Here is a 144,179-nt window from a genome sequence, read left to right as displayed (position 1 = left end):
CTTATTTTTTGAGCTCATTCCATTTGTATGCAGCTCAGTATTTGAACCCAGTTCAGTGTGAACAAGAGGCGCAGCTCCTGTTAAAATGTCCTCTCACCTGACACTGTAAGTGCTGTATTTAGATGTAATCAGAGAGCAGAGGTAAAGAGTTAGCTTTTGCAGTAGATCTAAATAAACAGCATACATTGCTAATCTCTATCCCACATTTTTATATAATATACAATTGTCAGTGAGGAAAGTATCACAAGGAGTCAAGAGGCTTTAAGGTGGAGGGAGAAACATGCATATATACAATATCACCATAATCAAGTGCAGACAAAATTGCAGACTGTATAATGACCTTTCCACTAGCAGAAGAGAAACATGATTTATAAATATTAGTTTGTCCATTGAAGAACACTGTGAGAGACATCCAGTGACAGTGTTTAGTTATTTATAAAAGTTATTTGTTGGGTTTTTCTGATATATTATAGTCGCATTGAGAGAAAGAGACAGGAAAGTTGGGCAAAGAGAGGGGATGACGTGTAGCAAATTGAATTTGCTAAATTATTTTATGTTATGGAATTGTAGGTTAAATCAAGACACAAAGAAGATTTCAGGCTCATTCATGAGCCCGATTTGCATCAACACCACAAGCAGGATGTAGGATTTTGCAAAAATATTTTTTTGAAAGAAAAACAACAAAGACACAGAAACCAAAAATTAAGCCACTTCAGTTATATTATTTCAATATGGAAAGATTCAAGGAGAGTGAAAAAAATAATCTATATAGTGCAGTTCAGGCAGTCTTTACCAAATATTGTGGAAATCAGTTCATGAAGTCTCTTGAAGTGTTTTATTACCACACACTGTGGAATTAAGTTCATGTAATCTTTTCCTACCACACTGTGGAATTGAGGTTAATTTTTGTCCACGGTAGCTGGACATCAAAGCTGTGATTATTAACTCTAAAAAAACCTGACCGCTGAGCGTAGAAAGAAGAATAAAATACACAGTGCATTCAGCTCTGCTCGAACAGTTGTCAACTCACACAACCAGCATGGAGTGAGAGGTCAACAGGAAGTCACCTGGCCGAACCCGGATATTTATGAATGTGCAGCCATCTGGGGTTGGCTAAACAGTGCTGGTGGTTAACCAAGTGTTGCACTTGCAGCGAAGGGCCACAGGCCGGACTGGAACTCGGGCCACTGCAGTAAGAACTAAGTCAACGCTGCACTCTCTAGCAGGTGAAACATGGGGACATCCATTGACAGTTTTAATCTTGAGATTAAAGACAGCCTGTGACAGAAGCAGACATGTGACTGACGTTATAACTGACAATCTAACCAATCAAATTACAGCATGAAATGATCCAGAATATACCAATACACCAACTGTACCCATTGACACAATATTGACACGATGACACACTGTGACACACAATATACATTTTACATATATATATATGTGTGTGTGTGTGTGTGTGTGTGTGTGTGTGTGTGTGTGTGTGTGTGTGTGTGTGTGTGTGTGTGTGTGTGTGTGTGTGTATGTATGTATGCTGGTGTTGCCCTGAAACAAAACTCAGATCAAAACACCTACAGCAGAGTAGATAGTAAAAGTAGGAAGTAAATAAAACAAATTAGCTGACTTTGATGAATAACTATCATGTGGTCATCAAATCCATGAGCTGTTCATTAGTCTGCATTATACCAGTTGACACAGCTGAAGTCCTAAACATACAGCACTAAACATACAATTGAAGATACATGTGTAGTAGAGTAACATATTTCAACACTATGGGAACCCACTGATTGAAACATTATTCAACAGTCCCACTTTAAAAACCAATGTTTGGTTTATCATTTACAGTACGACTGTGTAACATTTGCTGAGCAGCAGCAACAGAAGCCTCTGCAGCCACACATAGTAACCACAGGATGCTGGTGCATTAAATTCTGTTCGGATCTGTTCGGGATCCAAATCTGAGTGGTGAAAGTACTGGAACTCAGTGTTACTTGTTCTACTGCTGAATAAACTCCAATGTTGGTTTAATTTATAGCATTCACCCTCCTGCCATGAGGATATTGAATTGTAATCCTCATTAATAGGGCAACACATCCCATCTTTAGGGAGGAATATAAAAAATGAATCTCCAATTTCTACTTCCAAGGAACACAGCAGGACAACAACTCAGTCTAAATAAAGAAATTCATTAGAAACTAACTACTGCTAGCCTATAGGATAAATGTAATGTCTGATAATCACCAAGATGAAAAGTGAAGCAGAAGAACAGTGTTCATCAGTACCTGATGAAATGAACCGCGTAATGAATGGGGCATTGGTGGGATGCCATGTTTTAGTTGTTTATTTTGTCTAATGAATGAAATTTGATGATTAAATATTATTTCATCTCGACATCAACCCAGTCTGGAGTTTTGCTGTAGCTGGAATCTGCAGTAGTTGGTGTTGGAAACCTGGAACTTCTTCACGATGGACTCTTGGGTGGTTTCCCTGGAGATGACATGTAGTTACGGGGCAACTGGCTCCCCAGGTTCTCTCAGCCGTTCAGCGCTTGGCAGTCTGCCAGCAGGCGTTCTCCTTCTCTGTAGGTCGTCAGGGACAGATTGTGTTGTCTGCCTGTCCTTTTGCGGGTTAATGTGAAATAAAGTAAGTATGGTACTTAACTTTTGCTAGATACATTTAGAGGGGATTGGCGTCGGCCAGATGATCCAAAAACCTAAAAAATCTTCAACACAAAAATTTGATAATGATTAAAAACTTACAAAAATATTGTATAAAGTAATCCCAGTGTTTTCCCCCTGGAGGCGGATGCACATTTACCCGTCTTCTCCCTGTTTTTCAACCTGAAAAGTGAGTCTTTCTATAGAACTTCTGAATTATTAAATCTGGAGTTTATTTACATACACCTTCAACCATAACCATAAAACATTCAATTAAATGACATATATACCTTTTAATGACAGAAGGGACGATTTCATCATTCACCACCTTAAAGCTAATACAATTGACTAATTGATCAATCAACATAATAAATGTTTTCTAAAGTGCACTAAGTTCATCTCTCAAAGGTTTTGTGGTGGAATGGCCGTCACTTAACTGAGGATGACAGCAGCCACTGAGACACACAAGCAACAGGAAGAAACAGCATCCACACTTACAGAGCTCTGTTTTTTTCATTACACCAAACATAATCCAACTCCTTTCCAATGTACCCCCCTCTCTTCAGTCCGCTTGCTTGCAGTCCTGTTCAGTCAGCCTTGCCCCTGCAAGTACTGATCCCTGGATATCACGTCAGAGTGAGAGAGTGAGAACAGAGCAAACAACCAAATCTCCTGGAAATGAATCTAACATAATGCATCAATCAACCAAATAGGATCCATCTTTAGCCAATTAATACATTAAAGAGAATCACTAAACAAACATTTAAACTTAGACGTCTGAGTGCATGTATGTGTTTGGGAACATGGGTGTAGGAACTGTGCACCTCGTTGGTGGGGGCTTTAGACAGAGTTAAACAGTAACACGTTCACAGGCTAAGTAGAGCTTGACAATGCAAACAGCGTTTCTACATTGTAGCAAATTTCATACAGTATCTGAAAAGTGTTGTCTAACTTCTGATTTCCCTCATTGTACATAAACAGGTCTTTCATAGCATGCACCAAAACAGGTTGTCAGTCCTTTTCCTAAACGACCCATATGTGATCTGACATATCAGCAAAATGACATCATTTGTCAGCGCCGTCCACGTCATCACATGTGACTTAGATAGAACTAACTATTTTCTGATGTGTGGTTAAACTGTGGAAGATGTGAATAGCTGTTTATATTAAATCACGTCAAGTCAGTTTTGATTTACATAGCGCCAAATCACAATAGAACCAGCTCAGTGTCGACTGTTGGTATGAATTCACAGGAATAGTGATTTAAGTTACACGCCTTGTTGATCCATCCATCAGCCTGGACCTTTGGATGGATGGAGGAGAATTGGTTTGTGGACAGGATTTTGGTGTCGCTTGTAATGATACATCTTTATTCCTGAGGGTTAAATAAATGTGAAAATTCATCCTTCTGCTGTCAAATCTTATTTTTCATGCATCATTGTCATCATCAAACTGTCCACAATATGGCATGTACTTGCCCAAACATATATATATATATATATATTACATAATTATATTGAATGTGTGATGAATGAGGGCAAACGGGGAGATGAAAAGTGTCTTAACAGCAGTGCTTGATATTACACTGATCATCTGCAGGACCAGGCTGAGAGGAGAGGAGAGCTCCAAATGGACACATATGGATCCAGTGCTTAATGTCCCGGCTTTAATGTTAATTTAAGCTGCTATTCATAATGTTTCACAGTTAGCATGTTATTAATATCTCTGTCTGTGTAGTGGAGTAGCCGAGGTGTGGCTCAATATCTAAGAGCGTTTGTTGTGAACAACACAAATCTGAAATATTACCACTTTATTAATCTGTTATTATGTTAATATGTTAGCAAACACTCAAGTATTTGCACATCTAGCAGACAAGGAGCAACATTAATATTAATTGATTATTGATTTGATTGATTATTTACATCCAGTATTCATTCTTCTTTTAGTTCCAGACTGGCTGTATGGTGGGGAACAGTCTCATTAACCATCTGATGTATGCCATGTATGTAAAATTCTCCTTCATTCTTTAAGGAAGACCAAGCTCTAAATCTGAACAAAGTATAAGATACTTAGGTTGCATCATCAGGGATGATCTGCGTGATGACGACGATATGCAGTTGTTGTAAACTGTACACACAAGCCAACATGCTGGCATGCAAATTTCATATGTGTACAGATAAACAGCCTACTGTACTCCAGTCTACACAGCCTATTGCCTAACTACTTTCTTACTTCTGAATTAGATTGTGTCAAGAATCAACAGATGAGCGCTAATGTCAGCTAGTTTCTAACTTTAGCCTTAACTAGCTTTAAGTCAATACCTTAAGCATTAGCCCCTGGTATGTTCTCCCAAGGCAAATTGGTGTCAGGGGAGGGGCCAGACTAAGACCGATTCATACAACCTGAAATGAAGAGGCCATGTGGGAGGTTGCGCTGTGATGGTGTCTACTGTGTCAACATTCTTTCATTACTTTAGTTTTTTCCCCGCTACCGTCATTGCGCTACTACAATTAAACCATAGCTTTCACAATAAAACCAGCGGAACTAAGAAAAACCACAGGCTTCAATAAATGTTTATAAAATGATAAAACATAAGGCTAACACATAATGAAATTATGTTTGACCACAGGTCATTTACAGCCCCAGAGGCTCTGACTGTGCTTATACACCAAACAACAGCTCATAGTACCAGACCTTCTTGGAGTCTCTGGGTGGTGTCCTGGAAAGGGTTCTGCCTGGGAACTCTATAGTTCTGCAAAGGGACTTCAACACCCATGTAGGATACAAGGGAGAAACCTGGACTGGAGCAATCAGAACCCGAGTGTAGCTTTGTTATTGGACATCTGTGTTAGTCATAGTTTGGCCATAACGAACACCATGTTCAAACATAAGGTAGCTCATGAATATACTTGGTACCAGAGCACCTTAGGCAAAAGGTAGATGATCAACTTTGTGGTCATATCATCAGATCTGCGGCCGTATTTTTTGGATACTCGGATGAAGAGAGGGGCAGAGCTCTCAACCGATCACCACCTGGTGATGAGTTGGATCAGATGATTGGGAAGGCTGCTGGACAGATCTGGTGAACCAAAGCGTGTAGTGAGGGTGTGCTGGGAATGTCTGGTGGAGGCCTCTGTCCATGAGGTCTTCAACTCCACAAGAATTTTTCAAGCATCCCAGAGGAGGTTGGAGTCCGTGGATTCCTGTTCAAAGCTTCCATTGCAGAAGCAGCATTTAGGAGCTGTGGCCTCAAGGTCATCAGTGCCTGTCAAGGCGGTAACCAAAGAACCCGCTGGTGGACGCCAGCGGTAAGGGAAGCTGTCAAGATGAAGAAGGAGGTCTTTAGGGCTTGGCTGGCCAAGGGGTCTCCAGAAGCAGCAGATAAGTACCGGGTGGCCAAAAGGGCAGCAGCCTCAGCAGATGCGGTAGCAAAAACTTGGGTGTGGAAGGAGTTCAGGGAAGCTATGGAGGAGGACTTTTGGTTGGCCTAAAGGAAGTTCTGGCAAACTGTTCGGCAACTCAGGAAGGGGAAGCAGGGCTTGACCCAGGCTGTGTAAGGTCAGGGAGGAAAACTTCTGACCCAGACTGGAGATGTTGTTGGGCAGTGGAAAGAATACTTTGAGGAACTCCTGAACTCAGCTAACACGTCCTCCTTGGAGTCTGAAGACTCAGGGGAAGTCTCATCAATAACCCTGGCAGAGGTCGCTTAGGTAATCAAGAAGCTCCTCGGCGGCAAGGCGCCAGGTGTGGATGAGATACACCCCGAGATGCAGAAGGCTCTGGACATTGGAGTGTTGTCTTGGCTGACGCGCCTCTTCAATGTCGTGTGAAGGTCAGGGACAGTACCTGTTGAGTGGCAAAATGGAGTGATGGTCTCCATTTCTAATAAAGGGGACAGGAGGGTGTGCTCCTATTAAAGGTGTATCACACTGCTCACCCTCCCTAGGAAGGATGCTCCGACCAATTGTTGAATCTCAGGAGGAGCAATGCGTCCTGGCCGTTGAATAGTGGACCAACTCTTTACCCTCATGGGAGTACTGAGGGGGGCATTGGAGTTTGTGGGGAGTACTGCGGGAGTATGGGGTACTGGGCCAGTTGCTACGAGCCATTTGGTCCCTGTATAACCAAAGTGAGAGCTGAGTCCACATTCTGGGTACAAAGTCAAACACGTTTTCAGTGAATTGCATCAGTAATCATGTCTGTGATTTCTAATCAACATTATTTCCATCAGAGCTTTTCTGGCACAGATAATTCTCCACAGCTGAACCCCCCAGTGAAGATACCCATCAGTATGGGCAGCAACGTGGCTGAACAGTGGACAGGTAATTAGTGAGAGGGTTACCTCTTATTTTTAACATGGGCCACTTGAGAGATGATCCTTTGGCCTCTGTAAAAAGTAACGACTCGAAAGCAATTTTGTATGAATTCTAATTAATCTTTGATGGAATCAATCGCAAACCCATTTAAGGATGTTAAGAAAACAATTGCTTCTCAGGACTGATTGTACAGTGTGGTCTGAATACCAGCGCTTTAATGTAATTTCCTGAACATGCCCCGCCATAGAGGAATACTCATTTTTCATGAGCGTGACATGCTTTTTTTGTGGGGTAAACTTTTTTATGTCTCTGCAGCCATCTTGTCTCGAATGAACACGCAGCTGATGGCTGAGCTATTATGACTGTAGAGCTAAGCACTATTGTTGATTTATTTTTAATGAGTTTTCCAATTATGCAAGCAATATTTGCCATTAGAAGTTATTCAAGAGAGCCGGCTGTGGAGCAGGCTACGCTGCACAGCTCCTGCTTTCAGCTGCAGCACGCTGGGACTCTTGGGCCGGAGTGCACGGTGAGGGGAGGAGTCAAGAGAACAGGATTCAGGTGTGGATAAAAAAAACAGTCTGTTCTGCTGTTAGCAAAGGTTCTTATTCCTCCACGCTGTCAACAGTCAGAAACACATGTCCCTGCCATTCTCATGGACACGATATCTTAGTAACACCTTTACAGAACTTCTTCAAATTTGGCACAAACATTCACTTGGACTCAGGGATGAACTTAATAGACTTTGGTGGTCAAAGGACAAAGATCATGGTCAGTGTGACCTCACAACATACTTTTTAGCCATAATTCCAGACTCCACACAGCAATTACACACATTCACATAAATGGTAAATATTTTATATGACTATATGATAAACAGGGGTGTAACCTGAAACTATTGAGTGGAGGAGGAGGTGATTTCAGTTTTGTTTTATTGAGAGAAAAAGTTCTACTTTGCTTGTGGGAATGCAACCAGTTGTTTAACATTTTAAAGAAAGGCTGCGAGTGAATGTGTGTGTATATGTGTTTGTGTCAGTTCAGTCCTGACAGGAACATTAATCATTGACTCCGGGCAGACACAGATCAATGTGGAAAGGTTTGCGTCCAGCCCCCACTGAGAACATTTCTCAGTCAGAGTGCTGGAGTGACAGGCTGTAAATCAGGCTTTGTTTGTCAGATCAGTGGCAGGTTTAGCTGCTGTTGGCAGTGGCTAATGTCATAAACACGTGAATGCTGGGTAAAAACAAATCCCCAAAACACACACTGTTCTCCTCAAACTGTTGACTTTGACTGTTACTGGTGTGCAGTGAAAACATGGTGGATGGGGAGGTGTTGCCCTGGCTGGCTGCTCTTTCGTTTGTAATGATTAATTCTAATAGACACGATGCTGGTGTTACTGAATGTTTCAGTCTTTCAAGTTCAAATCATATAACTTCAGTGAGGAAAGAACTCACTCTACACACAGAGCATTCAGTAAGAATTCAGACCTTCCCATCTTGTTATGCTAAAAATCATTTAAATACATTTTCCCCTCATTGATCTACACTCAGCACCAAATAAAGACAAAGCGAAACAGAGTTTTAGAAGTTTTTGTATTTTTGTTTCTAGAGGCCTCATGTGCTTCTCCCTTACCATCTGGATGAAAAAATCCTCTGCAAATAATTTGTGACTTATATTTATATCATATCATATTTTACTTAGTACTTATATTGATATTGAGGAAAGTTAAAGTTTTTCTTTTCTTACAGTTGACAGAATATTTTTATCCAGATGTGAAGAGGAGACTATCTGACTCTGGGCCAGAGGAAAATGGAGTAGTTCTGTTATTTAAATGTTAGTTGTACATCACACGAGGCACAAACTAGGGCTCATCAAATGTACTGACTGATGCACTGCCTGTCAGTCAGGCTCATCGCACCGATGGGTGCTATGGGTAAACATGACACCAGCCCATCAAACTTTTTGCTGAGATCGCAGCAGTTGTTTGAAACAACGTGAAGCACTGAAGTTGTACAGCCTAAGTTATATTATATATTATATATAATGTATACGTATATATATATGCATGTGTGTGTGTGCATAGTCTATTGTTCAGTTATTTATTCGTCACAAAATACTTGACAATGAAAATATTGGAGTGGAGCAGCTTAAAAATGGTTTTATTTAATAATTAACTTGAACTTAAAGTGTTTTGCCACATCATCTGTTACTGCTGTGTTCTGCATCAACCTCAGTGAGAGACGATGACGGTAACGTCATCATCATTGCTTAATACTAAAATGCTGGTGATTATGGTATGTTGGAGTGACTCAGTACTCAGTATTATTTACCAACAACTCCTCCAACCTTAACCATCAACCCTCTGATTCGACCCAGAGGATTGTCTCCTGAAATAGCACCCCTACGCCGGCAGGTATACCGGACCTCGGGTTGTCATGATTACAATAATAAACACACAGACTGTACCGACAGCAGTAGCTATCTTTGTCGCCATGGTTACTATTAATAAGTAATAACAGTCATGACTTGGTTAGGTTTAGGAAAAGAAGATTTGGGTTAAAACAAGTACATCCTCAACATTAGACGATCTGTTGTCATGGGTACAATAATAACAACAAACGGTCATGGATAATAGAAAAAACATGGGAATGGAACACCGTTCTCCTGTGTCATATTCATCCATCCACCATCACTTCCTCCTGACGTGGACTTTGTCTCTCTTTATACTACGTCACCGCACTTTTCCCTTTGCTCCCGTCATCATTACTACGACCACTAGATGTCGCCTAGCAACAAAACCTAACTATGGGTCTTAATAACCTGCTGCAAAGACAACCTATGAGCTTGTGTCTTACAGGAGGACAGTCTCTTATTTGCACATGGTGGTTAAGAAAGTCTGGAAATACATGGTGGTCATTTTGATTTGGCACGCTGTGGCAACTGGAAAAGGGGCCAAAGCCAGGGGGTGCTTATGTCCCACCATCAGAACCCCCACACGTTTAAAACTGCTGCTCCACTGCTCCACCCCTGTGGTCAGATGTTGATCAGCTGCTGTTTTCACATGTGCTGAAACATTGGATGCCACAGGTTTCCACCAACACCGACAGTGGCAGCACAGCGGTGAGAACGCAGTGTCTGCACCAAGCTCAGGAAATCTTTTCTGCCACAAGGCGTCACAAAGTAGCTCCTTTGTTGATACAGAGGAGCAAAGAGACCAGAGACGGCTTGTGGATTGTCTCAGTGTATTTCATATCATCCAGGGATAAAATATTCATAATAATATTGTTGGGTCTGAGCTCTGCCTCACGAGCAGGACAACATAAATGTTGGGTCTGTAGACACAGGGCACCATATGATGGACCTTCGGTTATCTATCAATTTATTGGCTGTCATACGTTATGAAAATATTAATATTAAAAACATTAATATTAAATAAAAACTACAAAATGAATTAAAGTCCTCGGGGGCACCAGCCTACACTAATAGCCAATATCATCTCAATTTATTACTATTAATCTGTAACTCTGATTAATAATTAACTTAATAGCTATAACCAAATCACCATATCTACAGTAAGTACAGGTTGAAGAATTGGAATTCTACAAAGTAGAGGTTGGCAATATTCACACTTGTGCAACATTAAACACACCAGTAGTTATACTAAAGACATTTATTTACAATAGGACAAAGTAAAACACAATGTCAGTGGTTAACTGGTGAGACCAAATCTACATATTATTTATCATGTCCAAAAAAGATGAAGTAAATATCCACAGTACAGCTGACAGAGAGGGGCAGAGCAGAGGTATAGCACCACGGTGGAGCAGCCTGCAGATGACATTTTGACATTTGAGCCACAATTAAATCACTCTGCTTTTCCCCCTCGTCCAAGCGTCTGACAACTGAAACAGAAAGATATGTAAATGAGAACAACTATATTGTGAATGCAGACACAGTCTGGATGACCAGACAGGCCAGGAGGCAGGAGGTGGAGGTTTAACGGGCTGATGCTTATTAGAGAGCTCTCTCAGAATTGGTGAGTCTCTCTCTGCAGCCTGGCAGAACAGTCACTATTTCTCTGCTTTCATGTGTAGTTTATCATGCCTATGTATAAATGAGTGTGTGCTCCGCAGCCTCTCTCATCATTAAAGAGAAGTTTCCCCAAATCTTTTATGAATCTAGAAACAGGCCAGAGGTGGCGATAGGCCTGAGGCTGTCCCAGATGTGTGGAATTACCCTGCCCTCCATCCCCCAGCACAAAGAAAGACCCTCCAAACAAGTCATTTGAGCTGCAAATGCTACACATATGTTAATTCAGTTCAGATCTGTTATTCCATTCCTCCTCTGCATTTTTGAATAAATAAATAAGTCCAATAAATGAAACAGGTCCCTCCCCATGCAAAAAAGCAGCCCATCAACAGTCATCTGTAAGATACCTGTGATAGGTCGACCTGTGCTCAGTCATGACTGCACTTCTTATGCTGATTTTGTCTGACAAAGTTGGGATTATAAAATATGTTAAATGGTTTGCAGCAGAACAGAATCAGCTGCAATTAACTGTGGAAATGATTCTGAGATGCCTGAAAAATTGTGTCTGAGCAGCAAGTTTTCTTTTTTTTAAGTCACCTCCAGTATGAGATATGCAGTCTGTCAATTAGTGGAAATGTTTTACACAGTTTTACATTAATTTCTTATAAATATATAATATATATTATTAAAAATATAATTATACATTAAATACTTAATGAGTTTCAGCAATTTCAGGCACACCTGCCTATTTTGGGGACAGGCGTTCCCACTGATGAACCATTCAGCAGAATAATGGGAGAAGTTCCTTCAGCTCGCCGGGTCAGACCTGCAGGTCACTCACTTCTTCTCTCATCACTCATTTTAAATGTCAGTGATGCCGATCTCACAGCACAGCTGCTGTCATTCACACTGTGTCTAATTACATGTGCAAAACTGGCCCTACTGTGTGTGTTCAAAGTCACTAACAAATGACTGAATCAACTGTCAGTGATTACAGGCATTCACTACACAGTGTATACATTCAAAAGTGAAGTTCAAACTTCAGCGAGGGATGTGAGCCCACAGAAATAGACCCAACACACAGACAGCAGAGCAGAGAAAAGAGCCTGGGATGAATCCAAGCTTCAACCTCCGAGGCTCCAAAGTCAACACTGAAGAACCAAAAGCTGCAGTTCCTCTAATGACCATGAGAGTCTGGCTCCAATAGTGAATCAATCCCCATAGACTTCCATGTTAAAATGTCCAACTTAACAGCAGAAATAAACATGTTTACAGCCTGGTTCAAAAACAGTTCAATCAGGAGAGACTAATAAGAATAACAAGAGTATGAGAGTATAAAATGAGATTTATTGTGAACAGAAGGAATAGACTTTGGCGCTTAGACCCCGGCAGGAAGTCGATCACCATGGACAAGATCCATAGGTTTAAGGTCCTTCCAATAAGAGGAATCATCCCCCTGAGTCTAGACACTGGTGGTGGTGATGAGGAATGGAGCTCAAGAATGGGAACGTCTTCATGAGGGAGACTTCTGATTGGTGGGTCGCAGATTCTTCATTCTTCATCTTTGGTCTCTATAGCTAATTTCCTCCTTCATGACAACTGTTTATATAACTCACCTGTTTACATTTTATTAAGGCATAAAGTTATGGAGAATTGAGGGCACAGCCTCTATGACTGACAGGTGGGTGAGCATGATTGTCACGGCAGTCTCAGCTCCACACACGCCCTAGCTCTCTGACTATATAATTGGTTTAGTTGGGAGTCAGGGGCAGAGTCAGACACTGCCAAGATGGCGACAGTGGAGAAGCTCACTCTGAGCTTCAGAAACCTGTGGGTGACATCACAGGTTGCTTCCATCTTTATTTACTGACTATGATTGAGACACAGCAACAGGGTTTTGTCAATTCCATTTGTCATGTTTGGCTAATGGAAAAGGAAGCGCAAAAATGTCACATCATTCAGTCATATTATTAAGCAAACACAATCTAGCAGCCGTTTTGAATGAAACAAGAGGCCTCACCTGTTCAGTACCAATGAAACGATTTATGAACACTAAAATTCTGTCCTTAAGAAGTGACATGTATGGACATCCAGCTACAGACTCCAGTTGTGTGTGAATGGTGATGACAGAGGATCAACCTGTAAGAACAGTGTGGAATAAATAGATCAATCCTGGCCTCAACATGTGCTCATTATCCTCTGTCAAACATGGTGGTATGTCACTATTACATTGATCACTGACTGGCAGCATGACTCTGGAGATGGCAATGTTGGTCTGATCACCCATCCCCCACGTCTAGTCTATCTTAACATTCATGGTTACTATTGTGGAAATAGTCCAATATGAATGTATGGTTATCTTCTCCATAGTAGCCATGTTATTATTATTATTAATTTACTAATAAACAGTGGTGATGGTTTGTCTTGTCTCATAGCTGATTTGAAGGCTGCTGCTGTGCATCCCCCAGGTTCAAATTATGGGGGGGCTTGGGAGGGTATGACCCCCCCTAATTAAGACTTGGAACCCCCCCCTAATAGAGGTATAGAAACAGTTCGGGGGGGGGGGGGGGGGGGGGGGTTGAAACATTTGTATATCCTTCTCACCTGTAATTGTAAATATTACAATATATTTCTTATCTTCATGCCTGGAAGAATCTAGTGATACATTTTCAGACACTCCTGAAGTGGACCGTACCATGTCTTAGCCTTGATGTTACCTGAATGTCTTGTCTGCTGCCTCACTCCATCAGTGGTTCACATCTTCAAATCTCTACTCCTGTGTGTCCTATAGACACTGTTGGTAGTAGCAGTAGACCTAGATTTTGTAATACACTTTATTTTCTTACCTTCAGAGTTTCTGAATTAGTTTGTGTCAAGTATCTACAGATGAATGCTAATGTTAGCTAGTTCCTAACTTTAGTTTTATGTTACAGTTTAGCTAACTAATGTTAGGTAGTTTCTAACTTTAGCCTTAAATTACAGTTTAGCTAGTTTAACTAACTAATCTTAGCTAGTTTGTACCTTTAGCCTTAAATTATAGTTTAGCTAACTAATGTTAGCTAGCTGATGGTGCCCTTTCATTTCCAGTGTTAGCTTGTCATTTCTTTACCAATATAAAATGTTATATATGATCTACTGTTACAAACACTGGTGCTCATTCATGAGCAGTGAGACAGTGGAGAATTAGTTGTTGTAGAGATACGTTTTGACATCAATATAGAGTTTATTATTTCATGTTAATAGTATTTGTGTGACTGTGGTGGTTTAGTTAGTGTGTCACCTTTTTGATATTAGCTTTATAAGAGACACCCTTGTTGTTCTCATGAAATCAGGAGTTAAAATATGTGCAGCAGGTTATAACCCATAGTTAGGTTTTGTTGCTAGGTGACATCTAGTCGTCATAGTAATGATGACAGGAGCAAAGGGAAAAGTGTGGTAACTAGAGTATAAAGAGAGACAAAGTCCATGTGAGGAGGAGGTTGTGGTGGATGGATGAATATGATGCAATCATATCAGAGAGTTTAAAAAAACAACCTGTGTGGATGTTCAGGTTGGAAGAGTTGGACCTGCATTGGACCAGAACACTGCAACGCTACCACCATGGTCACCCCGACACCGCCAGATGAAGGAAGAGTTTGCACTGGAACTTGGGCCAAGGCTCCACACCAAATCCAGCTGAAGCATTTCAGTCCAGTCAGCACTGACTGACTGTTGCCATTTGCATTTACAAGGTACAGTAGTGGACTACAATGTATTACCTGTGATTGGCTCGTCCCTGCATCACTTAGAGAACGGTCAGCCAATCACAAAATGCTCTGTTGTTACTAGATCTCCAGAGAGATGCCTGATGTAAAACTACATTGAGATGGTTTTTAGTACTTAAAACTACAACTTCAAATAAAACAGTGTAAAAAGTGTAAAATATGGACCTTTGGCTATTCATGTTGTGCATACATTCATGAGGTCACTGGCAGTAATTTGTGTGTTTGTTCGCATGTGTACAACTGGGTCAAGTTACATATACATACAAGATACAGCTGCTGCTGTTCGGTAATGAAGGTGAATATAAGGTTTCCTTTCTGTTGTCTTTACAGCAGCTTGACCTGAGGCTACATTCTCTGCCTCCCATCATCCCTCTACAACAAATATTTGTTGATTTCCCTCTTTCATTATTTCCTTTGTTGGAATCCAGAGGATGGCAGCGGGATCCTGTCAGCAAAGACAGAGCTGCTATTTTCAGCTGTATGTTATTGATTCTATTTGATGAACACACATGTAGGTCCTGTACAGGATTGTGCCTGGGGAGAGATGCACACACACACAGACGTAGAGGAAGAAACAGAGCAAGAGATCATAGCGTATATGTCTATTAATTTACAATCAGACTAATAGCACAGCAGAAACACACTGAGCCTTTATTTCTATGTAATTGGATATAGGCCTCTCCTGCAGATTACATTTACAGTAATTAGTCTTCTCATGTGGAGTGAACACAGCCATTGTCTTTATATTATGTTATTAAGCCTCCCCCTTATTAACACTGGTAAACAATAAAAATAAACACAACAAACACATCGGCACACACTCCTCAGCGGCAGCAGCGCTCGGCTGTGGAATCTCACACTACAGGTGTACGGTGTGTTTGGGGATTAAAACAGATGAAATAAAAGGTAGACAATGGTGTGCTACTGGTCCAAGCTGTTCTCTGTCATTGGGAGTGTTGTAGAGATAAGCTCGTGGCTATTATAGCACAAGCCAGCATCCCCCCTGTCTGACCGCCTTATCTCCCCCTGCTATAATAACCCAGCCACGCCATCAGCCTGGTCATGGATAAGGGTGTCAACGTGTGTGTGTGTGTGTGTGTGTGTGTGTGTGTGTGTGTGTGTGTGTGTGTGTATGTGTTTTTTTTCTGCATTCTCAAAATGCGATTACTTAAATGCCCAGCCCTTCTCATGGTAGAAGAACATGGAAATAAATAGCATCTTACCCAGGTTTAACAAAATTGCTTTAAAGCCAAGATTTAGGTTTAATTCTCTGTGTCAGTTAGAAGAGCAAGGAAATTCAAATTGCTGGGATGGGCTGTCCTTGTGGCCCAGGGGTTGAAGTGACTATAAACAGCAATTAGTGAATCTTAAAATATTAAGCTGCAAGTTACATAAAGCTGGAAAATTTGTATATCCAGACGCATTGTCTCTTTGAGTTATAATCTGTAACTTTTCCACATGAAAATGTCTAAAAACAACTAGACCTATGTTCTATATGTTGAGTTGTGACACTATCCCAAATCTTTCCCAAAAGTTATCAGAGAGACAAAGGCAATGAAACGCTAGCAGAAGTCTAGCTGGAGCCATTTAGCAGCTCGTTGGGTTCTCCATTTTGTCACAGCCAGACCAGTATCGGCTCCACGGTGGGACTGGGAGAGAAATACAGCCATGGACTGATCTGCCGTGACCAGCCGCACAAATGACACTGACAAAAAAATTGGTTTCTTCTTCAGTGAAGGCAATTTTGAAAGTTCACTTTCACCTGAATGCTGCGTACTGCACTGTGACATGTCACCTGTGGGTGGAGCCTGTGTGATTATAAATATGGGGAGGACCAATGGTTTAACATGAGGGACTCACATGTGTTGACCTGATGATGATGTTGTTACAGTTCATCCCTTAGGGGAACATGAATATTTGAAGATGAAGATGTCATGGCAATCCAATCAATTATTGTTTAGATATTTCACTAAAAACCCCAAATGTGAACCTCAGAGTGGTGCTAGAGGAAACTCAGAGAATCAGCAAAGTCACTGGAATAAACCTTCAGGAAGCCAGGTCTGTTAATGAGACTTCTCATGGTAATTCATCCAGTAGCTGAGATAATTCAGTCTATGTTATAGTTGTGGACTGAGAAATGTTTCCATCTATCTATCTATCTATCTATCTAACTGGTGATGCCTGGTATGACCCTGTGACCTCTCCTGTAGCACCACTATAAGAACACGTTAGTCCCTGTGCTGTTGAGCCTAATCGTCAGGATGTTATTCATTGTGCATTTTAATGGGCTGTTGAATGCTGCAGCCTTAAGGAAGCTTAAACTTTTAGTTGTGCTATTTATAGTAACAGGCCAACATATGCCAGCATATTTCTGTGTGTTTGTGTTTGCTGTACTTAGTTTTCCTCCTCTTGAGTTTCCGTCAGAAGTCCTGTCTAATCAGTTTGCAGCAGGAGTCGCTCATAACTGCCGAACATGGGACTCGTAAAATGGAAGCTGCAAAAACAGATGTCCTCATGAATTAGTGAGGCACCCATGAAAAATTAACAGATGACCTAGGACATAAAGCCAGGGGGCTTATGCTCATTTAATTCTTCCTTTAACATGCAATATGCTGCCTCCAGTCATTGTTTTCACTGTCTGCCCCTGTCCAGCTGCAGCAGGCCTGTTTTTAGATGTGGCAGATTAATAGTGACGGAAATGTGTCTGTCAAATAAATAACAACACGGGCTCTGGGATAACTGGCTCCATCACATTCACAGCTAAATGACTGAAAAGTGGTTTTGGATGTTTTGAAAAATGATCTGTCTAAAATCTAGGCCACTCTGAGCTCCAGAAACGTCTCAACAGGTTACCCAGAGCAGGGGGGCTTCAAATATTTCTGACCACTTGATTCCTTGTGATGAACGGACACGCCTGGAGAAGCCTCTCTCTCTGAGGGAACGACAGCACCGGCTTACCCCAATGCACAAATCTGAGTCCGACATGAAAAATATGTCCGCAAGGACGAACTAAACAAGCACCCAGCTGTAGTTTTTCAGTTTTGTTCTAAGATCACTGAAAGAGTTATTTCTGAAATGGCCTCTGAGGAGGAGATTATTTTGTATAATGTGAAGGCCACAGAGAGACATAAAGACAGAATTTGGTAAGAAAAGCAAAATGGGGCAAAATCCCACAAAATCTGGCTGCTTGAGGATATTTCTTCTTGGGAAACCGGTACATTATTCAGGGGTCTTTCACAGCACATTGGAGCTCTGAAGGTTAAAAGCCGTGTTCTAGAGCCTAGACAGCAGAGCAGCTTTAATAAACCTGCGACAGGTTCACCTCTGCACTCCATGTCACTGTTGATCTGAAGGGAGTTTGATTTTGTCGCCATCTCCGCACTTTAACAAGTTCAAAATGAAAGCTGGGGCACACAAGTATCTGCATGTTTGACACTGGCTTATTCAATCAGAGAGGTATACAGCTGTATCAGTCCAGATGTTGATGTAAGTGAACTCCTAAACTCAAACAGTCTAAAGGGAGATGTCTATTGTAGTTTGATTATAAAGCAGGTCTAAGTTCTATATTAATACTGTGAAAGTGTCAAAGCCTCAGTCCACAGAGAAATACACACAGCCTGTATTCGGAAACCTTTATTGGATCACTCAGAAAACAGTCAGCCAATCAGAAGAGAGGCTCAGAGCCTCCTCTTGTCTGACTGGCTCACCAACTTGTTGTTACTAGAGCTCCAGAGAGAAGCCTGAGAGAGGAGATGTAAAACTACACTGAGATGGTTTTTATATCTTCTGATGGATCAACACTTCAACTAAAACACAGGAGAACATTGAGCTGTATCTTAACATGTTCCTGTCTTGATAATTACAGTGAAACAAAAGCAGCTGGTGCCCACCTCTTTAAAAAATATGATGCATTTCCTACTGCTGCTTCACAATAAAAGCCTCCATGGAATATATACATGCACAAATGAAGAGACACGTTGACAAAAGCAGCAGGAAGTGATCACTTTGAGCGTTGATCAGTGTTCCTGTCCAGCTTTAAGAGAGCACTTAGTTGTGATTGGTGGAAATTCATACCTTTCAAATTCATGATCAGCATGTGTCCCACACAGAGAGGAGGGTAGAGTGTGACTGCGTCGGTGACCACTGCCATAAACAATGATTCTGTAACGTGGACACACTAACAAACAGAGCAGTGACTCACTCACAGCGCCTCCAGTGGTCAGAAACTCCACAGGTTCGATACACACTTCTGTTACACGCTGAGACAGCTGTGGGCCGTGTTCTGAAAAGACAGCTAAAAAAAAACAAACAAAAAAAAAACAACTGGATGACAGTGTTTGTGGATGACGAAACATATCTCAGCTTTTTTTATTTGACACACTTCATCATCATCGTCGTCTCACCACCTGACTGTTCGCGTCTGACTCTGCTGCGAAATGAAGGCAGTTTGACCTTTTGAGGGGTTTTTTTTGCAGCACTTTGTTTGGAACGGTAACATCTGTCAAACACCCCCCCGTGTTCTCTCACCACTCATGAACTCCTGACTCACGGTGTAATAACTGTTTGAACTGCGATGACTTCACTTGGTTCTCCTCACTTCAGAGGCTCGTTTTGGGCGGCGGCGCCGTCAGTGGTGCAATGATGTAGCGTGAGGAAAAGATTGGCCTGTAACATCATTAGTATCCATCTAGACACATTAAGCTCACGTCGTTAATTAGACCATTAACAGGCATTAGCCTCACTTGTGCTGGGTCCTACAAAGGCCTGACAATGGCCATTAATGGACTGGCACTCTCATGACATTTCCTGACACTTGTCTGTGATCCTGTCAGCTGGTCTTCATGTTAGGGCGGCTGTGGCTCAGGGAGGGAGGAGGGAAGGTCGCTGGTTCAATCCCCGGGATACTGCAGCCTGAATGTACCATTAATGTGTGTGTGTCAGAAAAAGCAATGTGGGTTGTAGCGTGAAGCGCTTCGAGTGGTCGATAAGACGATATACGTGTCGTCCATTTACCATTTAGTTGTGTGGTTTCAGCTCATAGTGGTTTCTGTAGCTGCGGGCGGTGGAGGAGGAAGAGGATGCTGATGAAGCAGCAGCTGCTGCTCAGTCGTCCAACCTGAACCTCCACACGGGCTGCTGCCATCCAACTGCCAAAGGAGCTGTTTAAAGGGGCATTAAGTGCTTTGTGTCTTCATCAGGGAGGGAAGGTAGACATCCGTCAGATGAAGAGAGTATACTGTATGTAGATATCAGAGGTGTTCAATTCACATTCAAAGAGAAGAATGTCCTCAAGCCAAGGTTTGGAACTGGAATTATTAATACTTCTGTAATAATAATCCTATGTTCTCTACTGTGTGTGGGCTGTAACACTGAGCTTTTCAAAAATGTGCATCTTAAAATTTTAAAATTGTCACGGGTGTAAGGGTTTGAGGGGTAAAGGGCTGGACCCAAATGCAGCCAACGCATGGGAGACGGTGCAGACAGGTTTATTAAAATAAAAAGGCCGACATGAACAGACGGCGTGAACTGATGAGGACAAACCCAGAACTACACAGATGAGCCGACCCAGACAAAGGGGAGCACAAAGACTATATAGACAAGGGAGGCAGGTGAAACACATTAGGGCGGGGCAGACAATCACGACACAGAAAACAGGACCAAGACAGGAAGCAAAACACTGAGACACACAAGGAAACAAATTACAAAATAAAACAGGAAGTGCACAGGGAAGCAGAGCACAAGACAGGGAAGACTAAACTAAACACTAGAAATACCCAAAACACAGAAAACTAAATCAAGAAAGTCCAAAAAACCAAAACCCTGGAGCCTCCAGGCTGAGACCATGACAAAAATAAAGAACTTAATTTTGTTCCCTCTATTTCACATCTTAACATCTTCTCTTTCTTCTAAACCACTCCCCCATTCCCCAAGAGGATCCGTCTGCAGGTTGCAATAGTTACAGTTAACGCCCACTTCCTGTTACATCCTGTCGTCTCAGGAACGAGGATGTTTGCTAGGTTGATACAAACGCCATACGGATGTATAGAAGTTAGTAGAAAACTGATCTTTGTTTTCACACGTCAAGATATTTAGATCTTGTGATTTTGTGTGGCAGTTATGTCACTTGTCAGCCTTTGTTCTTGAATGTGATTGTTTTTATACTGGCCGTCTAATGACTGGATTCATGATACGACACTGTAGGTGATTTTTCATAACTACCCCCGTAAAACTGTCTTCTGTGTTTTTAATTTTGTTAGTCGTTTACCTGATAGGTGATCGTGACTGTGATCTGTGTGCCAGCAGTGTCTCATCCTGACTGAGACTTCCGCTCACAACAACCACATTCATTCAGTTTATGGCTTAAACTGTCTCAGTGCGATAAAATTATAACTCTGACTTCACGTCCACTGGGTTGGTGGTGGTCTCTCTTACTCCCCAGGTCGTCATTGTGTTCAGTACACAATATGCTAAATGTTCTATGGCATTTATTATCATTTAAATTAAATCTTTCTAAAAAAAATCAAATCAAATATCTGGGACAGTAATGTACTTAATGAAAATACCTGGGTTCTGCGACAGCTACAGCTGTGGACACTGAAATTTTGCAGTGTTGTGGAAATATTGTATTGAACCATTTCATAACAAAGAGTCACACCATGCAGCCTGGCAGAGAGTAGTGACTTTCACATTTTTTGCACAAATTTTACTTATACAATGTGACATACAATTTGGTTTTTTAACAGTGACTTAAGTCATAAATATATTTAAATACGAGGAAAACTGAAAAGGCTTTGGTGGATCAAAGTGGTAAGACGATGAAAAACAAATCATCATGGACAAAATCTCAGCGTAAAAAAAATGACCAAAATCAACAGATTTTATTTGATATGCTCCACTACAAATAAACAGTACAAGAATACAAAGACCTGCTGCATGAATACGCTTCAATATAAAAAGGTAAGACAGTGAAGCCCTCGTGATAATTTCATCTGACAAGTTGAAATTATCTGTCACATGCAGCATCAACTTCTTATTAAAAATGCACAAGACAGGTCAAACTAAATATTTTTGTCTGATTATGATTAATTGAGTTGAATCCAAAGTGATTTTAAGCTCTAAAGCTTTTAACTGAATGACTTGTTTCCCTTTAACATCACAAATAACTCTCAACACGAACTATCCGTGATATCAACGATCGTAGGAGTAAAACCATCTCACTTTTCAGAACATTATCTTCATTGTTTGTTGCTGTTGTCATTTGTATAAATTGATGATTTCAAGCCCCGAGCAAGTCCTGTAGAAGTCTTATCACTTGTTCATGAAGTCTGCTAGCATATCATTCACGAAGCGCAGCACCAGATCCACAACGCCGTTTATTCGTTCTCATAACCCAGAGGCACCATGGGAGTGACTCTACTGCGCAAACTCAGCGGGCCGCATCATGCGGAAGTGACCCGGAAGCCAGAAACTTTTTCGGCGTATGCAGGCGCCATTTTTAGATCCGGGATCCAGGTCTTCTGATACATCCATGCTCCCTGTCCAGTGTGAAAGGCGTTTAAGCACGGCTCCACCACCAACAGGAGCACCAACCCACGGATGAGACGCGACCCGCAACTGACCACTTTTACCAGCAGTCTGCTCGTCGGCTAGCAGCTCACTGTCAGTCCAAACACTGAGGCTCTCTAACAGTTGGCAAAGCTGAGCGGGGGAGAGGGATGTCAGGACAGCGCTGCACAGATTGCTGCCCCTGAGACCCAGAGTAGAATATGGATGGATGATAGTTTATGAAATGTTTGATGCGTATAAGTCAGACAGGTCTCTAAGATCTGCGTTACATGTGCGCCAAAGAAGGCGACCAAAGCTGGTCTCTACAACATCTTATATTTTATTCATGAAATCATAGAGACTCCGGCTTAAAACATCAAATCATCACGTCATTTTTGTCACCGTGCCCAGCTGCCGTTCAGTCTTCGCATTATCTGCCATCTTGCCGACAGCATCTCAATTTGATGTCTCGTGTAGTGCTGTGTGATTCTGACTGAACTGCCTTTTACAAAGCACCTTTCTAGTCTCAACCACCACTCAAAGCGCTTTACACCGCTAGTCACATTCACAAACACACATTCATACAGCGCATTTCCCATACACACTCACACACTGATGAAAACACTTTGTTTGATCACGCATGAGAAACTTTCGATGTGCCAGAAGAAAGTTCATTAATCCAAAGACCCCAAGATGATCCATAAACACTTTTCCAATGTATAGCGATAAGATGTTTGGCTTGTAATAGGCAGAGATGAACCGACTTACTGTCCCGAGTTCTTAGAGACCAAAAATATAAATCTCCGGTGTTTGGGGATGTTTTTGTGGATTATGTTGTTGTATTATTTCTTTCCAAAAACCCTGTATATAATGCAACTTTAATATTTAGATTTGAGTAATTAATCACATTCTTCATCAGAATCTTTGTAGATCAGTGAATGTGTAACTAGGTTTAACTGACAAAGTCCCTTCTACTCATTAATGTAGAGGTCCAGTGATGATAGCTGAAAAAAGGTGACCCCATAAATAAATGACCCTGTAAATAATGTGTAGCCACTTGCTCAGGTTATGTTTGTATAGTGTTGCTTGTTAAAACCACAGCTCTTTGTTAGTGAGCTATTATTTGCTTAAATCTTTGATCGCAGACTCCAGAGTCATTCTCAGGCCGCTGCAGACACACTCACAGTTATATCGTACACAAAGTGAAAGCAGTCATGTAATTCCATGTTTTTTTGATGTTTTACTGCAATTTGTATTTCAGCTGCAGTCTCACAGCGGAGGGAAAGCTCTGACCTGTGACATCACAGCCCTGCTGTCCAGCCTCCACTGTTTATGTCCACCACACTGACTAATGACAACTAGCTCCACATGTTGCTGTTGAGAGGGAAAGAGATAGAGAGAGAGAGAGAGAGAGAGAGAGAGAGAGAGAGAGAGAGAGACTAACTGTGTTCATCTTTTGCTGGGTTTCCTCCTGTATGATAAAGACTCCACTGTGTTGTGTTTAGTGATTAACTCACTGTTGCTGTGCTTATTTTATCTCTAATAAAGTTTCTTTCTGCTTTAATATTCTGCTAATCCAAACCAAACAGAAGCTCCCTGCTGGTGAACGACTGGAAAGATTTTATTTCTTTTAATGCACAACACACAGTAATATTAAAGAAGACTGATGAAAACATAATCCTGTCGTACGTCCTGCTATCAGTCTGCGTCAGAGCCACAACACAAACAGGCTGAACAGGGTCATTTATTGACCAGTGCTGCTGAACAGCTTCGACTCATTGCAGACTGTCTGTATCATGACTTTCTAATAAAGTAGTGCTTTTTCCTAAAAAATCTGAACCTGGATCCCTTCACTGAGACAGTGAACACTGGTGCTGATGTCTCAGTGTGACCTCAGGTTAAGAGACTGATCAGTAAATATGCAACACAACAGTGTGTAGAGGGAAAGCAGGAGATAGCAGCCGGCTTCTCCATGCTGGAGTTATGTGCTGGAATTATTTCATGGCAACCAGTGGGTTCACAGTGACTTCTTTTTGCTGGTTGCCTGGCAACCTCAGCATGACACCATGACAACAGGACTCTAGACGTCACCGTGTCGGAAGAGAAACAGTTGCAGCAAACAAGTTTCCCCAAAAGAACTTGTCTCCCCCCTGATCGATCTGTAAATAAACCTTGTTCCCAAAATGAGTTTAAAAAAATAAATACAAAAATAATACAACACATGTTATCATCCTGAAAAAGTTACATTCATAAGTAATATAAACTTTCTAACCTTTTTCTGTTCAATTCACTCTTTGCTCGGGTTCTTTAGAATATGGTCTAGAAAGCTCCGTACATGTCTAAAGGCAGATGTCCATGTGTTCTTTGATTATAGATCAGGTCTAGGTTCTATGTTAATACTGTGAAAGTATCAAAGCCTCAGTCCACAGAGAAATGCATACAGCCTGTATTCAGAAACTGAGCCTCAAAACCAGCCGTCAGGACTTCTGGAGCTTTGTGATGTCACAACAAAGCAGTCACCAAGCCCCGCCCACCTGGACCCACCATCTAAACCTTGCAGGATTTGGTTTCTCTGAGTGTTTACCTGAAATCTGCTATAATTTTATTGGATATCTCAGAAAACAACTCAGGCTCAGAGCCTCCTCTCTTCTGATTGGCTCACTGACCTGTTGTTACTAGAGCTCCAGAGAGAAGCCTGAGAGAGGAGATGTAAAACTACACTGAGATGGTTTTTGCAATTGTAATTTGTAGCCATAGCAACAGGAAACAATACACCTGTCTACCACCAGGCTGCATGTATAATGATAAATGACAAGTCGTGAAAAAAAAGAGGAGCAGCGTTCTTTTATTATATAGATATGTTTTTATTAGAAATAAGACACATTCATTTTGTGCTCTGAAAACTGTACATTAACAAAGAGTCGACCCCAGTCAAATAAAAATGGGAGTGAGGGAAAGAGGGAGAGGAGGGAGAGGGGTGTGTGTGTGTGCGTGTGTGTGTGTGTGTGTGTGTTTGTGGCAAGGTAGGCGGCACATCAGGGGGCCGGGTCTGAGGTTGGAGGTCAGGGGTTTCGACAAATACAGATCTGAGGGAGTGACTGGCGATGATATCAAAACACATACTGTTACATTGCGATACAGAACACTCGTATAGTCCAGTAACCTGAAGGAAGGGCAGGTGGGGTGGGTGGGAGGGGGGGGTGGGAGGATCAGTATCAGAATAATTATGTTCATATTTATAATAATGATAACAACTATCCCCAAGCACAGTAAGAAAGATATTTATAGGCTAAAATCCATTCTGTAGAACTCTGTTGAAATAATTACAATGCTGTACATCAGGACTCCAAATGAGCCTTGTGCTTTCTCAGTGTGCAACCACCATCCCTCACAGCAGCTCTGCCTCGTCACCATCACACCGTATATATTTATAGATCTACTCATTTACTCCTCTTCCATTACTCAACACACACACACAAACACACACACACACACACACAAACACACACACGCACTTGAGTACTTTTTCCTTAGCATCTTTGAAACACCGTCATATTTTGCATTTCCTGCTTATACATCGAGTAACTGACCCAAACAGCGTGTCTGTGGAACGTGGCTCCTTCAGGATGCACTGATGTCCATGTTGTCCCTCTGTGGGGCTGCATTGAAGTTGAGGGCCGATTAGAGCGCAGAGCCCAGGGGCCCCGCTCTCCGGCGTCTCTGAGGTGTCCGTCGATGAGGCATCCTGCCATTTTGGCTCGAGGTGATGTCTTCGATTTTTTTTTTTTTTTTTTTTTTAATCCTCCCTTTGCTTGTCGCTGAAGGGCCGACCACGCCCCGCCGGGGTGAGGGGGGGAATAAATGGAAAGAGATTGAGCCAAAAGGATTGGGGTGAGTTGAAGGGGAGGAGAGGGGGGAGGGAGGGGGGGGCACAGCATTGAGGGGCATGTGGATGTGTATTCAGCAGTCTGCCTCCTCACACCTTTGTTAATTTTCCCTGTCGACACAGAAATCAATCCGGAGGCGTCTGGAGCCGTGAACAACATCAGCGTTCATCAGGAGAACGAGAGAGCGAAGGAACAACACTCTCAACAGTGGAAAAGAAGAGACATAATCATGATTATTACATTGCAACCATTTAATACAGGGGTAAACATTGCATGGTTACCTTTGCTATGCTGTTTATTACATGATGCACATACAGCAGCTGGACCAGCTACTCTGGCAAACCGTCCCCCATGTGAGCCAGCGTGATATCTGAGACCATATACAAGAAGATGACGAGTACTGCTGACAAGAACACAGTCCAAACATCAAATGAAACAACAGAGAAAGACACCGTGTTCCCCTTCTCTCTTTAATTGGTTTACGTTGATTTTCTGATATTGTGACGCGTCCCCCCCCCCCCCCCCCCCCCCCCCCTCACGTTCTCGCAATGGGCTTCATCCGGCCTTTGAGTAGAGTACAGAGCAGGGCAGTGTGTGTGGTGTGTCTGCTTGTTTTTGTCTGAGAGCATTGGAAAAAGAAAGAGAGAGTTGTAGGTTTGAGGCCAGGATCTGCTGGTCACACCTCTGTCTGCAGGTCCATGATCTCCTGGCCCACCAGAGGGATGGTGGCGCTGGTCTTCTCCCACTCCACCGTCTGCAGCTCCAGGGGAGAGGCTGCCACCGTCTCCAGGTCCTTCCTCACCCAGGATGGGGGGGAGTGGGTCTTCCTGATGCCCTCCCACGCCCTCTTACTAGGGGTCTGCTGCTTGTCCTAAAGGGAAGAGGACAGAGGGCAAAGGTTTGTCTGAGATCAGATCTGTGATGTGTTTCAGTCATTCTGGTGGATCTACTTTACCTCACACTGTCTCTTAGGAAATAGTTCAACTTTTCTTTTTGTTTTAGTACTCAGTTTCTTGCTGAGAGTCAAATGAAAACATCACCACCACTCTGCATGCTAAGTATGGATCTGAAACTTAGCTTAGCATAAAGAATGAAAACAGAGGGAAGCTAGCCTGGCAGTCCATCAATATGTTTAATCCATACACAAACAACTATTATATATAGTGTATGTTACAATGATATTGTATTATGGTAAATTAAAGGCTGGAATTATTATTGTTGGGGTTATTAGACGTGGGGTTGTGTGAGGTTGTGATCTGTAGTCAGTGTGTTTCCTGCAGTAGATTCAGTTTAGAGACGAAGGAAAGAATATTAATTTTCCAGAACAGATGTTCAAAATAAAGAACAATCGCAGGAAATTGGAACAGGTGGCGCCCCCAATAGGAATAGGTAGTTCAATGGTTAAAGCTGTAGTTCCAAAGCAAAAGTCTGTTTGACTGTAAGATAAAGTGGTGAAAATATTCAAATTAAAATGAACACTTAAACTGATATTACATTTTTTCTGTGGGTATTTTTTTAAAGTGGTTAAAACATGTTTTTCTGCTGACTCTGCCCACAGCAGCTCATCCCTTCTGTCCCAGTGCTCCTGCTGCTTCTCTAACCTGTTACTGCAGGTAACACACTGACTATAGATCAGAACCTCACACAACCCCACGTCTAATAACCTCAACTGTCACTTTAACAGACAGACATGAATTTGTCGTCTAACTCTTGGCAAGAAAGTGAAAACACATATTCTTTGAAATGTCAAACTATTTCTTTATAGCCCTTTGACAAACACTTATAAAAAGATAAGTATAGTATAGCATATATCTACACGACAAGCTAGCTGGCTAAGCTAATAAAGATTTGGGTGAAAATGTGGCACATCCTCAAAACACATCTTGAACCCACAGCGGAGAAGTTGATCTCTCTGCCTCCTCCACTTGATGATTTTACATCACAGTGCTGGGATTCTGCAGGACTATCACAAACATCTGACACTTTCTGAGACTCTGTGTCAATCTGCTGTGACCCTGATATGTTGGAGGTGAAGTTGGCCTTCAGCCGGAGAAGACCTGACTCCAAAGCTGTGAAACAAATGGAGCTCGGGGCTTTTGCAGCAGAAGGAAGTGGGAATCAGCTGCTGCCATGGAATGACTGCAGCTACAAAGCCAACATGTGACTCCCTGCTGTTGGTGACTATTTTCCAACTTATTGTCCCTCTTTTTAATGGGAAGAAAGAAACTGCATAAAGTATTGTCTTAAATCTCACTGCTAGCTGGAGTGAAGCAGAGTGGGAGGAGTCAGTGCTGTTGTTTGTTGACTGACAGCTGGTTCAGGTTTGTAGGGACATAAAACTCATGAGGAACTAAACAGGCTCTTTAATTCTCTGGTTGACTTCATCTCTGTTGTGAAGGTCACTCAGGTTATTGGGTACTTTAATATTTATGTACAGACATTCATTATTTAAACATAAGGTTGAATAATTTAAACTAGTAGCCTTAACATAACTCACCAGTATAGTTTCATTATCAGGGAGAAGGAGGATATCATTAAAAGTCCACTGTGCTAAACTGAAAGTAGCACTTTAGCATTAAGCTAGCCTGCTAGGCTTTTCTGCTACCTGAAACCACTAAGCTACTGTATATTTTTGCTTTCCTTGATCCATTACTAACCATCATCTAGACAAGTAAATGAACCATCACTGGGCCACATGCCTTTTTTCTTCCGGCCTGAATCTGGCCCATATACAGCCCGACTGTCAGATGCCCCAGACAGCAAAAAGAAACTTCTGGCCCAAGATAGGCCTGGGTCCTACACCCGAGTCTGGCCCATATACTTGCACATCTGGGCAGAATCCGGCTGTTGACTGACACCAGGAAAGTTTTCTGTATGTGAGCTAGAATTGGCACAGATGTCGGAAGTAGCATCTGACAATCATGCTGTACATGGAACCGGGTGTATACTGGGCCAGAAGAAAACAAGTATGGGCTGCACTTATTTTGCTATCTGGAGCTACTTCCACATCTGGACCAATTCTGGCGCACACACAGAAAATCTTCCAGCTGTCAGCCGATACCAGGGAACAACAGCCAGAATCTCGCCAGATGTGGAAATGTATGGGCCTGACTCGGGCCAAGGCACCAGACAGATGTCAGTTTCCTTTTGTTATGTGGGTTCTCACTGGATATTGCGTCTACTTGAAACAGATGACATGCATGGATGCAAAACTGGCTCAGTCAGACAGAGAAGGTGAGACTTTTGAAAAATAACGTCGGCCTTAGGACAGGCAGCAGAACGTTAGCTTGTATTAGCTGCTAGCTCAACATGGAGAGTGAGTTTGTCCTGTAGTTAGTATGCCCACCCACAGTCATGCCTTTAGATTCCCCCACAGCAAATTTCCTCTGGCACTTATATTGTTAAGCAGATGCAGTCCTCAAAATGGCTGCGCTAATTAAACAGGCAACTCCACCCAAGTGTGGTGATTTCTACTAATGATAAGTGAAAAGGAGAACAACATTAGATATAGGGGGGAGGAGGGTGGGGGCAGAACAGAATAAAGTTAAACTCTTTACACTCATGTTGGTCTTGTCACTGCTGGCAGAGGACACACTCCATCTTTTGGCAGCTTTGGCATCAACAGGTGGAGACTCTCTATCCTTGTCTGCACTGTGAATCTTCCTGTTCAGGTCCTGAAACATGTCCTGGTGGCGTTTCCGGGTGTGCATTATTTTCTACACAGGAACATTGCACGTTACGCACAGGGTAAACAGCACAGGCTACCATCAATCCTACTTCACCCCCTTCAATCTCACACCCAAACTCTGAGTAAGAAATGTATGCAAACATGTGGAGGTCTGAACAGCTTAGACACATATCAGCCTTTGGTCTACGTCTAAAAAGCTCTGTAGGAATCAAAGAGACTAAAATTACCTCAAAGTCAAGCTCTGCATAGCGTGATTTTCGTCTCTGGGGGGAGATGAGACAGAGAGATTAAAGATGTGTCTTGAAATTGTGTGCCTTAGTTCTTAAGTGTGTCTCCAGTCAAGAAAGGGTGTTTGTGGGACTCGGAGGAGAGGAGTGAGTCATGAGGAGGAGACAAGGTTCGCTCGAGTCATTCTGACCCTGTTGGCACAAGTTTGCAGTTAACAGATTGTGACCGAACGACCTTTAAGTCCTCCGTCACGGAGTGGTGAAGGAAAACTTGACCTTCAGGCTGCTGGGTAGCTGTGGCAGCTGCCGCCTCACACGGCATTATGGGAGTGTGTTTTGCCCCGAAGTGAAAAGACACCAGCAGGCAGATGTCCAGGCCGCTGTGTGCTGATCACCGTGTCATCTCAACGTGCCACTGCTGTCTGGGCTCGGAGCTGACTGAAAACTAACCTTTTTAAAGATGCTGTCTTTACATGGGGCCAGGAAATGCTGGGGTGCTTCTAGTGATGCAGTAAGGGGGCTTAGCATTAAGGGGGGGGGGGGCAGGCTCAGCAGTGGTGCCCTGCACAGACCTGACTATTCATTTCTGAGTGCTATACGAAGGCAGATGGTCTTCAAGAACCTCAAACTGGTCCAGCAGCCTTCGTACAGCCACCACTCAGAAACGCCATGATCTGACTGAGACTCCTCACAGACATATCGATAACTAATCAGTTCATCAATGTCTGGCTTCCTACTTGATCATCTCTGTTCATTATTTCCCATCTGAGGAGGATGAACTTGACAGCGTGTGGCACAATAGATGCCACACAGATGATTGTAGAGCTTGTGACTGTAGTTTACTGTATGAATGGCTGCAGTCCATGCAAACTAATAGATGATGAACAAAAAAGGTTGATGTTTCCTGTAGTGAGAGAGTGAACAGCAAGGAGATATAATGAAGAAGAAACTGATGTTCACCACCATGATGCTACTGTAAATTCTCAAACAAAGCCGGGGGGTGGGGGGGTGGGGTGGGAGGTATCTAACTACATCTTCAGCATTAAGTCCATCAGTACAACAACACTCATCACTCTGTTGTTGCTGTTTGACTCATTTATTCCAATCAGTTCTACTTTGTTGTTTTTTTTGAAGGTCGTTCAGCTCACCACTTCCTGCAGATGTTTCACATTAAAAGCCTCTAGGAAGGGAAAAGGATTATGCACATTACTGAAAGAAGCTTAAAACTGCAAATTAGTAGTGATTGGAATACATTAGTGGAAACAGAGAGAAGTCATTATAGCACAATGTTGCTGTACTGATGAGACCGCTGGCATGTAAATTCATATTATCCTTAATTTATCAAGAAAACAGGTAAATATGGCTGAAGTGTTGAATTAATATTAACATAAAAAGCATCAACAGCACATTAGAACAGGAACAGATCAGAGGACAGGGAGATGTTCTTACATTATTATTCTTACAAATTCAAAGCCTGTTTCTAATATAAACTGATAATATAAAATAAAGGCCTGGTTCTTAAAGCGGATATATAAATATGAAATATTTGAGAATTCATGGTAAGTAGCAGCAGCACAAAAAAAAAACTTTGCATTCATGTCGTATTTTAAATGTGGAGCATGAGGCTGATTATGCTTTGCAATGACAGTTATATGCTGATTAGTTTGGTGGGGTCTCACCTCCAGGGAGCTCATGGACAACGTGGAGACGGTCTCACTCTTGGACATGACACCAGAGTTTCCGGAGTCCCCCCCGTCACACATGCTGTTGGCCCCCTGGGAGTCTCTGGGCATGTTCTGCAGGTTGTGTGCAGGTGAGTCTCTGTCAGAGCATGACACACTGACCTGGTCAGCGGGCAGCGTCTTCAGCCCAAAGCCAGGCACTGGCTCTCCGCTGGCCGTGTTGGCCAGGTGGATGAGCCTCGTCTGAGGCAGCTGCTCTATGTTGATGTTGTACTTGGCCGTCTGCTCTTCCTTCCCCTTGGCCGGCTTCAGAGTGCCCGTGTTGTTGGTGGGTAGGATGACATATCCCGGGCCTTTACCGGCGCCCTCAGAGCTGCTGCCCTCACCGTTCCCTCGGGGCATCTCTCCGTCCAGCTGCTTGAAAAGCTCGCCGTCACAGATGTAGATAGATTTGGCGCCCGGCAGCTCTGTGCTGATTCCCTTCGCCGCGCCTTTCTCCCTGCGAAGCGTCAGAGTGTGACTGTTGTAGTCGGCCACGTTCTGGAGGTGAACCTTCGCCATGCTGGCCGGCATGGTGTTAAAGTTAGATCCCTTCTGCAGGGTGAGGGTCCCAGAGGACGCCTTCTCCTCCCCCTGCAGAGACGAGCGCTTCATAGTGCCTGGAGGGAAAACAAGGACAGAGATGAACAGCTGGACAGAGGCTGGATCTACCTACTGTGGGTCCCTACTGAACCCAGACCCCCCCTTTTCTCAATCTACATTACACTGTGTATCCATTCACTAATATGACCCATGTGATACAGGGCTTTTCAACCAGACACTTAACTAATCAAAATTCACAACCCTAATAATTATTAGTAGATAAACTTTTATATACTATTTAAATGAATATAGATAAAAATAAGCAGATGTGAGTTTCTTCAGACATCTGATCTCCCAGAAACCAGTTCCAGCGAGTCCTCTGTTGGAGAAGTATCTGAACTGACAGGATACGGCTGCCATCGCCCGCCTCGGCCTTGTGACCCAACCTCATTTCACTGTTGGCTCACGGCTCAACGTGTCTATCCCACGCCGTGTCCAGGCCGGTCAACAGCAACAGCCGACCTCACAGTCTCTCTCAGAGCTCCCTCCTCCTCCTCCTCCTCCTCCTCCTCCTCCTCCTCCTCCTGACTGCACACAGAAACAAACATGGCTGCAGCTGCAGAGTCGTGCGCTTCTCCTCGTTGTTCTGTTCCGCTCCTCCAGGTTCCGCCCTCCCGCTGCAGGTGAGGGAGCGCACCTGACACCACCTGTTCTTCAGGGTCAGGAGCACGGAGGAGAGAGGAGGAGGGAGAGGAGGCAGCAGTGCCGCTGGGTCTTTTGGCAGCTTCCAGGCTGTGTGTGTTGGTGTCAGCTGGAGTTGATGTGTACTGAGATCAGGAGCCTCTTCTCTTTGCTGGGAGGCTGCTTGTTGTTTGTTTTCTTCTGATTAGTAGTTTTCTTTGACTTAAACAGTTTAAACCTGAGACGTAGATCAGATTTCTGTCTTTAGTTGCGCTTTACTTTCATCACATTAAGACCAGATGAGACGTACATGTCTAGTATATGATTACATTGTTTTTTAGACGTGTGGCTGAGGAAATTCGCTGTGAGGAAGGAGAAATCCATTATGGGATATTTATTTTGTTTTTTTAAGACACAAAAGAGTGGTTCAGACAATGTCTGACGAGCTGAGTGAGGGGAGGGATACTGAAGCTGATAACAGCTGTTATCTGGATGAAAACAACAATGACGACGACGACTTAGAAGATTCACACACTGACTTTAAGCTGCTGCCAACCAGCTAGTCAAGGTCAGGGTGAGGGACGGCTTCAGCTTTAACTTTGGCTCTTATTGTACATCAATGGCTTTTCCCTCATGTTCATCAATAAAAAAAAAAATCAATAAAAGTTGTAATATACACTTTCCGATGATTCACAATAAAAGCCAAAGGTTTAAGATGTTTTTATTTCATGTCTCTATCTGCTTCAGAGGCTGAGAAATAAAGGTTTTAGTGAATGTCAGGTTTTTCAGAAGACACTCAGGTTTTCAAACAGTACTGAGGATTATTATGTTTTTTTTTTTTTGAAGGTCTTAATGGGTTAAACTAATTTGTTAATTAACTTCCTTATTTGTGTTTATACTTTGTTTCCCTGGGTTAATTTTTATTGTCACTCCCCTCCCCCCTGGATGTAACAAACAACAACAGAACAATAATCTCTCTCTGTTCTCTCCTGTCTGTGCCTCAATAGCTTCTCTGCTCCAGATGATTCTCTTGATATCCTGTCTCTGGTGATAATCAGATTTTCACTCCCAGCAGATATCAGAGCAGAGCAAGTATCTGATGCAGCACTGTCGGGAGGGACTTAATTATACAGCTGCAGTGTAGGAGAGACTCTGACAGCCCTATTTATCTGCATATAACTGCTCAGCACATGTTCGGCCCACTCCCATCAGCCCGGGCTAAACTGTGTTATGCTGCAGTAATGTTGTATTATACAAGTCCAGAACTGAGGGGAACATGCCTCACATCTGCTACGACAACGTGCAGGAATCTGAAGCAGTGGAAACACAGAGAGGAGGCACAAAGAGACATCTGCAGCTTTTTTTCCCGGCAGCACTCCCAAAAGTCAAATCTGATGCTCACGCAAACACAAAATGAAAGCCACTCAGCCTGGAGCTTACCTGATCTGCAGGCCATGTCCACGTCCTTCTCAAAGTCAGTCTGAGGACACAGGACAGTCGTTATTGGATCCACTCTGCACATGCTGCCAATATTTAATAAGAAACAACACCAAACATATGCATGTCCATACCATGAGCTGAGCGTGGCCGTTCTGGAAAGATCCTCCTGAGTCTCCATTCGCGTCCTCCTGCCGGTCCACGACACGACACTTCACTGCCTCCTGGACCTATTGCAAACCGTCAGAGCACAGAGCGTGGTCTCAGCGCAGGTTTATAAACTAGTAGTTTCACTTCACTAACGCTGAACGTGAGGCCTGTTGTAAACAGAGAGAGGTCCCTGGAAGCGGCCATGTTCAAACAAACCAGTAGTGGGGCTAAAAAAAGTATGAGCTCCAAGTTCCTGTGGCACTACAGGGGTCATGGGGTCATCAAACTCAAAAAGGCTCACCCCATTGGGAACTGGAAGGTGCTCAAGAAGTGCCACCCCTTTATCTCCAGCCAATACCTCATCACAGACATCAAGTCCATCCTGACCACTTTCTGTAGAGGGAAGCTTGAGTTGTTAGTGATCCTTCATCTAATTTCCCTCAGTTTTATGTTGCTGTTCTTTCGTTGAGAGCCCAGACATTTCAAATGGAACTAAACGCTTCAGCGTTTCACATTAAAAGCCCTGTAGTAGCTCAGGGGCAGATTCTTCCACTTCTCTGGAAGGTTTTTAATGTGAAAGAGTAGCAGGAAGTGTAGAGTAGAAGTAGAATAGACTGAATGAGTACAGCAGAGTAATAAAGAGAACATGACTCTATTATACTGATGAAGTTAGAGCTGTGAAAATGTACATTATACTGAATTTACCAGTATAAGACTAAGAGCCAGAGGAGAAGTCACCACAACTAAACTTCATCTGGTAGTTTGATTTAGCTCTGACCTCTTCTACAAAAGCCTTTCCTCTGACAGAGTTAGTGACAGTTTGTATAAAGACAACGAGGCTGTAAAGGTGGACTGGAGAGTAGAAAAGTTTTTATATTCAACGTGACAACGTTTAGTGTCCCCGACAACCTCTGTAGTCTCATTTAGACACTCATTAGCAACTGAGATATAAAAGCTTCAAGAAATCAGGACTGAGGTATTTACTGATCTATTTTATGTTGTAGAATAAAATGTGAAAATGTCTTGAGTTTGTGTTAAACACAGACCTGATTTCAGTCATCGAACCAAAAACCCATTCACACACCAAAAACTAGAATTACTGGCTTGGGGTTGTCTGCCTCCACCAAAACACTCTTTGTGTTCATGAGATATTGCATTCACCAGGCCAAAACCCTGTTATGTTAGGTCACTATGACCTTGACCTTTCACCTTTGACCACCAAAGTCTAATCAGTTCCTCCTCAAGTCCCAATGAACGTTTGTCCCAAATTTTAAGAAATTCTGTCAAAGTGTTACTGAGATATCATGTTTACGTAAGGACAGACGGACGGACAACCCGGCGACAGTCAGAGCCGGAGACGTATCATTCTGGACGAAGGAACAGGAAGTGCTAAAATGCTAAAAACTAGTGTCTGGGTCTTAGGACTCATTCCTACAGAACTCTGTTGGCAAAAGAAAAGGTCAGGAGTTGCCATACATCACGGATAATTGGACATCATGACCACATAGGTCAAAGGATAATTTGGTTGATGGTGATGTTAGATGAAAGTCAAAATCCATAGTCCACTGAGGACACCACTGTAACAGTTGTCAGTCGCTCTGGACCAAAGTGTTGACTGAATGAATGGATGGACCAGCTGACCAACACGGCCATTCATGTGTTGCAGGTAAATATTCAGTCTGGCCTCTGCTAAGATATTCATTGTAGAACTAATCAATCCAGCACAAACTGGATTCCAGCGATTATAGCGTCAAACAAAAGCAGGAAGTAGTAAATCTGTGAGGTCGGTGGTCCTGTACCTCTCTGCGCAGGATGCAGTGCACCATGACAATGACGAAGCCTTCCAGGGAGTCAAAGACAGCAAACAGGATCTGGAAGAGCGCCGAGCGCCGATCAGTGATGGCGAGGACCGCCGACATCCAGGTGAGGGCCAGGAGGGGCAGAACCACGCAGGAGCTCCACAGTGACGCCCTGCAGGACGGGATGGATGACAGTCAAGGACTGCGCTAACAAACCTTTGTCAACATGCCACAAACTGACAATTATGCTGTAAGACATTTCATTATTAGCTAGGATCACTAGTCTTCTATACAAATCAACTCCAACAGGTAACTGGATTTCTTCTTTCATAACATCAAAAAAAAAAGTAAAGGATGTTCTTAACACAATCTTAAACCAGGATCCTATGTGCCCTAGATAACTGCCCACGCTGTTAGCATAGTGTTAGCAGCCTTCAACTCAAACATGCATAAATACATAACATCACCACAAATAATTATGTTACTATCACAAACAAAAACATACATCCATTATCTGCAGATATATATGTTCATAATTCACATATATTACATGCATGTATGTTTTAAGATGGTTCAGTCAAACCATAGAGGATCTAGTGCCACAGGAGAGAGAGGAGGAGCGAGGGTGAGCAGTGGGGAAAAACGAGTGTAATGAGGCTGAAACAGAATGCAAAGATAAACTGAAGAGGCAGAGCAGAGGAGGACAGAGACAGAGAGAGAGTCTGGAGAAGTGTTGTTCCCCCTGCCCATGTTTGTCTGACTCGTTCTATTGGTTCTAATGTTGCACATCAGGAGTAAACAACAACAATAAACTACTCTCAGTGTGAGGGTCATCCAATTATCTTCCTATTAAACGAGTGTTGAGAGAAAATTCCAGAGGTGGAAAAAGACTAAAGACCCTTACTCAAGTGAAATGAATAATAAAGAAAAAGAGAGCTTTTAATATTTCACTGTTTCCAATCTCTTCTACTTTGCCGTTTTTTCAACCCGTGTTAAGCTGCTGTTGATGAAACCTCCTGGAAGGAGGAGGAATATGCTTTTAATGCTTTTAATGTTTAAAATCTATCAAGTGTGACATCTTTTTGCCTGGAGCTTAACACTGAACAAAAATCAAACAACTAACAACTAATAAAAAAAACAAAACAAAAAAAAACAAAAAAAACAAACAAAAAAAAAACCAACACAACATAAATGGAGAGTCTGTTGCTGACTCTGGTCTTAGACAAGAATATACATTAACCTGAATCCTGAATAAAACATGGGGAATTAGAGCTAAATTTCTGTCTCTAATTTACCTCTGTTTCAAATAAAGACCTGGTTCTCTCTTGAATGATTTGAGAACTTATGGTGCGACTGTTTCATAAACCTTTGAATAGAGTGTACTTGTCGTAGCCGCTCTAACAGCAGGTGTAGAGTGAGAGGACACACGGTGCTTATGCTGCATTCATGTCACATGAAAACATCATTTCTGACTTTAAACTGACATCCAAATAATCATGACTAATGTATGAGGCAAGTGAGCACATGTTTCCTGCAAGGCATTACTAATCAAGCAATGATGACACAGCCACTAGAAATCATGCACTTATAGAGATGTAATGGGCGGAAATATCAATTAAAAATCATATATATGAAAAAAAAAAACTGTCTGTATCAGTATAACACTGCTGCTAACAAGACAAAGCGTTTTATGAAAATATGTTTACAAAAAAAGCATTTGACGCTAACTACTTTTAATGAATTAATAAAATATCGTCTTATCTGTCAGACTGTCTTATTCAAATACATCACTTTTCTAATGCACATTAAGGGGTTTGTATTTAATGAATTATTCTGCAAAGTAAAATGCGAAACATCAGACAAGGTGATAAAGTAAAAACTGAAATTATTTCCCTCCAAAATGTCAGCAAGTAAAAGAGGAAGCAGTATGAAAAACTCTGCACTGCCTAATTACACGCGCTTCGTTACTTTCCACCTCTGGTATTAAACTGGGCGAGGCGTGTGTCTACAGTGTGTGGGTTTGCTGATGCTGTGCTCCATGATATGAATCCTTTCTCAGAGGTGTCTCCACCCTGCCCACACTGACACTGTGGTGGACAAACTCAAGTACCTCAGCAATAGTTTAGGTATGAAACCGGTCACAGTTAAAGATGCTGAAAGTCGCCACAATAGATCAGTTCTACATTCAGACGGACCACTCAGTTATTTTCAGTCTGGACCTTCATCATCTATGACCAACATCATGTGACTGTGGACTTAACATCTCACATGGTGTTAGATCTACTATTTTCACTGAATGCATACTTCAGACTCTGTGGACCCGTTAGCAATAATTAGCATTATGTTCTTTTGGTTCTCGGATGTTACAAACATGTGAAACATGTCAACACGAGCATAAAACAAGAGTGTAACATGTGGAAGGTAATCCATCGATGTTGGCTGAGCTGGATAGAAAACAATCAATACAACACTAATTAAAGCCTGTTTATACAGTAGAGGCTGACATGTGATTGTAGAACTTGTGGACCATGGAGGGACCAGAAGAAACACGATTATTTTAAAAAGTCTGACTATTGTATCGAGACACACTAATTTTATTTAGGAAGAGATTCTGTTGTCTAGACGAAATAAAGAATAAAATGTACAGGACCGTGGTGGAACCACAAGACACATTACTGTATGAACATTTAAAAGTGCTTCCTCTATACTCATTTCATTCAGGAGATTCTGTGTCAACACTGAACACTGGAAGTGAATATACAAAATGAAACAGGATTGGGACTAAAAGTGAGGACATCGGGTATAAATCCTCATATTACAACGACCTGCAGTGCTTTGTGGGTAATTCAATTCTTAACACATTGACTGGCCAGAAACAAAATTAATTTGTGTGATGTGTGTGTAGTGCGTCAGTGATCTCACATCACAGACTATGAACTGAAATCATGTGCATTAGTCGTTAAGTCACAGCTTTTAAAGCATTAGTAGCTGTTTAGAGGAGAAAATTAACCTCAACAGTTCTGGTTAGATTCTATTGGCACTAGTAGAAAATGAAAGTCCAGGCTGAAAATAATAACAACAACACATCCACAGCACGCGACAACACCACTATCACACACACCAACACACACACACACACACACACACACAATAAAAAGTGCTTGATGTCCTCTCTGCATACAGAGTCACGGCCTTCTCAACATCTGTTCTAATCATCTTTGTGACTTTCTTCTGACTCACACACACACCCACACACACACGCTTATTCCATCACATATGCATCAAGATTATTATTTACACATAAACAGTTATGACACAGTTTGTTTTCAGGAGCAGCACATTAGCTTCAGGAGTCTCTCATTCCCTGCCAGGGCACCAGGGAGAAGAACAAATGACAGAGGGGTAAAAGGTCAGAGAAACGACCAGGAGAGGGGGGGAGAGGGAGGCGTACAGCAGAGGAGAGAACAGAGGCAAGAAGAAGAGTTAAGGAAAAATAATTAGCGGGACTAACATGGCGTTACTGGTAGCTGTGGTGGAAACGTCAGCCGAAGAGATAACTCCGCACTTGGCACATTTGAGCGTCATATTGTACAGTGGCACTGTCATCTGACTGCAAAGTCAAATTAACACGCTGTAACATACACAAACAGATACAGATGCACCTATACACAGACTCGCAGAGATGCGCGTGCGCACACGAGCACACACAAAAACAGTCACGCAAAACAGTGAGTCACAGGGGTCTCGCACAATCTCTCTCTCAGGGCTGCAGTCCAGCATGGAGTCTGGTGTGTGTGTTTGTGTGTGTGTGTGGTTCTGGGGACAGGAGAGGTGTTTCATATCACACATGATGTCTGGTCGTCTTCACAAACCACTGGTTTGATGTGGGACTCTTCTCTATCTGTGCTGACTAACACTTATCAGTAATGCAAAGATTCACACACTCACATCTCAGAGCTTCTCTCATGAACACACACACACACACACACGTACAAGCAACAAGCTCTATCAGTCGTTACATTCAGCGTTCACTAAGGACAAATTCTGCCACAAAATATCAATACACTCAATCGCTGTGTCCCAGTTCAGGGGCCACACCTCCGTAGACTGTGAAAGCCGAACCAAAATGAGAGCTAAAAAATGAGAACCAGCTGTTCCCGCCCTTACTGTTGCGTCACAAAGTGTGGCTCCTGTCACCTGGCAACCTTGACAGCATGTAACTATTCTTTTCAAAAACTTAGGTTTTAAGGCCCTTGGTTTTAACAGTTGTACCGTTAGCTGTTGAACTGAGCTGAAACACAATACTTACTGTACATTTAACAGTGTAATCCTGTTTGCTGAAACATTATGTTCATTATCAGCGTGCAATGAATCTTGGGATATGTTGGACTACAAAGGATCCACCTGTTGGATCCTTCATTATCCAGGAAAACAATGATGCATTTGAAAGAGCCTTTGAAATGGGAAAGTCTAGTCATACAACTGTGACACAATCAGGCTTGAGATGCAGCCTCTGAAGGATGAGACCCTGAATTTAGACACAGCAGATATATTGCAGGAGTTCATTTATCAACTAATTAAGGCATTACAGAATCCATGGTCCTGCAGGTAAAAGTCCTGTTCATTTTAAATTCACTACATGGACAATAAGAGGTCGACAGTTGGTTTGAGACATGAGAAACGTCCGTTTTACTTTGTACCCGTGTCTCCTGACTCTGTTGGTCATGATCACATTGTGCTCCCTAAAGAAACTGCTGAGATCTCAGAATGTGGAAACATTGGTAAAAATAGGTCCAATGGATCAAGTATAAGCCTGATGATCAGACGGAATCTATTAAATTACACTTCACCTTCATTTTCTCTCCGAAATCAGCTCAACTAACCTGGACATCTGTTCCCAACCTGACTGTCATTGTGCTTCAATCTGATCAACTTTTACAGTGTTATCAAAACTACCAGAACACCCAGAGGTTTAGGTAAGAAGACTGCCGCAAAACTTGAGAGGCATTTTTTTCATATTAACAAACTCAACCAATGAGTCTAATATTGAGGTGCTAACAGGGAGAGGAAGTCAAAGATTTCACTGACCTCATCTTTATCGTTATCTTACAATGACCTTTTGGACTGAGTGAATTCTATGGTGCAGTGTTTTGTTTCCAATTGTGATAAAGTGTTTTGAATTACCTCCAGCACTGCATGTCAGAAGAAAAACCTCTGGAACCAGTAGCTCCCCCAACTTCATAACTCCTGAATATATAAAAGAAATGGGAGTGACACCAAAACCTGATGTTTACTGTTGATTTACTAGAACACTGAATAATTTCCATCAGTATCTAATAAAACAGCATTAAATGATTTCCTTTTTTTTCTTCGAACATCCAATCCTCCCAAAACTTCCCAAACCATCAGGGTTCCATTTATAACTCTGACAAAGACTGACTAGAAGGCTGCAGATATCGACAGGTAATAACAAACTCATCTGTTACCATATGGCCTCCTGCTAAACAACAATTAAAGCTGAGGAGCTGAAGGAATCGATTCTTTAGCCTCTGGAAGCCTGGATTAAAAAAATCACATAATGGAAGAAATTCAATTTCAAGTAAAAGGGCAATACAGCTGCTAAATGTACACTGTAGGCAATGATATTAAAAAGCAATCCACACTTGAAATACAACACCACTTCCCCACACTTAAGGACCAAGAGGCAAAAAGTGGGTGGTTGGGTGGGTGGGGTGAGTTACAGAAAGCTAAATAAATATCTAATATGGACTAACCTCACATTGATTGGCTACAAACTGGTCAAACATAACCCTTCTTCTATCAGCTTTAATAAAGTTTTGCATCACATGGACTGTAAGGAATTGTAAGTACTTGCTTAAAGGGGTGTTATGTTCTCTCTGCTGCCAAACGTGGTGGTGAGTGTGGCTTGACAAGAGCTTCGGCCATTGTTGTTTTTATACTGGAGGCCACAGTAAGACGCTAGCTAGCTGGTTAGCATGCTAACTTCATTACAAGACGTGATAGAGACAAGAGTTACCATTGGTGTTTGTTTCCTGTCAGGAGACAGATGTTGGTGAGTAAAGAATGAAGTTCCATGCTGAACTTACAAAGTGGTAAGTAAACTACTTACTGCTAATGCTAGCTATGTGTGTTATCTATGCTAGCAATAACAAAATTTATAAATAGCTCCTTCAAGCTACAACAAGCCTTCTCATCTAAAAGCTTCATCTACTGTTACAACCCCTAAACACACAGGCTTGATGACAGAGGAAACATCCTCTCCTGTCTGCTCTTGTTTCTCTGAGCATTAGTTCCTAATTTTGGAGGGAAAAGGAGAGTCAGCAACGAGGGGGGAGACCCAGCCGTGAGCCCCGTCTGAGGGGGGGCTGACCTGCCTGGTGCAGATGCTGCTGCATGCTTAATTAGATGTTGCATAAATTAATTAGCTTCATTAAAAATGTTTTGAGTTTTAACTTTGAGAAACACATGCAAGAGGTGGTGAGTCTGGGGGAGTGACGGAGATGGCACCGAAAGGGATGTAAGTTATTCCTCTTTCCTTTTTTTGTCCACCACAGACAAAACTGCAAAAACAGCCACGTCACCACAAAGTCAGCACAACCGATAAAACCTCATTTCAAACCAGTGAGCTCAAACTCAGGCAACTAACAACCACCGAGCCAGAACAGCCACAGCATCTGCAGTCTGGATTTACATTCTTAACTCACCGTGACCCACGAAAACGCTTCAGAGAGACTGTGACTGCAAACTGTGAGCATGGAGGGAAAGATAAGATCCAAGGTCACTGGGAGAAGTGGATCTCACAAAAACCACACGATATGATGTGCAGAAGTGATCAAAGTACAACTTGGTCGATAAATTGGCTTTAACTTGTTTTCTTGAAGATATAATGTGATCAAAACAAGCAGATAGATACAGGCCAACTGTGCTCGTCATGGTATTTACGAGTTAAAGGGGACTTCCACTGATTTCATACAACATGTCTTGTGGAGTGCAAAAAAAGTTGCATAAAGATTTTGTGGCTCCAGAGAGATAGACAGAAGTGAGTTTATCAGACTTCTGTCACCTGCTCCTCATCTGGACTTGAGGCTACATTAGCCGCTAACAGTGCAACACATTTGCATCTCTGACTGAACTTACGATTGGATGAGTTGCATTGTGGGTTATGAAGGTGTCAGCGATTTTGATCCTGTCATTTCTAAACTGTCCAATGCTATGGCCCACATGGTGGTGGCTCCATGCTGTTTCTGGCTAATGCTGACCGGACCCCAGGTCAGCAGACCCTCCCACCATCATCATCTTTAACTGGGGGAGATGACTCTTTTCTACACAACCCGTAGTAATTCCCTCAAATATTCCACTTCATGCAGGAGGCTCACCATCAGAGCCGAGGAGTTCAGATACAGTATCTGACAGGAGGTCGGAGGAGAACAGCTGTTCTGTCATATTGAAATAACGCAGCTTGGGTGGTTGGGCCTCCCTGTGAGCTCACTGTCCCAAAGACTGGCTGCACTCATCCACGGATCAACAGAAGTCCAGCTTCAAGACTTGTGGAGGGACAAGAGTGGAACAGACACCAGTGCAAATGCTGAATCAAAATGAATGACAAAACATTCTCAACTCAAGGTTCACTTACTAATTATTTGATGTGAAGTCTTAAACGTTGGCCGTGTAATAGCAAGTGAACATTTCTGTTCAGATCTGGGGCCTGGAGCGAGGCGCTGCGCTAACGATGCTAACAAGAGTGTATGCTTGCCAGTTATTAAACCTTTCAGACTGTAAATAAAGATGGACGTAGTCTCTGTGACTTCTTCCACAGGTTTCTGAAGCTCAGAGTGAGCTGCTCCACCATCGCCATCTTGGCAATGCCTGACTCTACCCCTAACTCCCAGCTAATCAAAAAATAGGCAGAGGAGGGGCATGTGTGGAACTGAGACTGTAAACATGTTAAAGTTGAAAGTCTGAGCTTCAAAACCACTCTTCAGAAATCTTTAGAAACCTTCAGTAACCTTCAGAAACGTCCATCTTTATATCCAGTCTATAGCACATACACTTTGAGTACGGCTCCTAAACACAGTTTTATAAATGAGGCCCCTGGTCTTTGTTGGATGTCAATGTCCACCATGAACCTTAAACTCAGATTACTGAGATCTCAGGGTCAGTACAGTTGAGAACAATGGTGTCTGATCTTGGCTCACAACAAATAACTAAACAACATAACTGGGGAGAATGTGCTGAACTGACTGTCATTCACATCTAGTTGAAAGAAAAGCAGCAGACCACCAGTCCTTCCTTCGTCAGACAATCTGTGTTTCTACAATTTACTCCATCAGTCGCACAGTACACACTCTACTGACTACCATACTAACCTTGCACACATTCATTCCCACACCATGCAAGTGAACAGAAAATATTAATATTGCTGCGCTGCAACTACCAGTTTGTTATTGTTGAAAAAAAAAGTCACTGTTTTTCTAAAAGCATACCAGAGATAGTCAGATCCTGAGGCGGTAATGGGTTAATCTATCCAGCTAAGAGGAGGCAGCATAAATTGCAAGGTCAACAGTGAGATAGTGAGGTAAATAGGCAGGAAATAATAGTAAGCCAATCAGAGGTGCTTGCTAGAGGATTCAGCAAGTTTGGTGATGGGCAGGGCTGGTAGCCATACATTAAGAAGAGGGTGGGATGGGCAGGTATTTTTACCCAATCACTGATGACATGGGAGGGGGCTTCTGAGACTGATGTTTTCCTGATTGGAGAGCCCTGAGTGAGAGAGAGGGGATTCTGTGCAAACTCAAACATGACATTTCAAACAGCAAAAACAAGTACAGTTGAAACAGAGAAATCATTGAAGAAAGCAAACATTTTCAGAGAGAGAAAGAAAAGAACATTTGAATGCACCAACAATGCCAATGGAGACAAAACAGCCTGCAGGCAAAGGGGAGCAGGGTGCAGCTATGATACAGAGCGGCCCAATAACATTTTACACTCCAGTCACTAGTAGCTAGAGTCAATTTTCATGCCAACAGTGTCATGTGTTCTTTACCTATTCCTAATCAATCTGGAAAATATGCTTGCTGCCGAACCCACAGTCAGATGAGACGACTGATGTGTTTAGAGTAGCGTTCAAACTAGACCTGGTTCCCCACTGTTAGGAAAGAACTTTTAACCTGCTGTGTGCAGCCATTCATTGGTTGTTGGTCAACATCTTGAATGTGGGTATTTTACATTTACTATTTTACATACACTGACCCCTGCTTTCACTTGTCGCCTGACTGGCAGCAGACTGGATTTCTACACCTATCCTTACAGGTGTTGAATCTACATGGTGAGGGCCACACATTGTTAATTTGGTCCCAGCAGGCCCATGGCTACAGGCACAGCCTCCGGGCGCTTGTCTGCAGTCATCTAACAGGTGTAACTCTTGCCCCAGTTTTCTAATGCTGGCTGTCGTAGGATTCTTTGAATTGCCCCCCAGTACGGCCCCTGACCTGGGTCTAATTTGCCTTTGAAGACACTATCAACAATGCTACCCTACACTGAGACATAATATTTAACACTGATGATGATGCATCAGGTGGAGCTATATGTGCACACTGTCCAACTTCATCTGATGTCGTATCTCCATAACTTCTCTGAACTCTGAACGACAGAAGCTCAGCAGCAAAAAAGATTCTAAAGAAAAATGACAGTTTATTACAACCTAGCTTTTACTTCTACAGCTCTGGTCACTGGTTCTGTTGGTAATGATGACACTGTATTTCCCAAAGTAAGTGCTGAGATCTTTCTGCCCTGTCAGAACTTCCTGTAATCTCAGCATCTACTTTGTTAATTACAACGTTATAACCAACAGATAACAGATCTTGGTGAGGTCTTACCCTGCTTCCCTTTACTAGAAACAACCAAACAGGAGAAAAAAGACATGGATGGATCTACAGAGCTTTACATCGATAGCAACACCTGCAAACAAAGAGCAGCTGGAGGAAAATGCAACACATTTGAAACTTAAAAAAGACAGCAATGAGATGAGTCATCATCTTGCTCAGTCTGTGCAGGACCAATAACCAGACACCCTTCCCCACATTTATCTCTAATTCAGAAGCACTGATCATAGTTTTTGTCTATATGAGAAAACACACAGTCTTCAGGTCTCTTATCTTATTTTTGATTAAATTAGTCACATTTCTCTTTCATCTGTTTTTCTCTTCTTCTCACCCTCCTGTTCTTAAAAACGAAAATGTTTATTTTCAGCCAATTTGCCAAAGTCTGGAAGGGTGGGCTAGGATCACATCAAATAAAGAGCCAATAACTGTGCTTGTCCTCCCCCCTAGCTGAGCCATCAGGCTGGTTATAGGTCACTGTGTAAAATGGATGTGTGGTATAAGGCATACCCCGCCCTCTCCTTTAGTTTCATATCAGTAATTCCGTCTTTGGACACCAGTTTGTTAAAAACGAGAATCCCAATAACCATGTTAACCTGCCAAAGAGAAGAGGCACAGGATTAAAGCAGATCAGAGACAGTTTCATCACTTCACCACATGCAGCACTACTCTGTTGATGATGATGATAGATGATGATAATGATGAGACATGCACACACACGTCATCACACACAAGCTAGCTGTACTTACTGTAGGCTGTGCACTGTAAAGACTAAGACTCTTAAACATTAGAGACAAAATCTATCAGGCACCCGATGAAGCATGACAAGTACAAAATAGTTGGGGTGGATTGTTAACATATAAATTAATTTTTCAATATAGACAGTGTGCTGAAAAAAGAAATCATACATAAAATATGAGCTGTGTGAAATCAAAGGCAGGGGGATGGGGGATATCCTTGACTGTAGTAATTCCTACAATTTTAGCGCTTTGAGGGTTCAGCGTCTATAAAAACGTGTTGTGCGAGCCGCTCTGATGCTCTTCAGAGCGAGACGGGCCTCCAGTGTGGCTGCCAACTGGAGCAGTAGCCCTTTATTAGAGAAGCAGCTTGTGTAGAAAGGACACTAAACCAAGCTGTTCACTTGTAGGCGGGAAGAAGAACCGCGAAGTGAATCACTGAAACCGTAGCTAATGGATTTGATTTGTGAAACAAGGACACAGTGTCGGTGCAGAACGAGTTCTGCCAGCGCTCCTGCCTGTGATTTACCTCAGATGTAGGTTGAACATGAGGGGAGCTGAGCTAATGATTATACAGTTGTAAGCAAAGGTTTGGCCAAATTACATAATCTGTGGATTTTTGAACTGAAAAGACATAAATACAAATTCAAAACTCAGCTTCACATGTTGCTGCTCTGCTTCATTTCAGTTTAAGAACATAAAAAATAGAAAAGAAAAATTAAACAGTAGCCGAATTGTGCCATGTGCAAAAGTTTGGGTACCGTGCTAAGTCAGTAGTTGAAGGAGCTATTTGTAAGATTTGCTAATGCTAAAAAGCTAACGTTAGCATTAACAGCTGTTTACTTACAGACATGCTGAGAGCTTCAGCCATTGCTGCGTTTACAATACAAGATGTTATAATACGTCCTCTGAGCAGCACTACAGTCACTTAGTATCAGAAAGTCACAAGGTGATCTAGCTAGTTAAATTGCTAGCTTCTTCTTCTTCTTGAGTTTCCAGAAGACCAGATGCCTTGTGGTACATACACATTCAGAGTGATTGAATTCAGCTCTTCATTGTAACACTCTTTATGCCCAGGCATGATACTGCAGCATGCAGCCTTTTAGCTTGCTAGCTGGTTAGCATGCTAACCTCAGTAGAAGAAAAGACATGATAGTGACAAACGTTAACATTGGTGTTTGTTTCCACCTCTAGAGACAGTCGGTGAGTAAAAGAATGAAGTTTGATGCTGAATTCACGTTTCTTCTAGACTGGTAGGTAAACAGCTGCTAATGCTAACGTTAGCTGTGTAGCATTAGCAAAACTTAAAAATAGCTCCATTGTGTGAGTTTGTGAATTAAAACATGGTTTTGCATATAACTGTATATAAATTAATCTCATGATTGAGAAATGAGGAAAAAATCAGTTGCATTCATATAACCTAATGTATGAATATAGCTGCTGAGTTCAATGTGTTCTATATTGATACAATATCACTTTCCAAAGCAACTTATACTATGTTACCTTTATTATTGCTTTATTAATGCTAATTTGGACTTCATGTTTTAGGTGTCCCTATATATGATTTTAACAAACATCTGCCTGCCAACTGGAAGCTAAATTGTTCAAAGACATTTTGTAAATACAAAATACATAGTGCTCAAGTTATTGATTATTTCCACAATAAAATCCTACCTGTAATGTTGACATTGTAAAATAAATATTAATCTATACTGTTTTTACCACTTAGCACAGAGCTAAAGTTAAACTCAGTTTGCTGCTGTTTTACCTGAGCAGAAACTACCACAACCTGACCCGCAGAAAGCTTAGTAATAATAATAATAACAATAATAATAATAATAATAATGAGCGAAGGAGGAGGCTGGTTAAGAAGGCAAGAAAAGAACATGTAGGGAAGGAGAAGCGAAGGTAAATAAGAAAAGGATTATGGCAGAAAGCAAAGGAGGAAGTAAGACAGAGAAGGTGGGGATAGGGAGGTGAAACAGGAGGTAAATAAGGAAAAGGAAGAAAGCAAGAGAAGAAAACAAAGTGGGGGTGCAAAAGAGAAGGTAAAGGAAGGAGGTAAATAAGGACAAGAAGGAAAGGCAGAATTGGGAAAGGAAAAGAGATAACTGGGGGAAGCAACAGAATAAGCAAATGAGGAAAGAAGGAGGCAGGGAAGAAAAAGAGGATGTAAATAAGCTACAGGAGGAGCCAGGGAAGGAAAGGAGGCAGTAAACAAGGAAAGGAGGAGGTGAGGAAAGGAAGAAGCAGAGAAGATAAAGTAAACAGGGAAAACGATGAATTTCCTCCTTTAAGTTTATTGGTTTTCAGCTAGTCCGTGTTCTTTTACTCAGTTAGTTTGGACACACAGGGTCAGAGAGCTGACACCACTGCCCATTGTTTGTCTCCAGCCTTGTGCGTGTGCACCTGCTCCACCATCACCAACAACTACAGCTGGAACCAAGGTGAGCAAGAGGCGCCTTAGAGTCCCAGGGACAGGTCAGACTTTAGATCGGGTTTGGGTTTAAGTATCCGATACAAGTACGTGAGATGTGGAATAGACTTATTAGGGAATATAATTGGTAACAGGTGAGCTTGAGCCATGTTACACCTGGTGGGTCTGTCTACGCCCTCTCCAGGGGACAGTGTTATACAAGTTAACCCGTCGTCCGTTCCCTGTCTACTCTGTGCATTGATCAATGATGAATACTTCGTCTTAACACGTCTGACATCTCTTTATCCAGCGCGCAGGGTTTCCATCACAACCACAGGGCTGTTGACTTTGTGATGGTCTTATTGTTTATGTTTTTAATACTGAGATCTCTTTAATCTTGTTTTTAGTTTTTTTTTTTTATCTAGTTTTTCTTATCCATTGCAGATAACCAACATTATTACTAAGGTTGTTAACATTATTAATATTATAAAGCCCTGCACAGACTACATGTGTGTTGTGTATAAAAACTGTTGCTATTTAGTGGAATTTGATTTGATGTAGGGGTGTTAAAAGCAAAACATGAAAAACAGACTAAAGATGAAAAAGGAAATACCAAGACAACAGCTGCAGCAGGTCCAACAAATGCATAAAGAAGACCTCCTTCCAGAGACAGCCAGCAGCTACGAGAGAGGAGCAGGAAAATAGAGAAAGAGAGATGATTAGAAAAAGAGGCGGGGACGGGGGGAGGGGGGGATGGAGGGTTGTAGAGAGGAGGGACAGAATGAGGTGAAAGGTAGAGGAACGTATGCATGACATGAACGGAAGGTAAAAGATAAAGAGAGGTTAAATACGCTGCAAACATAAACCCACACAAACCCCTGCATTAATACTTCAAGAGGAGGAGGGATACAGTGGTAGGTAGTCTATAGAAAAGCCTGCTTACTAGCTCGGTGTTCCGTATCCCTTTGCCTTGGTGAATCCGACTGAGATCGCAACTACAAGTGCAGGGAGACCTGGAGGAAGAAAACAGTGGACATCAACACAGGAGACATGAGAGAGACATATGAGTGACATAATGAGAAGCAGACAGGAGCCCCACCCCAGCCGAGACACAGGAAACGCTTGCGGATGATGCGATTCCTGAGGCGGCCCGTCACCGCCATGTAGGACTGCCACGCCTCCGTCAGAACCCAGCAGAAAGAGGACAGGAAGAAGAAGTGGAGGAACGCCGCGATCAGGGTGCACAAGACCTGGAACATCAGACAGAGAGGAGAAGAAGGAAAAAAAAACATTCTTAATCAAAATGTCGTCATCACCGTGAGCATACATCCGAGACTCTGACTGGCTCTCACCTTATTCCGTGTCTGTGTCTGTCCAATGAGGATAAGTGCGTTGGAGGAGATGATGGAGAGGCAGAAGTTAATGAGGATGACTGAGCGCTCAGACCGGATGTACCTGCAGGAAAATAACAGAGATGAAAGAAGTCTGAATGCAGAACAGACCTGCAGCCAAGACCAGGTTTCAGGGTTCGGCTTTTCTCCACATCAGTGATGTGATGATGGGAAACCTTTAACAGTTCAACAAGACTCAGTCATTTACATCATTCACCTGGGGCATGAGACCGAACAAGACAATTTAGTATCTTAATCCAGTTCAGCCCAAATATCACCATATACCGTATTATCCTATATAATGTACAGTAAGCAGAGCAGACTGTGGAAACTGAAAAATTCCATATTATGAAAAATATTTAATTCGGCGGGAAATATCACAGAATACTGACATATTCTGTATTATCAAATATCTTCCTTCATCCAGTCATTGTGTTCATGTTAGCCAATTTCTGTTTCCAGGGTGAGTGACCCAATGCTTTCTAAAACCACATCGAAGAAAATATAACACCCTGTCCACAGCAGATCAAATGAACTTTAAGACTCTAACACACATACTAACACACCAAGACTGAGCCCAGACAAGTCCAGAGCCTGAGACTGAATGATGACCAAGGCAAACGTAACCAACAACAGTCCTGTCCCAAGACTACACCTAAACCAGCACGCTGTACTTTGTAACCCTGGTGTTTCACAGTTAAATATGACATGACCTTAGAAATCACTCAAGATCCAAAAACACAATGATTTTAAACATGGAGGATTAGATGGTAAAAATACTGTAGTGAGCTGCACATGGAAATTCTTTTAATAATGTCACTGTAAAGTCTGATGAGCTTCCCTAAAATCCAGGCGATCTAGTGGTTCATGATGCTACACCACAGTTCATTAAAACAACTCAGAAAATGACTTATTTCACTTATGGTCTAATTGGTCGGACTTGATGTCACCTTTCCTAGACTGACGCTCACACGGGACCAGGAAATAATTAATACATTTTTATTTGGAAGATCTTTGCAGCATTGGCGACTTTCCCCATCATGTAAATCGAGTTATTACAACGTCACAAAAAGGTTATTATAAGTTAAAATGTATCGTAGGTGATCGCTGGCAACAAACTCTCAAACTGTGAATACAAAACACCATGAACAAACTGATGCATTTTGTTTCGTAGTTTGTAGCAGTTCAGACCAGTTTTGACTAAAGGGTCTAATTAGAGATCAAACCCTACAGAGGTTTTCATGCATGCAGTCCCATTAAACCCTGGTTATTCTAATTCAAAACACACACAATGATCCATAAACAATGAAAGAAAAAATACTCTATTTAAATGAACTCCACCACACACAATAGATTTTCAAAGTTTAAAGGGAAAATAAAGTCAAAGAAAACCAAAGTTCTTTCTCCCTCCTTTCTCCTTCATTCCAAATTTCCAACTCAGTTTGACTAGCAACCAAATCCACCTCGGGTTTTCTCGGTATCAGTCCAGTGACATAAAAATCTCCTCAACGGGTTTTCCTAGCATCCAATAACAAAACTCAAATAAGGAAGTCCAGTCAATTTAGTGCTCAAAGGAAAATCGACAAAACACCAACATGAAGCCACTCGGCTTCCACAGACTCAGTTACGGTGGCGAGTGTTTACCTCTCCCACATCGCATTTTTACAGATTGTGTGAAAAGTCTGCTAATGGTGTTTTGTATTTGCATTTAGTGAATAGTAGGACATTTGTTTAAGTTTAGCTCCATAATGTTTAACTGACTCTGACCATCTCGTAGTGAATCTAGAGATTGTATCTACGAGCGGGACAGACTGAAAAAAAAAACTGATCTGAGCTCAGTTTGTGTTTGTTGAGGAGATATTATCTGGATGGATGATGACTGCACAGTGTCTGGATTCTGCTTTATTCAGTGTGTCCCTGCCGGTTAGGTAACAGCAGCTAACAGCTGTCTGCAGATATCAGGCTGACGTCTTGTCAACACAAACAGTGCAGATGAATTAGTGAGCAGACTTTCACTCTCTGTCCTGTCTGTGCTCAGACTCATCATTAGAGAGTTAAAGCATCTGCTGCCGACAGTCCATGTGTAGCTTTATACAATACTATCTGTTTTTTTAAATATGCATGATGATGACAGGATTTTAATATTATTGTTGAAGTGTTTTGCACACAGATGTGTTACGACTGGTGCGAACAGGGAACCTGGAACACAGGGAGGGAACCAATTGCAGACAGTGGGGCAGAGCTAATGTGATTTAATAAACGCAGTCAAACAAAGGCTGATGACATGGTGAGGCAGTCAGGGGTCAGAAACAGTAAAGGCCGTCCAACACAGGCAAACAGGAAAAGTCACAGTTTTCACAATAAAGTATCATCAAGGTGTTTTGCATTTCCTGACCAAGTTTGAGGTGGGTGTGGTCAACCCTCATGACATTTCCTGTTGCCGTTCGGTCTCTAATTATTCACTGTTTCTGACGAGTGAACAACGAGTCAAGTGTGGTAACTACTCAACACTGGCTCATGTGTTTTGTATTGAAACTTCTTGTCAGGAACATGATAGCAGAGGCTTTTTTCTCTTGGTTAATGCTGATTCATCACACACAGCCCCAGTGCAAACGTTTCCAGTGCGAGATGTACTCATCTCACCTCCAGACAGACACGTAGATGATGATGAGCAGCAGCAGTGTCAGTGAAGAGACTCCACAGCCCACAATCAGCGTCACCGACGGGAGCTGTGTCTTATCCATGTTCTGAAACAACAGAGGAAGAAAATGTCGGTGGTTACATCTCCAAACATGATGACATCATCAGTATTCACTGACCCATCAACTCTGTGAGCAGTAATGTACCTCAGCTCAGTTATCTTCGCTCTATTATTATAGTGTGATTACTGACAGCAGTCACACCAAAGAGATGCTGGCTCTTTATCACATCTTGTATTTTCTAGCTGCTGTGACTTTTAGTGGTGATCTCTCTAATGGCCGATTTTATATGAATATTTTTATGAATTTTTGAAGTGAATGGGATCCTATGAGAGAGAGTCAGACTCAACTTTCTTCGAACCTGCTTGACTTTAACAGCGTACCGCTCCGGCAGACTCCACTCGAGCTTTAAAATACTCACAAGACTTTGATCTGTCGGTGCTGTGCTCTGCATCTGCTGAAAATGTGTAGTTTAGGAGGTTTTACCTGGAAAGTGAAGGGTTCTACAGCTTTTGGCAGATTTTATCAGCGTGTCACGTGACCAACTAGAGTGTGGAGCGGAACATTTTCTCTAAACTGCTCCTGGCTGCACAGATTTATCTCCATAAGCACACGATAGGCATCAGGACGTAGCCACAAGCCTCCTCTCTGAAAATGAATACATCTAACTCCACTGAGGTTTAACCCTTAACTGACAGGTAACCCCCAGTCAAGCTCCCGTTCACTACAATAGAAACTGCAGGCTGACCTCGTCCTCAGCTTAGACAAGAAGAACACGTGGCACATTTATTGCGTGAGGGAGCAAACAGCAACATCCTGCTAACTGTCTAACTTTCAATAATTGACTTATTTGCAACATTTCAGTGCTGGACCATCTTAAATAGAAGTGGCTGTAAGTCCGCAACCAATCACATCAGAGAGTAACAAACATCATTTGACTATGTACCAATTTCTAGTATCAAGATAAAGATAGAAGATTGAAACTTAAAACTTTTAGAGTAAATTGGTAAATGACTCTAAAATGTCATTCTCGAACAGATTCAAACAAAGATCCATTCCCCAATGTTACAGGTTACGTTTGTAGATGAAACGATCAATTTACATGTTGTGAATAGCAGCATCAATACATGTATTGATCAACACATGTATTGATGCTGTTATGAACTGGGTCTGGCTCAGACAATGTTTTGAAAAGTGTATCCCAGGACACCACATGTGTTTCTCTGCCAGCATCATTGATCAGTTGCACCTGTAACCAAACCCAGCAGTGATGTCATAGTGTACTCCTTATACTCCTTTAAGTTCATTTAATAATAATAATAATAATAATAATAATAATAATAATAATAACTTTATTTATATAGCACAGAGTTACAAAGTGCTGACAGAGAAGAGAGAAGTGTCAATTAACAAGGTGAGTACAACAGGGAGAATTAGAAATACCTGCATTAAACAATGAAATCAATAAAACAGACAAAAAATAAAACCAAAAGTAGAAACCAAAGATAAAAGCATTGAAATCAAGTTACAAGCTGCTTTATCTGAGTATGTTTCCAGTAGTGTTTTAAACTGGGGCCTGGTCTCCTCAGCCAGGACACTCCACAGTCTGGGGAATGACAGATATGACCTGATTTTGGTCAATATCCCATAGCTGATAAAAACATGAGTCGACAACCCCTTTTACATGGAGGTCCAGTTCATAATCAGAGTCGAATACAACACCAAGATTTCTGGCAGAGGACTTTAGGTTGGAAGCCAGCGGGGGCAATGAGAATGACCTCAGATTTGGTGTCACTGGGCTAGAGGAAGTTGTCACACACGCTGCTTGTTCCATGTGATGTAGTAAAAGTGAGTTTATACATGTTCAGTGACTGAAGATGGAGGAAGTGGCTCAGGAAAAAGAAACAGCTCTGGGTTCAATGTCTTCCTGGCAGATTCTTGTTGATGCTATTTTTTATTGTTGTTTTTGTTCAGGGTCAAATTTAACTTGGTTGTGATTTCCCCCTTTTAGCAAATGTTAAATTGTTCCAATGGAAACTAGTGAATAAACAGTAAACAAGAATGTTTTAAAGCAGACAGATGAGGTGATCATATTTCTAGGCCTTTATAGCCCAGTCCTCTGTGCTCACACAGGCAGTACAGACAACGGACATTTCCCAATTCAACTTGAGAGACTGATGATTTGACTAGAGACTCACAGATAGATGACTGAGGTCAGTGAGTTGACTGGCTGTACGGAACACACACACACACACACACACACACACACACACACACACACACACACACACCAGAGGAAGGCCAGCTCTGCCTTAACAAGCTCAGAGATCAGCTAAAAGAATTTCACTGGTGGAGCTTCAGTACAGAGGATTCTCTACTAACAATAAAATTATGTGGGGAATACACATACACACACACACACACACACACACACACACACACACACACACACACTGTACATGCAGGTATCTGGAATGTATGGCTGGAGACTCGACATGGACAGGCTGGTTGTTTTTTGGGCTGTGGTTGCAGAGCAAGGTGACTTCAAGGTGATTCATGAATCACCCACAACACCTCAAATCAACAGAAACACACACACACACATACACACACACACACACACACACACACACCTGGTGATGTGGGCCAAGTCAACTTCCTGAAATCAACATGCACATGATGAAGTTGCTTTCTCATCCTGACAACTGACACTTAAGCACCATCCCCATGCTACAGCAGACATTGTCTCGGTTGCCACAGCAACACTGTATCATGGCATCAGCAGCTGCAGCAGGGAGCATGGCTGTTGTGTAAGGCTGTGTGTTTATGTCTATGCTGCTTGTTATTTTTCCGTTTGCCAGCACTGATCTTTAAAAACAGAGTGATTAAAAATGATTTATTTATCCAGCTCGTTATCCTGACTAAAATTCACTGAAGAGATTAAAAACTTCCTCAGATCTGATACACGATCAACCACAGAGGCAGTAAGTACTGTAGTCTGCAGAAATATACATAAAATAAAATAGAAGATGATGTGACATCATGACCTCAGAGCCCTTTGATACAAACAGCAGCACTGCATCAGAAGCTACAGGCTCCTGCAGGAACAGCAGGGCTCCTGCCACAGAGGCTGAAGTAATGTAGCTTGTATCTGGCAGACGATTGGCCAATCACATACATTAACATTTCACTGCGCCTACAACATCATGCAAACGTCCCCGGCACCTTTAGATTCTTAACCGCCACACAGTACCACCAGGGAGGCGATTGATTGGTCCAAAATCTCTATACAGCAGGACAATGGCCCCAAACACATAAAGAACTGTCTTCATGTCTTTTCAAACACAGTGAGACAGTCAGAACATACATATGACTGACATTCACATTACCTCTCCTGCGTTTGGAAACATTTCAGATTTTATAACTTCGAGGGGAAGAAGCAGCTCGATCAGACCCATGTTATCTGCAGCTTTATTTATAAGATTAGATCATCTGTAAAGCGTATGTCATGTAGAAATGGTTTAAATTATCATATTGACATTTTAGGTGTATCAATTGATTTCCAAATGTCAATCCTGCACTGAGTAACACGTAAGAAAACATTCCACCTTAAAAGTTTCTTGAGGAAAAGAATTGAGATCGAATGGAATCGTGAGATTTTCTGAATCACGCACTTCTAGAATTCATCTACCTACACTCCTGTCCCTCTTACTTTGCTTTGGACATACATGAGCTGGTTCAATCAGTGAACTTCTGTGTGTCAATATGAGCCCCCAGTTCTCCTTGACCCACAAATTACATTTGACTGTTGTGGGAGAAGATAGTCGCTAGCTAGCAGGTTTCTGGTGCAGTGTTAAATCTTGTCAATTCTGTGTCATAAATCAGATCAAAAGTGCCTTGTACAGTGTGAGAAGAGATTCCAAACAAGGTATTGCATAAATATATTCAGGTGTGAAAATATAAATTCATTAATATGGAAATATGAAAAATGTGAATGTATTAATTATTAAACACAGATCTCAGAGGTCTCTAAAGGTGTATGTAATACTTTTTTTTTATCAACCACAATGCACTGAAAGTTGATTCGCACTTACTTACTTACTTATTCCTTGATCAGATAGTTATTGATCCAAGTCACAATTCTGCCAATTTTAGACAACAGAGAATATTTCAGAACTGCATGAACATCAACAGGAAGAACGTCTGTTTGACAGTAAGTTCGAGCGCCAACACTTTGATCAGTTGCACCGTCTCAACTTATGCTGCAACGTCACTAAGTGGAACACAATCAGAACACTGTTGCAGCAGGTGAAGTTTCCTCCTGTGCAGCATTCATGTTATCAGGTAGAGAAAGACACTACTAACTAAGTAGTAAATGCTATTACATGTAAACAAGCTAATATATTATACAACATATGTCTAATGTGTCAGGTCGAACATCAGCTCAAGTCAAATGGCTCCAAATATGACCATAAACCATATTAACAACATACATAAAAACCTTTCTGCTGAAATTCACCTTCACAGTCACAACATAGTAACAGAGACAATCCTCAGCTCTGGTGAAAGCAGCATAAAAACTTTCTTCTGCTCACGTCTCCTCCAAACAACAGAACAGCACAGCACCAAGCATGCCTTCATATCAACGAAACCTTTCTTCCAGTCATTATTCTCTTCCATCTTTCCAGCTGCCATGGCAACAGTGAATGAGGACCTGACGTCCATCTACTTGGAAAAAAGATAAATTTTAAGCTCCATCTTCACTCTAATAATTTCTAACTTGTATAATATGACACATATTTAACTCCAAAACTGACAATAGCCTCATGCTAGCATGCTCACAGTGAGCTAGCATGTGGATGTTAAGCAGGTAAAATGTTTATCATGTTCACCATCTTACAATATGAAAAGTCTGAAGATCAAAGTTATTACAATTCATCTTCTGGGGTCCATGAATGTGTGTGCACCAAATCCCACGGCAACCCAAATTTCAATAAAAATGAAAATGTGAAGCTCATGTGGTTCTAGAGGAGAAATCAGGGATCACTAAGCTGCATTTGTCATCTGGGGACCATTAACGGTTGCAAACATTCAAGGCAATCTGTCCAATAGTTGTAGAGACACTTTAGTCTGGACTGAAGCATTGGACCAACTTTGCATCACAAAAGCCAGAAAAATAACCAAGGCCACTGATACTCAAGTTATTCCATTAACAGTACATCCGTTACGCTGTGAGGTGTGTGGTGTCATGGCAAGGTGAGGGACCAGTTTACACAAATAAGTTTACAGAAAGAAGGTGGGTGGACCAGGACAAGAGGGAGCCCTCACCCCACCCCCCACCCCGGTAGAGATAATTGGCTAAGTTCATAGCCTGTCTTGTCTCCAGGTTTGATGTGTGTGCTGGGACTAAGTTAATTAAATCCCTCTGATTAATCTGCACTGCAGCAAGTTCCTTCTCTAAAAGCAAAGAGGGGGGAGAAAAGATTAGGAGTGCAGTGGGACGGAAAGGCATCTGCTGAGACAGACAAACTTTTTACTTCCTCCTCAGCCAATGACAAAGCTCGGCAGGAAGTATCACGCGGTGTCCAAAACGAGAGCAGCACCGTCAAAGATAAAGTGACCAGACTGCATTATTCCACACGAGTAGAGACGCTGAGGAGCAGCATGGGATGTCTCTTCCTCCAGAAATCTATCAGATCAAGCTGCTGCCAATATTTACAGTCAATAGATACGTCTGCAAGCTGCACTGGTATCAACTATACAGAGTGGATGATAAAATTACTGATCCTCATGCTGATCAGAGAAAAGCCATGTACTGTATGTCTCCTCAGTGGAACCTGGTGTAAATTTAATCAGTCAGTTAAATGATAATAGAAATGATTAGTCCATTAACTGATGAATCATTCAACAACTACACTGATAAATGATTGACATTTCTGGGTTTTAGAAAAGAAAAAAAAAGTGAGCAGACATCACCCTCGGCTGTAAAGAACATTTTCCCTCCTTTTTTTTCACAGACCAAACAATTCATCTGAGAAAACAACCAGCAAATGCATGCTAAGAAAAGTAACTGCAAATCGCTTCATTTCAACAAGCTAACAACTGAAGCCGAGGTGTTCAGAGTGAACTTTTCCAACTAAAGGCCGTGTTACACTTTCTGCTACTGTAATTTACATCTGGATATGGTTAGCCTAGCTTAGCATAAAGACTGGAAACAGGTCATAAATACACAACACTTGATTGTCACCTTGTTATTATCTTGTGTCTGTCATTAGTAGTGTTTGGGGGAGTTACATGCTGTAGCACAGTTGCCACTCCTGACACTAAGTGCAGATTAAACAAAGGAGATATATAACATGCTAATTAGTGAGCTGTAGAGGTGATTTTCTTTAGAGACAGGCTAGTAGTTTCACCTTGTTCCAGTCTTTGTGCTAAGCTAAGCTAAGCTAACTGGCTGCCAGCTCCAGCTTCAGGTTTCAGTGGCCATATTAAGTCTCTGTCCACACTACTACGTTGTTTTTTTAAGTTTCATCCTGCTGTCTGCACGACTCCAGAGGTTTCAAGCCTCTACAACTGAGACTTTCAGAAACGCTGATGGACCTGTTTTAGTGTGAAACTCTGGGGTTGTGTTTCATTTTGAAAACTCTTTGGTTGTGCTGTAGACTGGATGGACAGAAACAGAGACCATTGAAAACGATGACATCACACCCACGGTCTCTCCTGATTGGCTTTCATCAGCCTGGACTACCAGTGGTGAATACAACATGATAATGAGTTGCAGTGTTACAGACCTTGTTGTCATTGCTAGCAGCTGTTGTTCACTTACATTCTCTATTTTAATGCTACAACTGTCTTTGCTGTTCCTCCTTCAGAGGATTTACTGTAACTAACCAACTGCAGAGGAGACAATCTACTTCCTGTTTACATCGGCTTGCACATGCTCAGTGTAGGTGAATGGTCATGTGATATGTGTTTTCAGTTTAAAAATGAAAATTTAATCGTTTGATGTATATTTAATAAAATCAACTTCTCTTTTACAGAACAAATTCACACAAACAGCTGTGTTGTATTGTATTTTTTCATGTATTCATGTTTAATCCCATTAGACATTTTTTACATTTCAGCAGAGCCCACATGGAGCAGCTGCAGTTGTCTATCTAAATATGACCATCACAACTATTTTTAGAGCCAGTTAAAAGATGAAACACAAACATATACATGCTGGAATTTGAGTGTGTTGACACTCCAGTGACCTGAAACCCTGATCTCCTTAATTATTTGTTTTCCTTACAATGTGGGCTAATTGGCCAAAAAGCCTTGTCACTGTATCTCCAGGCTCCTGACAGCACACTGAGATGCAGGCTCACACCACCCACAATCATACAGGCACATTCATTCATCCTCCTTCACTTCAACACACACAGGTCTAGCAGTGGCAGTAAACTGGGCTCAGGCTTTGGGGGGTGGGGGTGTTGGTTGCCTTTGACTGCAGTGTATTTTTCTCTGTTTTTCCTTCTAAAAGCCTGCAGCAAAGTTGGACTGAGCAAAATGGACACTAGAGGTGGCAGCGAGAGAGTAAATGATGTAGTAAGCTCAGGGAGAGAGAGAGAGAGCTAAAATATAATGCAGCCCCAGAGCATGAAAAATGGTGTGATGGAATGAATAGAGAATAGGAAGATAGGAGAAAAAGAGGAACGAGGGGGAAGATGGAGAGGAAAAAAGAGGCTGGGGTGTTTGTCATGCTGGGGCTGTAGGAGGTTAGCTGCAGACAGAGCGGCTGGGCCATTTAGAAGCTACTGTTTGTTGCAGTAGGCGTAATTAGCATGGCAGCCATGGCTGTCTCACAAAATAATAGAAGGTGGGGGAGGGGATGGCAGCATGGGGGGGGGGCTGCCTTTTTCCTCTATTCCTGGCGAAAGGAGCCGTCAACATTTAGCCTCCCTCAGGGTGTTGGAGCCTCCAGGCTGCAGCAGAGCGGTGAACAGGCAGTCGTCTGCACAGGTGGAAGCAGGTGAACAGCTAACTGAGGACGACCCAGTGCTGGTTCACTTAGGATGAGCTTCAGTGATTTAAGCCAAAAGCTAAAGCTAGCATGGCAACATGCTCACAATGACAATGCTAACAAGTAGCAATAATGTTTGTCATGTTCATCATCTTAGTTTAGCATGTTAGCATGCTAACTAAAGTATTTGACAACAGGCGCTGCAGAACAGGGGATGACCAGAGTTATTCTCCTCCTCTGAGAACAATCAGTTTGTACAACATGTAGTGCTGATCCATCTAGTAGAAGATATTTGTCAAGATGAGTGACAACTCTGACCTGAAGGGGCCACATGAAAAACAAACTCAGTATTAGGATTCATCCTATTGGCACTTTGGATAACTAATAACCAGATTTAATGACATGTCCAGACATGTCACTAAAAACAAACATGTGTACCTGCTAGTGTCACTAAAGTGAAAGTCAGGAGGATTCATCCCACAGGAAGTGTAAATATCCAACAAAATGAGCAACACTGGCATCCATGGAGCCACTAGCATAGCTAACAATCAGATAAAATAAACAGTATATGAAGGGCAGTGAAACATGGTCCTCTTTAACCCCCCCATATAGAGATACTTTATAGTTACATTTATAGTTTAACTGGAGCTGAAAGACTTAGTTCATCCTTTGATTATCTGAAGAAGTTTAGTCAGAAATGTCACAGTCAATGTTCCAGCTCTGCTGCTCTTTGTCTCACATGATCAGATGTTGGTTCACTGGGTTCTGATTGGACAAAACAAAGAATCTGAAGACATCACCTTCACCTTGGGATTTAGGGAATGGTGTGTGGATATTTTCACTGTCTTCTGACGTTTTACAGACCAAATAATTGATTTTTAGTTGCATCTTGAAGTACTGTTGTCTGAGTAATGTCCAAATCTCAAACATGATCCACACATAATTTTACATTTTCACTTGACAATTGATTCAAATGGTTAATCGAATATTAAAACGGGTTCCTTTTGTTTTTTTATTTTATCAAGTAACTGATTAATCAGCTCATAATTTAAAAACTAAGATAATGTAACTAATGTATTGTACTTGAGGCAGCAGCAGTATTTTGTAATTTATGATCCAGTAAACACAGCAGAAAATTTGAATAAAGCATTATTGATATTAGATTATTAGTTTTTTGTTCTGTTTGTGCATTAAACACATCTCATGATTTACTGCATACAGTGTTTGTTGCTCCTGCTGCTGAAGCTGCTCAGTAAGTCAGGCCCCGTCCACACTGAAACATTTTCAACTTTTAAACTAAAAATATCTACATGAGGGATTTAGCTTCATATCGGAAATAATCTCCATCTAGACTAACACACTAAAACACATATCTCATGACCATTCACCTACACTGAACATGTGCGAGTTGGTGTAAACAGGAAGTAGATTGTCTACTCTGTAGTTGGTTAGTTACAGTAAAGACAGTTGTAGCATTAAAATAGAGAATGTAAGTGAACAACAGCTGCTAGCAAAGACACTGTAACACTGTAGTTCATTATCATGTTGTATTCACCACTAGTAGTCCAGGCTGATGAGAGCCAATCAGGAGAGACCGTGGGTGTGATGTCATCGTTTCCAATGCTCTCAGTTTCTGTCTGTCCAGATTACAACACAACCCCAGAGTTTTCAAAATAAAACACAACCCCAGAGTTTTCAAAATAAAAAACACCCCTAGAGTTTTCAAAATAAAACAACCCCAGAGTTGTCCTATTCCAGCAGTGTTTCTGAAAGTCTCAGTTCAGACGCTTGAAAATTCCAGAGTAGTGTGAACGGCAGGAGGAAACAAAGCAATAAACAATTATTAGATTAATCATTACGCAAAAAAATATCACAAATAATGTCAAATATGTCCACACGTTAGAAATACAGCGACTATAGCTTTGGCCATCCAACAGTAAAACTACCAGTTTACAAAGATCTTAAGCAACTAACTGACTGAAACCATCATTATCAAGATTTTCAGTTGACTCAAAGAAGCCCCTCATTCTGGGAATTTACTCTATCATTTTCTTTTCAAGAGGGAAATTTAAAGGTTGAGCCCAAAGACAAGGTTAACCTAGCTTAGCATAAAGACAGAAGGGAGGAACAGCAATCCAGTCAACAGCTCTACAGCTAAGCTAAAGACCTAAAGCTCAACAGAAATATAAAAATAACCATTTGTTGTAATATGGAACTACAGCCAGGCACAGAGACTGTGTGCAGGTTCAGTGACCTATATCAAACCCATTGCTCACCAACCAGTGTCACTGTGCAGGACTGTAGCTAGAGACGCTGCAGAAAGCAGACAGATGAAGAAACTGTTGTTGACTCCTGAAACCACAAACTGACCGTTAAATGAGTTGATAGATGGAGCCCGCCTAACTGTCCCCTCAAACCTTCATGCTAAGCTAACCCAACCACGTCCTGACTCCAGCTTCACACTTAACACATCACATTATCTCCAAAGTACTGAGGTATTCCTTAAATTGACCAATTTTCTGTCAGTCACCTCATTAAGTGATAACAGATATTTCAGCTCAGATCACAGATCACACACAGCACTGCAGCCTCCCAGCGTGACGCCTGCTGTTGCTGAAGCCATCACAGCACACAGCACCATCACTTACATGCTCGTCTGTTTCAATCAAACCTCAACTGTCTCCAACAAACACAATCACATGAGCTTGACTCAAGGCGGGAAAGCCAAACTGTTTCCATCAGTGTAATCCACAACCCCCCCCCCCCCCCCCCAGCCTACAGCCTTCCCCTCCTAGGCCACGCAGGCAGCAGGATGAACAGCACACTGCCTCCTATGTCTTTAAGAAAACCTCGGTGCTGTTACCACGGCAACTAGTGAACAAATTGCTTCCGAGGCAATTTCCAGTCTAATAATAACTAATCGCACTGAATGAAAATTCCCCACAAAGACACAAAGAAGCTGCCCTTTCCCCAAAGAACTGGGGCATGTTTGAGTCACTGGGATTCTGCTGTCATTTTAAAAAAAACATTATCACACACACACACACACACACACACACACACACACACACACACACACACACACACACACACACACACTGCTGGCTGGCTGTGTCCAGCTGCAGCCACAATGGAGGGGAAGTGTGTTTGTGGAGCTTAGTCTTATTAAAAATGTCTTTCTTTTTGTACACATTGAATTGCCATGAAGATGCCCTCTACGGGGCCTGGTAACCATGGCGACACCAGTGACAGTGTAATATGTTAAAATATGCTAATATGAACATCAATTGCTGGTGTTCACATTAAATAAGGAAAGTGAAGGTAGGGGGGTTGGGGGTTTACATGCAGGTGATCATCATGTTAAATCTTAAATCTCCCACTCACCAGCTCATGTATGAATATCAGCACAGGTTAGCACAGAGCAAACTGACACCCACCCAAAATGAAAAGATAAACACATGAAATAAATGAATGAAATAAAATGAATAAATAAAATTTAAAAGCATATAATAAGCCTTTGCAGCATGGCTTTGGCATGTCCAGACAGAGAGAGGGAGGAGGGGAGAGAGAGGGAGAGAGGGAGGATCTGTTGATATGTAATGACAATGACGCCCTTTGGAAGAAAAAAAAACAGCTGATGCATTCACATAAAACCTCACAAAAACACACCGTCTCCGATACCTTAAACACACCGTCTCCGATACGTCTAACGCAGACAAGTGAAGGGAGGTGGTGGACTTACCATTTCGGGATTTAGCCGTGCTAAAATGGCGAAGGTGGACAGTCTGTCACACACGCATTTGGTTCTGAATGAGTCGACTAGCACGGTTTTGCAGCCCCTGGCAGACCAGGATCCCAGCAGAGAGGAGCTGCACGGGAGAAAAACACACACACAAGCGCGCGGACAGACACACGGAAAGACACGCGCGCGCACCAGCACACACACACATACACGCACACACATACACACACAGAAGCGATGCGGTGAATATAGACACAGTCCTGGCAAAAGAAATAAGAAAGCGGTTCAAATCCCACCGCGTTCCACCGGCTGTTTAATCCACTTCACATCTCCGCCGGTCGCAGGCGGAGGAGCAGAGAGCGGAGTGAGCGGCGGCGGGAAGGATGTGAGCAGCGTGCTGCAGGTCTCTGCCTGGACACATTACACCACCGACACCCTGTTAGCACCAACACCACAAATATCTATTATTATTATTATTATTATTAATATTATTATTATTATTATTATTATTATTATTGAATAATAATACTACACATGATCTATAAATAACTATTATGCTACCTATAATTATCAGTATTTATGTATTTCAAGTATCTCTATTTTTTAAATGATAATAATAACATCCTTTGTAAGTCTCTATTTTTTTTATTTTTTTTTTATTTTGAAGTGAATTGCTCCACAACATCTTTTGAGGCCTGGTTCTGGTTGGATGCTGGGAATGCTGCTACACACATGATAATCTGGTCCATTGATCAAAAGCACTGTTTTTTTTTTGTTTTTGTTTTTTTTAATAAATGTCTGACAGGGAGGAATCTTAATTTGTGCTTTACTCACAAATCTTTGGAGCGTTGGAGAACCTCCAGAAGCTGTTGGACACAGTTTAATGTCTGTGACCTCTGCTCTGAATGTTTATATGAAATATGTTCTGATGAGGTTCTGTGGAAGCTCATTACTGCCAAAAAAAAGTTAGTACCTAATGATTAAAAAATATAAACATTTTGTCAGTCATAATTATAAAGGTAAATATTCTTTTTTTTAAATAAGTACTTTTAAGTCATAATGACATAGTTATAGTCTCATAACTTTCACTGAACTGTAGAATTTTGACTTGAGGTTAAAAAAAAAGTCATAGTATCTCAATTTTCAAAGCATAAATATTTTTGTTTGTTTGTTTTTGTCATTCCAAATATGTCATCTTTTTTCTGCAGGGCTTCTGTTGTTCTAAAGTAACAGATATTTGTGTTTTAGTTTGATATTTGTGCCACAAATGCATAATTTCCTGAATAAAATAGTGCATCAGATTATTATGATTATTATGTAATGAATCGCATGCAGTTCCTAGAGGGCATATAGTCTCATGTCAGTTTGTGTCCAGGCACACGAAATTTGACCTATTGATTTTGTTTACCTGGACATGACTGTGACACACAGCTCATAATGGAAATCAGCTTTATTATTATCCAGGTTTGCATCCAGAATTCACTCTGTGGTTTGGTTCTGGCATTAAAAACATTTTTGTAAAGGTACAAAAGATCATGTTTTTTTCATAAAATAAACATAAACACACTGTGTCTGAAGTCACTGTGAACTTTTTTCTGTTTTAAACCAGACCACAACCTTTCACAAACCAAGAGCTGCGAGTGCCTAAACATAACCATAAAAAAGTTTAATCATGCTGTAGTCGCTAAAATTTGATATGTTTCTGTTGTGAAACCAGTGGAACATTTCTATTTATTTCTTTACAATTTGACAAACTAAAACTTTCATCGACTATCGCAAAAAAAAAAATAGAATCTCCTCCTCATGGTTGTCTCCCTCCTCCACTCAGACTAGCGGTTTACATCCCTGTCTATCCAGAGTCATATAAAATATGAACCATTTGTGTGAAATTTTGTTATAATTACTGTGTGAAGTTTTGGGTTATGGCTTAAAAAGTGTTTTGTGAGGTCACACTGAACTTGACCTTTGACCTTTGACCACCAAAATCTAATCAGTTCATCCTTGATTCACAAAAAAGTGGATGTTGTGCCAAATTTGAAGAAATTTCGTTAAGGCGTTATGGAGATATCGTGTCCACAAGAATGAGACAAACATTCGGACATACAACCTAAAAACAATATGCATCACAATGGACAATCGGCATCATTGTACATGAAATCAATAGATTACATTGGGTTTACCTGGACACAAACTGACATGAGACAGAGTCGGTGTACTTAATAGTATGAGTAGGTAATATAGGACAGAGACACATCTGATATTTCAAAAACCAATTAAGCAGAAAATCCAGTTGAAAGCCCCATAATTCATTAAAAACTAAAATATGTAAAAAAGACTGCCACAGTTATGTTCCTCTTTGTAAAGAGAGAGTCTTTGGTTTAAAGTTGAATCAGAGCAGTTTGACATATTGTTGTAGGGTTTGGTAATTTGACACTCTGGTGTTTAGACAGTAAAGCTCCATTTGGCGGGGCTGCTGACACGCACTGGCCATACATCAGTCTGCTGAGGAATTAAGCACACAAGTCAAACTGATGAAGAAGTAGCCCAGTGTTATGAATTAACAACAAGCAGCAACAGGCGACAGACTCCAATTCTCCTCACACAAGTTCACATTCACTTGATTGACTTGAATTTGCATCGACTTGATTGAGCAGCACACGTTCTGACTCAAACTTGTTCTCCGGCCATGGAATCCAAATTCATTTGTCAGGCACTGACAATAACAAGCACTTGAAATGTCACTCATCAGGAAGCTGAAAAAAATCTATAGACTGAATTCAGGCCGCACACACACTAATCAAATAAAGGAAAAGCAATGAGCCAATACTTTATGTAAATCTTGTTGTTGTTGAGTCTGACTCATAGAATTCAGTTTCACTCTAACTTTAAAGTGTAAGTGGTTTCAGAGGAGAGTGTCAGGTCCTGCAGTGAAAAGATTTCTGCATTGATGCTATCACACAGTCGCTGTGATGGTAATACATCCTTCACACAGGACGTTTTGGTGCTGTTTCAGCTCCATGGCGGCCACTCCAGTCAGCTGCCAACGTCTGCTACAAGCATCAGCATGTCTCACTCCAGGCCTGTATTTACGCTCCAGGTTCTGGTCAGATGATCATAATAAAAGCAATGTAACTGAGGACTCTTAGAAAATGACTGTCGATTAACAGGAGTCTACCCACACCGTAGGAGGCTGAGAGCATCTTAGGCACGGTAAAGCTAAGTCATCAGAGTTGACTTTTTAAACTTTTTCTTTTAAACTTTTAAACTTATTGCTAAGTGGCTAACGTTAGCATTAAAAGCTATTTACTCACCAGTCCACAGGAAATATTGTTCAGCATCAAACTTCATTCCTTTACTCACTAAGAACTGTTTCCAGAGGTGGAAAACAACCCTTTGGTTTTGCTTCTATTTCGATCACTCCTTTTCATCTATTTAAGTGAGCATGCTAACCAGCTGGCCCCGGTCCAGCTGGAGTGGCTGTAGGGTCAACGCTACCCTGAAGGGGTCCCTCAGCTCAGAGGACGTGTAATAGCCTCTTGTCATGTAAACACAATGATGGCTGAAGCTCTTAGTAAGACTGTTACAGCAGTTAATGCTAACGTTAGCTATGTAGCAATAGCAAAACTTACAAATAGGTCCTTGAAACCCAGGTTATATATGTGTGTAATGATACACTTCACTTGTTACAAAACAAATTTTTAGTTCTTTAAAGTTTTACTTTACAGGTGTGAAGCAAGTCTCGAGGAAAGAATCTAATTATAGGTAAAACAGTGACAGTGTTCAATCGCCATACTTTCAACTTTCCAATTAACTGCTAAGTTAGCATAAGCTAGAGTCAGCTGAACATCCAAAAATGTGCAATGTGTCAAGACTCAAATACATAATTCAACAATAATTTAAGTTTCTTTCAGAAACTTCTTTGTCTTCATTTTTTCCTATAATTAATAATAAATCCTAAATACAAAGGAAACATTCTAGGAAATAATTATACAGTACAATGGACCCATTTATTAATATTAGAACACCGTCTGCTAATATTTGCTATTCTGGAAATAAAGATACAAAAGATGGTGAGAAAATAAAGCAAAACAACCCTGATAATGTGTCTGACATTCCACTTCTGAAAGATCAACATTAAAAACGACCAAACTGTGACCGAGCCGTGACACAACTGAACCACGATTTAACCACATGCAGTAACCATGACCTTTAACCTCTACTGCAAACCTGATTCAATGCAAACAAGTGACAGTTTAAAGGACAAATCGTTTTTTTTTTATTTTACTTTTTATTATTTCACTCTTCACTGAATTTCCAAAGTAAAACGTCTTGTAACTGTTGAATTCTTCCCAAAGACAAACATATTCTGCTGAGGTTAAATGGAGCTCAGCAGTTGGATGTGGTTTCTCTGTCTGAGCTTTTTTTATATTGAAAAAAAAGGCTTATTTTACCCAGAATTCATTGTACCACAGTCCATCTTAAAATAGTCAAGAACTAAACAGCTTTTTGCAACAGATGAATTCAGAATCAGTCTATCTGAAGTCTGACAACTTCAACTTCACTGTCACTTCACTTTTGATATGTGGTGACTGTGAAAGTCATAGATGTCACAGTGTCTGGTCTGTTTCTATTTGTCAGGTTTTTCCTTTGATGTGTCACCTGTCTGTACAACACCTGAGAACAACACAACCATAATGACATGAAGGTGACGCTGCAGATTACTGAGAATATTTAACAGTTCATTCACAGAGATGTCTGTCTTTAGAGTGTGTGTGTGTGTGTGTGTGTGTGTGTGTGTGTGTGTGTGATTGTGTGTGTGTGCAGATTAGCTCATCACCTTTAACAGAAATCCAATATATTAGGACTGAGTGCAGTTTCTCTGTGGCTGACGTGATTAGGCCTCTCTGTGAGACACACTGTGGCCTGCACACAGACTTGCCCACTGTCTAATTGGATAATTTAGGTGCTGGTGCAGCAGCCCTGCATGGGAGGACGTCCTCTGCCAAGAACAGGCCACATGGATGAAAAGCAGCCAGCACAGAGGAAATATATGAACATGGACTCATCATTCCTGCATGGTGTTCACTGCTCTGAAAAATAAAAAAGATTTTGGACAATTCAGCCAATAATATTTTTTTGACAAATAATCTTTTCAGAATCAATCCGCCACTAACTCCCAGCTAATCCAAATATGGTCAAAGAGGAGGGGCGTGTGTGTGGAGCTGAGACTTTGAGTGACAGGTGGGTGAGCGTATGCTTTCCACAAACTGACATGCACCAAAGAGGCCACGCCCTAAATTCTCCACAACTTTAATCCTTAATAAAATGTAAACAGGTGAGTTGTATAAACAGGTGTCATGAAGGATGAAATTTGCTATAGAGACCAAAACTGTTTTTGTACCAGACTGTAAACATGTTTATTTCTGCTGTAAATTTGGTCATTTTAACATGGGATTGAGTGGGGATTGACTTACTGTTGGAGCCAGACTCTAGTGGTCATTAGAGGAACTACAGCTTTTGGTTCTTCTCTGTTGATGCTTCATGTTTCAGTCTGGAAGCTGAAGCTTGACATTGTTATGCAAATATTAAGTGATGGTTCATCAAGAGAAACAGTTGGTGGTGCTACTTCTCCAGTCAAGTGCCATTAAACCAATGCAGAAGAAGAGGGTGCAACAAAGTGACACATTTAAAAGAGCACCATGAAAGAAGGAACAGTTTCAGTATCAGCACTCACAGATCTGATGATATTGTCTGTGGCTGTTTTCCTCATGTATGTCAAGATTTCCACCTCAACCAATCGTAAAATACTTTTTCAAGTTTCTTTTTTTATATTCCTAAATTGAAAATGTACATAAAAGAAGGAGGATGGAAACCCACTTATTTCAGCCTGCTGCTTCAGTGTTCTGTCTAACAGGTCCCACAGCTTTATGGAAGTGTCACATCACAGTGCGGGAGGAGCCCTTTAAATATAGATTCTGACATTTCAACAGAACAAGACGAAGAAGAACATACAGAGTATTACTCATCATCTTTACTGTCACATACCAGTCGATATATTGACTCAGTACATTGTTACAATCTAAGATAATTTATTGCTTATTTTCAAGTGAAATTATTTTGAAGCACATTTTTTAAGGCTGTAATTCCTCCTTAGTTCTAAAGAGCATTGTAGCATCTTTCAGCTCATTGTTTTGATTTTCTGGTTTACAGCTTTTTTATCCAGCTGGAGATCACAAGCTTTTAGCAGCCAAAGAAACGGATACATTTTCTTTTTATATTCACAGTGTTATATTTTCTCACTAGTTTATCAGGTAAACACAACTCCAGATTACTGCTGAGTTGTCTGTGTTTGCATCTGTCTTTTATTATGTTTTATGGTCATAATGGCTAAATAATGACCCTGTACCAAAGTGGCAGATGAATGCATTATTTAAACAGCTGTAATTAAGGTAGTTATGTCATGGCCCACAGTAAATGTCACATCACATGGCAGGCTAGTTGAGCAGTACTGTGACTGGATACTGAGGGGAGCACATTCAGGCAAACCTTGAAATAACTTCTGTTGTTCTGTTCTGCCATACAAATAAAAAAAAAAAATGACTTGACATTCACAAATTTGAATTCTGACACTTGACTTTGTCCCATGACTTCCTGTCCACAGACTACAGACAGTCAGACAGAGAGGTATTCAAACAACTGGCATATGAGTTAGAGTGGATGAGCATGCTCTGAATATAAACACATCGGACTGTCCTCTTTCTGTTCACACTTGTAAACAAACATGACCCCCGTCCACTGAACTTCACCAACTGTCCTTTAATTGTCTTGCAGTAATTGATGAAAATGCCACAGTCCAAAGTCCACAGAGGTCAGCTCCTCCACATCAGCACCCACTCTGTAAACTCAATGAGACAGCACGGCTGATTTGTGTGAAGAAAGGCTGGTTAGTGGCTGCAGTCTGGAAAAAAAAATGTCTATCCTGTTCTATTGTTTTCTATTATGAGTGAATGAATTCCAAATCTGAATTCCAAGACACCAACAATAAGCTCATTTAATTTTAGATTACATACATGATAACAGTGTGTGATGGAGAACAGGAAGTGACCCATGGTAATGGGCTTGTTTAATAATGTCAGCACTAATAATGAACGAAGGAAACGTTAATGGGGCTCGTCAGGTTTTTGTGAGACTGTTTAATTGGTCTAATTTGTTAAGTGATGACAAGCATAAACACAAAAGTCAGTCCCCGGTGTTCTGTTCTAACAGTCGGACCTGGTTTTAACATACGACCTGTACTTTCATACATTACCTGCAAATTGACATCTGATCATGGGCCTTTGTGTTTACACCTGGTGTTAATAAGCATTCTGGTTGTCTTGAGAATCAGAGCTGGCAAACATGGTGGATCTCAGGTTAAAAAACCAAGACAAAGACACTCAGACATCCATAGGACACCTTTTCGCAGCCTTGCTAATGAATCTAATGTTGCTTATATTGTCAGAAAATAATAAGAATCCCAGAGCATACTGTGTTAATGATGGGAGGCTTTTATTTGAGCAGATGCTGTGTTGAAAGATAACACTGCAGGTAAAGTTACAAAGAGGACTTGTTTTCATGATAACACGTTGGCTGCGATTTTATCATGTGCCTCAAGATTCATCAACTTAAAGCTCACATATATATTGTAATTATTATAGATCAGGTACAGTTTGCAGAAGCACTGTCACTTTTTATTCAAATCTTTAAGTATTGTGCAAAAATGGGGAAAAATTAAACTCGGGGTCTGTAATTATCTTAAAGATTCACAGAGTGCAACAGGCTGTGAGGCGCTGGTGAAATTCACTGTGAGTAAACTAAGTTATTGTTCCCTTTGTTGAAGGTCAATACAGGAAAACTAGCAAGCTGTGCTACATGGATAATCCAGCCACCGAACCACCTGAGGAGTGATGAGTGGCAGCATTTTGGTTTCATCTGCCACAGATGGAAACAGTTCAGATAAAGGTAAGGTCATCAGCTGACAAGTTAGTTACAGTAATAGTAAGTAACACATGTAAGCGAGTGAAACTACAGCTGTGTCCCAAATTCAGGGGCCAAATCCTTCAGAGGACGTGGTCTACGAAGGTGTCACCGTCGTAAACCACGATCGAAGGCTGAACCAAAATGAGACGATCTGGTCTAAGAGGGACAAGAGGGATGCATTTGAAGGAGCCTTTGAAATGAGACAGTCTAGTCGCGCAGCTGTGACTCATCCGGTCTTTAAATGCATTTGACACTGACATGTCAGTTCTACCATTTAGATTAGCATTAGAGTAAATGGGTTGCCTTCAAATGAATTTGAACAAATGTTAGTTCTCAGTTGTTCACGATTGACTTTTTGAAAATGTCCTTCCATAGAGGGGCCCTTTATTGTGGGGAGGAACTACAACAACCCATGTTGGCGTCTGGCAGGAGACCTGGGTTTCCTCATTTCCTGTCAAGTCTCCTATAAATGCCATAAAATGCCCCAAAATTAATCATGAAAACTCCTTATAATTATCTAACTTTACAATGCCTGACGGGAAAGTTGCCCAGCAGTACAATCTACCAAATGCTTTCTGTGTTCCCATTAAGAGTGTTGGAATTGTCAGATGTTATCTGAGGCTGCAAACTGATTCCAAATCACATTTAGTTCAAGTATTTATAGAAGATCAGGTAAGACACACTGTAAACAAAACTGAGTGATAATGTCACTGTGAGTGAGAGCAAGACAGACACAGACGCTGCAGATGCTCTTGTTATTGATTTCAGCAGATTGAAGCGAAGTGAAGGCCGAGGCTGCTTCACAGCTCTTATCAACATGACAAGGACGCCTCCTCAGATACCAATTTCTCTCCCAAATATTAACTCATTAATCATAGCTGCTGTCCAAGATGGATTTTAATTTTGCATAGAACATGTCTCCCCCATCCCGCCCCAACCCCCAACTACCAACCCCAGACCTAAACACCACCAGATTAGATTCTTTGTCCTTGCTGCGTTTCTGTCATCGCATCGTCTGAGACGTCGGCACTGTCAAAAACACACATAACCTTCATACAATGTCACAGCGACGACACCGTTTACTCAACTGATATTATTCTGTATGTACCGAAGATAGAATTCAATACCGTGGCACTAACAGATACAGGCTTCTGGATGATAAAGGCAGCACTATAATTAACAACAAGAGCCAGTCAAACTCACTCGGCAGCTTGGAATCTCTGTTTTAATACTGCTCTCAGTCAATAATCTACGTTTCATTTTTTTGAATCACTGTTGAGCTGTTAAAGCTGTTTCACAACAAAAGCCTAATAAGCAAAAGAAGGGATTATGAATGTGAAATGTCTGTGCAGGAAGTGTTGAATTTAATGGATGGAAAAAAAAACAGCAAAGTAAAACCAGCTTCGCTTATTTAATGAATGAAACCGAATTCTTTTAATTATAGCAGTGGTTTCCAACCTGTGGGCCGGGGCCCACTGGTGGGCGCGAACGTGTTGCAAATGGGCCGATAAATATTTTGAAAAGATGTAATTATATAAAAAAAAATCTGTCTTTAAATGTTGTAAAACGAAATGATCCCCATCAAACAAAAAAGAGAAACTGAGCCTCCTAAATGTTTGTCCTGCTTTCTGTTCAGTCCTGAATGTTGGATTGTTATCATTAAAATGAAAAGTGTTCTGAAGGGATCGTCGGGCCTCCATGTTGTCATGGGGTCGGATGTGGGCTTTATTATGAGAGATTTTCAAGTGAGCCATGAGAGAAAATATAGAAATTGGATAAATGAATGCTATAGAATGTGAATTAGTTTTGAGGTTATACCAGTAAATTTTAAACTGGAGCAGATCAGACAAGAGGGGGACGTTTTACTAAAATTTGACAAAATATATCAACAATAATGTCTTTGATATAAAAGCTGGTTCTCTCTGCAGCTGAGGTGAAAAAAGCCTCTATTCAAGAATTTATGGCTTTGAATTTCACATAACACTGTCAGTGACAATTAGGTATGACTGTGGATACTGTCTCAACTGTCATTTTGAAACTATATTTATGATGTTGTGTTATTAAGTCAGACTGTCGTATTAACATCTATCCAACTGTTTCTGTCTGTGCTTCCCACATCTTGCTAAAGGTCTATATGCAGCAAACCAAACTTCTTTTAATCCCTTGACTGAGACGATGAATGTTCTGCTCTTCGTCTCTGTAACACAAGTGTATGCACCCATCTAAATGCAAATGTCCAAACCTGCAATGCAATAAGGCTGCAAAGTGTTTGCCTCTCTCTCTCTCTCGCTTACTGCTCATGCTCTAACATGCTCACACTATTTTCTTGTCTTAAACAAAGGGGGCACTTAAAAGCAAGGAGCAAATGAGCAGTGCTTTGAATCTGGCCACAGCAGCACTAAAATTGAACATGTATCTTTCACTCTTTCTTTAGCCTCCAGTTCTCTCTCTCTCTTTCTCTCTCTCTCTCACTGCTCCATGTACATGTCAATGTGTGTGCGTGGGAGAGGAAGGGAAGCTGTGAGCGACACTTTTAATTTTCCACATGCTGCATCAGTGTCGTAGCAGCGATAGCGTGGGGTTAGCGTTGTCCCAGACAAGAGCTGCCGAGCTGTCCAACACACTCAGCAGCTTTCACTGGAGAACGCTGCACTGACTTTGTCAAGATTAAAAACACTGCGGCCGGCCCTGGTACTTTCAGAGGGGACATGGTGTAAAAACACCCACTCTGAGTACTGAACTCCCCCATGTGCTATAGACACTATACATTTCCCATGTTAATGCCATTGGATCTGGACCACTCAGTGTCAGCTGGGGTTAAAGTGTGTCATAGCTATTGAATGAATTTGTGAGTTATAGCCAAAAACGTGTTTTGTGAGGTCACAGTGACCTTGACCTTTAACCACCAAAATCTAATCAGTTTATCTTTGAGTCCAAATGAATGTTTGTGCCAAAGTTCCGTCAAGGCGTTACTGAGATATTATGTCCACAAGAATGGGACTGACGTGCGGATGTACAAACTGGAAACAATATGGCTCCGGCTCTAACTGTCGCCGAAAAGCTGAATACTGCTCAAATTTTTTGCCATGAAAATGTCTGAAGCTCAGTTAGTGGGCCATGTTCACTTCAACACATAATATAAAAGAGTTGACTAAAACATAAGTCAAGTTTCCAAAATTTTGTTTTCAAGTTTATACAAATTTCCTGAAACTTCACAAAGTAAAATGTGCTTTAGTGCACATATCTGTCAACAGCACTTGGTGAGTAAAGAAATGAAGTTTGATGCTGAACTCTGCTAACGTTGGCTACGTACGTTGGTTCTGGGTTCAAGATAAACAATCGATGACACCAATTCTTCAGTCTAGTGCTATTAAACCACTGCAGAAGAAGAGGGCATCTCTGCAGTGAGGTGGAGGATTTGCTATTGCTACACAGCTAACATTAGCATTAACAGCTGTTTACTTACCAGTCTGGAAGAAACTTTGTGAGTTCAGCAACAAACCTCATTCCTTTACTCAACAACAGCTGTCTCCAGAGGTGGAAAGCAATCCCTTTGTTCTTTTGTTATTTTATTTTCTTCTACTGAAGTTAGCATGCTAACCAGTTAGCCTTAGCTGGTTGGTCTGTCTTGTCACTGTAGCCTCCAGTCTGGCCTGAAGACGTAGTGCTGCTCACGGTACCTACTTTAACCTACAATGCAACGATGGCTGAAATTCTCTGCCAGACTAGTAAGTAAACAACTGTTAATGCAAGTGCTAGCCATGTAGCAACAGCAAAACTTACAAATAGCTCCTTTAAGTTGCATGCTTTATGTACAATCATGATTTATTTTGCTAAGTATGATTCCATTGAATTGTGTCACATTTCCATTACATGTTGTCCACCAACTTTTCCACCTCAGCCAAGCATGACATCAAAATGTGCATAAATAAATTTCATGGCAATCTGCCAATTCATCTTAGATATTCCTGTGTACAAGTGGAACCTTTGGTTTGATAGTGGCATTAAAAGAATAATCGTGGGGCTACCAAATTTATTAAAGTTTATCCTCTGGGGAAAATGGATGCACATTTCATAAAAATCTGGCCATTAGTTTCATGCAGTTTCTTGGTTTAGACCAAAGAGTTGGTAGTTAAATATTAGCTACTGGCACCATTCAAGAGCTACTTCATTGTACTGCAGTTCCATTCACAAAAGATAGATTAACTAGAATTACCATCGTTTTTGTGCAAGATATTGCAAGATATTGCATTCACAAGGCCAAAACCGACCTCTGACCACCAAAATCTAACAGTTTGTCCTTGACTCCAAGTGAATGTCTGTGCCAAACTTGAAGAAGTTCCATCAAGGTGTTACAGAGATATTGTGTCCATGAGAATGAGACGTATGTACATACGTGCGGACAACCAGAAAACAATATGTCTCTGTCTCTGACTGTCTCCAGTGCGAAGACATCAAGTTTCTAGAATGGGGCAAGTGCCAAACATGCTGGATTATATTTCCCATAATGCAATCAACAGTATCTTAGATCAGCTGTCAAAGGTTGACATATTAGTCCGTCATGGCCACATGTCAAATCAACAATATAGTGGTTCTTACCTGTCGCTCTCATCCCAGGATATACAGGTCTGGTTGGTGGTGCCCTGATGGATGAAAAGAGAAATCCATATGATTACCATCACAGAGCACAGCACTAGTATAACACATCATATCACAACAGCTTCATATCTGGAATTGCTTGAAAACAAAAGTTTATTTGTCACTCACGTTGTACAGGTGAGAAAATTCGACTACAACCGGAGCGGAGAGGGAGGCAGGAGTGGGCTTGATGGTCACTGACAACACCTTGGAGTTGAGGACTGTGCTGTTCCTGCAGATAGAGAAGAAAAACATCAGTGTTGATACATTTAACAAGGGCCCTGTTTGTGTGAGCTTGGCAGTAAGAGCACAGGTGTACAGGGCACCCTGCTCAGTGGGCGACAGGTGTGCCAAGTGTACTACACTCTCATGGGCAGCAGGACCTGGTGCACCTTTGAAAACAGGCTGGGATCAGAAAGCCTACATTATCATATAAGTGGGTTGTTAGGAGATTTTCTCAGAGGAAACTTATTGTTTTTTTCAAAATAAGACTACAGTGGCTCAGATATAACACCGGGAGGAGATGATGTCTCTATTAAGTTGAATTCATTTTGGACTTCTTCATTGTCAGTCAGTGATTTCTGTGCCGTTTATTTGTCATACAATGATTTACTGTACAACCACCCGCTGTTAAATGCCACCTTAGTGCCATATGTACAGTGACAGTCGTAGGCTCAAGTGCCAGGAGGCACCACACTGCTGCCTCTCTGTGTCTCCCACACACTGCGCCTCATACACTCAGCGAGGGGACGCCGTGGTGAGGCATGTCATGAGGAAGTGTCCCTCTGTGAGCACTGGTGTTGTTCATGCTGGCATCAATGATGTTTCTTTCCACTGAGAACTGAGTTATTAAAGGAATTATTTAACTCAGTTGCTCAGCGTCTAATAGCTCTCTATTACAACATTGTTTCCACACCGTATCTCCACCAACGGGGCTTGGAGATGTTCAACTCTTGTCCCACACCCGTATTCCAACGCAGTTACATTTGGTTTGTCAGATCTCTGGTGAATAAGACCATGACTTCAGCCACGACTTAAATTATCAAACCAGTTGGAGTTATTTATGCTTATTGAGACTTGGTTGAGCCCAGACTTAGGCTTACAAGACATGGGGGCGGCCTGGAAGTATTTTAAGGAGATAACTTTAAATATTTCCCACATGCTCTTGGGAAGTTCTCCACATTTGAATCCCATGGTTTTATGATAAATGTCAACATCCCTTTACTTTGTGTTTTAATCCGCAGAGCCCCAAAACCTGACATCTGACACAGCTCTGATTCAGGAGTTCTCCAACCTTTTAGCTTTAGTTTTTCTAGGCTTTGATAAAGTCTTGATTTTATGTGATTTTAACCACATTAAGACTTTTCTGTTTTTTCATACCTTTGTTTTGCTTTATAAAATTTCACCAAGTACTACACATATTCAGAATCAGAACAACCTCAGCTAATATCAATAAAGGCTTCAGTACAGTATAATAGAGGTTAATAGCCCATTAAAACAAGATAAACCAAAAACAGACTTTTCCTTATTTTACAGATATAACCCCTGCAAACCATAATAAAGAACAACTTCAATATAGAAAGTTGCACACATGTCTTTGGATTGATTTGAAGGTGATTTGATCTTTATCTGATCATGAGTTCTGCTCATTCTTTCGAGCAGTATTCATGCACGTTTTTTTGTCAGCTCCTTAAAAAATCATCTCCTCATCCTCTTCTGCTCTAAATATGTGACTGCTCACCTCCTTCTGTCTGTTTTCTGTCTCTACACTAAACTCAGATCAACTTCTCCTCACTTTAAACTCAGAATAAAACAGCACTGCTCCCAACTAGTTTGAGTATATAACAACTGACAGCCAAGCCTCTGAGTCAGACACTCTGATTGGCTTTGAGAGCAGCCACTGTGTCGAATTCATGACTCTAGACGTCACAAGCAAAGATGGCGGATGAAAATTCATCAATAAACACACAGACAGAAAGCAGCAATGCTCCAGACAAACAATAAAATTGAGTCTATGAGTCCGACTCACACAGACAAACAGGGTCTTGTTGGAATGTCCTGAATCTCTTGTTTAACATGAAACAAAACCAGGTCTAAACCTTGTACATGTCTGAACCTCTGGTCAAATCCTGATTTTATAACTGTGACATCGTCTGACAAAATCACCAAACACATAAATGAGAGACAAAGAGTCTGTGACTTCAGCTGGATTTACTGTAACATGATCAGAGAGAAAGTTAGAAGAGACAGACTGTCTTTCTTTTTTTAAGTTATTTTTTCAGGCTTTTGCTTTTATGACAATCATAGAGCGATTTACTTCAACTCCAGAACATCACAGACTTTTATTAGAGGTAGGTCTTTTAGTCTAACTCCCTCTGTTTGATATGTAGAGTTGGTCATAGTCGTTCGTAGGAAGCCTCGTTAGTGATGACTTCTCTCTCTCCCTCTCTCTCTCCTGCTCTCTCTGCTCAGTGTGTCTTATGTTCAGTTATTCCTCTGCCTCATTTAGTAATAATGATACATGGAATCAAAGTAGTTTATTTGCTGTAATGGAGGCAAGGCTCAGTGTATTGGAAGCGCTCCTCCTCTTCCCTGCAGTTCCCGAGCAGCAGGGAAACCAAAGCAGCTCAGTAGACAGAAATATCATCAGTCAGTCAGTCATTCAGTCAGTCAGTCAGGAAGTCAGTGACATTCGTGATTATAGGGCGGGCCCCGGTGCTACAACAAGGAGGAGGAGAGTCAAACCAACTCATAGCTAAATAACCAGAGATGAGGAGGAAATACAGACCAGCAGAATGAACATGGAGAAAGGACATACTGGTGGTGTCACATGACTTTCTGAAAGACCTCATGTCCACACATCACAAAGCAGTAAAAGTATTTCTCTAACATCACTGTAATAACCCTGTCTTTTTCTGAGTCATTGTGCACTTTAAAGGACGCAGTTTCCAGACTCAAACCTTCATCACGTCTTCTAGATGTTCAGCCTGAAAGAGGTTTTAAAGGAGGTGCCAGTCCCACAGTATGATCCATTGTAAATAGCTCTCTGTGTTCCCTCCTGTCTGGAGCGTGCTGTAGTGCACCCACTTCTCTAAAAACCAGCCATGACCCTCTTGATTTTAATCACTTCGTCTCATCTTCAAATGGCCATTTTATCCAAAGTTTTACAGAGGGCTGAAGTTGACTTCTTTTATGATTAATTATAAACTCTTTGATAACTCAGATTTCCACTCATTTCATAGTCCTGGAACTGCCCTCATAAAAACTTACTAATGATCTTTTACTTCCAGCTGATGAAGGAGACGATTTTAATTCTTTGTTTGAGACAGTTGATCATTCTGTTTTATTAGATCGCCTTAAAGAGCAGCTTTAGGAATAAAATCCTTCTTAGCAAACAGAACTTTTCTGGTGGCACTTCTTGGTCCTTCTTGGTCCCATTGACCTGTGGTGTTCTCCATTAACGGCCCCTTCCTGTCCTGTATTTGTATGCTGGGGCATATCATTCATACACAAAATATAAAGACCAGTGAAGAGGCCAACTTTCATAATATACTATCTGGTCTGTATGAAATAAAATGCTGGATATCCCAACGGTCTTTGTAAAGGGTTCATCTGGCTGTTCCTAAGGAGACTTGGCTTCAGCTCCTAAACTCACTGCCTGAAGATCTGACTCTTGTAGAATCAGTAACATCTCTTAAATCACTTCTCAAATCTTTAATTGGTAGCACACTGTTTTTTTATTTAATTTACTCATTTTTTACTTGTTGTTATTGTTTTTAATCTTATATTTGGGGTATTTTACACAATTTTGCTTTATTTTATTTTAAATGTGTAATTTTGCTGCCTAATTTCAAGTTCTTCTTGTTTTCTTTTTGTTTGTTAATCCTTTTGAAAATCATGTAAAGCTCTATGTGACTTTATTTTGAAAAATGCTGTATAAATAAACTTATTATTACACTAGCAGCTCTGTGGGGCTGTACTTAGCCACACTGCTCACAGTCTCATAATCTACATCAGCTCACAGTGACAATGCTAATATTCAGATATTTAGAAGGTAAACTGTTTGCCATGTTAGTTTCATGTGTCAGTATGTTTATTAGGATTCCTCCTCTGAGGATCTTGAATGTCTCTGTTCCAGGTATAAATGCTGTAAAAAAAAAATACTGAGGATACATCATCTGGGGACCATGACTGTCTGTACAGAACTTTGTGCTATCCATATTTTACTGGATGAGTAAAATCTTTGACCTGTTTGTGGAGCTAGATGGAAAGTCAGACATCACCAAAGTCACAAGGACTCATCCTCTGGGGACCATTAATGGCTGCACCAAATTTCCAAAGCTATCCAATAGTTGTGCAGCCATTTCAGTTACAACCGAACATGTCAAAGTCATTAGCATTCGTCCACTTTGGACCATGAACAGCAACTAACTCATGGCAGTTCATCCAGTAATTGTGGACACACTTTGGTCTAGAACAACATGGTGGACCGATGTGAAAGATCCTATAAAAGGACAGACTGACATTTCTGACATTGCTACCAGGTCACAGAGCTGCCACAGAAACAGTCCAATATGTAACAGATTATTGACTCAGACGTCTCTCATTGCCAAGGCTCAGAGCAAACATCTAAAATCCTACCAGTTAAGTAAACCCTAAAGAGTTTGAGGATTTTTCTTGCATCTGAAGAGGTGCACATTGTTTTTCAACAGCTTATCTAATACCATTTTTGGCATTTTATTTTACAATCTTCCTGCCTGCTTAGTATGCATTGCAATTTCTGTTTTTCATAGGTACTATCAATCATGTGGAATGAGACAATCAGGAAAAAGTGAATTGCTACTGCAAGTACTGACATGGAAAGCTTCCAGTCCGCCAAACATGTTCAACAGCCCATGCTCTGTTTTCCAGTTCCTCACATCATCACTATATCCTCTACACGACAATCGCACTCTCACCATTCCAAAACACAATCAGTCAACTTAAACCTTCGTGTCATCTAGTCTCTTGCCTCAAACTCATCTCATTTTCCTCGAGAGGGGAATCAAATGCAGAAAAAGAGACAAGACAAGGTGGTGAAGGAAAAAAAGAAGAAGAGCAGTGAAGAGCTGAGAGAGAGCAGCAGCAGAAATCCAGAGATGGTGAACAAACGTTGGAGGACTGGAGAGAGTGAGGGTCTTCTGCCTTTCTCTGTGTTACCAGTTCATTATGTGCTTTCACCACATTATGCTAACACAGAGCTCCTTACCACCAGAACCACAGCCAGATAACAGCCAGCTTCTCACACAAGCTTGAATCTCTGTATGCACATACACACACACACATATAATTACACAGAGCTGCACCATACACTGCCGGGTTAAATGTATGTTAATCATCATGCAAGCAGCAAAGGCAACTTCCTCCAAGAAAATCTCTTTACTCACGGAGATAAAAGACATACTGGGGCCACCCACTGCTAGTGTGCTGCTAATCCTTGATTTCATTCAGCCGGAAACATTCACTCCAGAGCTCTGATGTAAAAAGCCCTGACCGAACGGTGACATCCATAAAACCCAGCACAGTGTCGTAGTAGAACCTAGAAGCCTCAGATCCTGCGGTTCAATGTGCGGCTGCTTTAATTAAGGGCACCGTCAACATGGCAATATGAGCCTGTCTGTGCAGCGGCTCATTATGACCTGTAGTTAGGTTTTGTTGAGCGACAAATTCTTGGAGGTTATGGTGGATGGATGAATATGACACAGGAGTGCGGTGTTCGATTCCCATGTGAAAGTAGCAGTTTATATTGTAACCATGACAACAAAGATCATCTAATGTTGAGGAAGTACTTATTTTAACCCAAATCACCATCTTTTACTAACCCTAACCAAGCCAGTTAGGTTGTTATTATAGTAACCATGGTGAGGAAGGCTGTCGGCACACTCCACGTGTTTATCATTATGACCATGACAAACATGGCCCAGTACGCCTGCTGCTATTTCAGGAGACACTCCTCTGGGTCGTATCAGAGGGCTAATGGTTTTTCAGGTTGGAGGAGTTCCTGGTAAATATTGTATAATCATTGCTGTTAACTGGTATGTGATCTATGTCACCAAGGCACTTTCACTTTTAAACCAAATGCATGTTTTTTTTTTTTTTTTTTCCATTATAAAGATCACCAACATTCATCGGATTAGTGGGAGTAAGTTCATCCTGGAAGAATCCTCCTCCATGCTGGGTGATATTTCTGACTTCTATCCCTAACTGGAGAAAATGTGCAGCCGACTAATAGTTCAGTTTCAGAGATCTAGCAGCAGATTGAACTGAAACATCACATCGAAATTCAAAATGTGATCAAAAGAAGGTTGAACTGACAGAAACCTCAGGGTGAATCAAGACTGTTGTATCACTGCCTTCAAATGAAACTCGGGAGCTCATGGTTACATCATGGGATGTCATGTACAGAAGTAGTTAAATGGAGGGCGACGGTGAATCCTAGACTGCTGGTTGACGATACGCATAAATAAGACTGTTATTCACGTCAGCAATAACGACACCCGACACGCGTCTCGAAGCCACAGAGGCAAACAATTCAGCAAGTTAGCAGGAGATTAAGGTAATGCAGGGAATTCAAAGGCGTGATCACGAAGAGGGAAAAGATGAGGGCGAGGGGAATATCAGCATTTTCCTCAGATGTATTAGAAAACTACGAAAGAAAACTCTACACAACTAAAGTTACAATATATTAACTGAACATCTTCCATGGTCTCTGTCATTTCTGAAAACGTCAGCAAACACCTCACGACTTATGAACATTCTGAGGTCAAAGGTTGTGAATACCACAAGAGGGGGGCGTTCATATGGACTCGACAAATTGCTTCCTGTATTGAACCAATACGGGACGCAATTTGTCTCATATTTTCGTTCATGTTATGTCCTCAAAGTGCTGTGAATAATGTAATGTCAAGTAAAGCCAAACCAGTTGTAGCCTATCAATTAGCAACAGACTGACGAGCTCTGCGTGCTGTGAAAAAATGCAGCAGACAGCAGTACGGCGCTCTGGTGGTTTACGCGGTACAGTGCATGTCATTAAGGCTTAATCCAAACTGTGGTGGTGTGGGTTCGGGTTCGAGTCTGACCCGTGGCCCTTTGCTGCATGTCATCCTCTCTCCCTGCTTTTCTTCTCTAATACTAATTGTAAATCAGCATCAGGCTACACTTTTTGTTAAAAGAATGTGTATCTGCATTTTAAAATTCTCAAAAAATCTTTTCGTCCCCGGGGGGGTGGGGGTGGGGTCCTATTTTTTCACATAAAAGGTGGCAACCCTATATGCAGCTGAAAGCTCCACCTAATAATGTACACCTTAAGGTTTTCTTTTATCAGTTCTGTAGAAAACAGTTACTGACATTCCGTTATAGTTTTTCAGGTGACATATTGTCTGACTAAGAGGCAAGTGAACAAACTGTCAATACGTTTGCTACTATTAACGTGGGCTCAGTTATCAGACTGCCTGTCTGTCAGCCTGTCAGTCAGCTGTCTTCCTGTCTGTTAGCTGTTAGCTGTAGCTAGCCTCTCAGTGAGCGGTCTTACCTCTGCAGACTCAGGATACTGCCCAGGTTCCTGTACAGAACGATGCCGGTCACAAACGTGGAGGAGTCGTCTGCATCTGCAGCAGGAAGAAACAGAGGAACACACACTGAGCACGAGGTCACATCACATCACACAGGAGCGTTCACAGACACCCAGTGGTTCAGCCTATGTTGGTACAGTGGCCTGCTAAACAAGAGAATACAGGTCAGTCCTGCCGCCCACCCCCCCCCACAGCTCTACACTGGAACTGGCCTACATGACTAGTCAGCTATAAACACACACACACTTGCACAACTGCACAGTTACAACTTCATTCAGACACACACTGACAGTAACACAGGCAGATATCAAAAGTTAAAAGCAAAGCTAACTTGCTTTTTGAACACATTAAACACACACACACACACACACACACACACACACACACACACACACACAGTATTGGTTATCTCTTTTATCTGATATGACAATGTTAATTTCCATAGTATCAGATAGAGGCAGCAGAGACTGAATCTGAGTGAAGAATCAGCGGCTCGGGTGAAAAGTGTGTGAACATCTGCACAGATGTGCTTGTCAAAAAGCAGCTGACACCACTAAAACTACTACATTATTTCTTCACGAGCCTCTAGCGTGGATTTTGATGAACACCATTTCCCATAAGCCCGAGACATTTACTGGCTAGATATCACAGCCCGACAGGACAGACGAGTGAAGACTGTAGAAGTAGACATTACAACTAGAGAGCAGATAAAATTCTGTTTGTGAGTTTTATGGAAATGGATAAGTTATGCTGACTGAAGTACATGAGCTGCTGCACTTGTAGTATTCTCTGTGCTCGTTGTAATCATTGGTTATGGTCGGCAGTTTGTCCAGTAGGTGCTTCCATCATTGTCTGTGAACCCCTTGTGGGTAGATACACAACTCCACCAGTAAAACCAGTAACTACTATCCCAACAACAAAATGACAAAATGCAGATGTATTGAATGGTGATTTCTGAAATTTTTATCCATTAATAGGATAATAAAGAGATTTGATATAACCTCTTAAAATGTTGCTAGACCCACTGGTTCATGGTGTCAGCTGACACTGAGGCTGCCATGGTTACCTGAGTGACACCTGAGCACATGTACATTGACCCAGTTGGGAATCCATCCATTAAAATGCTGATAAGCCAATCACAAAAGACATACAGTATTTACAGTAGGACATCTATTGGCTGACATTGATCTACGCGTGCACGTTGCTGCCGCTCCACAGAGCAGAGACAGATGGGAAGAACTTTGTCAAAACTCGACTGCTGGACTACAAGAAGTCATAGACAAGACTTCACTCCAGCGACAGTGTCAAAAAAAAACAACAAAAAAACATCTCCATCTGCCGGGCCATCTGAAGAAATCCAGCTCTTCTGCTCCAGCACACTGCACGGCCGCCTGAGAGTACACAGCAGTGAGCCAGGCAGCAGCAGAGGCTGTAGCTCCCAGGCAACAGCTGAGCTTCTGTGGGCATCAGGGAGGACTCAAGGAAGACATATGTATGTGTTTGTGTGTGTGTGTGTCTGTGTGTATGGGGTGGGGTGGGGGGGGGTGTAATTATGTATCCCGTTCTCCACTCTTGGGCTGGCCCAACCAACATGCTCAGCCAGATTCAGTCTGCACCCAACAAGAGGAGCCTGTAGGGACTTGAACCAGCGATTAAATAAGTTCTGTGTCTGTGTGAAAACTGCAGTTCAAAGTACAAAGTATCTGCCTCTACACGTTTGTTTGTCTAATGTCTGTGCTGAATATTTACTAGCATATGTTGGAGGGCGAATATTCATGTCGTCACCCACAAGCTTCTTCACTCACATCACCTCAAAAATTAGTTGAGAAGATGACATGAACAGAGATTATGGCTCAGTCTAATTCCTGCTTCTGCCCACACTGTCTACACGTTGAGAGCTCTTGTCATCCGTTAGTGGTGAGAAGAAGTGGAGTAGAAAACCCTTCAACAGTGAGTGTGCTTACCTAATGTTACTCCATCACCCTGAACGGAAGCACATATTCAGAGCGAGGTAAACAGACAAATTTCACTTCCGTCTCACTGCTTTGTCACATATTATTTTGATCATGCTGATGAACCTTTGCTGTATTTTGCTCACACTGCCTTCCTTTTAATAGAGGCTTTCAACAACAACAGAATGTGAGGAAGTTAAAGGATCTGTTGGTGAGATTTTAAACAACAAAACAGCAACAAACAACTATTTTCTATGTAAGGATATCATGGAGTAATGGCGTCCTGAGCAAAGAACAAAGCCACACCCCCTCTGTGTGTGATTGATCTGAGTTTCTCTGTTCTTTGCGCTGGTAGTCGGTCTGGTAGTGCATGTGAGTCCCACCTGTACACAGGCTCTGCCCACAGATGTGTTGTCACAGTGCATTATGCAGCCAGAATTTCCTCCACTGAAGAAGAAACCATGTTTTCATCTAAAAATGCCTCCAAGAAAGAGATGAGACCAGAGCACAGGCGGACTGGACTTAGGACTACCTAAGTTTATGGATGTCAAAACATCCATAAAGTTTTACCAGCTCCATCAGTGTCATTCACGCAGCCTGTCCCAGTGGATCAGTCCAAGGCTGAATTCCTTTCCCAGTCAAAACTGGTCTTTACCCGGATGGAGAACCCCACAAGCTGCTAAAGGGTCCAGCTGGACTCAGAACCGTTTTTTCTCCTCCTCCATGTGTCAGTAACTTGACGGCTATGTGACATAGACCGTAAATAAAGAGGGACATAGCCTCTGTGACATCACACACAGGTTTCTGGTGAGCAGTTTTGAAGCTCAGAGTGAGCCGCTACACCGTAGCCATTTTTGCAGTGTCTGACTCCGCCCCTAACTCCCAGCTAATACATAAATGGACAAAGAGGAGGGGTGTGTGTGCAGCTGAGACTTTGGTTTGTGTCAAGCATACACTAACCATATCCAAAACTTTAGTCCTTAATAAAATGTAATCAGGTGAGTTATATAAACAGTTGTCATGGAAGACGAGATTAGCTCTAAAGACCAAAACTGTTTTTGTACCAGGTTGTAAACATGTTTATTTCTGCTGTAAAGTTGGACATTTTAACATGGGAGTCTATGGGGACTGACTCACTGTTGGAGCCAGACTCTAGTGGTCAGTACAGGAACTGCAGCTTTTGGTTCTTCGGTGTTGATGCTTCATGTTTCAGTGTGGAGGTTGAAGCTTGGTTCATAATGTCTCATGTCTGTTTTCTTTAGTGACCGGCTACAGTAGCCATGCTAACATTAGCTAACTTGCTGTTACTCGTATTATGAATGTGTTCAGCAAATGTTGCTATTACTAGCTGGCTTACTGCCAGCATTGCTGTGGAGCATATCACGGCACTAGGGAGGTGTGGCTGACCAAGTGTTTGTTTTGATCTGAGATGCGGTGGTCTACTTTGACAACCTTTAAAAATAAAAAGTAAGTAAAAAAGTAATTCACTTTACTTGTATCATTACATTCATGCTAAAATATGTTTGTTTTATTTTAAGTGGTATTCTTTGTTATGTACACACATAATAAAACACAACTTCTGGGTTAGCCAGTTGTTTCACAAGCAGTAAAACGCAGCCACAATCAATTAAAAGCATTATTTGACAGCAGCAGATTATATAGTGGCTAATGTTAGTTATGCAGCCACATCAGTTAAATTCAGCTCAGGTTCCTCCATTTCTCTTGATCATCTATGAGATGTTTCTACGTCTTGATTGGAGTCCACCTGTGGTAAACTCATCTGATTGGACATGATGTGGACAGACACACACCTGTCTATACTGTATAAGGTGTCACAGCTGACAATGCAATGCCTGCAGAGGTGCAAGGTGAGAGAATAGTTGTCCAATGTTCATGTGTGGATGGACTGAAGAAGAAGGAATAGTTCACTCACAATGAATAATTCCAACTCTTTGAACCAGTATTGATGTAAATTCTGCATCTGTATTTAGTTTCATCATGATCCCGAATCCCTGAAGTCAAACAGAAACAGAGTTACGTGATAAAGTGCAGATACTACTGCTCCATTCTGAGTGAACTAAATCGGTAAGGGCAGTCTTACATGTCACTGTTTATAACACAGGGCATTCATCCTCTGCTGGGCAAATCTGGAGTATAAATTAAGAGTATACTCCTTTTCTAGGCAGCACTACACCTCTGCACATAGTGATCAAGAAACTTCTAGATCTCTGCTCCTTATGGAAATGAAGGAAAAGCTCTGGAGCTTTGAGATAACACAAAAACATAAAGCTACACAGCTTCTTACTTTGTCTGATTTGTAGTTAATGAGCTAAAACTTGTAAACACACCAGTTCTTTAAGTCAGGGTTAGGATTAATGTTTGATAATTGATAATTATGTTAACCATGTAAACTGTAGTACTGCAGTATAATTGTAGGTGAGTGTTATTGTTCTACATGTTCGCAGACTGCAGAGTGGAGGTAAATCAAATTGTGCCTGCAGCCCCCACCACGGTTTCATTTCATGTTCAGAGAACGCCTCTTTCACTGTTCCTCTGTCGCCTACAGAGAGAACGGCGTCTGTGTTCTTCAGTTTAAGAAAAAAGGCTTCTTTCAGAACATTTCCAGAGATGTGAGAGAGACCAGTCAATCAGCAATAACAAGACATCAGAGAGCCATTTTAATCCGTGTAAGCAGGTCCAAGCTGTATGCATAAAGAGGGCTGGCTGCTGGTGTGACATTAGCACCGTGGAGACACATCTCCCAGCTGGGGAGGAAATTGTTTCTAATTGCTCCTGATTGGCTCCTGTTGACTCCTGATTAGGAGTGACGGCCTCATTAGCATGCGAGCAGCACAGGGCTGTCTTTAATGGTTGAAAACATCCCGGCTGACAAATAACACCACAGCCAGAAAAAAAAACAGTGCACCTAGCACCTGCCTGCAGACGGGAGGGGGGGCTCAGCTGCTGCTGCTCTTTATGTTCACTAATCAATATTGATCATGGATGATGCTGAAAACCTCCAGACAATGTGTTTTTGTTTCCTGACAACACTAAAGAATGGTAACTACAGTAATATAAGCTGAATACAGCACTCTCTTCTTTTATGTAAGATGTTTTTAATCAACAACCATCAGTCCAATACAAATGAATGTGAGTTGAGTTGCTCAGTGAAGATGGTCTGGTAAATGGACACTGTATCGTTGTGTTCAGCATTGATTCATTAATAATTCTCAGAGATTTTATTGATTAATCAATCACTAAAATTTGGTGACACGGTGGAACAGTGTGGGTTCGATCCCCAGGCCTGGGGCCTTTCTGTGTGGAGTTTGCATGTGCCTGTGTGGTTGCTCTCTGGGTACTCCTGCTTCTTAACTGGTGACTCTGAAGTGCTCATAGGTGTGAATGTGAGTGTGCATGGTTGTTTGTCTCTATATGTGTGATAGACTGGTAATCTGTCCAGGGTGTACCCCGCCCTCGCCCAATGTCAGCTGTGATTGGCTCCAGCCCCCCTGCCACCCTACAAGGATAAGCGGTATAGATAATGGATGGATGGGTCAAATATGTGTAAAATAATGAATAATAATGCATGAATGTCTTTACTTTGTCTAATCAGACCAAAGGTACGGTGGCCCTGAGAGGTCAACTCAGTGCAACTTAGGAAAACACATGCAAATAACAACTAAATATACACAACACAGCCAAATACATACAACACAACTAAATACACACAACACAACCAAATACACATAATGTGCTACAAATAAACACAACACAACCAAATACACACAACACACTGCAACTACACACAACACAACCAAATACACACAACACAACACAATACACACATCTAAATACACACAATACAACCAAATACACACAATGCAACTATATACACACAACACAACCAAATACACACAACACAACCAAATACACACTATATAACCAAATACACACATTTAAATACACACAACACAACCAAATACACAGTGCAAATAGCACAGACGACAACAGTGATGAACCTTGCATTGGGTTCATGACTTCCCTGGAAAAACTTCTGTTGTGTTTTGAGTATTTGCAGCTCATGTGTTGTCAAACTGATGAAGATGTTTTCTGAATATGTTTGTATTTCGTCTGTTTGCATGTGTTTTCTTAAGCTGCAGTTTATTGAGCTCTGAGGGCCACTGAACAAAGGTGCTCAATTAACACCGAGTTAAAATGGAGGAAAGCAGCTAATCCTCACATTTAAACCCTCACACATACATTACAGTTCTTTCTTGCTTTAAGACCAGAGTTCTATAATTCCCTTTATCTGTAAACAGCCAATGAGGAGCCTGTGTTAACGCTCCCGTTTACAATTAAAGCCAATCAAATAGTAAAGGCAGAAGGGCTTTGTATTAACATTTTATGAAACTTGTTCTGGCCTTATTGAAGAGAACAAGTCCTTTTGTTGTGCAGCTGCTGAACAGCAGGAGACATAAAATGATTTCATTATTCTCCTGCAATGTTTTATTTGCAACATTAAATACAGCCATGTGTCTGTCTGAGCGGGGGGCCTTGCTCTGCAGACTATATATATCTGTATCTGTATACACTATATATATATATATATATATATATATATATATATATATATATATATATATATATATATATATATATATATATATATATATATATATATATATATATATATATATATATATATATATATATATATATATATATATATATATATATATATATATATACATATAGAGAGAGAGCGAGAGAGAGACAGAGATCACTCAAACACACTTTATAAATCACCCTGTCAAAGATACACACATTTCATACCCACACAATAACCTGTTGTCAGTCTTACACTTCCTGCCTGTGGTACTTGTACATGAGGTGTCTCAGTGGGTGGGGGATGGGCTGCAGGTGTGAGATGTGTCACAGGTGTGTCTCACCTGGCTTGCCAGTGGACAGGATGTTTTTGGGGATGGTGACTTTGTCCTCAGAGCTGCGGGCCCAGTCCGCCATGCCCCTCCAGCCCTTCATAGGGAAGCTGATGTCTGCGTGACCCACCACTGGACGCTTGTGGATGCTCAACACTGCAACAGAACAATGACAGGTTACACTAATATTACCACATGCCCAACATCTATACATCTGCCATCAACCAATCACGTGGCAGCATTAAAACCACACTGATACAGGTCAGGAGCTTCAGATAATGTTCACGTCATCAGAGTGTGGTGTGGTGTTGGTTTGAGTATTTCTAAAGGCAGCAGTGGACACAGACTCACCAACACTGGGCAGGTGAAGACCAGGGGTCAGTTGCACAAAACACCTTACGTTTTCTAATTAAGTGTGACACTTAAGGTTTAATTTCTCCTTAGCTGAGGGAGTTACTTAAGGCTGTTGCACAGAATATCTTAAAAGGTTTCCTTAGTTAAGGAAAAAAGGTTTTAAGGGTGTCTCCCGGGTGCGGCACACTCTTCTTGGGATGTGTTCATTTCCTTCATTTATCCCCACAAACAGCATGTTGCAGTTAAGACAGAATCAGACGTACCTTTTTTCCCTTACTTTGGTCACTAAGGTCTTTTGTGCAACGGTTTAACTGACTTTAAGTGATTCTTTAAGTATAAGACTAAGATAAGGTCTGATGGATCTGGACTCGTGCCGAGGCAGCAGATGGTCGGGTGGAGTTGTGATGGTGTGGGGAATGTTTTCTTCTTCACACCAATCAATCATGGTCTGAATATCACAGTCGATCTGAGTTTTGTTCTGACCATGTTCATCCCTTCATGGAAGAGTTCACCATCTTCTAATGGCTCCTTTAGACTTTGAATTAAATTTGACTTCACACATAAAGGAAGAGACCAAAACAGCTTTTATCATTTAATGTACTGACAAAGTATGACCATTATCTATAAAGATGGTGAAAAACGTATTAATGCTTTTATTTCAAACAGAGCAGATCATTGCAGTGATAGTTGTACTGTTCTTCTGAAGCAGTCAATGGAAAGACTTTTATTCGGACAGTGTATTCAGACCCGTGCTGCTGCAATTTAACTAAAACAAAGAAGCGTGAGCTTCACTCCACTGGCTCCCAGTGTCTTCTAGAAGAGATTTTAAGTTCTTTTTATCTGTTTTTAAATCTCTAAATGGTTTGGGACCTTCACTGCAGATTCTCTGTGGTATTATAATCCTTCACCAGCTCTCAGATCTTCATCTGCCTGGCCTAACACACAATTTTACGAAAAAGAAAACAGGCAGTTTAGCTTTTTTTTAAAACTATGATCCAACTCCATGTAATAACCTGCCAAGAGCTGTAAGAGATGCTCTGAACATTTTTAAACAACAGCTGAAAACCTGTTTATTTAAATTGGCTTTTGACTCATTCGCTCACATTTTACTATTATTACTGGTTTCTATTTTCATTTACATATTTCATCATCTGCTCTCTTTCTATTGTCGATTTTCATTATCGTTCCACCCGCCCTTATGTTATTGTACTGTTTGATTTTTTTTATTGCAAAGCATTTTGAGCTGCATGTCTTATGTACATACGAAAAGTGCTCTATTGTTGGTGGTTTATAATCAATATATATGTGTCCAAACGAAAGCCTCATGAATCTACATATCACCTATATATCATATCCTGTGAAGCTATATGTGTTTTGTTTAGTTTTATGACTTATGAGTGTACGGTTGTGTAATTATAAAGTTTATTATTAGTATTATTATTATTACTTCCAGCAGGATAATGCTACATGTCACAGAGCTAAAGCTGTCTGAGTTTACTGAACGTCAGTGCACTACAAAATATGTTTTATATAGAAGAAATAAAAGCAGTGTAGTGTGTGTGCCTGTTGTAATGTCAGCATGGTTGAATAAACCTGCTGGGCCCCTATTAACCCCTCTCTCCTTCCACTTCCACCTCAAAAACACAAGCACACTAAAGGTTTTAAAGCTGGATTCTGACACGAGGACCCTCTTTAACACAGGTGCACAAACTCCGCTCTCAGCACGTCCGTTAATGTTGTGCTTGAGGAGCTCAAACCTCCAAAGAAAGCTTCTATTACATTTTCACAAGCTAATAAACAATCAGCGCGGAGCTTTGGGCAGGTGTCAAGATAACCGGGTGGGTAATCCAGATCTGAATGTTACATAAAATTGACATGGATCAGTTCACCTTTAAAAGCTTGAAAGAGAAGTAAAAAAGATCATTGTATCGACTCTAATCTGTCTCCTGGGAGAATGGATGAATAATACATTTAGATAGAAATAACCACTCTGCAGCTGAACTTCATGTGTCTTTGTGTGAATTCTATACTACTTGACTACTTTGATGAGTTTGGAGGAAGAAACTCTGATCTAACTATATGTTGGCAGATGAGGGAGCATTCCTGTGTGTGGCTTTGCTTATGTTTGAGGTGTGGGAGGAGAGAGGAGGTCAGCCACCCCAAGGGGGGGTACGCTGCCAGTGTGGGCGGCTATTTGGCTCCAGACAGCGCGGTGGCACCGCTATAAACAGGACCTCTCATCTAGCCTCAATTCCCACATACTCTCCCTTGACTCGACTCAAACTCTGCCTGGTTTTTATCTGGAGGTCACAGGCATCAGCGGAGCCTCTCTGATGACTACACTGCTTCATTTTACCCTGGTTGAGGAAAACAGAGCGTTTACAGCTGCCGGGCTCAGGAAGTAGGCAGCAGGTGGTTTGTGAATGTGGATTTAGAATCACATGAGACGCATCTAAAGACCTGCTACCCTGGAGAGGATTCATATTTACCATGGCCCACTCTCTTCATGTAAATACTGGGGAGCAGAAACAGAGACGTTCATCATTAGTTAAAGGACGGCCATCAGTTTACAACCTCCAAGGAGCCGATATATTTCGCAAAAGCCTCCTCTGATCCCAGACCAGCTCCAGTTTGACTTGACACATGTGCAGGGATCATATAGAGATAAATACAGCAGTCACACTAGCAATACTAGGCAGCACCATCTTTCAAAGGCTTCACTGTATTTCTCTACAGTCTCTTTCAGACTGGGGATCTGGGAGGGTCACTATTAGTGAGACTACGACTAGATTTCTTCAGGATTATTTCCCATCATGCTCCTGGTGGACATTTTCGCTCTTTGAAATCCATCATTATCATTATTTTCATTATTCATATTATTATCAAACCAGAGCTGTACCCATTTCTAGGTAATTGTATCGTATTGTTTATTGTTTTTGTTTGATTGTGTGTAGCTTGTTGTGTAATGTGTGTGTGTGTTGTGTATGTGTGTTAATAATATTCAACATGTATGATTTTAACGGATCGTCCAGACGGAAACAGAAGCTCAGACCTGACACCAAACCATCGAGATGACGGGAGCAAAACTTTGATGATTTGTTTCTGACTGTGGAAATGAGTCTGTGACGGTTTGGTGTCAGGCTGGGACACATGACTCCTGCTGGATGTAACATTGGTTTCCCCCCCCCCCCCATGTATTATGAAGATCAATCTTCAGAGGAAGATAACAGAGTCTTTTTGATAAGCAGAAATGTCTGTGGAGATCTCCAGGATGGAGATAAGACTGACCTAGGTTATCAGTGGCTTCATACGTGTCTTGAAAGTCTTTCATCCTCAGGCCGATGACATCCACAAAGTCCTCGACCAGACGGAACAGCTCTTTGATGTTCGGCCCCAGCTGAGAACACAACACAGACACATGAAAGAAAGACACAGAGGAAGGATTATGGATCTGAGGTGAATATTCTGAGCAGCCGTAGAAACACTTGACGCACACAAAGTCTTTCACACAGAAACACTGTCACACCATCCTGTGATGGTTTAATGCTGCCAGCTCTTTGAGCATCATTCCTCTTCAGTTTGAGGGCAGGAGTACACGTGATGTCCTCTACAGGTTCTCTGTCGTTTTAAATGGAGATAAATGATGAAACTCAGGGATGACAGAAAAAATAAATAAAAAAATCAGTGTAAAATGTGATGTGACCTTGAACACATATCAGATACTGCCTGTCCTGTTTACAGTGCTGCTTTCCATGTCCCATTAAATGCATTTCATAATATGTGAAGGGGGGTGTTCAAGATAAAACGGTGTGAAATTGTTCTTTAATGTTTTCAAAGTGTTTTAGATTTACCTTTGCAGAAAAGCATCATGTCTGCTTTTAGTTTCTTCATCATTTCTGTATTATCATTATCATTATTATTATTATTACCCCCACATCATGAAACTGTAACTGTGACAACCGTATTTGCTCGAGTTAAAGATTTCATCTCCCTGCACTGTGGATTTATCAAGAACAATTTTATGTGGCACAATATAAGAGAAAAGCCTGATGACGACATTTTAAATCTGGGCCTTAAAATCATCATTTCACTTTATAATGTGCGTATTAGTATTAGAGTACTAACAAACAAATGTGAAATTCATTAAATTACAACAGAAGCAGGAGTCCCCACACCCCACACCCCACACACCCCACACACCCCCGTGGCTCTGGGCCCTCAGAGGCAGATTCACCTGGCTGGTGATCCATCTGTGGCTCTAACAGATCTCCAGACTGAAGGTTTGGCACTTTGATAAAACACCTTTCATTTTCAAACTTAACATTAAAAGCAGACATGGTGTCCACCGTGATAAATTCCCCAACCCAACTTTCAAGTCACCGCAACTTACTATTGATTTTACCTTCCAGAAATAAAGGACACCTCTGGCTGCTGGAGCTGGGACACATTTAATAAATAAAACACTACACAGTGATGTGAAGTCTGTCTTTAATCACACTGACTTCAGCTGAAGAGATGCCAAAGGTTAATAACAATAATAATCATTTTAATAATAATTCACTTTGGTTTATTTGACTCTGAGGCCTGCAGGCTGAGAGTGATATGAACGGCTGAATGGATGTAAAGACGGAGTAGCATGAGAGGATGAGTGCAGCAGATGGATGAGTGGGCGTGTGCGTCGACTTGGTTGCTCATTAGCTACAGCTATTTCTGTCCTTCAGCAGCTCTCCGCCCCGTCTACCTCTGTCGGTCTGAAAAGACGCAGGTGGGCTGTTTGTCCACCTGCGTCTTTGTCGCAGTGTCGAACTCATCGCTTCTGCAGCTGCCAGCATCTTTACTGTTATTATTATTGAGCTCCGAGTTCAACAAAAGATGTAATTATAGTTCAGGTGAGGGTGCGAGTCCTGTTTAAGAAAGATGGTGTGATACTAACCAGTTGTGCCTCCTCCCATCTCTCCCTGTTCTCCTCCATCAGCAGGTTGCTGACTGACAGCACAAAGTTCTGCAGGACGAAGAGAAAATGTTTGACATCATCAGCGTCACAGGTCCTCTGGTATTCACAGCAGCAGTCCACAATCTTTTCTGCACCATGGACCGGTTTCAGAAAGACACATTTCTCACAGACATAACAGTTCACTATTATGTTAACCAGCGCCATGTTATCGGACAAAACAGATGTAAATATCTCTTTTCTCTTTGTTGTTTGTTGAACAGGTTGTTCAATAAAGTTCTTATTGGCCTTTTACTTTTTATTGCACTTACAGTAAAGTTCAGTGACATCTGTCTCGTCAACTCCAATCATGGCAACTGTAAATTATCAGGCAGTTGTTGTATTTTACCGATTTAAAAAAAAAATGCAGCCTAATAGCAAATACGCTGCGGCTCAGAGCCGATCCACAGCTCTGTGGTCGGGGAAGTCTGATTTACAGAATAAGGCTGTAACAATCCGTCTTCTTCTTCTGTTATGAGTCTTGAAAAAAAGAACATCCCACACACTACTCACAAGTATTTTTTGAAATACTTCTGACGAAGGTCTGAGACTGAAAGGTTAGGATGATCAATAAACTGTGATGCTGAGCAGAGAGCAGAGTGTGGGCTGACACTTTCCAACACACCTGAGACATTTGGATGTGCGAATATCTTCATTGAGAAAATCTTCTTGTTATATGAAAGGTAGATTCAGACAGCCAGGGTTTCATACATCACAAACCTCAGGAACCAATCCTGTCAACTTGTGGGGATGGGGGTGGGGCTAGATAAACCTGAAACCTTGTCAGTACAGAGAGCATTAGCATTAGCACAACCGCTAACACTGTGTCAGCCACTGCCAGTTACAAGCTAACAAACAACATAAACAAATAAAAGATGCTAACTACGCTAACCTCTCTGATCTGTCTGCTAGTCTCTGGTTCTGGTCTCAGACTCCTCCTCTGAGTCTGGGTCTGACTGAGGCTCAAACATGTGGCTGAGTCTCTCTGATGTTTCCTCCTCTAACCATCTTGATACTCTCTGCTCCTTCACCTGTCCACCTGGAGCAAGCAGGTGGAGGGCGGGGCACAATCAGGAAGTAAGAGGAGATGAAACTATGTTAAACTGAATATTAATCACAGCAGAGGATTTTTTTAAACATATCTGTAGGAACTTGAAAGATAATTTGTGCATCAGCTCAGACTTGGACTCGGATTTCAACACTGGGGACTCGAGATTCAACTCGGACTCCAGTTTTAGTGACTGGACTACAACACTGGTATCCAAAGCTTGATATAAATGATTAAAACCCCATCAGTGAGCCACACTGCTGCACTGGGTGAACTTCTCCTTTACGACCATGAACGTAGACTTTGGTTTATTTGGTCCCATATACACCCCTCATTACAGCACCAACTGTGTTCATCCACAACTGAAAATAGTCCCCAACAAATGCAGTGTTTCCTCCTGTTTGAGTAACATCTCCTAAAAACTACAGCACCAAGATTGACACGGATATTTACCATTCAGAGTAGGTGTAATCAAAGATGCTATCAAATTGCAATATGGGAAATGTAGGATCCATGTGCACAAGACAAACAAAACCTTTAACAGTAAAAAAAAAAAGTACAGACTAGCATCAGACTCATGCCGTCGTATGTTTTCTTGTCCATCATAAGTTCAGACCAACACCTGAACTTTGATATTTTGTGCTTCTGAGCTAAATTTGATCAACTCTTGCTGTAAAATAAGATCACGTATCAGAGTCTTTACCTTCACTGTAGAAAAACCCTCAAACAGCATGAAAATCCATCAATCAGTTCACCTTCATGTCTACACTGCTGGGGCTGTAGTACGCCCTCCTGAAGATCTCCGTCATGTTCTTCAGTACATCCAGGATGGCCAGCAGGTCACCGCTGTAGCTGGTCCCGTCGCTGGACGTGTCCTTCAGCTTGGTCATCACCTCTGAAACACCATCTCCCACAAGGCCGCGCTGCGCTTTGGACAAATGTTCCCGAGTCTAACAGGGGCAGACAAGTGGTTCCTCTTAGCTTAGAACATCTGTTCATGGCAGCAGCTCCTTTTTTTTCATTACCTGCTTGTTTCACTGAGGTCTGCAGGTGAAACTGTATCTTGTACAATAATATTAAATCTGTGCCTTGACACAACATTTGAAAAGACACAATCAATTATTTTTCTATTTTACATTTAACCAAAACCATCTTTTTCTAACCTTAACGTTAACTGAAACACATTTGTTGCCTGGACTCTGTACGCAAACCCCAGACTCTGGTGCGCTTGGTACGCCCACCTTCCACCCCACCGACCTCCTGGTGACTCCACCACCTTTAATAAATGTAGTAACTAGAATGGTTGTTTCCTCCTCCAGCCAGACAAGTTAAAGTAAATATGCTCACAGTCTCTCCTTTCTGAGTGACAGTGTTGAATACTGGCCAGTAGTGTTTTTACAAAACATTATGATGTCACAGTGAAGATGACCTTTGACCTTTTGGATATAAAATGTCGTCACTTAATTTTGTCCTTATGCACATTTGAGTTAAATTGGGTCATAATCAAAGAATGACTTTGTGAGTTATGGCCAAAAATCTGTTTTGTGAGGTCACCGTGACCTTGACCTTTGAACTTTGGCCACCAAAATCTAATCAGTTCATCTTTGAGTCCAAATCAATGTTTGTGCCAAATTTGAAGATATTCACTCACAGTGTTTCTGAGATATCAAATTCACGAGGATGTGACACACATACGATGGACAACCAGAGATCATCACATTCCAGAGGCCAAAACCGTATTTTACAAAGTCAAAAATATGCTGCGGCTCAGAGCCGATCCACAGCTCTGTGGTTGGGGAACTCTGATTTACAGAATAAGGCTGTAACAATCCGTCTTCTTCTTCTGTTATCAGTTTTGAAAAAAAAAAACATCCCACACACTCACAAGTATTTTTTAAAATACTTCTGACGAAGGTCTGAGACTGAAAGGTTAGGATGATCAATAAACTGTGATGCTGAGCAGAGAGCAGAGTGTGGGCTGACACTTTCCAACACACCTGAGGCCAAAACCATGTTTCACAAAGTCGCACTGACCTTGACCTTTGACCTTTGACCACCACATTCTAATCAGTTCATCCTTGAGTCCAAATGAATGTTTGTGCCAAATTCTAAGAAGTTCCCTCAAGTTGTTACTGAGATATCACATTCACGAGAATGAGACAGACATATGACGGACAACCAGAGATCATAATAATTATAATAATGATAATAATAATTCTACATTTATTTATAATAATCCAGTGGTTCCATCAGCTTGTGCTGTTGCAGCTCAGTTGTACAGAAAGTTCAGGGTTGTACCAGGAGAAAAAGCTCTTGATCCTCACCAAAGTCTGGATGCTGCGATAGTCGTTGGAAATGCATTTCATGTAGGTGGGATTCTCCCAGTAGGCGATGCCCTCTTCATCCAGGGTGCAGCGGCGCAGGATCAGCCCTGTGTGGAGACACATGCGGTAAGGGCTTAGTATCAGCAAAGTGTGAGTCCAGTCTTGTGCATGGTAAAGTTTATGTATAAACGTGGTGTGAGCTCACCCATGGCATTGGGGGGACAGCGTACGGCCGCCGTGTCCCCAGCTGGAGTCATCTTCCACACAACGTTGGAGAAGTTGTCCTCGCCACATATTTCATGAGGCTCTGTGAACAGAGGAGTGTCACTGTGCTGTAGCATGTAAACCACTGTCACAGCAGGGTCAACACCCTTTCTGAAGCAGCATAGTTTTCTGTCCCTGATGTCATTTTACAGACACAGTGACCTGTTTCCACACACTGACCTGGACATCTCTTTTCATTACATCGCCGGACCTCCTCTCGCTCTCCAGGGCAAGGCTGCCCCCCAAAAAAGGGCCCATAACAAATCCTGTTTCTCTGCTGGCTCCCCCCTCCGCAGGTTTTAGAGCAGCCCGACCACAAAGACCATGGCTGCCACTTACCATCCACTGAAAACACACACATTCATACACACACACACCACATCAGTGTTTTATATTCTGTCCATTCAATACAAATAAACACAAAAACACAATACAAATCACGTCTACTTTACATGACTGCAGATCATTTTTCAAACACGCTGCGCTGTTTTGGATTTTGTGAAAATGCCGTCGGTTTCTATTTATTTCCCCAGAGCATTAAAATAAATTGCAGAGTTGGAATTTGTTTAACGCACTTCATTGATAATTCATAGCATTGTGAAATTAATGGAAAGCGGTGGCAGTCTGGAAGGCAGGAAACACATTCATTAATTTAAATCACCATGAAAACACTAGTAAGTAAAATACGAGTAATGTAATAAAGTCTGTGCCAGCTGTAGTGAACGTGGAGTTGTGGTGACCTGAGACAGGGGGAGACGAAGAAGAAGAGTGGGGACACAGGAGAGCCGTTTAGCCACAATATTAACTAGTGGAAAGTTACACCTGAATCTTTACCACCATCAGGGACAAGCAGCAGCTCTGCAGGTCGGGGTTTTATCTGACATATAAAGGTCACTATCAGCTAGATCATCAGCATCATGAACAGCATTTGATTACTGTCACCTATACCTCTGTGTTAAACGTTTTAGGCGCTTCAGGGTTCACTAAACAATAGACCCGCATCTGCAATTGTTGCTTCTCTTATTCCTAGACACCTGCAGGGTTTAACAAGGTCCTACACCAGAGGTCTGTACTGCAAAGCCGGATGTGGCAGGCAACAGCTAACAAGCAGGTAACTTCAGGTTTAACGACGGCGGTTCACTTGTTACCTGGGTAAATCACCATGGTAACTGATGCACAACTCATAACTTGCTCCGGATCAGGTCAAAACACAAAATTGAGCTTCTAACAAACACTAAATAACTAGTTTCATTTGAACTGATTACAGATTCTTTAATGTCAGTGATGAAGCTTTTACTCTCTCCTTCATCACTGCACCTCAGAACATGAGAAGAAATAAAAACTAAACCTCTGATGTCTTTGATTAGATACCTGTAGACATCAGTGTTTCTCCTCATATCATAGTAATACTTTATTCACAGTTCTGACGATGTTTATAATTAAAAACTCCCAAAGTTCTCTCAAGATGCTTTGCACAATCTACCTGTCAAGTACCTTCCACAACTGAAGAACTGGTTACGCCAAATATGTCACGTTTGAAGGACCCAAATGCAGACAACACAAAAAGAGGGTTGGTGGGAAAAAAAGGTCTTTAAACAATAAAAAAGTGAGTCACACACTGGTGAAGCAGAACTCAGCAAAACACAGGAACAGAAACCCTAAGAGGCACGAGGGAAGCTCAACAGGAGCACAGCAGGAGAACTGATGAGGACTGAGAGAAAGACACAGAGATGATTGGACACAAGTGAAACACAGTAGGGTGGGGCATGAATGAATGCGGGGGTTATATTCCTGTAATGATCTCCACCCCGTATCTTAGCAGCTTTGTAACACTGTACATACTGTGACTTTGTTTCATGTTATTAGATATGCATGGTACGAAAACAAAATATTGAGCTGTAATTTTTTGCAGATCCAGATTGCTTCGCTTTGCCTGGTTAGATCAACTTCATTACACCACAAACACAGCTCCTGGTTTTCCTTGTCATACCTGGACACTCGCCGAGGAAGCAGTCGACGGTCTCCAGCCACTCCCCCCTGCACTCGGAGCCTCCGTACGAGGGGCCGTTACACTCCCTGGTTCTCTGCATGGTCCCATTAGAGCAGGAGGCCGAGCAGGAGCTCCAGCTGGACCACTCGTTCCACACCCCGTCCACTGAGGACAGCAGGGGTCAACAACAAGCAGGGACACAGCACAGAACGGAAGGTGTGTCAGTTAGTGCGGTGGATTATGGGTAATATACTAATACAAAGACATTCATGAATAATAAATGTGGATGATCGAATCAAATCTTCTCATGTTACTTGTGTTTCTGTAATAAATCAGTGACTATGACGTCATCAGACACATGAGGACGTACATTACAAAACACTCTAACATACTGTAAATGTATAAGCTTCAAGGGTCATTGTTCTTCAAACAGACCAGATGATACGAAAGTGTTTATAGCAGAAAACCACACTCAACGTTATACAGGTACATCACTGAGTGAGACACAGTCACAGGTGTGTTTATTCTACACAGACAGGTTTTATTGTGTTTGTCAGCAGGTAACGTCCTGCACAGGAGCACTGTGCAGCGGGGGGGGGGACGGGGCTAACGTGTTGGACTAACTGTTAAACTATTAGACTAACTGTTAAGCGAACTGTTCAACTAGTAACTGAAACAGTTGGTGAGTGGCAGTGATTGGAAACATGTCAGATCCATCCGAACATGTTGGAGCCTGGATCTGATCAGTGTGGACAACACCACCATCAGCAGAGACAAACATGTTGACGTCTCTGTTAGGCTTGGGCCAATATTCAATAATATCGAATATCACTAATATTGCAATTTTTCCTGCCATATGCAATATTTTACATGATATCTGATTTTTTTTCATTAGAGAGACATAGATGTGTCTGTGTGGAGCTGGCTGCACAGCCATCATGGTCTCCTAACCATCTGACTACTTCCTGTTGGGTCGCACAGCTCCACCCACACACTTACTGTTCATGTGCTGGTATCTTTGTCACAGTTTGAACACTGAGGCAGCAGTGGACTGTCACTGACTTACTTTACATGAGCAACAAAGTTAGAAAACGCAAAGTTCTGGTTGAAAAGCTCAGAGAGAAGAAAAATCCAGAACAATCCAAAATGAGTGGGTTCAAGACCACAGCTCTCCCAGTACAGCTCCCAGTACAGTTCCCAGTATAAACCCCAGTCAAGTTTTACATTATAAACAGTAGGCAAAAAACAACAGGAAGTGTGTCTGATTTTATTTAGCAGGATAATGTTGTATAGCTTTGTTTCCTGCTCTGGCGTCACCTCAGCTCAGATCTATAGGATTGTATCACAGAAACATCCAGTGAAGAGAAGAAGAAACTACTACAACAGGTCTGCTGCTGCATTTACTGCTGCACTGTCCAGTCTGACCTCTGACCTCTCTCTGAGCTAACCTGTAGTTACACAGTTATATGGATGTTTTTCAGACTGGAGCTTCTTGGTTATTGTTGTTATTGTAGTTGTGGATTGTAACATGAAAATCACTGATACAGTTTTTCAATTGAATCTGCAATTGAAATGTGTAAATAAAACATAAAGCCCTGCGTTCATATGGTTCCACTTTATAAATCGCACTCATTGTGAACGAGCCTCGTTTCCACTCCCACAATTATTCATAAATGGATGAAGACCTTAATCAACCAGTTTGTCTAAAAACACTGTCTGTGCCACGAGTGATCAGACACAGAGAAGAAAGACGAGGAGGAAGAACAGTTTCGCTGACTGTGAAACTGAAGTAAAAATATCATCAGTTTACTTTAGTACAATCACTCTAATGTAAAGTCCTGTTTTACTCTGAGCTTCATTAATTGGGACTATAGAGTCTTAATGAGGCTCCACACAGGCTCTAACACTGTGATTGGTCAATATTAAATAGAATCAAACAGTTTACACAAGAACTTACAATAAATAATAAGGACATTAAACATAAACACAATTATTTCTTTTTTATGAAATGTAAAACTTATAATGATGAAAATGAATGAAGCTTCATGAAGTTGGTTACTTTATTTTATGGTAAATTACATGTCTTGGTTTCATTTACTTTTAAATGTTTTATGTGTGTGTGTGTGTGTGTGTGTGTGTGTGTGTGTGTGTGTGTGTGTGCATATATATATGTATATGTATATACAGTATACATTATTTTGAATCTTGTCTATAACCACTTCAACCTATATATATATCTCAATATTTAAAGTTATATTTAAGTTTTATTTCAAATTTTACCATGACCTTTTTGTAATATTGGGGTAATGATCGTTTGAATGTTCTGTTTAGTTTGTAAATTTAAAATGAACAATAAACAAACGTGTCTCTTTTATTTTGTATTGTCACTTCGCAGTAACTTGGATCACTTTGTGAAACTGTGTGTTCACATGGTCAAAGGAATGTGTGGGGTGAAACATTCTGCGTTTATAAATACTAATATATGAGCGGGAGATAGCGTCACATTGGTTTTTGTGTGTACGCATCATTTACACACCTGGTCCCAGGTGTGATTGTCAGAACACCACCAGTACAAAGAGAAGCTGTTATTGGATCTGTTGAAGCACACTGACTCCGTTGCTGCTTGTTACTGTACATGCTCTGACTGACTGTGAATCTTGATGCTCGGTGTGTTCCTCACCTGGACACACAGCTATGTTGCAGAACTTGGTCTGTTTCTCTGGGCCGTCACAGGGATCTCCCCCGAACTGAGGGGGGGTGCAGGTTCGCGTTCGGGACCTGTAACCTCGGCCGCAGGTGGACGAACACAAACTCCACGGCGACCACTCATCCCACGCACCGTGCACTGCAATCAAAGCAGCTAGGGTGTGATTTATAGACAGACCTGAACACACTGAACAACACACTCAGTATCAGTTCCTCTGCTGTTTGGATTGACCCTCTGTTCTGTGGTGATACTGTTCCCTAAGCTGAGGAGTCTCCCTTCCTGTCTGGGTGTAGCAGAGCCTGAAGTCATCATGAAGTCTCTGTCATTATAGTGGGGGTGACTCTAACTGCAGGCAGAGCCTTTCCTGGAGGGTGGGGGTAGAAATCATCACCATGGGCCTGAGGAAGGGAGTCAGGTGGGTCTTGTCTGGGTGAGGTAGGGGTCCAGGAGAGGGCTGAGCGAGCGCATGGTGGTGGCACTACAGAGGGACTGGGGGGGGGGGGCTTACCTGGACAAACAGCAGAGTTGTTGCAAGGTCTCTGCTCTCGCAGTGGCCCACTACACTGGGTGCTGTAGGAGGAGGACACACAGAAGCGAGTGCGACTCTGCCAGCCCTCCCCACACGTGGCAGAACACACACTCCACGCTGACCACTCCTCACCTGAAGCTGAGTCTACTGGGGAGGAAGGGGTGGGAAAGGATGGGTGGACAGGGGGGAGAAAGAGGAGGAAAAGGAAAGGAGAGGGCCATAACTAATTACCATGCAGGATGCAGCCTCTGTGGCCAAAACAGGAGGGGTTGTGGTGTGATAAAGGAAGGATTTGAGCTGTGCCACATTTTAGGGGCTGCCTCCTTCAGAGGCCTAATATTTCCTGACAGGTAGATGACGCTGTCTCATTCACAGGCTGGCTGATTAATGAACGTGGCTGATTAATGAGGCCTTCTTTTGCAGACATAACTCATGCTCCTTGATGGTTTTCAGTTTTTCAAACCATTGTTAAAGCCTCACAGTCCCAGCCCTTTAATGTTCTGTCCAACGTCACACTCCTTCACCGTCCTTCAAAGGCGGCGGCCCCTGAAATGGACCCCAGCTTCTGTTCTCCATCTGTGGGGCTCTGATGCCATATCCTCTACATTGACTTCCAGGGGAAGTGAATGCCACTGGCTTAGGATATGTCAGTCATGACTACCAAGTAAATTGACCAATCAGGGAACAAAGGCAGTCGGAAGAAAAAAGGCAGAAAACTAAAGAGGAGGTGAGGAATTGATTAGCAAATCAAAGCGATACTTCACCCAAAGTCTTTCTTTGTCGTATCAAACCTTCATCCCCTGTCGACTTGAAACTGACACAAATTCAAGCTGATCGCAGCCTCGTAACCACGTGTTTCTCATTACCTTATAACGAAAGAGTTCAACATTTTGGACAATACACGTATTGTCTCTCCAAGAGTGAGATGAGCAGATCAATGCCACTCTTCTGTTTGTGCATTTAGTACGGAGCTGCAGCCAGGCGGTGATTAGCCTAGCTAGCTCAGCATTACAGGAGGAAACATGTCTCCTGGCTTTCTTCAAGTTAAAACATTGCACCTCCCTACATGTATCTTATTTTTTTAATCTGTACTTAGAAAAAAAAGTAAATACCACAATTTGTAGTTTGTGGGGGAGTTACGTGTTGCATCCAAGTTTCAACCGCCAGACTGAAACATGAAGCCCTAACACTAAAGAACCAAAACCTGCTGTTCCTCTAATGACCACTAGAGTCTGGCTCCAACAGTGAGTCAATCCCCATAGAATCCCATGTTAAAATGTCCAACTTTACAGCAGAAATAAACATGTTTACAGCCTGGTACAAAAACAGTTTTGGTCTCCAGAACTAATTTCCTCCTTCATGACAACTGTTTATATAACTCACCAGTTTACATTTTATTAAGGACTAAAGTTATGGAGAATTGAGGGCGTGGCCTCTTTGAGTGACAGGTGGGCGAGTGTATACACCAAAGTCTCTGCCCCACACACACGCCTCCTCTTTGAATATTTTTGGATTAGTTGGTAGTTAGGGGAGGAGTCATACACTGCCAAGATGGCGGCAGTAAAGCAGCTCACTCTGAGCTCCAGAAGCCTGTGGGTGACATCAGAGAGGCGACGTCCATCTTTATTTACAGTCTACTATTTGTTGGTGCAGTGACTCTCTGGATCTTGTTCTCTCCGTGAGGTTGTCATGTTCATCATCCTCTGATAAAACTATATTTAGCAGCAGAGGTCAGGAGAAGTCTAAGGCTCATTGTTTCAGATACGACATGTTCATCACTGAGCTTTAGACATATTGGTAGATGTATGTTTGGACAGAGCCAGGTTAGCTGTTTCTCCCTACTTCTAGTCATTACTACTAAGCTAGGCTAATCTAGCTCCATACTTATCACACAGACATAAGACTGGTATCTTACTCTTGGAAAAACAAAGCCTTGAATAATTGTTGAACGTGTTTCTGTGGGCCTGCAGAGGGTTGAGGGTCTGCTACCACTGATTCTGGGTGGAGTATCTGTTTAACAGAGAGGGAGGACTCCGTCTGATTGAGTGTTTTACCAACAGGGCTCAGTGTCCTGTTATGACCTCACATAAAAATACAATTCCACTATGTTCAGTCAGGGTCCATGTTGGAATCAGTCCACTGTGGACGAGGCACTACTTTGGGAGATTTTGATAGATGTGTGTGTTTTAAAGGTGAGTGCTGTGTCTCTGTTTGTGCGTGTGTGGTGGTCACCCAAGCTGCTACTGTGACTGATGCATGGGATCCCTCTGCGTCCTGTTGTCTTACCTGTCTGAGGGCTCTGCTGTCCGCTGCGGGGCTTGTCTACGTCATCACGCTTGCGGCTGTCCACCGAGCGAAGCGATTGGCTGCGAGAGAGATGGCGACCTTTGCCTAAAGGGGGGGTGAGGCAAGGTCGGAGGGGGTGGGGGGAGTGGGGTTTGGGGTTAGCAACCAGAGCTCCTTCATTAATGGCTTATATTTGGGACACAACCGTGACGTGATTGGTCACCCAAAACAGCATCAGCCAAACTTGGGACTTCTGTGGTGCTGTCGGTGTGTGATGTGCTGTAAATATGGTTCTTATTGGGTGTTTTGAGCTGATGTAGTAATGATGATGTTTATTTGAGAGTAAAACGCCTCAGATGGCATGACTGACTGAAAAAAAAAACCCTAATTACAATCTGCTGTTGGAGCTGTTTGTGTGAGCGACACGTGGAAACGTAGATTTATCCTGAAGCTAACGCCTCCTGGTAACAGCTTCTACATAAAAGTGCTCACGTTGATTTTCTGTGTCCCTTTAGCCATTTGTGGGTGTAATGATTTTTGACATGCATGGTCTCCTGACCATGTCTTTGTTATTTGTCATCGATCAAAGTCCCCTTTCCAACATGCACTCCTTAAGTCAAAACACTGACTTATAGAGGATGGTGACACAAGCAGATGAACCACATGTAAGAAAGGAAAGGTAAAGAAAGAGAGCTGTAAACACACACACACACACACACACCTCACACTCCCACAAAGCATCAGAAGGGCACTCCCTGACACAAATGGATGTATACAAAAACACACAGAGAAAGAGCAGCTCACCGGTGCAGGGCTGTGAGTTGCATGGTCGGCCCTCCTCCAGCACACCCTCACACAGGTACGACTCCTCCGGAGGTGACTGGCAGGTCCTGGTCCGGGTCTGAATCCCGCCTCCGCATTCACTGCTGCACTGCGCCCACTGACCCCACACACTCCAGCCACCTACAGAGACACACAGCAGTCATTTAGAAAACGCTGCATTATTGTCAAGCCTTGATCAGAACACTGAATAATTTAAATTCATTTTTCAGCAACTAAGAAAAATAACATTATTATGAAGTGGAACATTGACATTAAAGTTTGGCATTGAAAACAAAACCTGAACTGAAAAAGAAAACAATGGCATTGAAACAAGGTTCCACTAAAATAACACTGGCATTACTATAATAAAAAATCTTATTATATTTAATTTTGATATTTTTTGTCTTATGCTGTCACTACTAAGAAGGTCAGTCTGCTTCTCTCATCTGTGGTCCTCGTTGAAGTTAAGCTCCGTCTGCTAACCTTACCTAATACAGTTAACTAACCCGAGGTCTCCCGCCCTGTGATGTCTTTTGTTGTTAGTGTTACTGCTGATGCAAGACGTCTCATCTACGCGCTAATGGTCAATACTCAGCATCACACCCCCGCACAGACAGTGCAGGAGGAGATGGGCAGGTTTTAAAGCACAGGTTAGCTAGCTGACCTGTGTTAGCTAACGTTAGCGCTTGTTCCAGCGGACTTCTGCTAAAGTTAACTTTAACCCATTCCGGACAATGTGAAGAAACGACGACAGAGAGAAGCAGACGTACCTGCAATTCATAAGTTCCAGGTGAACGTGTGTAAGCCAGGTATGCGGTCTCATAAATGCAACTGGATCTTACTCAACGTCGCCGCCAAGTCGGGCCGTGCAAGACTGCCCTGTGAACAAACACAAGTGAACAGAGGAGCTGCAGTTTTTCTATAACGTTTATATTTCTCAACCGGTTTCGAGTCATTTTTATATTCAAGGTTCATCTACATGGAGTAAAAATAAAAGTTTGGTCTGTAGTGATAGTTTTATACTGTAGTATAAAGTAGGAGTGAGTATCAACGTCAGGTTTACATGAACTGAATTACTGACCTGATGGAAAATAGAAAAGTCACTGTCATAAGGAAACTGTTGAGTAAACCGGTGAGTAAAATAAATGAGATAGTGAGACACTATTGCAGTCAGTCTGCTTTCTATAATTTATCAGTGAAATAATGAGATGCAACTTAATTGATCCCAGAGGGGAAATTCAGATGTTAAAGCAGGATAACATTTTTACATAATATCCTTAAAAAAAAAAAAAATTTTTTTTTAAAAATCCTAAATACAATGAGGTGTAACTTGAATATTTTATAATATTATAGTAACAGCATAAAATCAGAGTAGTAATAGTAAATAGTAAATGTAGTATAAATATTAGTTTAATTTAGTAAATACAGTAACATGAGTTTTAACTATTCGTTATGACAATGAGTTATTTTCAGTAAGTTACTCAGTTCATGTAAACCTAACGTTGATACTCACTCCTCCTTATAGAGAACAGTGATTACAGCCTGAACTATCATGATTCTAAGTAACTGGAGACAAAACTTTTATTTTTACTCCACACAGATCTTAAACCTCGACTATATAAAGGACTCATTGATATCAGTTGAGAAATATAAACGTTACAGAGATTTTTATCCAGAGAAACTGCAGCTCCTCCATTTATTCCTAGTTGTTTACCGGGCAGTCTTGCACGGTCCAATGTAACGGGGATGTTGACGGACGACCCAGCGGCCAATGTGGCATCTACGTGTATATGTCTACGGAAGCCATTGAATAGATGTGCGGTCCTGAATGCGGTCTGAATGTAAATAAATCACACACATCTTGCTCTTCCCCTCAAGCCCCCCCAAAGCTTTAAGCTTTCTTAACTTTCCTACATGTGGACATCAGTGGTGCAGGGAGAAATCTAGGGCAGAGGAGGATAGTGACCACCATACAGAGCAGAGAGCTGCCATCTATCAGGCCCTGATGTCCAGAAACTAGACCAAACATCCACACATATATAAAGACTGGTTTGTCAGTATTTACAGATAAACAGTGTAACAGTGCAAAAAAAAGTCCTGCATGGAACAACAGGCTGATAGTATCTAGCAGAGAGAGAGGAACTGAGGGGAGACTCTTCCTTTAACACAGGTGTGATGAATGTCACTGTCATTGTGAAATTCCCTGTTTGGCCATTCTGATTTAATGCGCTCCATTAAGATGTGTGCTGATATGAGGGGGGAGCAGGTAAAGAGCTGTCTTTCTCTCTGTGTCCTGCAAGCTCATGAATGTTTAATGTCACAGAAAGATGTGTCTCAGCCCCCACAGGCATCGACAATATGTATTCATCTGCATGAATAGTACATGAAGTTGGCCAACATCCAGACACTCACGTTCTTAATTACTCGCAAATCAGTTTCCTTTGTGGTGAGGGCAGAGATGAGCAAGTGCACAGTGGAGAGGAGTTCACTGACACTAGGCTAGCCCCTTTTAGCTTCTGGTTGTTGTTGCCGGCTGCACCAATGATGAGTAAAAAGTCCCAGTTCTGACGTGTTACCCACTGTACCTGACCTGACAACACATGTACTCCACAGATATCGGATTAAAGAGACAATCTTATGTTCTGCATTTAGCGGTTTACGACTTTCTCAGCTGGCTCACTGTGTGTTGTAGCAGCAACCAGATGATTCTTTGGGGAAAAATATCAGAAGCTCTGATGCTAACTTAGCGTGTTAGCGTGTTTTTTTCACAATATCAAAAAACAAAAAATCATGTGACAAATAAAACTTTGAACTGCTGTTTAGTGGCTGCATCAGTCATACCAGAAACATAGAATACAATAATATAATTATATATTATTAAAAAAAACAAATAAAACAATATAATTATATATTATTAAACAAACAAACAACTGAAATATAAAAGAAGTATCCCAGAATGCATTTCACACCAAATAGTAACAACGGCTGGGACTCTGAGCCAGGCTCGAAGCTGGAAAGACTGTTATTATGTCCCTTCATTAAGTTTTGATGTTTTTTCCATTAAGACGTCAAATCTGTGTCAGTTTACCCAAATAACGTCTGTTGGGAAATTTGCTGGGGCGTTTTCAGAGATGTGAGGACCGTCTTGCCGGGTGAGACCAGTGGTCACATCAGCAGCTCGCTGCCCAGCTCCTGAGATGAGCGGCCGGTCAGTGTGTTATCTCTGCAGCCTCCTGGTCAGTTACTGGTGGCTCTGTGTCTGTAGTGTTTTGATATGTGATAAAATTCCTTTTAGAAGATTCATATATATCACAGTTTGGATATGAAGTGCATATTTTACTACAGTCAGGTACAGGTGTGTTGAAGTGTAACCTGTGCCGAGCTGAGCTGATGATATTAGGAAGAACGCAGCTTTTCCAGCTGTAAATCGTCCTCCTGTCCTCAGGATCCATAGTCTGTTTCCTGCTTTGTTGTAATATCTCCCTGTAATGTGTGATGTCATGGAGCAACGTGTGCACATCATATTTGATTGTGTCCAACTCGACTGAGGCTGTGAAGGACTGCTGCTGTAAATACAGTGTTGCTAACGGTAATAATTGGTTAGGATGCTTTTGTAAATAATTAACATTCAAGGACTGAAACTATTCTAATCAAACGTTTGTTTTTCATTTTCAAACAGGCCTGAGGATTCAGAAAAAGAAAAGGTGAAATTCATCAGGCAGATAAATGACAGTAACAACACAGTCTACACTTTCCTGCAACAATTCCTCTAATATCTCATTTTTATTACAGGAAACAATAAAAGTAAACGTTGACTTCAATATCTCCCAATCCTAAAGACAGACAGACCACAGCATTTACTAGCAGTTTTAATGACCTCCAGTGTCAACATAAGGACAATGTTTCCTTTGTGTACAGGCTCGATAGGAATCAATCATTGGTATCTGATTGTTGATTGATTGTTCTATTGAACACCTTCATAACATTCAGATACAGATCCATTTCCTGCTGCACCATGTGACACAGTCATGTTGCAGACTACAGGGCCACAGAGAGTTGCCTTTGTCGGTTTTTACACCAGTCCAGTAACCAGAAGCGTAATGGCATTACCATGACAACGAGCTGTCACCGTCATTCGGTGACGTGCAAAATTTTATGTCCAAAGCCTGCGGCAAGATGTCTTTTATAAAGTTAGCAAGGACAAGGAAACATCATGAAGGAGAGAGGAAGAACAGTCGACCTGCGCGGTGTGTCCTGCGGTTTATACCACTTTTCCCTTCGCTCCTACGACCACTAGATGTCGCCTAGAAACAAAACGTAACTATGGGTCATAACAACCTGCTTGCACAGATGACCTGTGGACAGTCTCATGCTGTGCTTTCCTAACATACACATACTTCGGGGGTAATTCGGGGGTTCAGTACCTTGCCCAAAGACGCTTACAGACTGGAGGAGCTGGGACTCGAGCCACCGACCTGCTACTTAGCAGACAACCTGCTCTACCTCGTGAGCCAATGTTCTCCTGTTACAGGACTTATCGGGTCTTCTGTCTTGTGACTGCTGATCTCTCTGAAGTTCAATATTGACTTTATTAAATGATCATTATTTTAAAGTCCAACAGGTGATTAAATGAACGTGTACAAGGCGATGATGAACCCAGTGATTAGCCTCCCTTCATACAGAGCAGCTGATCCACTGTGAACCTCTCTGCAGATCCTGTGCTTTGGGACTGAAGTGAAGCAGAGTGACCTTCAGCCACTATCCTGAATCATTCAGGGTTTATTGTGAACAAACATGCTTTATGAATACAGAGGAAGATTAACTGCAGTTTGGAGCAAAGGACAGAAGCTCCTTGTGTCAAATGAAGGCTTTGGCAAGGCGATAGAAAGAGAGGGGGGAGGCTCCGTTTACAGATAAGATTCATTCTTCTACAGGGAAAATAAAAGGCAAAACGACAAGACGAGGAACTTTTTTCCCCCTTTCCTGCCCAATAATCAGAGGGAGGAGTGTAACAGTGTTGTCTTTCTGCCTCTGCAAGGACATTTTATTATGTGCTCAGTAATTCAGGGGGGCCTTTTGTCAGAACAGCCCTGGTAGCAGGAGCAGCTGCAGAGTCCAAGTCACCTCAGTAATCCTCAGACTCATTCTGCCTCCTTCACCTCCCAGAATCCCCTGCCTCACTCCGACCTTCACTTTCTCTAAAACACACACAATCCCCTCAATTATTCTGAGCGCTCAGCAGTTCACCGGGTGCATGCATGTGTATCATGAAATGTGTGTGTGTGTGAGTGTGTGTATGTGTGTGTGTGCATGCGTATGTGTGTGTGTGTGTCCATAATGAACTTCCTGAAAGTCACCTTTGCCTCCTATTTGGAGCAGTGGGATGAGTGGTCGGGCATCTCCTATTACAGCTCCAGGAACTGGAGCTTTGAAATCATCAATAGCTGCCACTAACCCCCCCACCACACACACACACACACACACACACACACATACGCATGCACACAGTGCTCTTATAGATAGGGTTACTGCAGAATTATTGATTGACATGTGTGTGTGTGTGTGTGTGTGTGTGTGTGTGTGTGTGTGTGTGTGTGTGTGTGTGTGTGGAGAGAGGATGGGTGAAGTATGATGTTGAAGTTGACAATTGTTGTGGCAAGAAGCAGGCAGCCGGCGGAGGGAGGAGAAGGAGAGGAGAGGAGGGTGAGGACGACGGACGTTAAGAAAGACAGAAAGACAGAAAGAAGAAGAAGACGAGCGTCGTCATGAAAACGCGAGACTCTGCCATAAATGGGGCGACTGGTTCACACAAAGCTGCACGGCTGAATGAAGGATAAGGCAAGTGCTGACACCCAGAGGACAGAAGCAGTCAACTGCATGGTGGAGATAACATGCGGTGAAAGGAGAGAGCAGGAGGGGGAGGGGGGAGGACAGAGGGAGATGAAGGGAGACAGGAGCAGAAAGAGGGAGAAAAAAATGTGAGGTCAGATAAGAAGAGAGGGGGAAATGAAAAGAGGGAGAAAATGCAAGCTTATGGCACAGTGAACATAATGTTGGAATATCACTTCAATGAAACTGCTGACATGTTCCTCGAGAAAGAAGAAGCACCTTTGTTATCTATTTTATATTTATTTTTATTCTCACCGAGATAAAAATTTTCTTGGAGAAAATATGCAGCTGAATTCATCAGGCTGATATTCAGCAGCAGTGAGAAACACACTGCTCATTTACATACTATAACACACATTATGTGAATTATACCTATTAATATACATCAATAAAATATCTGCGTCTCCGACAGGCCTGATGTTTCCCTGCAGCTTCTGTTATGTTTTCTACATTTAAAAGAAACAGAAGTCACCTCAACACAACAACTGCACCCATCGATCAGCCTCTTCCCGGGGAGGGAAGCTTAACCTGTGGGTGAACTTGCCACAGAGCACCCAGCACCCAATCAGCTCCCCTGCCAGGTCGTTCCTGACATTCAGGACTTAACCTGCCTCTGCTCTGTCTCTGGATGTACCTCATCCTCTGTTACACCTGGTTTCCTGTTTCACCTTTAGATCACTGGAAGAGTTCATTTCATGCTGTTTAAGCAACATCACTTGAGAGGGAGCGATGTACTTTGTGATTGTCTTCAGTACGAGGCCGCAGGACTATGACTGAATCACAGCAGTGCTGATATTCAATAGCATCATTCCCTCAGTGTGACATTACTTTTACACAACAGTTCTACAAGCGCCATTTAACGCCAGTTAAATAAGCAACAACAGATTATGACTTGTTTGTTAATTTCATCATTTATTTGGTTTCAGCAACACAAATAGTTCGGCAGCTGGACTCGTACTGGGCTGTCAGGAAGCAACACATAAACATTTTCCTGACCTACACAGTGCACACTAGCTAGCTACTTTGTCTACTCGTTACCTCAGGTGTGCGCTGAAGTATCCAGGCTTCTTCCTTCATCCTCTGACGACTAGACATCATTTAATTCAAATGTTATTTCTGGAAATATTTTCATCTTTGTTTGTTACAATCTAAGAGACATAACGACCGTTAATGTGACGCTGATTAGCGGTTAATAGAACACCTGTAAAGCGTAGTTAAAAGTCCCAGTGCTGTTGTACTCTATATCAGCACTCATGGAATGACTCGTCCAATCAGATTTCTTGGTCTGAACTAATTGTTGTCTAATGTTTCTTAAACCAGCACCAGTTTTTAAATTGTAGATGATTTTCAAAAAACACCAAAACCAACAATGTCCTAGATTTTCCAACCGTGGTTCTCAGCCTCCCGTGCACTGGTTCCTACTGAAGATGTGAAAATGTAAGAACACCGTTTAGTTTTAAATGAAGCTCAGTAATGTGGTTAGTGGTGCGATCACTCAAACAGAAGGAAACAAGGAAAAAATATTACAACTTATTACATCAGTGATCAAACGGAAACAAATCAGAGATTCAGTCGTTCTGGGGAATAGTACCGTGGAGCCCACAGGTCGTCTGTGCAGCAGGTTTTTATGACATCATAGTTAGGTTTTGTTGCTAGGCGATATCTAGTGGTTGTAGTAACTATGACAGCAGCAAAGGGAAAAGTGCGGTGACGTAGTATAAAGTGTCAGGAGGAGGTTGTGGTGGATGGATGAATATGACACAGGAGAGCAGTGTTCCATTCACATGTTGTTTCTATTATCCATGACCGTTCATTGTTGTTATTGTAACCATGACAACAGATCGTCTAATGTTGAGAGAGTAATTGTTTTAACCCAAATCACCATCTTTTCCTAAACCTAACCAAGCCATGACCCTTATTATAGTAACCATAGCGATGCAGGTAGGTACACCACTGTCTGTACAGTCTGCATGTTTATTATGGTAACCACGACAACCAAGGTCTGGTATTCATGGCGCCATAGGGGGCGCTGTGTCAGGAGACACTCCTCTGGGTCGTATCAGAGGGTTGATGGTTGTTGTCGGTTTTTTCCACTTTCTCAGAGTTAGAAACTAATAAAAGAATCAGGACTGACCGTTTTTATTTTCATGTCAAACAGCAGTATTAGTCTGTCTTAGCTCAACATAATCATGAGCCCACAGGTGTCCAGAAATTGGGCAAAACAAAGCAAGTCAATTAAGGTGGGTTAGTTTTTTCTGAGGGGGGTCCACAGTCTCACACTTCGAAAACCTGATCTCTTTATGTGGAGGTGAAGCCTAATGTGAGCGTGAGTGTCTGTAACAACCAACGTCAGCCTTCGCTGTCGTGTATTTGTCTGGAGGCTTGTTTAAAACCTGTCTGATGTCTAACTCTTTCTCTTTCTCTTGCTGGTTAAAATGAAATTGTTCAGGGGCTTGGGCACAATGTTATTATTACCAATAGCAATTATGAAAATAAGCCCAAGCTGTGTCAAACTACCCCTCAGTAAAATGTCTTGGTTCACATCCAGTCCAGAGCCCTGTTCGCCTGTTTCTTCTCCTCCTCTAACAATAAGTGGAAAAGCTCCAGGAATCACTTCACAGTTCTCGCCGTGTTTCCTCCACTTCTCTTATTCCTGACAGGAGGAGGAAGCTTGTGAAACTGTGTTTAGAGCATCATGGGACATTAAATCTCTCCAATGAAAGCTGAGATTGTTTGAGGTGGGTTAATGCTCCCTCAGACAGGACCAGGCAGCTCAGCTCTCACTGCAGGTTTCACTGAGTCACTTCTCTGGTCAGACAAATTCAAATGATCTGCTGGAATCATGGACTAAATATTATTTTCAGTCAATCAATCTGATCATGATTTTTTTAACATTAAAAAACAGTAAAAACATCCTACATAGTGACATCAAAACGTGTAAATCATAAAACTGTCCAAACATACCTTCACTTGACCAATGAGTTCAATGATTAATCCATTTTCAAACTGCTGATTAATTGTCTGTTTACTGACTTATTATTCATTGACTTATTGTTGCAGCTTTAGACAGAATGTATTGCTGTGCTGCCTGTTTTACAAAGTCTTCTAGTTGTTGACATGCTGTACATGATGCTGCATCTACATACACATCAACATTTGCCAAGCTCCATTTAAAGCTCCATCCAGTCTAAAGGTAGATGTCCATGTGTAGTTTGATTATAAAGCAGGTGAAAGTATCAAAGCCTCAGTCCACAGAGAAATGCACACAGCCTGTATTCAGAAACTGAGCCTTAAAACCAGTCGTCAGGACTTCTGTGACTTTGTGATGTCACAACAAAGCAGTCACCAAGCCCCGCCCACCTGGACCCACCATCCAAACCTTGCAGGATTTGGTTTCTCTGAGTGTTTACCTGAAATCTGCTATACTTTTATTGGATCACTCAGAAAACAGTCAGCCAATCAGAAGAGAGGCTCAGAGCCTCCTCTCTTCTGATTGGCTCACTGACCTGTTGTTACTAGAGCTCCAGAGAGAAGCCTGAGAGAGGAGATGTTAAACTACACTGAGATGGTTTTTATATCTTCTTATGGATCAACACTTCAACTAAAACACTGGGCCTCGAACATGTTGCTGTATATCTATATCTATATAGATATATATATGTATGTACAGTATATATAAGCTATAAGAAGCTATGAAAATGTTGTAGTTAGTGTAGTTCAGTATAGAGGTTCTCTGTACTCAGTGTTTAGTGCAGTCGTGCTGTTTAAACTGTCATCATTAACAGGGTTACAGGATGGTGGGGGTGTGGGGTCAGGGTCAGGGTTGTGGTGCTGGGGAGGTGCAACAACACTGAAGATGATGAAGGACGGGATGACTCCTTGTGGACAGGAACTGTCAGCCGCAACATCCAGTGTGTTCCCGCCCAAACAAGACGGGAAATGTGAGGCTGCACATTAGAACCAGACGGAGTGCTGTTATAGCCTCTGTCTGGATGAAGGTGTGCTGGATATTTACACCATGAGCAGCTGAGCAAAATGGTTCATCAAAATGGATTATTTCTTAGTGAATAAGAAATGATAGTTAAATGACAAATACACAGTGTTACAGTGATGTTAAAAAGGCCAAACAGTACGCACAGATATAGGTAAATATCTCAGCTGTGGTCAGCATGTCGTGCTGCTGTGATTCTTACAGAAATGTGACTCAGATGTCTTTTCATGTGTGACACCATCATGTCAAACTGCCAGCACATTTCAATGACGTGGGTCTGAGAGGAGGCTTCATAAAACCATGTATCAGTCAGATTCATGTTGTGACACACACACACACACACACACACACACACACACACACACACACACACACACACACAGTTGTAATCCACTTACAAATCAACCTAACTATTAATCCCTCACACTCCAGCAGATCCTTGAATCAGCGTAACACTGTGCCATCTCTTTAACCCTATCAGCCGCCGAGCACAAACCATTACCCCCCCCCCTCAACCCCTGCCCATCCCCCCCCGCCCCCTCGCCTTCTGCAGCGTCTCTGAAACTCTGGGCCCAAACCCATTGTCTATAAATACATATCATGTGGGCAGCTCTTTGGTTTGAGGTGCAGGTCATCCAAGCAGACATTTCAATTCCGAAGATGGATGCCCTGTTTCAGAGGAAACGATAAGAAAAAGCTCAGAAGGTCTTTCACCACAGGAGTCAGATGCTTTTCTTACTTTTCCTGCAGCTGACTGACAGCTCACAGGAATAAGGCTTTTTCCTGGTTTCCGTCCTCCTTGAAACCCATCCATCTCTGCACATGCGGCATGCTCACACAGCGGCTGCATGTGCAGCGTGTGCTGGGTTTATTGTCAAACAGCTCTCTCCCCAGACGCGCTGCAGATTCAGACGTGTTGTGCTGTGCAGAGTTAAAGAGCTGCTGAGAAGAGCTGACCGGAGCTGGATGTTGTCCTCCTCCCTGTTCCCCTGACGTGCTGGGCATCAGGCTAAAGTGTTCCTATGGGAACTGCCAGAGCCTCTGAGTCTATTTCCTCCATGGACTTGAGTGGATTCCTCACCCCCTCAACCTCCCCCCACATTGGCTATTAAGAGTGAAAATCGCCCCCTCTCCAGCTCTGCTGTGTCCTCAGCTCAGAGCAGCTTCCTCATTCACTCACAGCTGATAAATGCTTCATTGTTTTTCCTCTCGCTGTTTCTAAGTTTCTTCAGGAGCCCATTTAACTGCTCCATTTAAAGCCCATATGGTCTGCTACGTATATGAAATATATTCAGAGGCGTCCAGGGATCACTAACCTGTAAGCCTCCCATCCACTGGCACACATACAAACACACACACACACACACGCACACACACACACACACACACACACACACACACACTGATCTCTGAGCAATGCGGTTTACTCGTCCCACGCTTCATAACACTCTCATACATCAGAGGCCCTTGTCTCCCCCACAGTGTGGGATGGTGACTGCATTGTGACTCAGACACAGAGATAGAGAGAGAGCCGGAGAGAGGAATGAGGAGGTGGCAGGGGGGCTGCTGGGGTTCATCCTGGTGGGCCATGAAGGAAGAGCCTCACAGGTCACTGAGGGTCATGTACACACGGCTGTGGGTGTGTGAGGAAGGAAGTTCTTGGTTCCCGCCTTCACTCTGGTGGAGTCCATGAACTTCCCTCTGGTTCTGTGTTGTTCCACACGTTATTTACACACGCCAGTAAACGTGGCCACAGGTGTGATGGCATCTGTCTCCACACAGCAGTCTGGGTTACAGCAGAGCCACGTAATATTTCCATACTCTTATTCTAAACCTCTCTTTCTTCGTGGAGTTCATTGCCAATAATCTTGACATAAAAAAATAGAACAATATGTTTTATTAAAAAGTCAAGATTGTATTTGTTTACACGAGGAAGAATATAGAACACTATGACTTTCTTGATTATGAGAATTTTATTTTGAAGTTTTCTGAAATGCGAATGGAGACAGGAGCTATTTGTATTGAAGGTGAAAAGTTTTCTTTTCTCGGTTATTAAGAAATTAAATGATGAAATAGAGCTATTGTGTGTATTAGTGATAGTGATTAGTATTGCGAGTATGAATATATATTTATGTATCTGTGTCATTGAAGAATTGTTTATGAATTTAAGGAAACTCCAGGAAGAGGAGCCACTGTTACAACACTGTGGCTGATGGGGATCTAACTAACTAACTAAATAACTAAATAAATAAATAAATGGTTTGCTCATAAAATTGTTTCATGTCAAATTCAGCAAACCCTCTTACCTGCACAAACTTTCATGTGCATGTCTTGTTTCAGCCACCTGTTCATGATTAGATGCACGTTTATAAGATTTCATAATTGTGTAATTGTTGCTACTGCTTCTGTTCCATTTGTGGGCAAGATTTATTCACAAAAGATTTATATCAAATATTACATCGTGCTGTCTGAAATCGGCAGCTGAAGACAGGAACAGATTTGTCAGTGGGTGTATTCAGAGGTGGAGGCTCAACGCTGTGGTGAAATGAAGAGAAACTGGTACCATCACAGACAGGTGACAGTCCATCAAATCCATTACACTGTATATCATGGAGAATCCTCTCCATAAAGACCTGGAAGCAGCAGCTGAAGTGGAAGAACCAACCTAATATAATATATATATATATAATATAATATTTTTTTGTTTCAAAATCTTGGTTGATTTGTCATTGTCCATCGGTTAAAATTCATACTTAGTGGTGAGTTTTACATGTAGTTCTCTGCTTTGTGTCTGTGCACAGATGTTCAGAAAAGAGAAGACCAACTCTGTTATTATAACCCGCAAGTTCACGCATGTGCTCTCTGACATCACAACAAAACAAATCTGCACGTCTTGACTTCTGCAACACTTCTTGCGATAGATGTCGTAGAACTTTTGAGCAGTAGGGTCATTTTCCCATAAACTTCTACACAGTCTGACTTCCCTTTGCAGCCAGTGGCGTCGCCCCCTGCAGGCCACGAGGAAGAATGCAGGTTAAGGTCTACGTCCATTATGGTTGGCGCGCGCTAACGCTGATGTGGTGAAACCAGAGGATTGGAGGCTGTTACAGCAGCACATTAACAACCATGGTTTCATTCAACAATCACATATAATGTTCGCTGTCTTCCATTAAAAAAAACAAACAAACAAAAACAAAACAGTGGCCAGCTGTTTTAGGAAATTACAGAGCCTCTGTAAAAAAAAAAAAAAAAGCAAACCACACTTTTGACCTTTTAAAGACTGTTTTCTTCATTAGGAAGGAATGGGCTTTAACATTTCCACCATTGTTCAATAAAAACAGCCAAATAACACCCTAACACCACAGTGGTGTACAAACATTTCATCTATATTTATGTGAATCTTTTCAGTTATTATTGGAGGCTGAGGTGTGAAAAATGTGTCTAGACTTCACACCTTCCTCACAAACTTAAACAAATGCAACACAAAGCTTTGTATCCTCTGATTGTGCAACATTTTTGTTAATTCATGAGGAATTGAATACAGGTTGTTCTACAGCAGAATCACTGGTTCTTAATACTTGTTGACCTGGAGTCATTGTGGTTGTAGGACCACAGCGGACCCTGGTTTCTCTTTGTGCAGGATCTAACAGATGGAAACCTGTGCAATGTGTCTTAGTATGAGTCTGCTACTAGCAGTAGGAGGCCTTTGTCTTTTATTAAAGAGTATTTAAAACACATGAACTGCTATGCTGGCTCCTGGTACTTAAGGCTCTAGTGGCACAAAGGGACCCATCACATTCAGCACTGGATGGAAATTAATTTCTAAATTATAGCAGGGTGAAATCTGACAAAAGGGCTCCAGCAGTTTTCATTTTGTTAGAGGGAAACAGACGCAGCTCTGCATGAAAAGTGAGGAGTCAAAGAAAAAAAATCCAATGCAACCCATCTAAGATGGCCTTTCCAGTATTTGTGTTTGATTTCAGTTTCATTCTTCAAATGAACCATTATCTTTTTCAGTGGCTGAAATAAAATACCACAAAAAGGCACAGAATCATTTAACTTTTGGCATCAGACAGAGCAAGTCAACAGGACCAGGAGAAAGGCTAATTGTATTGTAGCTGTTCCTTTTGTTCACTTAAGGTCTCAAAGTCACATTGGAAACTCATTTACTGAATTCCAAACACTAACAGACCCTTTTCTCTGAGGAGACATGTTGGACATACGTGCTGATGGTATTCTCATGTACGTGATTTAAATGAACCAGTCAGTGGCATGAAGTGAAGGTTGAGATCTCCAGATATAGATGGACAGTCATATTCTATGGAGATTATGAACAACGGAGAATTCATCTAAGAGTCTACGGGAACACCTGCTCGAGGAGCGATACCTGCCTGAACATATGACAGTGACTCCTCCCCCTTTCTTATCACCTCTGTTGTTACATTTATGTCTGAGCCTAATCGTTACCATAACAACAAATGCTAATATTAGTTAGTCCAGCTGAAATGAAATATTAACCCTTGCCTTGTACAGCACATACGTCTGCTCTGTACATCCCTGAATATGTAAATGTTTGGGCTTGAGGAGCTCATCCTCTAGTTTTATATTCATACGTCCGACTGTAGCCTGCTGCACAACACAGAGCCACACTCTGAACAACAGCCCACACTTCCTCCTTCTCCTCCAACTTACAAACATGAACAAACTTGTTCAGTGAGTCACCGAAATGTAATTAGCTGCTCGACTGAGGCACATTAAACAGCATGTGAATATAAGTGCAAATGTAGCTTGTGTCTGGTTAGATGCTGCTGTGGTCCTGACTCTTTAAAAGCAGCACGCTGTCTCCCATCACATGATAGTGTTTATTTAGCCTCTTAACGATAATAATAAAATGTGAGGAACTCTGTTGGACTTTAAGGATGATGCTAAGATAAAGATTTGACTGATGAACTCTCACAGAAACTTTGTAAACTGAAGTTACAGACCAGAGTGTGACTGTTTTAACTGAGCCCGTGATTATTTTATATATAATTTTCTGTTCAACAAGTTAGTCCTCAAAACTACAACCAGGTAAGTCTGTTTTCCCTCTGATACTAACCCACTGGAGCATTTCCTCAACCAAACAATGCTGTCATCATGGTTACAATAAAATGCGCAGTCATGGTTATGGAAAGTAAAGAAACCTGGTATTCTTAAACTATTAAAGACTGTAGTGTGGATAAGCTCTGACGTTATCAGTTCTCCTCTCAGTACTGGAGAGATTAAGAAAATAGATTTCTCTCTTTATTATTGATACATAGACATTTTCGCTTTTCCAACCTGGAGGACAAATCTCTGTCTCTCTAAGAGCACCTACACACAAACACGTACAGACTGTGCTTAACGTTGAAAAGTTGTGGTTTCGCTTGTCGCCCCAAGTGCAACAAAACCTTTTCACGTAACGCCAGAAACATAAGCAATCTATAGAAACATGTAGAGAAGGTCCATCACATGCAAGTGGACCCGCTAGCTTTAGGTCGATCTGTCGTTGGTCCAGTTATGTTATATGTGCTATAGTCCAACCTGGTTGTAAAAGTCAACACTTTGATTAACTGCAGGTGGATAAAATAATGTAGGAGGAAAATATTCATACATTCTCTAAAAATGTGAACATATTTTAAGCTTCCTTTTTTCGTCAGCCACGAATTAGACTCTGTGTTTGGACTGCTGAACTCTTTATCTTTTATTATTTATGTTGGGCAGCAGCCAAACATTATTATGAGCTTTTAAATTGTTTGTGTTCAGGAAGTAGCAGAGATATTCAGAATTTTAGTTTGAAAGGATTAAAAATGTCAGACTGTGTTCCAGTGCAGCAGATAACTGAAATAATCTTTCAAATGTGGACACAGGCACCAAATTGGTCTGTTTATTCCTCTGGAGCCGTTTTCATTTGAAAAATCCCATTAGCCATTAGAAATTTTAAAATTTTCAAGATGGTTGCCTTTTTTGGCACAGGAGACATTAATTTCACCACAGACTTTTACAGTGATGTCTCTTTAAGTCATTAGTTGCTTTATTTTATTCACTTATTTCATGGTATCTATGTTGTGAATTGTATTTTATTCTATTTTATGTATTCTTTTATTATTAATTTTCTAATGTTTTTTGTTTGCTATTGTTATTCTAGCTTTTTAAATCTATTTTATTTGGCTCATCAGTCGTCTGTGAAACACTGAACTGCACTAACCTGTATAAAACCTGCTTTACAAATAGCACGAATACAGAAAAACTACAAAAAACAGTTTCCTCCTGATAAAATCTCATTATCTCGAGATAACAAAAAATTGTTTTCTCCTGATAATATCTTGTTTTCGAACTTATAACGAACTTTGTTATCTTGAGATAATGGGATAGAAAAATATTAGGAGGATGGCCTTTCTCAGCTTCGGTACACAAGAGCATCAGTGAAGTCCAACACTGACGTTGGGTGATGATGTCTGGCTCACAGTTGGTGTTCCAGCGCATTCTAAAGGTTCTGGCTGAGAACGGTTCTCTGTGAAGGCCGGTCAGGTTCTTCATTTCTTTATGGAGCTGTCTTTGTGTACAGGAGCGATGCCACATTAAGACAAGAAAGGGTCACACACAAACTGATGACACAAAGTTGGAAGCTCAGTATATTTAAGAAAAGTGTGTAAGAAAACAGAGTTTGACTTTGAGAGGTGATGTTTGAACAAGAACAACAGGACGCAGTAAAAGTGATTCCTCTGAGAGCAGAGACTGAGGAGATGTAGTCACAGTGGAGCTGCAGTAATACAATGTGTTTTTCAGAATGCCTGAGAACAATTAATTGTTATTTTTGTTTGAGATTAGATTGGGCAGCACAATCTTTAACGGATATGAAAGCAATGAAAAGATAAGAAGTCCATCAAGCACGTAAATGAGAAAGTGTGAAAAGGCACACCCTAATCATGTTGTGATGCTTTGATGAGAAATAAATGAGAGTGAATAAATCAATCTAAACTGAGAAGAAGAAAAAGAGGAGCAGCTACTACAAGTTGATTATAAAACCGAAGCATTACACAGAGAGAGCTGAGGTACAAGCGTAACATTTCTCAGGATAATTATGTTCTGCTGTTATTTGTAATTAAGTTGGACTGCTGTTAGAGAAGTAGGGCTGGGTTTGAGGTAGAAATAATCATAATGGGGCATCAGATGACACAACAAGCCAGGTCTGATTCTGGTCAGGGTCCTATCTCTCTCTCCCTCTCTCTCTCCACAGCACTCACCTCTACTCTCCTCCAACACTGCAGCAGAACAACAGAAGATCTTTGTAGTTTTATTCATTTTTTTATAAAAAGACTTTTGATATTTAGATTTTTGTCTTTACAGTAGGACTTAACATCCACAGTCATCTTACCCGCTTTATGAGGCTGTATAGGTCAATGCTAGCGTCACCATGCTAACATGCTCATGATTACATTGCTAACTACAGTATGTTGTGATGTTTGAATGGGAAGGTGGAACAGGATATACTAGTGTTAACTAAATTAGCTTGAAATTAGCTACTTTTGTTGTATTGGTGTGTAATGTGTAGCTCCTATAAAATCAGCTAAAGCAATTTTAAAAGTGTTTATATTAGATTTTATTTTCAGAGGTGGTGTTATTGCAGCCACTCTGCCAACACGTTACCAAGATGGACGAAGCCTCTGTGACGTCACCCACACGTTTCTGAAGCTAAGAGTGAGCTGCTCTACCATCACCATCTTGACAGTGTCTGACTCCGCCCCTAACTCCCAGCTAATCCAAATATGGTCAAAGGAGCATGTGTGGAGCTGAGACTTCGTTTGTGGCAAACACAACAACTCATTGTTTGTTCCAGGCCGTAAACATGTTTATTTCTGCTGTAAAGTTGGACATTTTAACATGGGAGTCTATGGGGATTGAGTCACTGTTGAAGCCAGACTCTAGTGGTCATTAGAGGAACTGCAGGTTTTAATACTTCTCACACTTTGCATGACATGGACGTGTTCACATCCACACCAATCCTCATGGACAGGGCAAATAGGTTTGGGCCGATATCGATTATCGTAAAATTTCCTGCCATTTCTTTAATAATATATATATTTTTTGGCAGTTTTGCACAATCTGTCGAGTCCAACCTTAATTTCACTGCCTTGCTTACTGTACATTCAACCTTGTCATAACAAATCAAGCTTTGAAATGCTGTTTAGTGGAAGTACCACTTATACCTGAGACATAAAAAACAATAATATAATTATGCATTGTTAAAAAAAACAATTGAAACAAAAAATATCACAGTATAATTATATTATGAATATAATACTGTGTATTGCCATATTTGGGCCGGACTATATCGAGATGTTAAATTTGGGCTTAGAAAACATCAGTTGTGTCACAGCACCCAGAGTCTGTACATTTCTGGGGAAAAAAAAAACAACAAAAAGATTATTTAAGAATATGTAAAAAGCTCTGAGTGAATGTGAAAACCGCTGTATAAACCAGGCACACTTGGAATCAAGCAGTTATTGAAGTGGCATTTGGTTTGTAATGGTCTGATAGAAGCCAAGCTGCTTCTTCTCACTGCAGTAGAACAACAGAACAGGTCTGGCTTTCCATCAGGTGTCCCTAATCAAACCCTGCCATCACTTACAACGTCCGATTGACTCACAGTTGGAGCCAACCATTAAAGGAACTGCAGTTTGGATCAAACTAACTGAATAAACATGCACGGTCTTCGGTTTGGGCTCAAGGACTTTGTTGCTCTCACAACAATTTCAGAAGAATTTTAAGGAGCTTTGAAGAAACAGCGAAATCCAGACTCTTCATTAACATTCAGGTCCAGATGACTCAGTTCTCCACATATAAAGAACGTGGCCCAGGTGAGACTGGAGATCAGTCAGAGGCTGACAACAGGCACAAACACAAACACACAAACACACACACACACACACACACACACACACACACACACACACACGGTCGCAGCACACCTCTAACTTCTGGATGATTGAGGCTAATAAACACAGGTTTCGAAGAACATGTGAAGATCCTCAGAAGAATTTTCAGTTTACAGGATCTGACACCTCAGCCTGACGTCTGCTGATGTTTTCAGTGGAGGAAAATCTAATTAAAGTCCACTGCAGCTGTAAGAAATACCTCCGTGAAACGCCTCACTATCTATGATCGGCCAATTATCCAGATAAGTCCAAAACAGCAATCAAGACTGAGGACTGCAGGATACATACTGAGCAGCTCAGTCGCACGGTGTCCATGTGAAGTCAGGTGTTTTTCTTTAAACACTCAGTCAGTCATGTATGAACAGGGCCAGGTGTGCTGGTGTGTGCTGCAGTGACTGTGTGTATTGTCTGTGTGTGTGTGTATGCTTGTGTGTGTGTGTGTGTCTGTGTGTGTGTGTATGCTTGTGTGTGTGTGTGTGTCTGTGTGTGTGTGTATGCTTGTGTGTGTGTGTGTGTCTGTGTGTGTGTGTATGTGTGTGTGAGCACATGGAACATGTCTGCACTAATGAGTTCTTTTCTTGGACCTGGCAGGCTTTGGCCAAGATACGCTCAGTTTACTGTGGGTGTGTATGTGTGTGTTTGTGTGTGTGTGTGTGTGTGTGTGTGTGTGTGTCTTGTGTGGGTGTGTGTGTTCTGACAGGGTGTCACCTCTGGGTGTCATTCCAGGTGATACCGCCAAGGAGAGCAGCCTTTACAGCCATCCCGCAGAGCTACCTCCTGCTCTTAACAAGGACACAGAGGCACGCAGACGCAACAACACACACACACACACACACACACACACACACACACACACACACACACACAAACACACCCACACACACACACACACACACATATATGGAGGGTTTCATCCAGCTCTGACGCACAGCAGCAGTAAACCTGTACATTGCTGTGTGATCTGAGGTAATTCATCTTCATTGTCCAAGTCATCAAATCTGAAAAACGACAGTGAGACAGTCAGACTAGCATTAAACGTCCTCACAGCCAAGGAGACTGGCAACATGAACACACACTCTAATTCTCTATTTTCTCCCTCACTCACACAATTTCACCCTTCGAAGACACAACGCAGTTTCTCAGTAATACTGCACTTTTCTGAGAGGGGAAATAGGGTTTCAAATCTCCTCCACTCTAACGGATTCCTCCAAAAAAAAGAATAAAAAAAAAGAGAGAAAGAAAGCGTGTGATGGTGTGACGAAGTGTAAAATGGAGAAGAGAAGAGAGAAAGAGCAGCAGTGAGTGGTGCCTGTCAGAAAACACAGGGATCCCTATCACATCCCAACGTCGTCCATTCTCCTGCAGTCACACATGACTGATGAGGCCGGTGAAAAAAGTTCAGCTTGTCTTTTCTCTAATCCTCACACTTTTATTAATGGCAGGAAATTAATGGCTTCTTATGTAGGACACTTTTACACACACACACACACACACACACACACACTGTATACGTTTGTCTGCTCGCCATGCTCATCCTGGAGCAGTGCTTTTATCATCACCTGGTAAGTAGCAGCGGTAAAATTGCTTAATTAAAGCATGAATGTTTAATAAACCCTCAGGCTCGGTGAGGAGGGACCTGAGATAGGTCCTCCATTTACAGGCAGCCTCTGGGAAGGAGACAGACAATTCCTCAACTCGCTTCACACTGACTTTAAGTTCAAGTGAGTGCTTTGACAGAGAACAGGTGGAGCTGATAAAGGCCACAGACTTCATTAGTGGTGAGGTCACTGCCTTGAACTTTGTTAAAACTCTTAAGTTGTTCATTTCTGTAGTTGCTGTGTGTGTCAGCCTCTGAGCTAATACTGTAACCTTAACCCCAGGACAGGTTTTCATTGCCTTTATATAAAGACCCAGCAACTACATGTTTTAGCTAAGACGACCATCCGTCATTTTCAGAATAAGTGTGCTGCCACAAAAAGCCCTTTAATGTTGTCAGTAGCTCTTTATATGTCAGAGTCTACAGCCATGCTAGTGGCTCTGCGAGGCTGCACCACAGCATGGTAATGATAGCATACTAACATTCTCATGGCGACAATGCTAACATGCTCATGTTAATCTGCTATAATGCTACCATGCTCGTCATCTTGGGATGCACCACAGCAGGGTGGTGCTTCAAGCTCATGATGACAATGCTAACATGCTCATTATGCTAACATGCTTATTATAAACAGGAGCTATAGACCTCCTCTGTTTGAAAAGTGTCTGTAGAATTGGCGCTATACAATAAAAATTAACTTGATTTGACCCCTGTTAATCTGGTATAATGTTTACCATGTTCACCATCTTGGATTAGCATGTTAGCATGCTAAATTTAGTAAGTAGCACTAAACACAAACTACAGTTAAGGCTGATGGGAATGTCGTTAATTCTGCAGGTATTTGAGCATAAAACAAAGTGGCACTAGATAAAAAGGAGGTTATTCACCTGATGGGGGTGTGGACCAAATCAAACCTTAATCCATCCAACAGTTAAGACATTTCACTCAAAACCACAAATGTCAACCCGCTGGTGGCGCTGTAGGACAAGTCACAGGATCACCAAAGGCAGTAGGATTCATGAACCGTGAATGTCAGTGGAAAAGATATTATATAAGTATTTCATAAGATAAGTGAACATGTTGACCTGCTGGTTGTGCTTAATGAAAATGTGGGAATCACCAAAGTCATCAAAATTCATTCCCATTAAAAAGCATGAAAGATATTTCAGCCTTTCAGAACCATGGCGATGGACTGGCTGACTAACCATAAGAGCTAATTCCGTTAGTGTGGCTAAAAACTTAAACACACTTTTAAATGATCTTGTATCTGTATGTGAATTGATTGAGAAGACATTTTGATGGTAAAAAGTTCATTTTCATGAATTTTTTTAAACTCCTGGGATCATCAGTTTTAAGAAGTGAACCTAGAGAGAACTCTTCATCGGACTGACACCACACAACAAGAAAAATCAGCTGCTGTTTGAGACCGAAAAAAATCCAATTAAAAGCCAGTGTAGCTGTGTAAGAAATGCCTGACTGAGATGTGTTATTGTGTATGATATGCACCAGCTATCAAGAGAATTACACCATCAAACTGCTAAACAGAGCTGGGACACCTCCCTAACATTCAGCTTTAACATTGATTTAATGTGAAAATATGACTTTAATCAGATTGTCACGGATGTTAAATCAGAGACAGATCAGCTGACTCCAGCAGTCTGAGCGTGATGTCTGTTTTGGTCGATTATGTAAAAATGAAACAGTGAGAAAATACAGTGGCATAAAGAAGTGGGTGAACCCTGTGGAATGATCTGGTTTTCATTGATTGGTAATTAAATGTGATGTCATCTTCATCTAAGTCACAAGTGTAAACAAACACAAGGTGCTTAAGCTAATAACACACAAATTAAAAAAAAACCCTGACATTATGCTGGAAGAGACCTTGATAAACTTGTGTATTCATTTCCCCATCCATGATGTGGAGCTGGTCCAGATCCAGAGGCAGCAGAGACCCAGATGCTGAGGGTCAGGCTGCTCTTTGTTGAACTGGTGCCATGGACTACCAGAGGCCTGTACTACGAAGCAGGATTTTAAGGTTATCGAGATAACTTCAGGTTTAACTCTGGGTTTTCAGTCCTACGACGGTGTTTCACCTATTACCGGGGTAAATCACTATGGTAATTTACCCTGAACTCCTAATCTGCTCCAGTGGAGATTAACTTCAGAGGATCAGATCAAAACCTGTCAACAGCCAAACTACTGACCAATCAAATCACTGGAAAAACCGAGTCATCATTCCTACAGGATCCTGACAGGGACAAAAGAGTTAACAATAAAGTGATCAATAATAACAAGCAGTAGATATAAGATATAAAAAGTCTGAGGAACAGTTTTCCTGTTTGGGTCTTTCCATGTGTCCACTCTGGTTTTAAAACAAAGCTTCTAAAAAAAGAGTTTATCACGCTAAATAAATAGCCTTTATAATAACTATTATAACTTCATTTTAATTGAACAGATATTGGATTCCTGACACTGATGAAGCTTTTACTCTCTTCTTCATCACTGCAGCTCAGAACAACATGAGGACACTCTGTGACCACAACTGGAAATAAAAACTAAACCTCTGATGTCTCGTGAACAATTAACCACACACTTAATTATTTCCATGATTATAAAAGATTTCAGTCGTTCCGACTCATCAGACATCAACTACTTCTCTTTCTCTCCTCTCTGCAGCAGAAACCGTCTGACATGAACTTTAACTGTTTTATCTGCATCACATGTTCATAACAGTTTGTTCATCATCAGACTGAAGAGAGAAAATACTCAGACATAATGATAATTCATGCACTTATTTACAATACATCTTTAATCTGACTGATAGAAATTATATTTAGACATGGAAATAATAGTTTTTTATTCCAGTCATGTGATCATGTTGTTTACACTTCTCTTTGTTGAACATCACTTTTGGACGTTGCTATAACCGAACTTACCAGCAAGTATCAGCGTTTCTTCTCATATCATATTAAGTACCGACTTCATTCATGGTTCAGACGATGTTGCTTATAATTAACAGCTCCGTCTCTTTGACATGAACGCGCTCGTAGCTGGACAGGTAAACCCAGGGTTAACTGAACCCGTTGATAAGCAGCTTCGTAGTACAGGACGATGTTAGGCTCAGTTAACCCAGATAACTAAAAGTTATCCTGGATATGCTGAACTTGCTTCATAGTACAGGCCTCAAATAAAGCACTGCTGCAAAAACTTTTCTCTGCAAAATCGCTGAGAGGAAGTGATTCTGTAGCTGTTGCTGCTCAGACAAAGATCTATTTTAGCAACGGAAATCAATTTTTTTTTAGATTTAAAAAAAAAAAAATCATATTATCAAAATAATCTGGCTGACACCAGTTCTGGCCCGCGGGCCGCCAGTTGCCGACCACTGTGTTAAATGTTGCGTAACAACAAAACCACTATAACCTGCTTGTACCAACAGTCTATGGGTCATTTCTTCATGGGAGTAGTCTCGGGAGTATCTTACCACCTCATGATGGAAACAGTTATGTATTGTAGTGTAGGTTTTTAACTAAAAAATAGTTTTCACTTTGTCAGTATGGGTTATCGAGTGCGGGAAAAAATCCATTAATCCATTTAAGATGAAATCTACAACACATCAAAGTGAGAATAAAGTGAAGGGGTGTGAGTCTTTCAGCCTCTGTGGATATCTGACCCCACATCTGTGTCTACAGGCTGGATGCAACCTCTGTAACAACATCAGTAATATGTTGATCAAGCAGTTCAGTTACAGGCTCAGACATACTGTGGTTCTGTCACTACAGTACATTTCCTGAGCCAGCCTCCTTTCCAGTTGGTGGTGGTAATGCACCATGACGTCGTCTGCCAATGGGAAGTAGAAGAAGAAAACAAGCGGAAGAAAAACAGAGAAAATATAATGTATGACCTCTGAATGAGAACAGGGTCAGAGTTTGATGTCATTTGGCTCTTTGTATTGTTTCAAAGAAAAATCATCTAAAAGTGGGTAACAGCAGATCTCCTCGACTAACATCTCTTCAAAACAAGAATCCATTTTGTTTTCTGGAGCAGTCGGGACGCTTTAGATCTGTACATGTTTTGATCTGAACTCGGCTGTCCACTCAGGGGCCTGGTGGAGCACCTGCCATTTGGGTTCAGTCCTTGCTCTCTCTCTCTCTCTCTCTCTCTCTCTCTCTCTCTTTCCTGTCTCTACCTCTATTGCTGTCTCTGTCATAAGAAAGCCAAAAAGAAAAAAAAAATAATAATTTGGAAGGAAATAACAGTGTTGCTCATAATCAGCCACCGCTCTCTAATAATTACACTGATGAAGAATGAGGTGAACATGTTGTGACCACAAATAAGAGCACGCACGCGTGAGCTAATTGTTTTTGAAGGAAATGAAAACTTCCCAAACGGGCTGCGAGGCTCCCTGCAGGCGGAGCGACCTCTAACCAGCGTGGAGCATCTCACCGCCGTCTCTCCTCAGCTTATCCCTGCCCACACGGCGCCCCCTGTGGTGAACACCACACCTCGCTCTCTGCTCACACACACACACACACACACACGCACACACACACACACACAATCAGCTTTATCCTCTCTCTCAGTCAGCCACCCACACTCAGTCACGAGGGACCGCTGCGTGGTTGCACCAGTGTATGTGCCATTTTCTGGTGTGACATTTCACCACGTGTGTGTGAGTGCTGTACACAGTGTGTGTGCGTGTGCACACGGGCACGCACCTCCATGCATGTGAGTGTGAAGAGGAGCTAATGCATTAGCCGTGCTTTAGGATTCCTCAGTGCTCCTTACGGAGGCGAGTTGGAAATCCCTTAGTTTAGCAACAATGTGTTTGAGCCAGGCAGAGGCTGCAGAGACACACACATTCATCTTCCTCAGCTGCAGCTGCCAGCAGCAGGAAACTGCAAGCCTGGGCACTGCATGAGTATTTCTTCTTTCCTCATGCTGTCACTTTTTTGGACCGTGGCTCTGTCTGGTCCTTCGCCGTTTCTTTACCCGTCCATCACAATCAATATGTGGGACAGCAGTGATTAGACTGTGATCAAAGCGGTGAAATGATGTATCACAACAGTTTCCTGGCATCCCACATGGCCGGTGGAGGCAGCGCACTGAGAGCTCAGGAGGAGAAAGTCACAAGTTTCAAGTCCTGTTCCTGTTGCTGTCAGTTTAATACACCACCCCACCCTGCACCCCACCCCACCCCACCCCCACCTCTCTGCTGCCTGCAGACCAGAGGTGTGGTGCCATTTGTTTAAGGACCAGAGTGCACCTGTGACACGTGTGTTGGCAGGTCTATTTAGTCAACTATAACTGAACACTGATCAGATGTTTGACTTTCATCATGTTGAGAATATTACACCAGGGCTGATGTTACACTGGTATTGATGGTAACCATGATATTTAAAACTCATGTTAATAATACACATGATAATATTGCAAGGTCAATTCTTCTATAGGTATTATAATATTGTTATTGTGAATTTGTGCGGGAAAATCTCAGAGGTATGAAGGTGTGAGATATGAACATATGTTTGGGGCCACCAAGGGGAGACGGGGCCCTCGATGGCCCCTCATTTTGGGACATTTCGCAATGACAACTATAAACCCCCTTAAACCTCCCATAAGGACACTATACAGAGCAGTGCTGTTGCCCCCAATCCCCCCTCAGTGGGGCCCCTGCTGATGGTTGCTGTAGCTGGTGTGTACCTATTGCCTGCATGTGAGGCATTTAGGGAACATCTGTAAATCTTAGTGTCTGCCGATGGTCTACATGTGAGGTGTTTAGTGTTTTAGAGGATGTCTGTAAATGTGGCATCTGCCAACAGTCTGCATGTGGGTGGGGGGTCCTTCCATGGACTTCTTTGGCTGGGCCCCCCAGGATCACCACTGGCTATGAAAACATAAGTTTCATTCCCAGCAGCAGGTTATTATTAAGTATGTGTAAATGCATCACAGACAAAGCAAGGCCAGGAGAGTGGATGGCGATTGCTGGGTAGAAAGAAGAATAAAACTTCACTCTGCCGCTCAGAGGGTAACAGCAGATACCGGCTTATTTTAAGGTGGAATCTTTTCTTCCTTGTTACTCAATGCATGAGGTGACGTGAATCGATCAATACACCTTAAATATCAATATGTCCACTTTGACCATTACATTTGTTTTGAGTAGCTCTCCTCATGACACACGCTTTGACAATGAACGGATCTTTAAGTGCTTCAGCTCTTCAACTTGACTTTATACTAAAATACACTATGACCAACTCTACATATCAAACAGAGGGAGTTAGACATAAAGACCTGCCTCTAAACTCTGTCATGTTCTGGAGGTGAAGTAAATAAAGACGGAGGCTGTGCTCTTTGTGAGATACTCAGTAAGAAAGTTAGTCTGTCTCCTCTAACTTTCTCTCTGATCATGTTACAGTAAATCCAGCTGAACTCACAGCTCAGTCTTTGTGTTTATGTGTTTGGTGTTTTAGTCAGACGACGCCACAGTTATAATATCAGGATTTCATGTGGTCTGGACATAGACCTGGTTTAGACCTGGTCTTGTTGATAAGGACTGCTTGAATTTGGTCATTAAGGCCTTTCCACTCACCTCACAGTCTCTGGCAGATTACAGCTCAGCTCACATTGGAGGTGGGAGGAGCTAAGCATCAACCAATAACAATGATTTAATTGTTAAGTTGTCATAACTAATATAAACTAGCTTTTTGTTTACCGTGGCTGTGTCTTTAAAGAGAGGTGTTAATTTAAGTTTATGACCATGTTATAGTGAAACTGACTCATGATGTTTCTGAGCGAAACCCAACGTGGACGTGGTTCATATACACGAGGGGGATTTAAATCCCGTCCTTTGGACTTGATTAGTTGAGAGGTGAATGTATATGGATCAGAGCAGAGCAGAGGGAGGTGGAGCTGCAGAGGACTGTTGGCCTCCACTCAAACCTCCCTCACCTGTTTGAAATGAATAAAGCAGACTGCTCAGAGCATAAACATCCTCTCAGCCCCCCCCAATACATCAAGGGATATATTGTTTCATATCATACTCCCTGTTCACACTCCCTTTTCCAAACATGTAGAGCATGATCCTCCAAATAAAAGCCAAAGAATAATATTAGCTGTAACAAAAGTCTTTCACCTTTTGTCACTGTGCACTATCATTAGTTTTTGTTTTGGTCCAGAGGGAGGGAGGATCAGATCCCTGATGAGTTTCTGACTGATAGATCCCTGGAAAATGGTCCACATCTATTCATTGTGTAACACCTTTTTAATCATTTTATATACGAGCTTCCATTCATCCGTCAGTGGCTTTTTCATTGGTCTGATGGCTTTATGAGTTAATGAGGACTGTGTGATGGATGTACCAGCTGTTGCTGTTTGATGATCCAAACTTTGACAGATTCTGCCACTGAAGTGTCAGAAGGTGTTTGACCTGCACGTTCACGTCTTTGGTTAAAGTGGCGTTGATGTTTCATACAGAGAGTGCAAAGAACCTGCACATTAAACAGAGAACGGCCTCGTACCAGCAGAGTGGATTTCATACCCGGCCTGTTTGTTGCTGAGAGCTTTGTGTCTTGTTTGGTTATTTTCCCAGTTTTTCTGCTTTATTAAATATTTCACACTTGAAAACGGCTGCGAAGCTGAAAGTGAGAGCGCATGATGTGAAACCAAGGTCACGACCCAGACGATCCCACAGCACGGGGGGGGGGGGGGGGGGGTTCCCCCCCCCCCCGCCCGCCCGGGAGGGGGGGGGGGGGGGGGGGGGGAGTTTACCCCTCCTCCTTCAGCTTCACTCTCACTGCTGCTGCTTTTTTTCTCAAAGCTTTCAGAATGTGATTGAGATTGAGTCACGAGTCCTCTCATCTCCCCTAATCACTCACGGCCTCCCCGTTGTCCACTGACGACTGACAAATGAATCCCTTCCCGCTCTGACACACATTCAGACCCAAATTACCCCACGTCCACACACGTGCACAAACACACACTGGAGGTCCACAGAGTGGATCATCATGGACAGTGTTTCTGAAGTGAAGTGGCCAGCAGCCCAAACCTTTCACTGTGACCATGTGAATGTCAGAACATCCAAAAATAGCCCTGAGATCAGCAGCGCTCTCGACTTAAAGGTTAAAGATTTCTCACACAGTGTTCACACAGTCAGCTGTGGACATGTTCAACACAGACTCCTGCTCATTAGCTGTAATTAATGTATTAAGCCATGATTAATTAACTGACTGAAGCAGCTCACTGCAAATATTTGCTATTATTTTGTAATTAAATTCATTTTCTGGATGTTTGCTTTGAATTCCTGCTTTCAGAGACGCTGACACTCTTCACTGAAACCTGAGTGATATTGATAAAAACATGTGACGCTTCCTCTCATCCTTTGAATATGATCAGAGGTCACGTCAGGGTCAATACAGGTTAACAGCTTCCTATTGATGATCCTATTGACGCACTAAAGGAGACAAGTGGGCTGCATTACATCAAAACCAGAGGTCGCCCGGGCAACGTCCCATTTGTATTATTAATAAAAGGATATAATGGACCCCCATGAATCTATAAGTCAATGTATTGATCAACTTTAGTGGTGAAAAAAGTGACAGGAGACATTGTGACCATAAAATAAAATCGACAAAGGTGTGTGTGTGTGTGTGTGCGCATGACAGGATGTTCTAATGAGAGTTGATTGTATACAAAAATAATAATAACAATAATAATAATATAAACTAATAATGTAATAATATATAATAATGATAATCAGGATGGTAATTATCATATTCATGTAGGTGGGGGAGAGGCCACACCAGAAAATACTGCTAATACTTACGATTAACAGATTATAATTAATCATTAGTGTGTGGACCAGACAAACTGTGAATCCAGTCACTTCCCAGCTGAAGAAACAGTGGACCAATCAGAGCGAGACGACATCTTCGTAGCTAATGAGCTAAACTCATGACAAATAGAGAGAGAAATGGTGACACACCCAGCTCCAGATCCCGCTGATGATACAGCTGTGATATCTCATATTCACTTTCCTTTTTGTTTGAGCATCATGAAAAACCTTCAAGTAAATAAATACATGAGATCAAATTCAGACTTTGTCCCGCTGATCAAAGCATGACAATATTTATATATTTGCAGTATTGTAACTGAAACAGAACCTGCCGCTGCAGCTTCACATTAAAAGCCTTTAACTGGAGAAAGACGAGTAGACTTTTATTATGAAGCACATACAGGAAATGAAATGTGTTTGTCAGTGAGCTGAGCATGTGTTGCTACTGTTCATCAACAACACAACGGCCACTGAGCAGCCACAGTGAGCCGCCCACCTCCCCCTCCTCAGCCAGGTAACCAACACCTGCCACTGCACCCTGCCGTTCCTGACTCAGGCCGTGTGCAGCATCGAACCAGATCACAGCTGCTCAAAGAATGATGGGAAAAGGCTGACTGAATTAAAAGGAGAGTGGTTTGTTATGTGTGATCTGTCATATTAAACCACATTTGTCTTCCCCTCACCACAAACTGCAGGTACAAAACCTTCCAGATTCTAACTGTAACTGCTCCGGGATAAACCAAACTCAAAACCCAACCACCTTCCAGATCAGAGCGTCATACTGGATGATTCTGCTGAACCCTGGATTATTTGCTTTCTGCAATATGTGAAATGAGGTCTGGTCAGGTTTGAAATGATAGTTTTTTATGGGACTAAGGTTAATTTTAGTCTGACAAGCTGTTCATACAGTCAGGCCTCTTCATCCTTCACCATCCACCCTGCTACATAATGGGCAGTGGAGGTAAACTGTGTTTCTACTGTGGACCTATAACTCGGGGCACTTGTCTAAAATGCACATGAAGTGACGTGGAAATTCACTATGATTATGAAGCTACAAGATAAAAGCTGTCACATCAACTTCAAGTTTCTATTAAAAAGAAAAGAGTGGATCAGAGAGACAAACCAACTGTGCATTTTCTGACTGAAGCAAGAACGTTTCAGCAGATGATCTACACGCCCTGAGGTTTCATTTCAGATGTGGAGGCAGGTTGTATCTGACCTCTGGTGACCTAGAGAGGTCATTGACCTCAGCATTGCATTTTTTTCCCCATCAATCTCCATTATAATCATGTGTATCTTTGCCAAAATTGCATAAAGATGCTAATTTGCTAATTTAGCTTAGAGTGTTGCCGGGGGGCTGCAGGACCCCCCCCCCCCATTTGCAGATGTTAAGGTAGCTATAGCTTGTTAAAAACACTGACAACTTCTGCTGTGTGTTCTATGGAGTCACATGACTGGCACTGGCAAACACTCCAATCAGAAGCTAACATGTTAGTTTGGTCTTCAGGGGGCTCTGCCCCTCCCAGAGGTCACATCTGAAAATAAACTTCCTGGTTTATAGAAACGTGGAGACAGTTTCATGCTTTAGTCATAACAAGTACAATAACCTTCATATAGAAGCTCATCTGCTGCTCTAATGAAACTTTTCTGTCTCGTTTCAGAATCTCTTGTCAGCCTGGTCCATATGAGAGGGAGAGAGGCAGTCCTCATCTCACCCCATCATCTTACAGTGCGACTCCCCCCTCCATCTGCTGCTGGGGGGGGACCCTCGCTGCCTCCCTCGCTGAGGGAGTGAAGGTCTGGGAGACAGACTATAATCTATGAAGTGCTCTGTTACTGAAGGTGCTGAGACCAACAGGTCTGACTCCAGCAACAGCTATCTGTCCTCATCAGCCCCCCCCCCCCCCCCCCCCAAGCTCTCGTCAGCCTGCCTCACTCTGCTTCACTCCCCTCTGCCGATCTGTCTCTCTCCTCTGTATCTATTGTCTTTCCTTCATTCATCACTCTCCACCGTCACCCGTCTGTTCCCCCTCTTCACTGCACAGCGGGCCATAACCACCGGCTCCACACACCTATTTCCACACAAAATCCATTACATCTCCCCGGCCCCTCTTTATCTTCATCCACCAATTCAATCCATCCAGTCGCCCGTCCTGCCACATATTCACACTCTGCTCTCCTCTTCCATTTGAGCTCATCACAGCCTCCACAGCCACTCGCTCACTCTCAGCCTCTGATTATCATCTCAGAGACGCTCTGCCCGTGTGAGAGGGAGAGCATCCTCCTCTCTCTATCTCTGCATGAACCAACAGTGAGGGTATATTTCTTTTTTATTTTTCACACCTTGAGGCACAAACAGCCCACACCCCGCTGTTGACTTACATAAGTGCGATAACTAGAGGAGAGGGGGCTGGGGAGCGGGGGGGATATTAGCCGCTCTGGAGACTGGAGGAGGATCAGGCAGGAGATACCCACCGCAACATCTCTGCTTGGTTGGCTTCCCACGACTGGCTCGGTATCGGCCAACTATCAGCCTGGGGTGTGAAAGATGGGGAGGCAGCGATGGTGGCTCAGAGGAGGAGGAGGAGGAGGAGGAGGAGGAGGAGGAGGGCCGAGAGAATGAGACCACAGGCTGATTAGGGGAAAGCGACTGAGAGAAGCAGAGGAACGAGAGAGAGATAGATGGTGGAAAGGTTAGCTGGAGAAAGAGGAGCCAAGAAATGTTCCATCCCTCTGGCTACAGTCCTGACGGAGCCAGGATAGAGATGTCAGGCCACATCCTGTCTGCTGGGGGGGGGGGGCCGGGATCAAGCAGCAGACAATTAAACTTGGAGCCACAGGCCCTTATCCCGTCTTATTTCTGCCTCTCTCCTTCCACCATCCTCCTCTGTCTCTCTGCACCCCCAACCCCCCCGCTCTGAGCATCTTCCCTGAACAGCTATCACATATCAGCACTTGATTCTCCTCTGTTTCCAGAGGCTTCCCAGAAGCCGATCGAGTGTCCGTCCCTGGATCACAGAGGGGCGGAAAACGGCGCCGACCTCTCAAGGTCACAGGGCTTGTTTTCATCAGATGAAACCATAAACCTTCCATTTCCCTCTCTCCGTCCATCTTTCCCTCCTCTACTTCAGCCAGAGCACTCACTCCACTTGTTTTGCACCAGTATCATACCATTATCCTCACTTTTCACAAATCACACACATCTACAGCAGCTTGATTGCTCCTGAAGGAGTCATCTCTCTTTCATGGTGCTGAGAGCGTGCTAACCTCCAAGGTGACTCTGAGGTCACACAGAACCAACAGTAAACTGATCTTTCCCCAGAGGAGCACAGATGAATCTTAGACAGAGCTGCTGCTGGAAGTCAATTTTCTCCCAGTTAAACGAGTGTAAAAGCTTCTCACTCACCGTTTATCTCGGCGTCCCTCCCGCTCTCTTTCACACTGGGTAAACAGTTCTCCAGGTAAACTCCATTGTGATAGCAGGTATTCCCCTCGCTCAGCTGTGGCGGCGGCTCCCAGCACAAACATGGAGTCTGCATGATGCCGCAGGGCCGGTTGGACGTGCTGGAGGCCAGACAGTCCTCCAGCCACTGGCACAGCATCTGACAGGCCGCCATGCTGGGGTTGCGCTTCCCCACCACCAGGTACTCTGTTTTGAAATCCCAGTCGCTGTCTGCAGCGGCCGCGCCCGCCCGAGGGGGCCCCTTCCTCATTTGGAGGAACTGCTTTCCGGCCTCCAGGAAGGCCACGGGGGCGGAGGCGTCACACACCCTCACCACCTCGTCGAAGCTCTCCATGCCCAGGTAGGTGCGCGTGGTCTCCAGGAAGGAGTCGTACTGGAAGGTGCGCAGCTGCGACGGCACGCAGTACTCTGTGGGTTTGGTCACCTTGATGAAGATGGTGTAGCGCCGCGGGTCGGGGTTCTGCAGGGTCCAGGAGCAAGGCGTGGTGGGAAACACAGATGATGACAGGAAGAAGCCGAAGAAGCGACTCTGGACTAAGGTGGAGCAGGAGTCTGACTCCGGGCCTGAGGGGGCGGCGTGACACCCGCCCTTCATCAGCAGCAGAGGGGCGAAACACAACAGCAGCACGGGGAGAGGTCGCCTCGCCGGGCCAGGAGTCTGAGACACGATGCTCGCCATGGTTAAAAGATGGAGGGAAGGAGAACGTATCGAAGGCCGACGGCTAGTATCTAGACGACTCAACTTAAAGCTGCGCAGGGTGAAGGAAGAAGAGAAGGAGGGGGAGGGGGAGGGGGGGTGATAACGGGGAAGAAGGCTTCTCTCAAAGATCCAGCGATCGGCCCATGGCGGCATCAGTCGACCCCGAGATTCACCAGAACCTGAGGAATGGAAGAGACAAGATATGAATTAGAGTTTGTATCTGATCAGACAACGGAATGGGATTACACTGATTGTATTTATCTCCGCAACCAGAAATCTCCATCAGCTGCATTTGTTTGTGCTGTAAACTAAGAGCGACGGCAGCGTCTCGGGCCAACAGACAAACAGGATGAATAGAAGCTAATGGAGGGAGGGAGCCACTGATTTGGTTTTTCCTTCATTACTGGAGTTCAGGTCGGTCTCTTCCTGAGAGACAACTGCTCTCCACACGTCTGCTCCCATATTTCATCTGCCAGTTCATTCATTTGTCCAATTATAATACTATTAATTACAAAAAAGGCAACACCTGCAGTCATTCATTACTCCACTTCATGAGGGATGAGCCACAGACAGTGATGTCAGGATCACTCGTCCGTTTTGTGTTCGCTCATTAAGGCTGAAACCATTCGCTGATGTTCTGCCTTAAAATACATGGTGACAGAAGTAAACTTCACTTTCAATACACTTCTCCTTTTCAGTTGTTATCATCTGTTTTGATTTATTGAAAAGCCTGGACATGGAAATAGTTTAAGAATGGTAAATAGTTCCATGGTTTGCTCTCTCAGTGAGATTTGTAGTTTCAGCTGATTGGAGATGAGCACTTTTTAGGGAGATTATTGTCTGTTGTTAAAGTCATGGACAAAAAGACTGAGTGCTGAGTGTGTCATCAGGATGTTTTATGACAGGCATGTCATGTGACCTTCAGTTACACACCATTAAAACAAGCTGAACT

At 42.0% G+C, this 144,179-nt stretch overlaps 1 protein-coding gene across 1 annotated transcript; it reads right to left on the bottom strand.

The window, feature by feature from the left end:
* Window positions 1–26,744: 26,744 nt before the first annotated feature.
* Window positions 26,745–143,206, bottom strand: adgrb1 (adhesion G protein-coupled receptor B1). The gene is made up of 31 exons (XM_022750937.1): window positions 142,471–143,206; window positions 109,786–109,944; window positions 108,982–109,086; window positions 106,675–106,839; window positions 106,140–106,304; window positions 103,460–103,624; window positions 101,650–101,814; window positions 101,411–101,512; window positions 101,206–101,312; window positions 99,637–99,831; window positions 97,777–97,845; window positions 96,132–96,240; window positions 92,502–92,645; window positions 85,561–85,636; window positions 78,120–78,222; window positions 77,952–77,995; window positions 65,334–65,460; window positions 53,534–53,637; window positions 50,852–50,954; window positions 50,599–50,749; window positions 50,443–50,512; window positions 50,113–50,179; window positions 46,857–46,942; window positions 39,959–40,057; window positions 36,448–36,619; window positions 34,633–34,728; window positions 34,502–34,541; window positions 31,796–32,457; window positions 30,117–30,152; window positions 29,759–29,917; window positions 26,745–27,072 (listed from the first exon to the last, which is right to left on the bottom strand). Exons 1-31 carry the CDS (start codon window positions 143,204–143,206, stop codon window positions 26,878–26,880), a joined length of 4,776 nt encoding a protein of 1,591 aa, XP_022606658.1. The 3' UTR covers window positions 26,745–26,877.
* Between the last annotated feature and the right edge of the window lie 973 nt (window positions 143,207–144,179).

Source organism: Seriola dumerili, unplaced genomic scaffold (genome assembly GCF_002260705.1).
Source record: "Seriola dumerili isolate Sdu_G_001 unplaced genomic scaffold, Sdu_1.0 BDQW01000016.1, whole genome shotgun sequence".
Classification (NCBI taxonomy): domain Eukaryota; kingdom Metazoa; phylum Chordata; class Actinopteri; order Carangiformes; family Carangidae; genus Seriola; species Seriola dumerili.
This window is presented reverse-complemented; position numbering and strand designations above follow the sequence as displayed.

What these genes read in the sequence shown, in the direction of transcription:
- adgrb1 (XM_022750937.1), bottom strand. Translation starts at nt 143,206, where the DNA reads ATGGCGAGCATCGTGTCTCAGACTCCTGGCCCGGCGAGGCGACCTCTC. An exon ending in CAACTCTGCTGTTTGTCCAG is followed by an intron (nt 106,305 to 106,674) that starts GTAAGCCCCCCC and finishes CTTTGATTGCAG; the next exon opens with TGCACGGTGCGTGGGATGAG. An exon ending in CTGCTGCAGCTGTTGTCTTG is followed by an intron (nt 46,943 to 50,112) that starts GTATTTCCTTTT and finishes TCTCTTTGGCAG; the next exon opens with GTTAACATGGTTATTGGGAT.